Source organism: Hemibagrus wyckioides, linkage group LG22, assembly GCF_019097595.1.
Source record: "Hemibagrus wyckioides isolate EC202008001 linkage group LG22, SWU_Hwy_1.0, whole genome shotgun sequence".
NCBI classification, from domain to species: Eukaryota; Metazoa; Chordata; class Actinopteri; order Siluriformes; family Bagridae; genus Hemibagrus; species Hemibagrus wyckioides.
Genome location: NC_080731.1, coordinates 18435127 through 18579305, shown reverse-complemented (window position 1 = coordinate 18579305; position 144179 = coordinate 18435127). Strand labels below are relative to the sequence as shown.

Genomic DNA, 144179 nt, shown 5'->3' with positions numbered 1-144179 from the left:
AACCAGTGCAAACAATTAAATTAGCAGTGCTACTGTCAGTGGAGATGGAAACATTAACTGTATATTAATTGTACATTAGTGACCATTCCAAAAACTCTCAGTTTGAGGTAGGAAGGTAAGATAAGGTGCAGGTGCAGTATAGCTGCCTGAGTCGTGTGCATTAATGTGATGCTTATGAACACAACAAAGGGGGTTTGTGCATTTATGTGTTAATGTCCAAGTAGGTGGATAAGAGACCATGGCGGGTCCTGCATGTTGTTGATGAGGCCAGTTGCTGATGGAAAGAGGTTTTTATCTTGCTGGACCACAGTCTTTGCAGGAGGGGAGAGCATTGAAAAGATTGCGCCAGGGTGTGAGGGTCAGCCACAATCTTAACTGCCCACTTCAGGGTCCTGGAAGTGTACAGGTCCTAAAGAGGTGGTAAATTGCAGCCAGTCACCTTCTAAGCAGAGTGAATGACACTCTGCAGTCTGTTTTTGTCCCTGGTAGTGGCAGCAGTGTACCAGGTGGTGATGGAGGAGGTGAGTATAGACTCCATAATGGAGGTGTAGAAGTGCACCATCATTGTCTTTGGTAGGCTGAACTTCTTTAGTTGCCACAGGAAGTTCAACCGCTGGTGTGCTTTTTAAATTAATCCGTCTATATGCAGCATCCACTTGAGGTCCTGGCCAAAGACGATGGAGGCGGAAGGAGGCAGAAGTGGAAGGAGTCTACAGTATTGACTGGGGAGTCATGTAGTGTTATAGGTGTAGGTGGTGCTGGGTTCTTCCTAAAGTCAACAACCATCTCCACTGTTTTTACAGCATTAAGCTCCAGGTTCAGGTTACCAGATGATTAATGTACAACCTATAGGCAAAGTTATCACCATTATAGATGAGCCCAAAGAGGGTGGTGTCGTTTACAAACTTCAGTAGTTTGGCAGACTGGTGACTGGAGGTTGTACAGGGAGAAGAGTAGAAAATGAACACAGCCTCATGGGGAACCAGTATTGATGGTCCGTAAGTCAGAGACATGTTTTCCTAGTGTCTCATGCTGCTTCCTGTCAGTCAGGAAGTCTGTGATCCACTTGCTCCACTGATCCAGGTGGAAACAGAGCTTGTCCTGTAGTAGAGCTGGAATGATTAAAAGCAGAGCTAAAATCCTCAAACAGTTTTCTAGCATAGGTTCCTGGGGAGTTCAGATGCAGGAGGATGAAGTGGAGAGCCATGTTAATCATCCACAGATCTGTTGGCTCTGTAGGCAAAATGCAGGGGGTCCAGGAGAGGGTTTATGATTTATTTTAGGAGGGGCAGCATGAGGCATTCAAAGGACTTCATTATTACAAATGTCAGAGCAAAAGGTCTGTGGTCATTAAGTGCTGTAATCCTGGGATTTTTAGATGATGGTGGAAGTCTTAAAGCAGACTGGCACATGGCATATCTCCAGTGAGGTGTTAAAGATGTCTGTAAATACTGGAGACAGCTGATCTGCACAGTACTTCAAGGTGGATAGAGAGACAAAGTCAGGTCTGGCCAGTCAGGTCAGTCAGGTCTGATCATCACCAATCCTCCACCAAATTTCACAGTGGGTTCGAGACTGAAATTTTAAGAATAGGAGCAACATGATGCTCGCTGTATCTCTCTGCCAATAAAGCCAGAATTGAACCCTTCTTCTCCTCACTCAAAACTTTTCTTTTCCTCTTTGTACTCCAATTACCTCTGAGGTCCTACTAGCACTGTTTTTGCCATCCAGCTGGTCCTACTGAAAGAGGATAGTGATGACAGCAGCAGTCATTTATTTCCTTGTTAAATAAGATTTGGTTCAAGTGATCACCTAAACCGTACTGCATTAAGCAGAATGAGGTGAGATTGAGTTGGAATTAAACAGACACTGGAATGGAATGGCTTCCAAACATGTAGAGATCCTGATTTAAGAAATATTTGGAGTGTTTTTTTTTTCCAGAGCTGTATATCTCTCTAATTATAATAAATAAATCATGGCCTTGTGTTCCATTAGGTGCTGAAGATAATGCAGAAGTTAATGAGGTAAATGAGAGAGAAATTGAAACCTACACTGACCTCCAGAATGTTTCATGCTGATTAAACACAAATCAGTACATCTGGAGTGTGTATTTTATACAGATGAAGAATTTATTAACCTCTCACTAACATACTTTCATTTGAAGACAAATAAATGACAGCAATTTTAGTGTCTTGGGTACATTTTGTTTATTAACAATGAAATATAATAATAAGGCTCATATCTTCTAAACAAATTTCCCTGATTTATTTTTTATATTTTATCATCTCTGTGTATCTTCTGTGTTCCTGCAGGTTTCTGACTCCGACTCACTTCAGTTCTCTAAGAAGAAAACCAAGAGGAACAAGATATACGATGTAAATGTTTATACACATGTTGTCTATTCTTCAGTGGGACAGAGGAATGTGTGAACATAATGTCACATATTTAATCTTTACTTCATATGAAACTGATCATTCTGATGGTCTGTGTTGGAGGAACTGTAGCTTTTATAATGTAACAATTACAAAATACACTATATTGCCAAAAGTATTCGCTCACCTGCCTTGACTCGCATATGAACTTAAGTGACATCCCATTCCTAATCCATAGGGTTCAATATGACGTCGGTCCACCCTTTGCAGCTATAACAGCTTCAACTCTTCTGGGAAGGCTGTCCACAAGGTTTAGGAGTGTGTTTATGGGAATTTTTGACCATTCTTCCAGAAGAGCATTTGTGAGGTCACACACTGATGTTGGACGAGAAGGCCTGGCTCTCAGTCTCCGCTCTAATTCATCCCAAAGGTGTTCTATCAGGTTGAGGTCAGGACTTTGTGCAGGCCAGTCAAGTTCATCCACACCAGACTCTGTCATCCATGTCTTTATGGACCTTGCTTTGGTCACTGGTGCACAGTCATGTTGGAAGAGGAAGGGGCCAGCTCCAAACTGTTCCCACAAAGTTGGGAGCATGGAATTGTCCAAAATGTCTTGGTATGCTGAAGCATTCAGAGTTCCTTTCACTGGAACTAAGGGGCCAAGCCCAGCTCCTGAAAAACAACCCCACACCATAATCCCCCCTCCACCAAACTTTACACTTGGCACAATGCAGTCAGACAAGTACCGTTCTCCTGGCAACCGCCAAACCCAGACTCGTCCATCAGATTGCCAGATGGAGAAGCGTGATTCGTCACTCCAGAGAACGCGTCTCCACTGCTCTAGAGTCCAGTGGCGGCGTGCTTTACACCACTGCATCCGACGCTTTGCATTGCACTTGGTGATGTATGGCTTGGATGCAGCTGCTCGGCCATGGAAACCCATTCCATGAAGCTCTCTGCGCACTGTTCTTGAGCTAATCTGAAGGCCACATGAAGTTTGGAGGTCTGTAGCGATTGACTCTGCAGAAAGTTGGTGACCTCTTCGCACTATGCGCCTCAGCATCCGCTGACCCCGCTCCGTCAGTTTACGTGGCCTACCACTTCGTGGCTGAGTTGCTGTCGTTCCCAAACACTTCCACGTTCTTATAATACAGCTGACAGTTGACTGTGGAATATTTAGGAGCGAGGAAATTTCACGACTGGATTTGTTGCACAGGTGCCATCCTATCACAGTTCCACGCTGGAATTCACTGAGCTCCTGAGAGCGACCCATTCTTTCACAAATGTTTGTAAAAACAGTCTGCATGCCTAGGTGCTTGATTTTATACACCTGTGGCCATGGAAGTGATTGGAACACCTGATTCTGATTATTTGGATGGGTGAGCGAATACTTTTGGCAATATAGTGTATGTTGCTGTCTATTCTATTCTATTCTATTCTATTCTATTCTATTCTATTCTATTCTATTCTATTCTATTCTATTCTATTCTATTATTAATGCACATTTCTTTTTTTACTCTACATCTTGTTAGATCTGTTTATTATCCAGTGTAATAAAATATTCAAGTGTGAACAAATGTCATAAAATGTCTATTTGTAGTTTTTTTCACTTTTTTAGTTTGCACTTTGTCCCATAAAGTCGAGTTCATCAAGTCACAGATTTTTCTGTGCTACAGTTTAAGTGGACAGAATGTCATGTATATTTGTTATCATTAGTTCTGCTTGTATGTGTAACTGTTCCTCCACAAGAGAGAGACTTTGGTATTGTTAAAGGATACAGTGAGTCCTCCAGAGGCATGCTGATGTCTCCATCACAAATGTAGAGCAGTATGGACTCGAAGGTCTGTTTACTGACCATCATTTCTCCTATAGAGATGTTCACATGGCCATCTGAGCAGAATAGCTGGAAATGCTAGTTTGAAATGAAAGCTGTCTCTGTGTGTATTACTGAAGTCTGAATCCTCACAGCATGTGATAGTGAAATGCTTTTATGGACATCTGATTGTTGATGGTTACCTTAAAGTTGTGTGCAGTAGCAGAAGAAGAGATCACCAGAGAGATCACTAGATCCAGAGCTGGGGATGGATCAACGGGATCAATGGTAAACTTCTTTAGGTGTTGGCTAGGTGTAAAGGGAAATGAGGAGGATGACCATCTGGATAAGAAAAGCCCTGAAATCTCCAGAAGCCTAACATTAAGGTGTCAGTGAATAAAATAGGGGTTGAATGTCATCGATGTAAGAAACAAACAGCAGAAGTTATGGGATAATGAAATTAAAGGTAGACATCTCCTTATCATCTCCTGACTGTGTATTGGACATTAAATCATTAAATCACAGTGACAGGATTAATAAATAAATATAGTTTCATACATTTTATTCATATATTATTATTATTATTATCATTATTTAAAATATAATAATATATAATATATAATTCAGACTCCACACAGTGACGTTCCAGTCTAAACCAGTAAGTGAGCCTCCACACTGAAGAGTGATTTCCTGCCCAGCTTTTCCTCTACTGAAGCTTCCATCCAGGGTGTGAAGAGTGAATACAGACGTCTTTCATGTGGGTTTAGCTCAGACTCCAGGGTAATGCACATTTTCAGTCTTTATCAGAACTTATGGAGTTAATCAGTAGGTGATTTATTACTGTGGATAAAAGCAGGAGCTTAAAGACAATTTCTACCTTCACCTGTACTGAGAAAGAACAGAAGTGTAAGAGCAGCAGCTGAGACACTACTTAACTAAAAATTAGGTATAAAGCAATCATCATCTCAGGTTTTGTAGGTATACATTTATTGTATAATGATCACACCATTGCTACACATATTTTGAACATTTTACACTTGATACCCCTTTTGCCTCCTGCATCTGACCTACCAACATGGGGCTACACACACACACACACACACCACTCAAAAACATGGCATAATTTCATGTAAATAAAACTTCTTTTACACCTCTTATGCTTTTAATTATACTTAATTTATGAACAATAAAGTTCATTTACATGAAATTATTCAATTCAATTTTATTTGTGTAGCGCTTTTAACAAAGAGCATTTTCTCAAAGCAGCTTTACATAAGAAACAACATAAGAAAACAACAGACAGACAGAGTGAGCAAGTATTTTCATTCTAAATACGAAAATGCTCTACCCCCTTTTGTGGACTTTAATATTCTGGGAACTACCAGAAGTCTGGAGTTTTGTGATCTTAAAGAGCGTGGTGGATTGTAACGTGTTAGAAGACTGGAGAGATACGTGGGAGCTAAACCATTTAGAGCCTTGAACGTAAGTAATGCTAATTTATAGTCAATTCTAAGTTTAACAGGTAACCAGTGCAGGGATTATAAATTATTCCATGTTTTTGAGTGGTGTGTGTGTGTGTGTGTGTGTGTGTGTGTGTGTGTGTGTGTGTGTGTGTAGCCTCATGTTGGTAGGTCAGATGCTTCCCCCTGCTGGGCAAAAAGGGGTATCACAAGTGTAAAATGTTCAAAAAATGTCTGTTTTTGTCTGTTTTGACTGCTTATAAAGCATAAAGTGTATTATGATTACACCATTCTGTGATCAGCTACACATATTTTGAACATTTTACACTTGTTACCCCTTTTGCATCTGATCTATCAACATTGGACTACACACACACACACACACCACTCAAAAACACGGCATAATTTCATGTAAATAAAACTTTTTACACCTCATGCTTTTTATTATACTTAATATATGAACAATAAATCTCATTTACATGAAATAAATTATTTTGGATAACCCCTGACTGGTGTATGTCAAACATTAGCAGCATATCCCCAGGTGAAAGCTGACTGATGCAACTGTATTCGTAAATAAGAGAGAGCAAACAAATATGATTTGCAAAACACAACATGTAATTTAAAGTTCAAAATTGTTTTAAACTTTAAATACAATGAACAGAAACTGCGTGTGTGTGAGTGAGTGTGTGTGTGTGTCTTCATTTGCATGATTAACAGGTAATGATGCTATAATTTTTGCAAATATGTGCAGGGCATTTTTGGCACCGGGTGCTGGTTTTGGTGTCATTTTTGCAGAATTTGCACCTCCTCCTTTTGGGTGATGGTCGAGGAGAAGCAGCTGGATGGCGGGGGGCAGCTGCAGAGGTTGATGCACCTTGCTGGACTTCCATGACCAAGCTGGCAGAGGCTGGCATGTGAGGAAGAACCTGGCATAGTCTTAGGAGAGGTGTCACAAGTTCTCTTCCAAGTTCCTCAAGGAATAGCCTCCTTTTGTGGCACTTTCCCTGATTCCAGCTTGGGTCCATCTCTCTCCACAGCACAAAGGAGTTGTATGCAGACACATCAAGCATATTGATAAACACCATCAGGGGTCAATGAGCTGTCATTCATTCACAACTGTAAACACTGGTGACCTGCAACAAAAGTAACAAACAACAAATCAGTCCAAATTCATTTATATTTTCTTACACAAGAATGAAATGCATTGAGCTGAATGAATAAATATCACATGAAAAGGTGCAATACGTTGTCGAGGTTGTCAACACCCCCCTTTGTTTTTGTTGTAGTCAAGGATGATCTGGGGCTTTTTGTCCTCTGTGGCACTAACTGCAGTGTCGCGATGCAGAGTGCTCATGAGAAGCACATTCCTTCTCTTTTTGGGGCAGTAGGAGACAAGAGCATGCGTGTCAGTAAACACAAACTGGGAGGAGAATTTGGCCCTGTCTTTTGTCGCCAGTAGTGCAGGGGGAAGCTCTGGTTTGTTTTTTCTTACAGTTCCCACCATGGCCAGCTTCCTCCTTAGCAGCTCCTGGCCAAGGACATAGGACATGAAAAAGTTGTCAAAGGTGATGACGTGTCCCCGAAGACCCTCTGTCACCTCGAGAACCATACGCTGGGCCTGATTTTTCTCTGGCTGGCCATCCGCAGGTTTGCCGGTGTACACCTGCATGTTCCAGGCGTAGCTTGTCTGGGCATTGCAGGCTACCCAGATTTTAATTCCATACTTGGCAGGTTTAAGGAATCTTTATTTGGCATATATTGCTTAAACCCACATCGACCTCTGAACGGGACCAGGCGCTCATCTACGGTCACATTAGTGTCTGGATTATACATCAGCTGCAGGTGTTGCACCCACTAATCCCAGACCTGTGGGATGGCAGCCAGTTTGTCTCTGGCACGGCGCGCTGGTCTGGTGCTGCGATCATCAAATCGTATGATGCTTGAAATGAGGTGGAATGTCTTCAGTGGCATGGTGGCACAAAAAATTGCCCTCCCCATCTGAGAATGCCACAGGCTGGACATAGCCTCTTTACTGGAGCGGTAGACCCCAGCAAGAATCATTAGACCCAGATATCCCTGTAGATCTTTGATCTAATTTTTTCCAGCTGTCACCATATACAGGACACCCCTCCTTGGTGGTCATGTCTAGCACTGTCTTTTGAATTTCCTCTGATATAAACAACTCGAAAGTTGACTTTATGGTATCAGCACGAGAGACAGCATACCTTGTTGGCCCTTGGGGCTCCTCTCCCGCTTTGCCCCCAACCTGCGGCGTCGGTCACTTGGAGGAATGGAGGACCAGAGAATATTTTCATCTTTTGATTGGAAAATTTCTTCAGTTTCAGGAGGCTCCTCTTCATTTGATTCCTCCTGGTCAGATGGAACAAAATCTTCATCATTTTCTGTGGTATTTTCTTCTCTGACACTTCCTCCTCCTCTTCTGCCGGTTCTGCCTCATCTCTCTCCTCCTCCACAGGGTCAAAAAGTAGGTCAAGGGCCTGTAATGCTGTGTAGGTCCTCTTCATTTTGCTGTCTGGGTATGTGAAATGTGAAATGCCCTGAGGATGCTATAAATTCTGTGTTTTTTTGTTTATTGTTATCTTGTCCCCAATTGGGCAAAGGCATATCTCATAGCTTTTGTTTTGTTTGGTGGCCCAATGAAATGCAGTGGCCAATGCTTTGAACAGTGTTTGACTGTGTGTGTGTGTGTGTGTGTGTATAGCCCCATGTTGGTAGATCAGATGTTGTATATCACAAGTGTGAAATGTTTACAAATGTGTAGCTTTTGTTTTGTCTGGATGCTCTAAAAATTATTCACACACATAATTTAATAAAAATTAAATAAAAATTGTAATATTCAATATTTTCAAAGAGCATAGTATGGAACTATCCATGTCATTTTCATGCAAGTATATGAAAGAAAACCCAAGTTATGACAATTTAAACTTTTTACACCGGGTCAAATTGACCTGAAGATAACAGGAGGGTTGAACTGTCTGTGACCGGTGCTAAATCAAAGAAAACACCAAAACCTAAATCTGCTAACTACACCTGCCTATTCATACTAATCTGCGGAAAAAATCTAAGGAAACAAAACTTCCCTGTCTCACGCTACACTAATCACCAGAACAAAAGTACACAGAGTCACACTCACTCCTCACCTAATGAACTAAACAGAACCAAACCTCTACATGAGTGTATTATGTACATCACGTCACATACTTCCCTGTCCTCAGACTCTCTGGTCCATTGTAGCGTCAGCTGCAGGTAATCGTCCTCAGACAGGAGGGGAAAAGAAAAGAGACACCGAAACATATCAAAAACACATCATGTGCAGAACATGGCCAAAACAGAACAGTGGGTAAAACCAGAAATTTATTCATTACACGATTGCCAGTATCCAAAAGCTCAACCATGCTCTTTAACTCAACTCTCCTCTTCTGGGTCTCCAGGGGGTCTGTTATTTATTTATTTATTTATTTGTTTATTTGATTATTTGCAAAATATAATCGAACACAATGTTACAAAAAGGCACTAAAAATGTGTAAAAGATAAAGTGTGTGGCGTTATAAAACTATTAAACGTTATAAAACTATTAAATGTGGGGAAAAGAAGAAACAAACACAAACCCAGCTCTAACACTGCAGTAGCTGATTGAGTCGTAGCAGCACCTCACTGTCATGTCAGTGTCACTGCTGTACTGAGAATCTCACAGCACACAAACTTCTGGACTTTTCCCTGATTGTGCAGGACAGAGGGAGGAGTTCAGAGCTTCAGAGGATCACAGCAACACTCAGTAAATGTAAAGCTGCTCTACTCCATATTAGTCAGAGAATGAAGTGTTTACCTTAATGACCAAAACAGATGATCCCAGAGAGATCTTTCTGATTTCCTTTTGATTTCTGTTCTTTCTCAGTGCAGGAAATATACACTGAAGACGCAGTAAAAAATGACAGTAGAAAATTAAAATTTTTATAAGAAGTCTATTATTTCTTTTCTCACAGTGATTAATGTCTCTGGCAATGTTTACGTCATTGTTTACAAACAAATATTTATGACAGATTATTCGATGATTTTTGCAACTTCTTGTGTGTTGAAACAGGTAAAGAGCAGTACTTGTTCACAGATTTTTATTGCTATTTTATGAAGTATTTTTAATGCCTTTTGTAACTTATTGTGTTCTGACTGAAAGGATATGAAGTAAATTCAATATGAGCAGTGAACTTGCACCTTTTATGTGAAGCTCCAATTGCAGTCGTGTTTATTTTAATAATGAAAATGTTTCAAAATGAAGTTTTATTATGTAGCATTACACTGGAGATTATTCAGAAAAGTGTTCTACATGTTCAAGTGCAAAAGTTTTACTACCTGAAATAATAGTAGCATTTAGAGGACATGTTTTTCTCTTCTTTTCTTTTTTCTTTTCTCCTCAAATTTAGTCAGCTATAGATATTTTCCTCTGCTCACTGTGTCACAGAGCACAGTTAAACACTCCTCTTCCACATACATGAGCTCACAGAAACCCACAGTTGGCTCATGGTGCTGTGATTGACAGGAGAGTGAGCTTAGCCCCTCCCACTCTGAGAACAAGCACAATATTGCTCTAAATTTGACTTTGTTCCAGTTCAACCCAAACATAACACAAACAATTAAAAATCTTTTTATTTTATGTTTTTAACCCCTGAAACTCAAACTTTAAAACTTTTGCACTTAACATGATATTTTTATTTTAAAGATGAAACACATTTATGTTTGTGATAAATCACCTACCTCAGCAATGTAACCAAAGAGTATGTTTTTCTATGTATCATTTTTATAAAATATATTTTTGCTAAATTGCTTAATAAACCTGAAAATAAATATCACACTGCACTTTTCACTGACTCCATGTTCAAGAATTGTGTACCAAAATTGTGTGTGTGTGTGTGTGTGTGTGTGTGTGTTACTCTTTCATTAAACCTGCACAAAGTACCTCAAAAAATCTTTATCAGATTTAATCATTATAAAATGAAATAAAAGTCAGTAAAACTGTTTACATTTAATAATTAATAGTTTAAATGATCTGTTTGTTTTCTAAAACACATGTATACAAAACAGATTAGTTTTATTTTGAGACAAAGTTTATTTTAACATGGAATTAAATGCTTAATTATTTATTATGTAAGACTTCTAATGCCTCCTGATATATCAGTGTTTAACAAACCAACTATTTCTGCTTTTTAGAGCCAATGTAGTGAATGCATTAGATTTACATGTATGATATGAGACTTATACTGAACAAAATTATAAACACAACACTTTTGTTTTTGCCCCCATTTTTCATGAGCTGAACTCAAAGATCTAAGACCTTTTCTATGTACACAAAAGGCCTATTTCTCTCAAATGTTGTTCACAAATCTGTCTAAATCTGTGTCAGTGAGCACTTCTCCTTTGCCGAGGTAATCCATCCACCTCACAGACGTGGCATATCAAGATGCTGATTAGACAGCATGATTATTGCACAGGTGTGCCTTAGGCTGACCGCAATAAAAGACCACTCTAAAATGTGCAGTTTTATCACACAGCACAATGCCACAGATGTTACATGTTTTGAGGGAGCGTGCAATTGGCATGATGACTGCAGGAATGTCCACCAGAGCTGTTGTCCGTGAACTGAATGTTCATTTCTCTACCATAAGCCGTCTCCAAAGGCGTTTCAGAGAATTTGGCAGTACATCCAACTGGCCTCACAACCGCAGACCACGTGTAACCACAACAGCCCAGGACCTCCACATCCAGCATCTTCACCTCCAAGATCGTCTGAGACCATCCACCTGGACAGCTGCTGCAACAATCGGTTTGCATAACCAAAGGATTTCTGCACAAACTGTCAGAAACCGTCTCAGGGAAGCTCATCTGCATGCTCGTCGTCCTCATCAGGGTGTCGACCTGACTGCAGTTCGTCGTCGTAACTGACTTGAGTGGGCAGATGCTCACATTCGATGGCGTCTGGCACTTTGGAGAGGTGTTCTCTTCACGGATGAATCCCGGTTTTCACTGTACAGGGCAGATGGCAGACAGCGTGTATGGCGTCATGTGGGTGAGCGGTTTGCTGATGTCAACGTTGTGGATCGAGTGGCCCATGGTGGCGGTGGGGTTATGGTATGGGCAGGCTTATGTTATGGACAACGAACACAGGTGCATTTTATTGTTGGCATTTTGAATGCACAGAGATACTGTGACGAGATCCTGTTGTGCCATTCACTCACGACCATCACCTCATGTTGCAGCATGATGATGCACGGCCCCATGTTGCAAGGATCTGTACACAATACCTGGAAGCTGAAAACATCCCAGTTCTTGCATGGCCAGCATACTCACTGGACATGTCACCCATTGAGCATGTTTGGGATGCTCTGGATCTGCGTATACGACAGCGTGTTCCAGTTCCTGCCAATATCCAGCTACTTTGCACAGCCATTGAAGAGGAGTGGACCAACATTCTACAGGCCACAATCAACAACCTGATCAACTCTATGCGAAGGAGATGTGTTGCACTGCGAGAGGCAAATGGTGGTTACACCAGATACTGAGTAGTTTTCGGACCCTCCCCCAGTACAGTAAAACTGTAAAACGCATTTTAGAGTGGTCTTTTATTGCAGCCAGCCTAAGGCACACCTGTGCAATAATCATGCTCTCTAATCAGCATCTTGATATGCCACACCCTTGAGGTGGATGGATTACCTCGGCAAAGGAGAAGTGCTCACTGACACAGATTTAGACAGATTTGTGAACAATATTTGAGAGAAATAGGCCTTTTGTGTGCATAGAAAAGGTCTTAGATCTTTGAGTTCAGCTCATGAAAAATGGGGGCAAAAACAAAAGTGTTGCGTTTATAATTTTGTTCAGTGTATGTTTATTATGAAGTGCTATGAATATGATGTTCAGACATTTAAGGCACAAACAATGTTATATATTGTCTATGGTTTTATATAGAAAGTATTAAATTATTTAACGAATTAACTAGTGACAGCATCATAACTATGGTACATCCAGATAAGAATATTGTGTTAAAATGTGGTTTCGATCATTATTGATTCATTCACAGTAAGATGAAGAATCTCTCTGACAGAGTTATAAAGGACATCAGAACACCCAGACCTTCATCATTAGAGGAATGAGAGGATGAGTTTTAAAAAGAAGTGTCAGTGGATAAATTACAGTAAAATATATATCTCTTGTTGATTCAGTTTCTTGTTACTGTAAGACATTAGCAGTTTGAAGAGCTCAGAGGTTTAGCAGAACCTTCACAGTAATACAGTCGGGTGTGAAGGATGTGGGAAATTTTGTGAATTTAAAAGTCAAAGCCTGAACGTGTCGAACCTTAAGCTTAGGGTTCAAGGGAGCTCATGTAATCACACAGCTGCGGGACTGTGGAAGGTGATGATAATTATCATTAGTACTGCAATTAGTAATAGTCTACTAGTATTATCTTTATCTGAGCTCTACTAATCCGCCCTAACTTTAGCCGTGTGTAGGTAGAACTCTTCTTTATGCCACAAATGAAGTTTCTCCTGCTTGTAGATGTAGACACGAATAGCACATTCTGTAGCTGAGCTTCATAATGACATTTTATCATGTTTCTGTTCCATGTTTCTGAATGCTGAATGCAATTTGTCCTCTGTAAATGATCTTAAATGCAGCTGCGTGACCTGCCTAAGTTCTCCCACACCACCCCACTGCTACGCTCCTCCACTTGCTTCAAGTAGCTGCATCAGATTCAAATCATTGATGCTTGCCTACAAAGACAAGAATGGACCAGCACCATCTTACCTCAAAGCTCTTATTACTCCTCACACTACACCTCTCTCCCTCAGATCCACTAGCACTGCACGACTGGTCCCACCATCTATCAGGGTAAAAGGTAGGTATACATCAAAAGTCTTCTCTGTTCTGGCACCGAGGTGGTGGAATGAACTTCCCCTAGATGTTCAGACAGTCGGGTCACTGACCGTCTTCAAACGGTGGATGAAGACCTACCTCTTCCTGAAGCTACTTGTTTTATGTATTGTTGTATGTTGTATGTACATTTACTTCTAAGCATTCTTGTATGTCACTCTGTAAGAGCGTGTGCCAAATGTCAGAAATCTCTCTCTTTTTTCCACTGTTGAAGTGAGACATTTTATTCTCTCTTTAACCAAAATACATGTACATATTGTTTTTCTTTTGTTTTTGCTTGTAATTTGCATGAACATCTTTTTTTATGTAAAATGTGAATATATATGTAATGCAAGCCGTGACTCTTCTCTTTTTTTTTGGACATTGCATGTTCTTGCTATTATTCTGAGATGATATTCCTGTCTCCTCTTCTGCTCCATTCCTCCTCTGATCTAAACCTCTCTAACTCACTGCTCTTTTTTTTTATCTCAACTTCCTCCTGCTCTATCTTTATTTTATCATTTACTGTAAAACTGAAATGAAATACATTTAAACTATTATGTATTATTACGATAAGGGGAATACACCCATTAGCAGTGTGTACTAATTAATCAATATTTCAGTGTTTGAAAACTGCTGTATTATTATTATTCCTTATAATACCTCTTACTAGGGTTCAACAAACTAAAGGTTAAATAATTAGCCATTATTTCAGGTCGATCCTATATGTGTGTGATTTGACATTTGATATATTTTGTAGTAAATACCAACCTGTGTGTGTGTTTCACACAAGCACTTGTGTGATCCATGAGTCATACAAACACAGTATATTTATTTCATTATAAAATAGAAAAAAATGTTAATAAATCACCACTTCATCCACTCAGATATTTATTGGTGCTGCTAATATATCTGACCCACAGAAGCCACTAGCATGTAGTGTTAATCTAAGCTTGGAGTCATGAAGCCTTTTTCAATACAATCGAAACATTTAATGCTTCACAAATCTTTATTTTACAATTTGAACCTCCTGCGTTTACATCAGCTGCTGAGGACAGAGCCAGCAGTGCATCTGTACAAATTTATATTAATAATAATAATAATAATAATGACTGGCTTCCTCTTACAGTGTATAATGATGGCAATACATACATTTGAATAATTATATGGGATTTATCTTATTTGGGAGCAATAGTTCATGGTATTGCAGAGTTTGAGATCTTTTTCTGGATGATTTCATTAATAAATTGTCTGTAATAATACTCTACACACCACCACACACCTACAACACAATCCATCACTAATGGGTCATTTCCGTTTCTTTAACCACACTGGATTTAAAGCTCCACCTCTAAAAACAAGCCAGTCACCGCCCACTGAAGCAACCAATCAGATCAACAATCACAATCATGTGACTCGAAAAGCCTCCGCATAATATTATGATAAGAGACGGAAGCCTCGGTGTCAAAGTGAAAGTCTGAATGGTATCTAAACTTTTCTCTCTCCTGCAGTTTTGCTACTCGGTAAACGCTGTGGGGATTTTATTTCGCTGTGCCACCCAAATTTTATTTATGAGATTGTTTAAAGTCTACACTGTAAAATGGAGGACAGCAGCACTGTGTTCAAAGTCCTGCTTTTTCTCACGTTTTCTCTTCATCTTTCATCAGCAGGTGAGTTTAGAAACGTAAACTATAAAATATTTATAAAGTTGTGTTCTGTAAATGTTGGTAAATAGTGACTGCAATAGTAGACTGACTATAAACTGCGCATCTTATACTGCAGCGAAAACGTTTGTTATAAAACGGAAATGCGTTTACTCTGTTTTTACACCTTGATTACAAAAAATATACAGTACTTGTGCTAGATATGCAATGGACATTCTAGCTAAGTATTAGAAGATCTTGTTTGAGGTATAGTTTATTTATACATTTTATGACGATATTAAAACAACTACAAAATGGTGCTGTTGAACGCCGTGACACATGGAGGGGGGTTACAAAATTTTAAAAAAGTTAGCCCAACGTGTTCTGCGGTATACTATACTTGACATTTTGCCGTCTTTACATTTATATCTTTTCAATATGGCTGAAAGAAAAAGAAATCGTAATTTAAATCCATCTTTCCGTCAAGATAATCCTGTGTTCTGTCGAGTTACTACTTTCCGGTTTTGCAAAGCAACGAAATCTTAGTCCACCAGGGGCGTCGCTAGGGCTAATCATTGGGCTCGAGCACCAGATGATTTTAATCTAGCCCCGAATGTTTTATCTCGAATTTTGCCACCGGAGTGTAGAGGAATTAATAAAATGTTGAACGTTTTAGTTGAGCACTGTTGCCGTTTACTGTACACGATTTTCACTGAAACCCTCTACACACACCCCAAATACACAGCGCCGATTTCACACCACGTGACTACAACACCTTACAGCCCTCGAGCGCGACAGCAATAAAAAGAAAACGGTCAATAAAAAAAAAACAATGTTTTTATTCAGATAATAGTCTAACTTTTAATTTTTAATGTTAACACAGTTGATAAAAGTCGGCTAATAAATGTACGTTGTGTCAAAAAGGAGGCCCACTGTCTCTGATTCTGAAAACCCCTGACATATAGGACCCTTTAGAAAATTATTCCATACCCAATATGTACAAAAGCCTTAAATTAAATAAGCCTAAAGCACTAAGACATTAAAGTCTGAACATCATGACTTTCTATTATTCAACTAATGCAGTATTAAAGTTAAAATACAGACAAGGCTTATTGCTTATAAGTACTTTTTTTTTATATATATATATATAAATATTTAATTATACACATACTACCAGTCAAAAGTTTGGACACACCTTCTAATTCCATGGTCTTTCCTGATGTTTATTTCTTTCTACATTGTAAAACAATGCTGAAGGCGGCCGAAATCCACAATAATGTCCTTTTGAACAGTTGATATTGAGAGAGTTGTCTGCTACTGATGCTCTGTAAAGCCTTCATAACGGCTCTAATCTGAGGTGCTGTTAATTGGTTATTTCTGAGGCTGGTCACTCTAAATGAACTTCTCCTCTGCAGCAGAGGTAAGTTCTGGTCCTGCTTCCCTGGGATGATCTTCATATGAGCCAGTTTCATCATGGTGCTTGATGGGTTTTGCAAATGCACTTGACAATACTGTTCTTGCAAGAACTATTCCAGACCACCTGACTGTGTCTTAAAATAACAACTGACTGTTTTTTGTTGTCATTACATATGGATTACTGAAGTCCATGCGTGTTATTTCATAGTTTTGAAATCTCCAGTATTGTTCTAGAATGTAGAAAATAAATCCCTAAACAACAAACATTGAATTAAAAGGTGTGTCCAAACTTTTGACTGGTTGTGTATATATACCGGGCCGGTCAAGGGTAGTCAGTGGGCCGGATGTGGCCCGCGGGCAATAAAATACCCAGGTCTGGCTTAGGTGAACAATGGGCCAGAACATACTTAACCATTTGGCTGTTCTGTCAATTGAAGAGGGAATTCTAAACACTATAAATACTAATATGGTAATTGACTGTTTTGCTCAAGTCCAGTCTCTGGAGATACTCTCTGATGATTCCACCCTCAAAGAAATAGGATAGAAAAGTCACCAAGAGCATGAAGTAGACAAGATACAAGCAGCAAGACAGATGAGAGAACAATAAGAGAAGAGAGGCTATTAAAAGAAAAAGAAACAAAGAATAATACATACAGTAGTCCCAGAATAAATGAAATGAGAGGTGCAAGTATAATGTAGATTATTGTAAAATAATAATAATAAAACGATCTACACGGCACTGCTTCACACACAAGCTAATATACACGAGATAATATTGCATGGTATACCTGTGTGAGAGAAAATGTCATGAATTTAATGAACTCCTTTTTACTAGCAAGACTCTGAAATGATGGGAGGAGTCAGAAAAATGATTGAATGAAATTCTCTGAAGTTGCATACCATTTGTGTTTATTATTAAACAATATTACATAAAAATGCCCTTACAAAACGTGTTATTGTTGCTTAGCCCCTCTCCCTAATTAGCCTCTGATGTTTTTAAATCAATGTTTTTAAATTTGATGTTTTTAAATTTAACGCCCCTGGACTCCACGCCTATAAATCTATGCAACCTTAATGTGGAGAATCTTCGTGAAGGACTGGCTGATGGTGTGCAATGTCTTTTTAAACCTTTTAATGGCAGTGGCAGACCGTGCATTTCATACCTAGACCTTCACTGGTGTCCTTCCTGAATTAATCCACCTCTATACCATCATTATGACGCCACCATGGGCGTCGCTAGGCCATTTTCTACTCAGCCCTCCTAAAATTCTGCGATTCTCCATAAACTGTACACAAATTGGTAATCGCCTCAGTCCCCTTTAAATTTCATATAAAAACGGCGGCAGACTCCAGCTTCAATCCACAGACCGCGGCGTCACAGAGCGAGGATCAGAGGACGTGTGTGTGGGGGTGTGATCAGGAAGACTTGTATTTGGCTTGTTCAGTATTCAAATGTTATACACATCTATACAATGGAGTGGAATGCTGCAATAAGTTTACCATCCTACCCTGTTACTCAAACCTTTATTTATTTCATTTATTTATTTATTTTTTTACTATTATACCCACACTAGAATATTCTATCTAGAATTTTCTAGAATCGCCCCTGGACACCATGGCAATAGATACTAATCAACTGTTAAATAGCAAAGTAAAAGAGAAATTAGTCTACAGTATTTCACACCTCACAAGGTATAGTCAATATTATTACGGTTACGTTTCTCAAAAAAAAAAAAAATTCTTCATGCCGTATGCAGCAAACTGCAATCTCCGAAGGACGCAGCATCCGAAATGAGACACAGAGAATATAGAAACACTGTATATGTGTGGTTTGCTGCCTCTGACTACTCCAACTATCCAATCAAAGGACAGGAAATTGCTGACATAATCGTATGCCTGCTAGATGGCCCCAGTGACACCAACTTGAAATCTGATTGGTTAATGGAACAGTTTCATTGCCACTTATTTTAAGATATGGGCGCCTGCACTATTGATTCTGAAGGCCTTTTTCAGGGAGAAGGTGAAATTAAGTTATGACTTATTTATACATGGCATTCCTGTGCTGCTGAAAGCAGTGTTATTACTTTGAGATTATTGACTCGGGACACTTTAAGGGCTTGTGTGTTTGTTCCTTGTACTAAGTGATGCGGCTCAGAAGAGCTACGCATTTGCTTGTAGTTTTTTTTTTACTTGCTATTTTTCTCTTTCTCGTTGCTTTGTTTGTTTTTGTTCTATGTCTTTATCAATTGTTTCACTTAATACCAGGGGGTTAAGAGATTCTGTTAAAAGGAAAGCTTTATTCTTATTTGCGAAACAACTCATTACTGATTTTCTTTTCTTTCAAGAATTGCACTCTGTTAGTAATGAGAGAAAGTTATGGAGGTCACAGTGGAATAATGATCTTTGGTTTGCTCATGGTTCTGAGAGGTCAGCAGGGGTCACTACATTAAACACTTTTTCTGGAAATATCCTCAAGGCGTTTTCAGATTCTCTGGGACACTTTTTCTGTTTACTTTTACGTCTGGATGGTCATATCTTTTTTTGGTTTTGGTTAACATTTACGTGTACAATCGCAATTCTGAAAATGATAAACAACTTAAGTCCTTAGACGACAGACTATTGTTTTGGTTTCAGAAATATCCACACGCTTATTTACTTATTGGGGCAGACTTTAATATCACTTTGAATGATCTAGTTGATAGATGGCCTCCAAAGCAGTCAGACTCTTTAAATGGCATTTTGAAGAATGTCATGCAGAAGTACAATCTATCTGATATTTGGAGAGAGACTAATCCTAATTGTGGAGTAATGCAAGTGGTACCAAACAGTCTCGAATTGATTTCTGGTTAATCTCTGGGAGCTTCTCAAAAGAGAATGTGTCCGTTGAAATACTTGTTACTCCCTTAACAGACCCCAAGGCAATCTCTATAAATATTAATTCTTCTGCTTCTGTAACTGCTCGATATGGTTCCTTTTGGAAAATGAATCATTCTCATTTAGGACATGTTAAACCAGAACTTGAAAATATAATTTACTTTCACTGGAATCTGGCACAGAAGGAGGGCACTTTTGGCAGGTATTGGGAACTACTGAAATATGAAATTGGCAAATATCTGAGGGCCTATGGTAGCTCTTAAATTTAAAGCTTTGGAGGAGCAGGTTGTATCTGAAATTACTTCTCTTTCCGTGATATCTCCCAATAATGTGTCACCTGAAGAAAATGTGTTTAAGTGACCTGCATCATAAACTGGATGAAATTTATAAGCAGAAAGCAGAAGGGGCCTTTGTCAGGTCAAGAGCTAAATGGTTGGAAATCTAGTTACTGTGCTGATTCTTCTCAGTTTTTAAACTCTCTGGAAAAAAGTAAGTGCATCAGTGACTTAGATAAAGAATGCTGTGATGAGGACATACTCCTGGAAGAGGTTGTTGATGCTATAAAATCTCTGAAGTGTAATAAATCACCTGGTAATGATGGTAGCTCTGCAGAATTTTATAAACAATTCGGACATTCTTGCCCCTTTTCTTTTAAAAGTTTTCTCCGAGTGTATCCAAAATCTCAAACTTCCTCCCATCATTATTTATTGAAAATTGTCACCCAATTACTTTCTTAAACAATGACCATAAAATTTCGGCCCTAATATTCTCCAAAAGAATCAAGAATGTTCTCATTTCTTTACTAGATGAATCACAATCTGGCTTTTTAACTAATAGACACATTTCAAACAATATAAGATGAGTGTTTGATATTTTAGACTGTTCAAATTTGATAGATGATATTTCTAGATTTTTATAAAGCTTTTGATACGTTAGAACACAGTTTTATTATTCAGTGTCTTAAAAAATTGGGATTTGGGGAATTCTTTTGTAATGCCTGTAGAACCTTGTAGAGAAACGGTAGTAGTTCAGTGATTTTAAAACATGGTGCAACTCGATGTTTTCAGATTTTGAGAGGCATTAGACAAGGATGTCCGATCTCCCCTTAACTTTTTCTGCTTGCGGCTCAGCTTCTTTGTGATCAGATAAAAGCGAGTAGTTTGAAAGGTATATCCAATGCTGGAAGAGAGGTGATTATCAGTCAACTTGCAGATGACATAACCCTTTTTCTTAAAGATGCTGCACAAATTCCCCTGGCAGTTTGGGCTATCACTTTATTCTCAGAAGCCTCCGGCTTACGATTACATTTACAGAAATGTGAACTCTTTAATAGCAAAGACTGTGCTGATTCTTTTCTTCATAATATCCCAGTGAAAGATAATGTCACTTATTTAGGGGTTCTAGTTGTGAAAGACCAAAATGAAATATGTACTCTTAATTACCAACCACTTATTGATAAAACTCAGAAAAGATTTAACCAGAGGTTACAAAGAGAACTTTCTATAAGAGGTGGAGTTCTTCTCTCTAAGGCAGAAGGTCTTTCATCTCTTACTTATGCAGCTCAGTCTGTCCCTTTAGACCCCAAACTAGGTAAAGTTATCGATCAGCTTCTTTTTAATTTTCTATGGAAACGATCAGTTCATTATATTAAAAAGTTTGTTGTAATGAACACACTTGGAAAAAGGTGGTCTCAACTTCTTAGACTTTAGTACTCTAAGTTACACCTTTAAGATTAACTGGCTAAACAGTTCAGGAAGAACCTAGAGTCTTTGTGGAACTTCATTCCCAACTACATCTTTTCCCAATTTGGTGGTCTCCAATTCCTTTTGATCTGCAACAATAAAATTGATAAATTACCAGCTACACTCTCAGCTTTTCACAGGCAGGTTCTTTTGGCTTTGTCCCTGATGTTCAAGCGCAACTTCTCACCCCAGAAATATTTTTTGGAACAATTGTAATGTTCTTAATAAGAATAAATCCATATTTTTTTCAGAATTGGTTTGACAAGAACATTCTATTGGTCAGTTACTTAATTCTCAAGGCCTATTATTTTCTTACAAAGAATTCTTGATCGTTTTCAGTTTCCTGTCTCGCTAAAAGAATTTTCTATAGTTATGGGTGCTATCCCGTCAGGTGCTCTCGCCTTACTGCAAGGTACTCATTCAACACTACCGGCCTCCCTTAGCCTGACTGATAACTTCATTGCTAAGCTGTGCTTCAGTTCTTCTGGCGAAAACAACGATAAAACCATTCGCTCATTATTCCAGAAGGATAGTTGTCTCCTTGCCATACGTTACTTACTGGAGTAACGCAGTACAATATATCTCCTGGAAAAAAAGTATGAATGCTTCCACATACCTTTTTTCTATCCAATAAAGTAAAAGAAGTTTCCTACAAAAAATTCATAAATATTATCCAGCAGGCCATTACATAAAGTTTAACAGTGATATTTGCTCCAGTTTTGGCAAGATTTACTTGATTTTTTTTTAGATTTAAAATTTATAAAAACAGTGTTTTATTGTGGAAGGATGTTGTGTTGGGATTTGCTGATTACAGTCCTGCTGGAAAAACATCAGTTCTTCATAATGAACCTAATTCTGTTATTGGCAAAATTCCACATTCACAAATCCAAATACTCTAACTCCAGACCCCTGTTTGCTGTATTTTAAAAAGAGTTTAAGCAATACCTTTCATTAGTTACGTCGTCACAGAACAAAAAAGCCTTAAAAACTTTGTTTGCTGTCTTCTATCTCTATCTATCTCTAACTTTAATCAGCACTCTTCAATCAATGCCTTAAGAAGTTTTAGAGCCTATGGACTGTACCATGAAGTAAAGCTGCTCTCTACTGCCCCCTGTAGAGTATAGTGATGTCCTCCTTCATTGCCTACATGCAGTTTTCAGAATACTTCTACTAAAGACTTTCTCAAATTTATAGACAATGTTGTCCTGATGTCAGTAAATCCTTGATTTAGGAATTTTTAATGACTTAAACAATGTTGCTATGGAGATTCAGTTAATCAATATGACAGGCCATGTAAATAAATTCCACTGTACATTCTTCAATGTGGCACAAAATATCCATGTGTTTATTAAATGAATGAAGAGTCTGACGTCTTTCTCCAGCTTAATAAAAGCAGCAGCATGATGTCAGATGTTCAGTGTGTGTGTTGGTATGATGGGTGACCTTTATATGTGCTGAGTTACTAAAACTATTTTACTCTTCTTACAGACACACACTCTCTGCAGTACCTCCACACTCTCATCACACCAGGAATAAATTTTACTGCTGTTGGTCTGCTGGATGGAGAGCAGTGTGTGTCTTATGACTGTAAGACCAAAGAGATGATCCCAAAGATACAGTGGATACAGAAGATCAGTGCGGATGAACCACATTACTGGAACATACAGACACTGCTTGTGAAGAATCATCAGGAGCACCTCCACAACATTGTGGATACAGTAATGAGGAACTTAAATCAAAATGAAGGTGAAAGTCAGAGCTGTAATCACTAATACACACACTGACTGTACTCACACACTAGGGATGTGTTTTCTGAATAACTGTGTTATTTGAATAATTGTAGCAGTTAATGAATGCTTAAGTAATGAAACAGGATATAAAAAAACCCAGTGCAGTTCTACCTTCCTCAAGCAGGTGGGGCTTATTTTCGTTTATTGAACTTTGTGTTTAATTTCATTATTTCTGAAGGCTTCTGTGCTTTACAGTGTTTCGTTGCATGTGTCTGAGACTTGTAGAGTTCAGTGTATGGAATATAAGATGAAGATGTTTGAAGACTTTCTACTCTGCAGTAGAGCTGCTCCTCCTGACACTTTACTGATAATTACTCTTACTGTCACAACGTTTCTGAATATCTTCATATCCTTTATATTTACTCAAAGTAAAAGCCTAAATAATTTATAATAACTGTAGGAAATGAGAGATGAGAATTTAATTATAGAGCTCTCTCTCTCTCTCTCTCTGTCTGTGTGTGTGTGTGTGTGTGTGTGTGTGTGTGTGTGTGTGTGTGTGTGTGTGTGTGTGTGTGTAGGAGTCCACACACTCCAGAGGATGTACAGCTGTGAGCTCCATGATGACAGCACTACTAGAGGATATGATCAGTACAGTTATGATGGAGAAGATTTCATCAGTCTGGATCTGAACACTGGAACCTGGACTGCAGATAATGATAAAGCTGTGATCTTTATAAAGCAGTGGGATCCTACAGGAGATGAAGCTCAATACTGGAAGGACTATTTGAAGATCGACTGTGCTGATCAGTTAAAGAAGTTTGTGTCTTATGGCAGAGAGACTCTAAAGAAGAAAGGTAAAGTGTGTGTGACCTGCTCTGTTACTGCAGATACAGTTGTTAGACACACACACAGATAGTATACACACTCCTTCATCCTTTACAACACACACACACTAACACTACAGACACACTACAACACACACACACACACACAGTAATGGTGTACACAATGTAATGGACGTCTTGAGAAAATGGTACTCAGGGTTAGTTTTATTTGTACTGCTGCTCAACAGGACCCAGTGCTCTCAGAGAAATCTCAAAGAGGAAGAGCCTCGTCATTCGTTACACTTAGTTTTTATAGACATCTTTCTAAACCAGAGATTTAGATTTATAACTCCTTATAAGGTAACAAAAACATTAATTGGCTACTTACTTTTGTCTTTCTCAGCTAAGTGTACTTTTATTTATTCTTTCTTCATTCCTAAACTATCAGTTGACCTTGGTTAGCTGTACCCTCCGTTCTGACCGTGACACAAGTAGTCTACATTCTACTTTCTCACTACATCAGTTATACAACATTTACATTTTTCCTTCACAACAATTGACATTCTTTTTCCTTATAACACACACATGTACACACACTAGTGTCATTTACACAATCAGTAAAGGAATCTGAACAGGATTTTTAATATTTCTGTCTCTGTGTGTCTCTGCAGTTCCTCCTACAGCATCAGTGTTCCAGAAACACTCGCCTTCTCCAGAGGTGGTGTGTCACGCTACAGGTTTCTTCCCCAAAGCAGTGAATATCACCTGGAGGAAGGACGGAGAGGACGTGAACGAGGACGTGGAGCTCAGAGAGACGTTACCCAACCAGGATGGAAGCTTCCAGAAGAGAAGCATTCTGAAAGTCCCAGCTGAGGATCTGCAGAAACACACCTACACCTGCGTGATTCAGCACAGCAGCTTGAAGGAGGAGTTAGTGCTGAATGTGAACAAGCAGCAAATCACAAAAGGTCAGAAACACTTTCCTATAAAACTACAGATTTACAGTGAAAGTGTTTATTTTCTGCTGCATCAGTAACTCAGCTCTGTGATGATTTTACAGATGGAGGATCAGATGGATGGAAGACTGGCGTTGTTGTTCCTGTAGTCGTAGTTGCTGTTCTTGTTGCTGTTGTTGCTGGAGTGTTCATCTGGATAAAGAAAAAGGGGTCTGGTGCGCAAAGTCCCCAAGTTCAGACAGGAGCTGAGTTACATCCCTTAAATGTGTGTTAAATGTTACATATTTTGTAATATTTTTACAATTTAATGAAGAAAAAATATACAGATTATATTTAGTGTAACTTTGGTTCTTTCCTGAAGATCAGTTACAGAAGACAGTTTCTTTAATAAGTGTCTGATCATCATCTGTCTTTCAGACTCCACAGTGACGTTCCAGTCTAAACCAGTAAGTGAGCCTCCACACTGAAGAGTGATTTCCTGCCCAGCTTTTCCTCTACTGAAGCTTCCATCCAGGGTGTGAAGAGTGAATACAGACGTCTTTCATGTGGGTTTAGCTCAGACTCCAGGGTACTGCACATTTTCAGTCTTTATCAGAACTTATGGAGTTAATCAGTAGGTGATTTATTACTGTGGATTAAAGCAGAAACGTCTACAAAAAACAATTTCTAGGTTCACCTCTACAGAGAAAGAACAGAAGTGTAAGAGCAGCAGCTGAGACACTACTTACCTAAAAATTAGGTATAAAACGATCATCTCAGGTTTTATAGGTATGCATTTGCTGACATGTGTGTTCAAGTGACAAATAACATTAAGTACATAAAAATCTAATTAAAATATAAAGAAGCACTATATAATACTTTATAAAACTATTAAGTATGAGAAAAAGAAGAAACAAACACAAACCCAGCTCTAACACTGCAGTAGCTGATTGAGTCGTAGCAGCACCTCACTGTCATGTCAGTGTCACTGCTGTACTGAGAATCTCACAGCACACAAACTTCTGGACTTTTCCTTAGATTTTTGTTTTAGACTCCAGTGGGGTTACATTACTATCAGTTAGGAGAATCTCAACAACCAAACCAACACAAACTATTTTACTGCTGAAATGAACAGATTTTAATTATTAGTTATTAATTAAACAGTATTTAATAGAGTTTGGGGTTTTTATTAATTGTGTTCTCAGTCAGATTCTAAAAAACTACAAAACAAATGTTCCCAAAAGCTTCAGTAACTGAACTCAGCAGCTGCTCAGACATACAGTGAGTTTATTACATGAGATTTCTGATCTTTCTCAGTGCAGGAAACGCACACTACAGGTACAGAAAAAAGACTGTGATTATAGTAAAAGTCTGTATTATTTTTATTTATACTCACAGTGGTGAGTGATGTGTTTAGCAGTGTTTACAGAGACACTTTGTAACTTGTTCCTCATCCTATGGATCAGGTGCAATAAGTACTGGCCAAGTGTTATTTTTTATTTGTTATGATGCATTATTAAGTGCCTTATTGTAACTGTGTTTTGACTATTTGAAATGTGAAATGTTCTGAATGCTATAAACTAAATGCAACATGAGACAAGTCACATTTTACCTCAGAGGTTAGCCCCTCCCACCCTGACAGCACAGACAATAATGCTCAAATGTGACTTTGAGACTGTACAACCTTTAGATAAAAACAAAACAAAAAAAAAACTTTTGTACTTAACTGGACATTATGTTTATTGTAATAATCACCTATGTCTTAAATGAAAGTTTTTATTTAGCGAACATGTTTTATGATTTTTATGAAATAGATTTTTTGGTAAATTGCCTGCTAAACTTTTAAAAACAAAAAACAATTTCATTAAAAAATGAATTGCACATAAAAGGCTTGTGTGTGTTGCTCCCTTATTTATGAACCTGCAATTGGTTGTATAATTTGTCGTAATCTGCACACTACCTCAATCTTATATCACTTCTCTCTGTGAAACTGTGCAATAATATTTAAAATGTCTTGGCTGTGGTTATTTGGTATGTAACTATGGTACATTACATTAGATTACATTATAAAACTAGATTTTTAAAGTTTGTCGCAACAAACTTTGAGTTTGGCTTGACCAAGCAAGATGTCATCACGTGACGTCACTTGGACACACGTCACAAAGTTCCCCTCATTTTGCTGAGTGTTTTGATATGTCACGTGCATGTTGGGGTACTTTTAAAATTCTATTTATTTTGCGGGCATTGGTGCGGACGTGACGTCACCCGGACACGTCACGCAGTTTCCCTCCTTGTGCTGAACATTTTGAAACGGCACATGTGTATGGTGGAGTAATTCTACAATTCCACTTATTTTGTGACCTGTGACACAGGTCACAAAGTTCCCCTCATTGTTCTGAGTGTTTTGATATGTCACGTGTGTGTTGCAGTAGTTTTGTGGCGGGGCTCTACCGGAAAACCAGAATTCCGATCGGATCCAGAATTTACGGCTTCATCCCGCCCAAGGAGCTGGCCGAGTTTGTTGTTGATATCTCGAAAGCCCGCCGAGTTATAAACCTACAAAATTTTGAATGGGATTCTATCTGGAAAAAGGCCACTTTGAGTTTCTGTACCGGGAATACCGGAGTTCCGATCACTTAGAAAAGTAATAGCAACAAACTTCAGACCAGGTCCAACAAACGTGCCGAGTTTGGTGCATGTCGCTCGAAAGCTGTAGGAGGAGTTACTCTTGATAATTAATTGTCTAATAAAAATAATCCTCAGAAGAAAAACAATATGTTGGCTTTTCATTAAGTAGATTGCGCATTGCCACAGATATTCTTTAATGTATGACAGTATATGCAATATGAGGCCATGATGAAAGAACTGTGTAAGAAAAGTGCTTTGATAAAATATGTAATGTAACTTTGTGTCCTGTCCCCTTCCTCCAGCACCTTGCTGAACAAACAGATAAACTCTTCCCCCTAATGACCATGCTGTCAAGAAGAATCAGATTCTCTCTCTCTCTCTCTCTCTCTCTCTCTCTCTCTACACTGTTGGAGTAAAACTGAAAAATGAACATACATGGCCATCAGACGCCGAAAACATCCACATATCCATAGAAACATTACGTAATTAATTCTATACAAATATACTTTGCATTACTACATTAATAAGCAGATAGATAGATAGATAGATAGATAGATAGATAGATAGATAGATAGATAGATAGATAGATAGACTTTTTTTGATTCCTTGTGGGAAATTCTTGTGTTACAGCGTCACAAGTTCTAGTTCTAAATTATGGTCAGAAGATGGCGCTACAGGGTTTCAGTGAAAAAGAGACTTAATTGTCAGTGAAAACACATTAATGACAGAACACTTATTATATATTGAAGTTTTATGTATCATATATACTTAATGTTACGATTCTTGGAGTTTGTGAGCTGAATTCGGATTTAGTAATAAATCCTACTCTCACTGTGATTGGGCGCATACGAGCGGAATTAAGGATTAGCCAATCATTGTGAAGGAGGCGGGACTTACATAAAATGGGTAGGAAAAAACAGTGTTTATTCAGACATGGTGGGTTTCTAAAGTTCATGTATTTTATCAGAACTATAAATTGTTCTGATAAATAATTTTCATAGATTTGTGAATCCGGAAGTTTCATTTCAGAATTAAGACTAGTCTAAAAATGTTTTATTAATGTTTCAGTACAAAAGTCGCTAATGTTTCCATGTACAGTGGGCTGTGTCTCATTTCATGGAGTCGTCATTATAAATCACACCGCTTCTCTACAACACTGATGAAGACTCAACACACACCGGGTTTCCGATATCCAAGTTTTGTTTTTGTTTTTGTTTTTTTGGAAATGTCCGTGAATAATTCACAGTAGCATATTAACTATTAGCATAGTTACTGAAGGATGTGGAAAATGAGTTTGTGTGTTTAAAAGTCAAATCCTGAACCTGTCTCATGAAGGGATAAAGGAAGTACATAATCCGGATCTTTTCCATTTAACTACACATTTTATATTATTATTAAAAATCAGCTGTAGATGTATGAGTTTATTCCCTGTGTTGAATGTATCAGATAATTCTGTTCTACAAAATCATGGCAGTTTCACTGAATCCAGCACTACAGTAAACACACAGGACTTCTTAGGAACCAGTAAGGAAGCACTCAGAGCTCTGGTCTTTCATTAGGAGGTGAGAGGTGTGTTATAACTAACCAGTAGGGGGCAGTCAGAGTACCTGTGTGAGTCTGTGTCTTCAAACCCCAGTAAAATGCAGTGTGTGAGAGCTTTAATGGTTCTTGTGCTGCTTGTGCCATATGCAGTGAGGGAAATACGTTTTAAAGACTTTTAGACCAGACATTGATATTAACTCAATAAAACTACACAGAAAAAAATGGAATAACAAAAAAAGTATTGAACACAGTAAGAAAAACAGCTGATTGTATTAATTACTTTTCTTTCCTGTGTTAATTATAATCAGTTGGGTTAGTGTGTGTTGGTAGGTTTGTATTTTCACTCTTAGAATCCAGAGTGCAAGTAAACAAATTATTTATAACCAAGCTGAAGCTCAAAAACCATCTGATGATGTGTAAAGTGTAAAGAGCTTTTCCATGATCTTCACAGCAACATTGTTGAGCAGCAGATTAACAGCACTGATTACAGACGGATTTCTCAACTCCTAAATGTTCCTGTAAGCAGCATCATGTCTGTTATCTGAAAGTAGAAACATCACCAACATCAATCATCCATCAACCAGCCATGAACAGGAACATCTCACAAGATCTCTGACTGAACAGTTAGGAAGTTAATCAGAAGAGCAGCTCAGGAGTGAAGCAGCACTCGAAAAGAGCTCCAGAAAGAGCTGAAGCAGAGAGTTCAGTCATCACACAGAAAACAATACACACCCCACTGAACATATGATTTTCAGAGCAATAATAAAATGATTTTATAGACAGCTACAATTTTCTTTTTGTCTTTATTTGTTTCAGCCGCATGGTAGTCATGTGAAGCCATCTCTTAAACCACAAGTTTTATCTCACCCCTATGCAGCAGCTGTCCATTTTTCTGTTGTGATCATTTTCCAACCACAGACCAGACACCTGCTACTTTTGCATGCATGAAGCTTGCATTTGAAGTGTGAAAACTGACACATTCACCTGAGGTTCCTCTGCTTCTCACCTCCAGCTGCTTTTTATATCTGCTGTATTATATCATAATAGTGTAACCATTTTTTACACTATTAAATTTGCACAAAACAAACCTGACAGATTATGTTCATAATAAAAAGGTGAATCCTGATTGTTGTGCAGTATTTATAGTGCAGTTGACACCACTGATAATCTGATAAACAGATGAAAATGTTTCACATTCAGATTCTCCAGATCAGGTTTGTTAAAATAACTACATCAGTTCCATTAGTTTGTAGAATGAAATAAACCTGGCAGTGTGTTTGAATGAACATCAGATGACACACTTTAAAAGTGTTTGTGTGTGTGTGTGTGTTATTTAATTAGGAATGATCTTGGAAAAAAAGTTTGGTCTCATTGCATGTCTCTGCTCTAACTCTGTTCAGAAATCATCAACACTCCCATGGATGTGGACCTGAGAAAAGATCGTTATAAAAACCCTCTGAACTGTACAAAGACACCAGGATTATTTTTCACTAACGCTAAAGTCTACACACAAACATTTAAAGGTAAGTTACATTTTATCTGGAAATATTTTCATTAATCAGAAACATTTGTATGGTTTTATGAGATTACTGCAGTGTTTCATGTCAGAAGAAAACGAAAAGAAAAAGTATAGAAATCATAAACAGATCTTTTTCAGGTTACTTTTTTCCTGTGGGCCCCTCCTTTTTTTATCTAAGTGCTGTAGTGTGTATAACTCTCCACACCCCTGCACACAGATACACCAGGGTTTGATTCACCCAACAGACCGTTTCCTCTTTGTCTCTGGTCTGATACACAATGCTTCAGTTTACAACTCTCTCTGTGTTTCTCTGTGTCATGGGTAAGTTTATAATCTCACTTATTACTTTACTAAATACTTATTAGATTTGTTTTATATATTCACATTTACCAGTACATAGTTGTGTAACTGAGGGTAGTAAAATGATAAGATTTCAACAAAAAGAAAGAAAAATTCTGTCCATCTGTAAGATTTTCACTAAGAATATTTAATATTTAAAGAATTTAAGTTAAAATTCAGACAAACAAATTTCTTTTAAAAGTAAAAAAACTTATGTTTTATTTGTATGCTATAGCTGTATATACAATACTATACAGAAATCAGTTTTTACCACCTATTTTTACTACATAGTTTGTTACAGATTTTATGAGATCTGCATTACTGGGTCAGCACAAAAACTTTTTTCTCCCAAACACTACTTTTTCAACAACAACAACAAAAAAAAAAATTAACAATATCAAATATAAATATATTGAATATAATACTAAATATCATGTAGCAGCACTTTTCAGACAGAAACCATAATGAAGGCTGCTTTATTTTGTGACAATATCCTTGGCAAGATTCTCCAAGATGCTCAGTATATATACACAGTACTGTGCAAAAGTCTTAGACACGTTCAAAGAAATGTTGTAAAGCAAAAATGCTTTCGGTCAATATGTGGTGACTTCGCAACATTTGCTTTAGAAAACTGTTACGGAAATGAGTCTACAGCTACAATTAGTGCAGTTTGATGAGGAAATTAGCTTTAGTAACTTTTACTGAGCATCATGGAGAATCTTGACACAGTTTTTTCTGCACTTCCTTTTAAAGTCGCCTTCATTATGGTTTTGTTTAAAAAGTGATTGGAGGAAATTCTAAATAACAAACACTGATATAAACTAAACTGTTAGGAAAAATAATGATAAAAGCTTTTAGCCTCTTAAACTGACTGCAAAAATTAAGTGATTTTGATTAAGTAGAAACTGTTACCCCAGACAGACTGTGAAAAAATTATGGTAAGATGCATGTAAGAAACCATCACTCTTACAAGTCAGTCCTCACAGTGCACCAGTGTAGAGTAGGATACAGTACAATATGTACACTATATAGAGGAAACTCACAAACACCATCTCTAGAGAATATCAAAGAAGAGGAAAAGAAATTAGATTTTAAACAAGAAATCCAGAGTAAAATAAAAAGTATAGACAAGTTATGGGCTTCTCAAAGTGGAAAAACTCCATGATCTAAGGCAAAAGCGGGGAGAGGAAACATGGCCTTTTCTGGATATAACAGGAAACTTGCAAAGACAAGAATAGAAAACTTGCAAGGGGAAGAATACATGCACAACAAGTGCTACCTGTGCTGAAAGGTGATTGAACAAATGCCAGATAGGGGGACACGTCTAAATATGATTTGAAACAAGGCCAAAGGGGAAACGTGTTAAAATCTGATTGGACGGGGAACCTGCATGTGATTTATATAATGACACTGTAACCAGCGGGACTTCAGTGCAAGCTGGACGATCATGCGACTTGTATCCCTCATACCAACTGGTTTGTTTGTTGTCTTGTTTTAATGCTAATAAGCAATTCTCTTCTGAATCCAGTCTGTGTCAGTGTGGCTGTTTCTTTATTCTGAGTTAGCTAGAAACTTTTCTTTAATTTTTTTTATGATTAATTCTCTTTGCTAGCTTGGGTCAGTGTAGGGTAAGATCTTTCCTTCTTGGAGTTACCTTCTATTATGCTTATTTTTTATTTATTTATTTATTTAGAGAGCTGTACAATAATAATTGTCTGCAGGCAACAGTGAAGCATGGTGGAGGTATCGTGTAGGTTTAGGGCTCTTTTTCTGCAAATAGAGTTGAAGTTTTGGTCAGGATTAATGGTGTTCTCAGTGCTGAGAAATACAGGCAGATACTTCACCATCATGTAATATCATCAGGGAGATGTCTGTTTGGCCCCAATCTATTCTGCAGCAGTAAAACAACCTCAAACATACACTATATTGCCAAAAGTATTCGCTCACCCATCCAAATAATCAGAATCAGGTGTTCCAATCACTTCCATGGCCACAGGTGTATAAAATCAAGCACCTAGGCATGCAGACTGTTTTTACAAACATTTGTGAAAGAATGGGTCGCTCTCAGGAGCTCAGTGAATTCCAGCGTGGAACTGTGATAGGATGCCACCTGTGCAACAAATCCAGTCGTGAAATTTCCTCGCTCCTAAATATTCCACAGTCAACTGTCAGCTGTATTATAAGAACGTGGAAGTGTTTGGGAACGACAGCAACTCAGCCACGAAGTGGTAGGCCACGTAAACTGACGGAGCGGGGTCAGCGGATGCTGAGGCGCATAGTGCGAAGAGGTTGCCAACTTTCCACAGAGTCAATCGCTACAGACCTCCAAACTTCATGTGGCCTTCAGATTAGCTCAAGAACAGTGCGCAGAGAGCTTCATGGAATGGGTTTCCATGGCCGAGCAGCTGCATCCAAGCCATACATCACCAAGTGCAATGCAAAGTGTCGGATGCAGTGGTGTAAAGCACGCCGCCACTGGACTCTAGAGCAGTGGAGACGCGTTCTCTGGAGTGACGAATCACGCTTCTCCATCTGGCAATCTGATGGACGAGTCTGGGTTTGGCGGTTGCCAGGAGAACGGTACTTGTCTGACTGCATTGTGCCAAGTGTAAAGTTTGGTGGAGGGGGGATTATGGTGTGGGGTTGTTTTTCAGGAGCTGGGCTTGGCCCCTTAGTTCCAGTGAAAGGAACTCTGAATGCTTCAGCATACCAAGACATTTTGGACAATTCCATGCTCCCAACTTTGTGGGAACAGTTTGGAGCTGGCCCCTTCCTCTTCCAACATGACTGTGCACCAGTGACCAAAGCAAGGTCCATAAAGACATGGATGACAGAGTCTGGTGTGGAGGAACTTGACTGGCCTGCACAGAGTCCTGACCTCAACCCGATAGAACACCTTTGGGATGAATTAGAGCGGAGACTGAGAGCCAGGCCTTCTCGTCCAACATCAGTGTGTGACCTCACAAATGCGCTTCTGGAAGAATGGTCAAAAATTCCCATAAACACACTCCTAAACCTTGTGGACAGCCTTCCCAGAAGAGTTGAAGCTGTTATAGCTGCAAAGGGTGGACCGACGTCATATTGAACCCTATGGATTAGGAATGGGATGTCACTTAAGTTCATATGCGAGTCAAGGCAGGTGAGCGAATACTTTTGGCAATATAGTGTATATCCAATGTCATTAAGAACTTCTTCAACACAGAGAAGATCAAGAAGTCCTGGAAGTGATGGTTTGACCTCCACAGAGTCCTGATCTCAACTCATCCAGTCTGTCTGGGATTACATGAAGAGACAGAGGGATTTAAGGCAATCTACATCCATAAAAGATTGGAACAACCTACCTGCCGGGTTCCTTCTAAAACTGTGTGCAAGTGAATGATTGATTTAGATTTATGTATGTATTTATGTATGTTTAAGTCTGTGATGGTGTTAAAATGTGGAGTGTTTTCTGTGTTGCAGGTTTGCTCTCAGAGACTCTGAGCTCTTTAACTTTGGAGGCAGAAGCTGGAGATAACGTCACTATTTGGTGCCAACATGATCTGAGTGAAACATCTTTCATCTTCTGGTTTAAACACACGAGTGATTCAGTTCCACTTCTTCTTGGGTGTAAACAGTTTAGGACATCAGCTCCATCAGAGACGTGTTACTTCTTTAGTGAGAGTGAGAGAATAGTGATGTCTGTTCATGGCAGTAAAACGTCTCTCACAATCACTGCAGTAAACGTCTCTGATACAGGACTCTATTACTGCAGCTTCACACACCTGGAGCAAGTTAGATTTAGAAACTCCACCTATTTACAAGTGAAAGGTAAATTTATAGAGTGAAGAGTTTCAGTAAAAGTTGACAAATGATTTAGGTTCTAAAATTAATGTTTCTTATTTCAGGCATAAATAAAACATTTCCTGAGAACTTGGACAAAGAAACAGGTTTGTTGTTTCTCTGAAAAGCTTCTGTACACTTTATATTAAAATCTGATGCAGGTTTAATGATTAAAACACTTTCTTTATAGTTTGTCTCCCAGGTTCAGTGTCTCCTGCTGTGTTCTTCATGCTGATTGTGGTGTTTGGTGCAGTGATTGTGTTTCTTCTCACTGTCCTGATCTTCATCATACTGAAACACAGAAAAACACACAGAGGTAAAAATATATACTCCTCTAATAATAATAATAATAATAATAATAATAATAATAATAATAATAATAATAATAATAATAATAATAATAATATTTGTTTTGTGTTGCATTAGGTGCTCAAGATAAAGCAGAAGTTAATGAGGTAAATGTGAGAATAATTTAAACACACACACACACACACACTGACCTCCAGAATGATTCACACTGACTAAACTCAAATCAGTAAATCTGGGGTGTTTATTTGTCCTAATAGCCAATAAAAACTCTTATTTTAAAACAAAAACACATAACTTACAGAAGCTGGATATTCAGCATATTTAGTATAATTTTTATAATAATAATAATAATAATAATAATAATAATAATAATAATAATAAGGACACACTGGAGGCGAATGAGGTCCATATGCAATTTATTAACAAAAGCAGCAAGCGGATACGTCAGAAAGCAAAGCGAAAGGGTCAAAACTGGGAAAACAAACACTGAGGCAAACAAATCTGATAAACACAAAACAAGACTCAAAATGTGGAAATAGGCAGGCAAAGGGCATTACACAATAATCCAACACGACAATGGCAATGCAAGGCTTGGTATGTTTGACTAGAAATGATACTTCTAGTAGAAAGCAGTGTGCACACTACTTAAGTATTAGATACTTCCGGAAGTGTTCTTCATGACTGCCATCCAAAACTCGGGAGAGGGCTCTCTCTGGTGTTCGGATGCCAGCTGAGATGTTATAAACCCCAACCACCCCCCACCCCCTCTATGACTACCACCAGGTGTTCTACGACACCAGTGAATTCTGGGCATATTAGGCCCAGGGGAGGAACTCACTCCAGCAATGCTGTTCACGGCTACAGGATGAACGGAGGAACCTTCTGATCTCCTGGTTCAGACGTTCTGCTTGGCCATTGGTTTGAGGATGGTATCCTGAGCTCAGGCTGATGTTGATGCCCAGTTGGTTGCAGAAGGCCCTCCAGATGAGATAGGTGAACTGAGGCCCCCAGTCAGACACAATATCTTGCAGAAGGCCATAAGTCCTGAACATGTGGTTAAACAAGGCATTAGCAGTTTCCATGGCGGTGGGTAAACACACAAAGGGAATTAGTCTGCTGGCTTTGGAGAATCGGTCACCAGGATGGTGGTGAACCCCTTGGAATCAGGTAGGTCAGTCAGGAAGTCTATGGAAATGTGTGACCAAGGTCGTTGGGGAATCGGTAGGGGTTCAAGAAGGCCCTCCGGAAACCGACGGCTGGTACGGGTTTGAGCACATGTGGGACATGACTTGATGCAATCCTCAACATTGTGGGGTAGAGTAGGCCACCAGAAATGGTTTTGTACTAGCTAACAAGTTTTGCGAATACCAGGGTGATCTGAGCTGGGGGCTTCGTGAACCCATTGCAAGACTCTGGTACGGACCATGGTCGGGAGGCAGAGTTTCCTCCAGGAGATTCCACTGAATTGGGACCAGAATGATAGATGGAGGCAGGGATGAGAGGCAGACTCAAGGGTTTGTCTTGTCTGGACTGAACAAAGTAGTAATTCTCCCTCCTTCCATGATATTTGGGGATTCTGAAGTTGTAACCATGGGAAGCCCAGAATGATAGGGTTAGATGGTGAAGAGAAAACATAGAAGGTGAGAGATTCATGGTGAAAAAGTCCAACCTGGAGTGTGAGTGGTTTAGTCTGGCGAGAAATATATCCTTCACTAATGGGTTGATTATTTATGGCAGTTACTTGTAAAGGGGTGGCACAGTGTATAGTGTGAAGTTGTAGCTGCTCCTGAGTCTACTAATGCTGAGACAGAAAAAAACCCATGAGTGTAATGTATCTGGGCTGGAATGGATAGACTAGAGACGAAAACATTTCCCCCTACCTTGGACACGGATGGCTTTTCAGGGCATGTGTACACTTGGTGGCCGGGCTCACCACAGTAGAAACAGAGTCGCTGCTGGACTCGGAGTGGATGCTCCTTTTCTGACACGCAGGTTCGTCCCACCTGCATGGGTTCAGGCCCCTCCTCCCCGGTATCTCTATTAACAACAAATGGGAACATTGCTTACGAAAATTAACAATGGTTTAAAACCAAAAAAAAACATGGTTTTCCTTCAGTTGGAAAAAAACATGGTTACTGTAATAAAACCATTGTTACCAATAAATTACCCTGGTTTTCAAAAACAATTGTTAAACATTGTTACCATAGTAAAACTGTGTTTTTTCCAATTGTAATCAATGCACCCAAAAAATATGGTTACTACACTTTTACCACCAAAAAACATGGTTAATTTTTGTAAGCAATGTTCCCATTTATTGTTAAAGAAATACGTTAATAATAACTACTTATAAAAACAAATATACACATAAACAATGCTTTGGTGTCTTCAATGGCTTAAGGTACAGTACTTACATCTTGGTCCATTTTGGCAAATCCCTGAGAGTGATGTGATAGCCTCGGTCTACCTGTTGTTATTATCTCATCAAACTCGCTTGCACCACCTGCTGGTGAAGCGGAGAAGCAGCAGGTGTCGATTATAGATCGATGTTCCCTCCCTCCCTCCCTCTGGTGTTCGGACGCCAGCTGAGATGTTACAATAATAATAATAATGCACATCAGCAAAACTCTATACCTTTCACACATTTCCTAATAAATTCATACTTAAAATCAGTTCAGAACTGTATTAATGAAAATGTATTTATTTAAAATGTATCATTATTTAAAGCAGTTTTAAAGTTACAAATCAATAAAAAAAAAAGGGTTTCTCAAACATTGCTTACATTTTTAAACTTTAAAATAAATTTCCCAGGACCTCCTTAGTACTGTTCATTAAATAAATAAATAAATAAATAAATAAATAAATAAATAAATAAATAAATAAAATTCAGCTATTTAAATATTAGGTTCATTATTTACATACAAATATATTTGTCTGTTTATTAGTTATAGAGTTTTTTTTTCATTAATAACTCCACTGACAGAAGTATTAAACTGAAATTATTTATAGACTTCTTGTTTATTTTATCGTCTCTGTTTATCTTCTGTGTTCCTGCAGGTTTCTGACTCGGACTCTGTGAATTACGCTGCACTTCAGTTCTCTAAGAAGAAAACCAAGAGGAACAAGAGACATGATGTTAAAGAGGATCTTCATGTTGTATATTCTTCAGTGGGCCATAGGAATGTGTGAACATAATTTCACAGATCATTTACTGTTTACTTCATATGACACTGATATTCCTGATGGCCCGAAAAGTAACTGTAGGTTTTATACCATCACAGTTACAGAACTGAGTCGCATTGGATCTAATCTAATATGATATGATCCAGTATAATATCTACAGGATGAATCTAGTCTTTCAATAAAAAATATTTACTAATCCACTTGTTTCAAGTGGAATCTCTGGAGCCTGAAATGGTTTGGTTCATTTCTGGATTTAGTTTTCACTGAGATTGAGACGTTAATGTGTCATTAAATTAGGACAGTTTTGAAAATGTGTCTTATCTTCATTTTATTATTTAATGTGAAATTAAAATGAAATAATATAAATGTATTATTATGTATTATTATGATTAGGAGAACATGTCCATTAGTTATAATTAATCATTATTACAGTGGTAGAAATCTGCTGTATTATTATTCCTTAGAATTCCTCTTATTTGGGTTTGAAGAATTGATGGTGAAATAAATTATTTCAAATTGAGTCTGTATTTATGTGATTTAACATTTGATATAATATCGTTTTTTAGTAAATAACAACCTGTGTGTGTTTCACACAAGCACTTTTATCCATGAGTCATACGAATACAGTATATTTATTTATTTGTAAAATAAAAATGCTAATAAATCCCTACGTTAGCAACTCAGTGAAGCTGCTAATATATCTGACCAGCAGAAGCCACTAGCATGTAGTGTTAATCTAAGCTTGGAGTCATGAAGCCTTTTTCAATACAATCGAAACATTTAATGCTTCACAAATCTTTATTTTACAATTTGAACCTCCTGCGTTTACATCAGCTGCTGAGGACAGAGCCAGCAGTGCATCTGTACAAATTTATATTAATAATAATCATTTGAATGTGTTACATATCCTAATAATGACTGGCTTCCTCTTACAGTGTATAATGATGGCAATACATACATTTGAATAATTATATGGGATTTATCTTATTTGGGAGCAATAGTTCATGGTATTGCAGAGTTTGAGATCTTTTTCTGGATGATTTCATTAATAAATTGTCTGTAATAATACTCTACACACCACCACACACCTCCTACAACACTAGCCAGCAATAATACGTCATTTCCGTTCCAATCTTTTAACCTCGCTGGATTTAAAGCTCCACCTCTAAAAACAAACCAGTCACCGCCCACTGAATCAACCAATCAGATCAACAATCACAATCATGTGACTCGAAAGCTCCGCATAATATTATGATAAGAGACGGAAGCCTCGGTGTCAAAGTGAAAGTCTGAATTTGATCTAAAGTTTTTTCGCTGCTGCTGTTTTGGAGTCTCGTGGTAAACGCTGTGGGGAATTTACTCCGGTGTGTTATCGACTATATAAAGGAGTTTACCAGATTTTATTTATGGACTTGTTTACGTTATTTTTGTTTAAAGTCTACACTGTAAGATGGAGGACAGTAGCACTGTGTTCAAAGTCCTGCTATTTCTCACGTTTTCTGTTCATCCTTCATCAGCAGGTGAGTTACAGACGTAAACTATCATTTTATAGAAAGTTATTTCCTGTAATAGTGACTGACTATAAACTGCGCAAAATAAGAATAAATCTCAGCAAAATAGGTCGCTAAAATACGGAAGCTTGTTAAAAACGGGTGTTTATAGGATCTGCGTCACTGTAGGTTTTTACACGATGATTACAAATTCAGTCCAAGTTCTTATTGTAACAAGTGCCTTAGTCTAATTTAGGAGGTCTTGTTTATTGTTTATGTTTTTTTGCTTTTTCTTTCGTTTTCTTTTTTCTTGGTTGTCAGTTTTTAATTTTGGTACAGTAGATATGATCTCTCTGAATGTTAGAGGTTTAAGGAAATTGGATAAAAGGAAGACACTTTATATTTTCATTAAACACAGGGAGGCTCAAATGATTTTATTTCAAGAAACACATTCTTGTGATAACGATGTAAGATTTTAGAAAAACCGCAGTGGGGGGTCTGTAGGGGTCGCTGTTTTCTTAAATATATTGAAGGGAGATGTAGTGGAAACTCTATATTCAGGTGAAGGGAGATGGATTATAATAATCTTAAATATAGACAATACGACATCGATCATTTGCAATGTTTATGGACATAATAATAACTCTTTAAATTTATAAATGTTTGAAAAACCTAGCCTGATATTACTAGACCTAAAAAGAAAATACACAGGTGCTTATTTATTGACTGGATGTGACTTCAGTGAAGCCCCTTATGAGTCCTTAGATAGATTCCCTCCAAAGAACAGTACATCTAAAGTTTTTGAGTTGCTTGTTGATAAGTTACAGGTTACTGATGTTTGCCGTTTTTTTTAACATTCACACGATAAGGAATTTACATGGACAAATAATGCTCTTACACGTAAGTCACAAATTGATTTTTCTTATCTAATAATGCAGTTCAGTTTGTCTCAGACACGTCGATCGGTTACTCACCTTTATCAGATCATAGATTCACCTCAATATCTTTAATTGAAAATACAGACAGCTGTAGTTTACAACTACAATTTGCAATCTGCAGTTGTTGGAAATTTAATAATAAGTTACTCTCAGATGCAAATTTTGTAGAACCTGTTAAAAAACTGTTTCTATTTTGGAAGACGAGTCTATGATTTTTATCCAAAGAATTTTTTAAATTCAAATTTAGACAATTAGCTATGCTTTGAGGCAAAGAACCTAAAGTGGCTAATTCTAAAAGATGTCAAGATATTCTCAGAGAGCTTGACAAATCTAAAGAAACTCTTAATACAGAGAAGGAATCCTATTTATTTAAATTGTGAAACGAAATAGATGATCACTATTTAGATTTAGTTAAATGTGCATTTATAAGATCAAGGGCTAAATGGTTGGAAATGGGAGAGAAAAACACCAGTTATTGTTTTGTTCTGGAAAATAGAAATATGAAAAGAAATCGTCTAGCAGCATTAAAAATTGATAATATCATAATCAAAAACCCCTGTCAAATGAATAAATATGTATACTCTTTTTTTAAACAAATTATATTGCTCAAATTATTACGAAAACTATGCAAGATCCTTTATACAAAAAAATCAAATCTCTCACTCCAGTAATTTCAAATGAGTTTAAAGTGGTTTGTGAAAATGACCTTTCTTAAGACGAACTTACCAAAGCAGTGTAGTCTATGAAGAAGGGTAAATCCCCAGGCACAAATGGCCTAATTATTGAGTTTTATGCATACTTTTGGTAATCTATTAAGAGTCCATTACTTAGAATGTACAATGGATGTATTCTTCATGAAAAATTATGCACTTCTTTAAAACAAGTCCTTATTACATTGATACCAAAACAAGGTAAAGACCTTCTCTCCTATAACAAATGGAGCCCAATCACTTTACTAAATTTAGATTATTCTATCATTAGCACATGCAAAAAGATTAAAAACAGGCTTATTGGATATAAGCAATGAAACCCAACCTGGTTTTATGCCTAAATGACATATAAGTTGTAATATCAGGCTAATTTTTGATCTCATAGATCATGCAAATTATATTAATTAATTATATTAATTATGTTATCCTACAAACTTTAATGCAATCATTCTGTTTCTAGATTTTTACAAAGCATTCTATACCATCGAACATAAATTTTTATTTTCTACTCTAGAGTTGTTTGGTTTTGGAGAGAAATTAAAAATGGTTAATATGATTCCATTCCATTGTCTGTTGCTTATCCGAACTATCATCGGGTCACGGGGAGCCTGGGCATCAAGGTCAGGTGTCATCGAGCATCAAGGCAGGTGTAACAAGATGACTCAAGAGGCAGAGAGAGAAGCGAATGCCACTTTAATAATTCCAGGCAGGCAGAAGGCAAAACGTAAATCAGGCAAAAGGTACTATAGGCAGGCAGGTTAAACTTAAGACAGGCAGGCAGGCAGGCAAAACGTAAAGTATCACAGACGTTGAGAAATGCTTACGGCACATAAGCCTAACAATCTTAATACTCGCTGCTGACGCTGGCGAGTGAGGGCTTTAAATAGGTGCCGGGAAATTGGGTGCATGCCCGTTACACTTCATTGATGGGCCACCGGATGGTGAAGGGACCTATGTATCGAGGGCTAAGCTTTTTACAGGGCAGCTTTAGGTGGCGGTCTCGTGAGCAGAGCCAGACTCGATCTCCCAGCTGATAGTGTGGTGTTTCTCGTCGGTGCCGACTCCTAAACCCTCGCACTCTCTCTGAACCAATGGAGTGAGTCCTGTGGCTTCTTGACGTAGCGAGTTCTGTGCATACTCGGCCCAGGGAAGATATTTGCTCCATTTGTGCTGGTGGTCACAGCAGTATGCTCGAAGATAGCGCCCCACTTCTTGCACTTTGCGCTCCGTCTGGCCATTAGAATGTGGATGATATCCAGAAGACAGGATCACTGATACACCCAGCTGTTTAAAGAACCCATGCCATACTCGGGACACGAACTGGGGCCCTCTGTCAGACAAGATGTCTTCAGGGATGCCAAAGTGTCTGAAGACAAGGTCAAAGAGAGCCTCAGCCGTCTCCATGGCCGTGGGCAGGCCCTTGAGGGGTATCAGTTTGCACGCTTTCGAGAACCGATCGACCATGACGAGAATGGTGGTGAAGCCATCTGATGTGGGCAGATTGGTTGCCAAGTCGATCCCCAGGTGGGACCAGGGCCAGTGGGGAATTGGAAGCGGCATGAGCTTACCCTCCGGCAGGCGACGTGGTGTGGAAATAATGGCGCAGACGGGACATCCTTTCACAAGTTGGAGCACTTCCTTTGTCATGTTTGGCCAATACTTCTCTCGGGTGAGTGAGAGGGTTCGTTGCCTGCCGGATGTCCGGAGCCCGGAGATGAGTGTACTGAGTCCAGAAGGGTGAGGCGCAGCGAAGTTGGAACATAGATTTTCCCTTCTGGACCTCCTGGCAGAGCAAGCTCTTCTGTAGTGGCAGCACGGATGTCCTCGTCAATAGCCCAGAGGAGAGGACAGACAAAGAGATTTGGAGGGAGGATGGGCTCGCATTCTTTCGGTAGGGGATCTGGTGCATGCATCTGGGAAAGTGCGTCCGCTTTTGTGTTCTTATGCTCGGGACAGTAGGTGACCGTGAACCGGAAGCGAGTAAAAAATAGCGCCCAGCGAGCTTGTCTGGGGTTCAGCCATTTAGCTTCCCTGAGGTACTGGAGGTTCTTGTGGTCAGTGATTATTTCGAAGAGATGGACAGCTCCGTCCAACCAGTGCCGCCACTCCTCCAAAGCCAGCTTGATGGCTAGTAACTCTCGGTTGCCGATGTCATAATTTTGCTCCGCCAGGGTTAGCTTTTTGGAAAAGAAAGCACACGGATGGAGTGCCAGGGGCTCACCTCCCCGTTGGGACTACTTCTACAGTCGTAGCATCTACCTCCACCACGAAAGGTCGGCTGGGATCGGAATGCAGCAGGGTAGGTGCAGAGCAGAAGGCGGCTTTCAGATTCTGGAAGGCTTCGACCGTGGTAGTCGCCCAGCGTAGCGCTTTAGGCTGATTGCGCAACAGTGAGGTGAGGGGCGCGGTGTGTTTGCTGTAGCCTGCAATGAAACAGCGGTAAAAGTTCATGAACCCCAGGAAGCGTTGAAGATCCTTGATAGTTTGGGGTTGCGGCCAGTTCGTCACCGCTTCCACTTTAGACTGATCCATCCAGATAACGAACCGGTGGAGCATGTCCCGGAAAATTTCATTCATGAAATTTTGAAACACCACCGGGGCATTGGAGAGTCCATATGGCATGACGCGGTACTCGTAGTGTCCAGATAGTGTGATGAACGCCGTCTTCATTATTAACAAAATCATATTCGGTGAGGTGATGAGTGGAAGACGGGCAAAACATAGGCAAAACGTAAAGTATCACAGACGTTGCGAAATGCTTACGGCACATAAGCCTAACAGTCTTAATACTCGCCGCTGATGCTAGCGAGTGAGGGCTTTAAATAGGTGCCGGGAAATTAGGTGCAGGTGGCGTGATCAATAATCAGGGGAATGAGAGCGAGGAAGTGCTGCTGGGGTCGGCATGCCCGTTACAGCAGGATACACCCTGGACGGAGAGCCAACTCATCGCAGGGCACACACACACACACACACTCATTCACTAATGCAATTACACACTACAGACAATTTAGAGACTCCAATCAGCCTAGAAGCATGTCTTTGGACTGTGGGAGGAAACCCACCAAGCACGGGGAGAACATGCAAACTCCACACACAGTGAGGAGAACGTGCTAACCACTAAGCCACTGTGCCGCCGGTTAAAATTATATATAAGGATATTAATAGATCAGTAATCTTGTAATTTGATACTTCTAATAGATTTTCTATTAACAGGGGAGTTGGACAAAGTTGTGGAATTTCCCCCTTTCTGTTCTTACTAGTTGTGGAATTACAATCTTTAAATATTAGAAATAATCCTGATATCAAAGAGTTGACCATCTTTGATCGTGAGATTAGAATTTCACAACTTGCAGACGATACAACCCTGTTTTTAGAAAACTTAAATCAGATTGCAGAAGTTCTTGCATTACCACCTTTTCGGAGGCTTCTGGTTTAAAGTTAAATATCCCTAAATGTGAAATTCTTTGTTTATTTGATAACCGCAAAACCTCCATGAATAATATACCTATTAAAGATAATGTGAAATATCTCAGCATCTATATTTCCAAGAAAATCTCTTAGGCAAGAAATGAATTTTCTTCCTAAAATTAAAAAAGCAAAACTAATTTTTAACAATTTGCTTCGAAGAGATTTATTCTTTCTTAGTAGAGTTATTTTAATAAAAGCCGAAGGTCTGTCTAATTTTATATACCCATCTTGCTCATTATTTGTTCATGACAATAAAGGTAAACATATTAATAGTTTATTGTTTAACTTTTTTTGGAAAAGCAAACATCAACATTTGAAGAAAAGTTCTCTGTGGTAAGAAAGCTGATGGAGGTTTTGACATGCTTGATTCTTTTGACATTAATTACACTTTAAAGGTAAATTGGGTTAGGAAGTGTGTCAATTCACCAGATTCTATTTGGTCCTTTATCAATCACAATATCTATAAAAACCTGGGAGGTCTTAAATTTTTGTTAACTTGTAAATTTTCCCCTTCTAAAACTTGAACAGAACATGAACAGGCACTTTTGGCATTGAAACTTTGTTTTCCCCGCATAAAGTGAAGCTATTGAACAACGAGAGTATTTTAGTAAAGATCAAGTCGATTTTTCTTAAGAATTGACATGAAAAAGATAATCTTTGTGATATACTAGATCCACAAGAGAAATTTTATTCTTATTGTGATTTCATGTTTAAATACAATTTCCCTGTTGTTCATAAGGAATTTCTTACAATTGTTAAAGCTATACCAGCCGGTCTTGTTCACTTAATGAAATGTCATCTATCGTTTGAAGTGACTGTAAAAAGGGAGCCAAATTTTTTGGTTAATGACAAGTGTATTTATGAACCTAAATGTAGTAATAAAATGATTAACAAATTTGTTTCAGTCAGGGAAAAGAATTACTCAGAGAGGAAAATTTGTTTAATTCTTTAATGAACAAGATTATTTGGAAAAAAGCATGCCTCTTACCTTATAAATTCTGTGTCCCCAACAAAGTAAAAGATATACATTTAAAGAGTGTGCACTGTGGAGACTGCATCCTCTGTGCTCCTATTGCTGCGGTTGGTGTGGGTCCAGTGTGGGGGAAGGCATTTCTTGAGGTGTGCCAGGAAGCACTTCATGACAATAGGTGTGAGTGCTACAGGGGCAGTAGTCATTCACTTAAGGGTTTTGTTTCTCCACCTTAAGCTTGTAGCAGTATTTGGCCTTTTTGATGCCCCTAATTAGCTTTGCCCTGGAAGTGCTGTAGGCCTGTGTGTCACCTGATCTGAAGGCAGTGTTGCAGGCCTTCAGCAGGAGCTGCACCTCCTTGTTCATCCATGGCTTCTGATTAGAGTACATGGTGAGCTGTATCTCCATGGTAACACTGTCAATAGTGGTGTAGTCAAATACAGAAGAAGTGTATGTGTTAATGAAGATCGTGGGTTCAAGCCCTAGCACTGCCAAGTTGCCACTGTTGGGCCCTTGAGCAAGGCCCTTAACCCTCTCTGCTCTGCTCTGCTCTGCTCTGCTCTCTCAACCCATGTGCTCTGACCCCAACCTCCAACGATGGGATATGCGAAGAAAAGAATTTCACTGTGCTGTAATGTATATGTGACAAATAAATGCAATTTATTTCATTTATTTAATGTCAGTATGAGTGCCACAGGTAGCCTCAGAGGCAAACATACTCCAGTCTGTGTGCTGAAACCTGTCCTGAAGTACAGAGTTTGCCCCCCTGGCCACACTTTGATGGTCCTTTCTGATGGCTTCTGTTACGTGCCACGACACGTATTTTCGGTTATTATGATGGCTTTGTTTACAGCGTAACCAAAGTGTTGTGACTGGTACTGTTAAAGTTGGAGTTCGGCCGGTTTTACCAGTTACTGGTGTAGATTTTATTCTAGGTAATGACCTAGCCGGTGGGAAAGTTGTTCCAGTAGTGGAAGTGTCTGAGGTTTGTGCTGATTGCCAATCTGATGATCTGGCAGAGAAACTCCAGAGGTTTTTTCTTCATGTGTGGTAACACGGTCCCAAGCAAAATATTCTGGTGATGTTTTGGATCTTTCTGACTCATTTTTCACACAAGAAAACTCTGGGGAATTAGTTCAGCCAGATGTTAAAACCCAGCTGCTTACAGGCCCCTTGTCTAGTAAAAGTGTTACTAGAAATGAATTAATTTCGGAACAACATTGTGATGAAAGTTTACACTCCTTCTTTACTGCGATACCTGACATTAATGATGTGGACAAGAAACAAGTGGCTTTCTTTCTAGATGACAGTTTGTTGATGCGCAAGTGGACTTCTAGAGTAGATGAAACTAAAGATGCTGTTTTTCAGATTGTGGTTCCTTTAAAGTATGGACACTTGGTTTTGAGTGTAGCCCATGATCATCCCTGGTCTGGACATTTGGGGGTTACCAAGACATACAACCGAGTGTTGAAACATTTTTTCTGGCCACAGCTACGCCAAGACGTAGTTAAGTATTGTGCTTTATGTGAGACATGTCAGAAGGTAGGAAAACCAAACCAGGTGATTCCTCCTGCTCCCTTGCACCCTATTCCTGTGATGGGAGAACCTTTCGAAAAGGTGTTGGTTGACTGTGTAGGTCCTTTGCCCAAAACAAAAGCAGGAAATCAGTTTTTACTCACTATGTGTACTGCTACAAGATTTCCAGAGGCAATTCCACTATGCCGAATTACAGCACAGACTGTAGTTAAAGCACTTACAAAGTTCTTTACTACATTTGGCCTTCCAAGGGTAGTGCAGACAGACAGAGGAACTAACTTTACGTCCACTTTGTTTTCACAGATCATTCAAATGCTAGGGGTACAACATCAAATGTCAAGTCCGTACCATCCAGAGTCACAAGGCGCATTAGAACGATTTCATCAGTCCTTAAAATCTATGTTGAGGAAGTTTTGCATGGACAGTGGAAAAGACTGGGACGAGGGTGTGCCGTTGGTTTTGTTTGCTGCTCGAGAGGCAGTTCAGGAATCTTTGGGGTTCAGTCCAGCGGAACTAGTTTTTGGACATTCTGTAAGAGGCCCGTTGAAGGTATTAAAAGAGACATTCATGTCTAATAAAGTAGAGCCACGCAAGAATGTTTTGGATTATACCAGTGCTTTTCGTGAACGGTGGCACAGAGCTTGTCAGCTAGCAAAGAAAATGCTACATAAGTCGCAGGCTAAGATGAAGCGGTGTTTTACCAAAGATCAGTGTCCCGTGAATTTAAAGCGGGTGACAAAGTGCTGGTTCTTTTACCCATTCTTGGGTCTGCACTGTCTTCAAAGTTTCTAGGGCCGTATATAATCAAGGAGAAGTTAAGTCAAACTGATTGTCATTGATATGCCAGATCGGAAACGTAAGAGTCGAGTGTGTCATATAAATATGTTGAAGCCATTTCTAGATCGAGAAATGCCTGTGGAGGGTCTTCCGGTTCCTGAACTTGTGCAAGGTGGACAGAAAGCTGCTGTAGCAGTAGTGTCTATTGCTACGTCTTGGGAGTCTGATGAGCACTTAGTTAAGCAGTCTTCAACCCAGTTGGGGGCTAGACTCATGAACTCCCAGATTTTAAAAACTTTTGAGTCTGATAGTCTCTCGCTGGTTGCTCATTTACCTGACCTTCAGCGTAGAGATATTGTGGCTTTAATTAAGGAGTTTCCCTCCATATTTAGTGACGTGCCCACACAGACATCTGTCTTACAACATGACATTAAAGTGATAAAGGATACACCATTAAAACAACATCCTTATCGTCTCAATTCCACCAAACGTGAAATCTTGCGTAAGGAAGCGGAATACTTGTTGGAACATGGCTTAGCAGTCCCTAGCTGTAGTCCGTGGAGCTCACCATGTGTGTTGGTGCCAAAACCTGATGGTACTTTTAGACTCTGTACAGACTATAGAAAACTCAATGCCATAACTGTGACTGATTCATTTCCTCTGCCGCGAATTGACGACTGCATTGATACGGTAGGTAAGGCCAGTTTTGTTACAAGTTGGATCTTCTTAAAGGATACTGGCAGGTCCCACTAACCCCAAGGGCTTCAGAGCTGTCTGCGTTTGTGACACCAGATGCTTTTTTACAGTATACAGTGATGCCTTTTGGGTTGAAAAACTCACCTGCTACGTTCCAAAGACTTGTTAATACAGTTCTTGCTGGTGTACCAAATTGCATAGCCTATTTGGATGATTTGGTCATACATTCTTGTGATTGGCAAAGTTATGTGAAGTCTCTTCGAACTGTGTTTACCAAGTTAAAAGAGGCTAATTTGACACTAAACTTGGCAAAATGTGAATTTGCACAAGCTACTGTGGTTTATCTTGGGATGAGGGTTGGTCATGGAATTGTTTGTCCACTGCAAGCTAAAATTAAGGCCATTATTGATTTTCCTGTGCCCACAACCCGACGTGAATTGCGTAGATTTTTAGGAATGGTTGGCTATTACCGCGGGTTTTGCAAAAACTTTTCTTCTGTTGCAGAACCTCTAACTTCATTGCTGAGCCCTGCTGCTACCTTCAGGTGGTCTCATGATTGTCAACTTGCTTTTAATAATGTGAAAGCTTTGTTGTGTTCTGCTCCGGTTCTAGCTGCCCCTGACTTTGTTAAACCTTTTAAGTTGGAAATTGATGCGAGTGGTGTGGGGATCGGCGCAGTGTTACTTCAGGAAGGTAAAAATGAAGTAAATCATCCAGTCTGCTACTACTCACGTAAGTTAAGTAAACATCAGGTAAAATATTCTACAATTGAGAGAGAAGCACTGGCGTTACTTCTGGCTTTGAGGTGTACGTAGGCTCAAGCCTATGGCCTGTAGTTGTGTACACAGATCATAATCCCCTTGTGTTTTTATCTAGGATATACAACCACAATCAACGGCTAATGAGGTGGTTTCTGGTTATCCAAGAATACAATTTGGAGATGAGACACAAGAAGGGTGTTGAAAATAAAATAGCTGATGCTCTTTCTAGAGTGTAAAATATCCTAGTAGGATAATTTTTTTTTGAGGAGGGGCGTGTTACGTGCCACGACATGTATTTTCGGTTATTATGATGGCTTTGTTTACAGCGTAACCGATTGGGAGGAACGTGATGCAGTTGGCCGCATGCCATATACCTGCCGCTGACGGGAGGAGCCGAGTCGCGCTATCGCCGCCCCGGAAGATTAACCGGAAGAAGAGTCAGGCTATAAAAGCGAGACACTGACACCGCATCGGGCGCGGCGTTTTGTTTCTGCTTGTGTGTGCAATCGCGTGGTTTGTTTGTCTGTCTAAATACTTGGTGTATTGAGGTGTATGTACAGCTGTGTGTGTTTGTGTAGTGTTGTGCTGACGGGGCTCGGACAGGTAAGAAAGAGCGCGCTCATACACTGTGCAACACGTAGGACGTCACACTGTCTAGACACCTTAGGAAAGGGGCGGGGCCACCCCCTGTATTTAAGTTTGTAAGGGAAGCGCAGTATAGGCAGGTTTTTGGTTTCACTTTTGTTTGTAGTCCAGGATGTATTAAAAATAAAGCAGCGTTAGGGAAGTATCATTTTGTTTTACTTGGTTTTCTTTTCTTCAGCACCGCTGTTGTCCAGCCCCGTGTTTGGCTTGTTTGTGAAATTTGTAAACATTGTAAATACGTGTTTTCTGTTGTACAGCACAGTAAACTAATTAAGCACTACAGGTTGTGTCGCGAAACCTTGTTTTTTTTCCATTCAGCCAGTTTACACTGTGCGTCATTGTTTAGACCCGGTTGGACCCTTTCACCCACTGTCAGCTTGATAAACCACCAGTTGCTGACCCTGAGTCTCTCCTAGGCCTACTTCGGGGTCGTAACAGCTTCACACGGTTGATGAGAGGTAAATATTTTGGGGTGATGAACAAAGAAAGGCATTGTCGGGTACTCCGCTGTGTAGCCGTGTTTCTGTGAAGATCATGACATTACAGTCCGAAAGTCTCTTGCTGTGGGTGATGCAAAGTCGTTTCTCGGTCCATTTTATTCACCAAAGACTGCACATTAGCGAGGAAGATGCTAGGTAAAGACGGTGTGGTGTTAGCTTTAGCTCTTAGTCGCCCATGTTTCCCCCGCCTTTGTGTGAGCACTTCCACCCAGCCGGGTAGGGTGCATAGCCTTGAGTGTTCTGGAGATCTCATAGATGAGTAGAAGATCAGTGATAAAACTGTTGGAGTGTCGTAGACCGATATCCAAAAGCTCTCGCCGGGTATAGGATGTTAACGCTAAGCTGTTCTCTTTGTGCACATTTTCTTACATTTATAATAGTTTAACTGTGACGAAGTCTAATCTGGCTGCGTCATTGTGATCAATTAATCTATCAAACCACTTAAACAGAAAGTGTGGCATATTTCCCCTGTATGTGTGATGTGCTTGAAAGTTCTGGTGTATCTTAAATGATGTCGAGTCACAGACACATGACACGAGTAACTGACTCTTGTAGTGTCACCAATTAGACACAGGAAGTCAAATGATTATCATAATTCCAACAGAACTGGCTATATTTTAAACACTGTTGCTATGATGATGATAAATCTGCTGTACTTCATCTGAGTTCACATGTGTGGTCAGTGATGAGGTTTAATCACATCTCTATATTCATTTTAATTCATTGTCATACTGCCACCAACTGAATTTGAAACGTATAAATTAAAGTTTGTTTATTTAAATCAGTAGGTTCTGGTGACATCATCCTGAATTTTCTTAAACTTTATAGTCTTTCTTTATATGTGCTGAGTTACTAAAACTATTTTAACTTTTGCAGACACACACTCTCTGCAGTACCTCTATACTGCCATCACACCAGCAATACATTTCCCAGAGTTCTCTGCTGTGGGTCTGATGGATGGAGGGCAGTGTTTGTACTACGACAGTAACATCAGGAAGATGATACCAAAGACGGAGTGGATGCAGAAGTTCTTTACTGATGATCCAGATTACTGGAACAGAGAGACAGAGCGTGTGAAGGATCGTCAGCACCAATTCCAAGACACAGTGGCTGCAGTAAGGAAGAGCTTGAATTCAAGTGAAGGTAAAAGTCAGAGTTTTAATCAGTAACACACACTGACTGTACTCTGGACACACAAGATTTTTGTTGTTTAAGTAACTGTACCAATTAATGAATGGTTAATAGTTGACATTATTACAAATAAATAAATAATCCCCAAACCTCTCAATGCAATTCCATAAAAGCTTTACTGAAGCACCAAAGTGAATCCTTGTAGAGTTCAGTATATGAAATATGAGATGCAGATGTTTGAACACTTTCTACTCTGCAGTAGAGCTGCTCTGTTTAACACTACATATTCTTCATATCCTTAGTCTACTCAAGCCTAACTGCCTAAATAAACTATTCCATGAAAAGGTCAAGGAAAAAAAGAACAATTTGGGCACACAAACTAGACTATACTTAAAATATTCACTAAGGTCTATATATTATTATATGTAAGTGCCCTTATTGAATTTATATATGTTTGATGTGTTTAACAGCATGTAGAAGGTGTGCGTTAATACAAAAAGCAATGTTTTTTAAATGGCTGTGTTCTACTGTTTGAAGAAGGGGGAATGATAGACTCAAGGTTTAGACAAAATGTTATCATTTGACAATTTTATAATTGATTAGGGGATGACAGATCAGTCTATACAGTTAGCTTGCTTTAACAGCCCAGCTCTATAAATTTATAAGCCTCTTATTAAATGTCAGTGAGTTCCATGGCCACAACTTTTCACAATTTGCTACACAAATAGTGTTGATGCAAAAATGTCCAATGTTTCTGTGCAATGTTGTGATATGTGTTCCAGCTGCTGGTAGCATGCAGTGTTAGCACATTTCTTTTCTGTGTTTCAGTGAAATGTAACACAGCCTAACGTCATTAGGCTATAATCACAACCATGGGTAAATGTTAACAAAACAAATGGAGATATTTATGATGTTTATTTGGATCTCAAATAAGAATGAAAATCTGAGTGACTTAATTGTTTCAGTTGTAATGTTCCTGCTGGGTGTTTACACTTTTATCCCCAAAGTGTGTGAGGGACCTGTTTTTCTTTGTTTTTTTTGCATGCAACATAAAGCAGGCTTTATTATGGTCATATATGATTTTTCTCTGAAAAGTGGTGTTAGAGGTGTTAATTTGCAACATTATTATTATTATTATTATTATTATTGTTTTTGTTGGGTAAGTGTTTGTGCTAATAAATACCTAATGAGTAGACTCACACAGCACTTTTTTTAATTACAAAACAAAAGTAATTTTAGGTATCACCAAAAGTTGGATGTTAATTTCCCAAACAGATTATATGTGTATTTCAGAGACGTCACATCCATAACACTGTTTTTCCTCAAAATACTCTTCAGAAAAAAATCTTTTATTTAAAATTTTGCTATGTACTGTCACTGAGAGCTTAAATATATTTTAGAAAAAAATACATTTTGCCTGTCAGTTCCACAAATCTATGAATATGCATTACCAGTTTAAATGTCACATCCATAACACTGGAATCACCCTAAAATAACTGGCAAATTGAAATTGTCTTAAAGTCTCACAATTGTTTTTTTTTGTTTGTTTGTTTGGTTTTTTTGATAAATTTTACTAAATCATCAAGAATATTTATTGAAACTGTTAATGAAAGAAAGATAAACAAAATATTTATAATCCAGAATCAACATTTTAGATAGTCCTGTTATTTACATCTGAAGTTCCAGTGCAATAATTAAACAATTTTTATTCTGCCAGCTTTTTATTTTGCTCTGATTTAGAGGAGAGCAGAATTCAAGCAGAATTCAGTACAGAGCTCACGCTCTCTCTCTCTGTGTGTGTGTGTGTGTGTGTGTGTGTGTGCACGCATGTATGTGTAGGAGTTCACACACTTCAGGGGATGTACGGCTGTGAGCTCCATGATAGCACTACTAGAGGATATGATCAGTACGGTTATGATGGAGAAGATTTCATCAGTCTGGATCTGAACACTGGAACCTGGACTGCAGATAATGATAAAGCTGTGATCTTTATAAAGCAGTGGGATCCTACAGGAGATGAAGCTCAATACTGGAAGAACTACCTGAAAACTAACTGTATTGATCAGTTAAAGAAGTTTGTGTCTCATGGCAGAGAGACTTTGGAGAGGAAAGGTAAAGTGTGTGACCTGCTCTGTTACTGTAATTGCAGCTGTTGGACACACACACACACACTGACTGTGTACAGACTAATAACAAACATACACTAATACCACACTCCTTTACTATGGCACATTCCCTTTGATGATGTTCAGACAAATAACACAATTAAGACTTTTATTTACAACACGCACACAGTGATTGTTTACACAATGATGACATACTGTGTCCGTGTAACACACACACACACGTGCAAACACTAGTGTCTTTTACACAATATATGTATAAATTTGACAGATTTTTATGTGTGTCTCTGTGTGTCTCTGCAGATCCTCCTACAGCATCAGTGTTCCAGAAACACTCGCCTTCTCCAGAGGTGGTGTGTAACGCTACAGGTTTCTTCCCCAAAGCAGTGAATATCACCTGGAGGAAGGACGGAGAGGACGTGAACGAGGACGTGGAGCTCAGAGAGACGTTACCCAACCAGGATGGAAGCTTTCAGAAGAGAAGCATTCTGAAAGTCCCAGCTGAGGATCTGCAGAAACACACCTACACCTGCGTGATTCAGCACAGCAGCTTGAAGGAGGAGTTAGTGCTAGAAGTACCAAAAGGTCCTGATCAACTCCACATACAGTATAAACAATAAATCTGATTTCCTGATGCAGCAGATAATAAAGACTCTGTGCTGATTTAACAGGTGGAGGACTGATGCCTATCATCGTTGGTGTTCTCGTGGCTCTCGTTGTTCTCGTTGTCGTTGTTGCTGGAATTATGGTCTGGAAGAAGAAGAACTCTGGTGAGAGGAGGAAGGAGGCAGATGTGAAGTTTTCAGAGAACAGATTTACACTTTCTAATTCTTGAAGGAGATTTGATGAATATTTTGCTTGTTTTTAGTCTGAACTGATAAACTGATAAATAACTGTCTGTCCATCATCTGTGTTTCAGGCTTTAAACGTGCTCCAGCTTCTGAAGAGTCTCCAACCACTATTAAAGTGTGACTGTGTGTCTTTCTGCTGAACTGAGAGAGTAAGACATGATGATGTTTATGGAATAAAAATCTGTGTGGACTGAAAATCCAGCAGAAAAACCTGAGCTTACATTAAATCTCAGCTCAGAGCTGATCCTGTTTCTTTAGGAGACACCAGGAGATGGAGATGAGGACCACACACAATATGTAAAATGTATTTATGAATTTTGTTTGTACATTTGTACAGTTTTCTATGTGATTGTGTTTGTATGAGGCGCTGTTCTGTTCTGCTCCACTGAGCTCAGTGCTGTAGTATGTGGTACTGTATATTTATTAATCTGTAAATAAATTCATTAAAAAATAAATAGCTTCTAAATAAGAACATGAAGAAAATGTCTTTGGTTGGTTTATTTATTTACTAAACTATAATCATGCCACAGGTTAGGAAACCTTTTTTGAGGCAAATACAAATACAGGTCTTTATTTCTATAATACAGAGGGAATAAAGGAAACAAACAGTAAACAGAATGGAGTTAAACTAGGATGAAACAGGTGAACATGGTCAAGAGGGGAAACGGAGTAATAAACAGGAGAAGTTTAAATGATGGGTCAGGGGCTCTCTGGTGGTCTGGATCTGCATTGTCCGTGATGGCCATGTGACATTTACAAACTAAATAAATGATATGAAAACTATATACATGAAAGTCGTCTGTCCTGGTTAAAGAGAGAATGAAGTTTCTGACTTTATTATACAGGATCAGAAGAAATCTGATTTTATCCAAGAGTGTAAGAAGGGCTTTTTTTTAAACCTGAATTGTGTTTATCTTGATGTTTTATTTTGACTGCTGTTACAGAGACTTACATAGACTTTTAGAAGGGTGTTATTTGTAAAGATATCTTGTTAGAAGATATGACACTGAGATGATGTAGCTATCCCAGCACACATTGGGTGAATGGCAGGGGTACACCCTGGACAGGTCACCAGTCCATCACAGGCATTTCTTAATAAGAGTATATGAAACAAGATGAAGATGTTTGTAGACTTTCTACTCTGCAGTAGAGCTGCTCCTCCTGACACTACACTGATATTATAAATTCTGTCTTAAAGTCTTACAAAGATCTTTTTTTTATTCTTGCCAGGTTTATTCAATGAAACTGTGGGAACGTGAACAAATATTTCTGGCACAGAATCAATATCTTAAATGTTGTCCTGTCACACATATCTGAAATTCCAGTGTGGAAATGAAACAAACTTTTATTCTGCCAGTTTTATTTATTTTGCTTTGATTTACACAGATTTACATGAGAGATGTGAGAATTTAATTATAGAAGTGTGTGTGTGTGTGTGTGTGTGTGTGTGTGTGTGTCAGTTTCATCAGTCTGGATCTGAAAACTGGAACTTGGACTGCAGCTAAAGCACAAGCTGAAATCTTTATAAAGCAGTGGGATCCTACAGGAGATGAAGCTAAATACTGGAAGGACTATTTGAAGAACAGCTGTATTGATCAGTTAAAGAAGTTTGTGTCTTATGGCAGAGAGACTCTAAAGAAGAAAGATAAAGTGTGTGACCTGCTCTGTTACTGCAAATACAGCTATTAGACACACACACAGATAGTATACACACTCCTTCATCCTTTACAACACACACACACACACACACACACACTAATAACACACTCCTTTACTATTGCACAGTCCCTTTGATAATATACAGACAAATAACACTTTTCCACTACAACACACACACTGTGATAGAGAACACAATGTAGTGGACATCTTGAGAAAATAGTAGACTGGTACTCAGGGCAAGAGTAAAAAATGTTAGTTTTATTTGTGTGTGGGTGCATGCAAGCATACGCTGGGGGGAAGGTGAGGATGTGTCAAGGGAACTTCAGCGTATCGAAAGCATTTCATAAAAGAAACAAAAAAAACAAGCAGTTTACAATATTATTAACATAAGAATATAATGTTTTCTGTCAAATCCGTTTAAAGTATGAAATCTGAAATACTAATGAATTTATTAGACGAAAATATACAGAGATATGAAATAATTGCAATTTTAAAATATTGAATGCATTAAATACCTGGCGGCTTGCATATAATCTCAACACTATGATCAGTATTAGCAAAAAAGTCAGAACACAATGTTACAAAAAGGCAATAAAAAGTAATAAAGGATAAAGAAGCAGTAAAATGTGACAGATTAAAAGTTCTAATACTATAAAGTGTGAGAGGGGAAAAAACTCTAACTCTGTGGTAACTGATTCATTCGTAGCAGCACCTCACTGTCATCATCACTTTAATCAGATATTGTAGATATTGTAACTCACACATGGCAGTGGGGTGTGTGTGTGTGTTGGAGGTCAGAAGGTGTTTGTGTGTGTCGGGGGTGAAGGTTACTGGTACAAATGGAGACAAAAAAAATCCCAACATGCATTTCATTATATTATTAATATAAGAATTCAATGAAATCTGAACTCCATAGGGAATATCTTACAGTAAAAATGCAGATACATAAAATAACTGACTCGTGTGTGTATGGATACATACATGTGTATATATATATATATATATATATATATATATATATATATATATATATATATATATATATATATATATATATAATGTACACAAATGACAGACAAACACAAATGACTGACTAGACAGGAGCAGCAGTTTAAGCAGTCGGCCGAGAGACATAGTCCCTCCAGTGTGTCCTGGGTCTACCCCCTTCCACCTCAGCTGGCCCCTTTCGATGTGGAGGAGCAGCGGCTCTACTCCGAGCTCCTCCCGGGTGACAGAGCTCCTTACCCTCTCTCTAAGGGAACACTATGCCACCCTATGAAGGAAACTCATTTTGGCCGCTTGTATCCGGGATCTGGTCCTTTTGGTCATGACCCAAAGCCAATGACCATAAGTGAGAGTAGGAACATAGGTTGACTGGTAAATCGAGAGCTTTGCTGTTGACTTCTAATGCCTCCTGATATATCAGTGTTTAACAAACCAACTATTTCTGCTTTTCAGAGCAAATGTAGTGAATGCATTAGATTTACATGTATGATATGAGACTTATTTTTATTATGAAGTGCTATGAATGTGATGTTCAGACATTTAAGGCACAAACAATGTTATATGTTGTCTATGGTTTTATATAGAAAGTATTAAATTATTTAACAAATAAACTAGTGACAGCGTCATAACTGTGGTACATCCAGATAAAAATAAGAGTTGATTGTGTTTTGTCTTTTTTGTGCATTGCTGTAGATATTACTTAAAAAAAAGTGTCAGTGGATAAATTACAGTAACATATTTATCTCTTGTTGATTCAGTTGCTTGTGAAGATCTCGGAGGTTTAGCAGAACCTTCACTGTAATACAGTCGGTTGTGAAGGATGTGGGAAATGAGTTTGTGTATTTAAAAGTCAAAGCCTGAACATGTCTCACCTTAAGCTTAGGTTTCGAGGGAGCTCGTGTAATCACACAGCTGCAGGTGATTATTACTATTATTACTGCTATTAGTTATAGTCTACTAGTATCTTTATCTGAGCTTTACTAGTCCGCCTTAACTTTAGCCGTGTGTAGGTAAAACTCTTCTTTAAGCCACAAATGAAATTTCTCCTGGTTGTAAATGTAGCCACGAATAGCACACGTTGTAGCTGTGCTTTATAATGACATTTTAACATGTTCCTGTCTGAAGCAACAAACAATATTTTTAACACAGTATATATACCTCTGAATGCTGAATGCAGTTTGTCCTCTGTAAATGATCTAAAATGCAGCTGCATGACCTGCCTAAGTTCTCCCACACCACCCCACTGCACTCTTACCTCAAAGCTCTTATTTCTCCTCAGACTGCACCTCGCTCCCTCAGGTCCACTGGCACTGCTCGACTGGTCCCACCATCTCTCAGGGTAAAAGGTAGGTATACATCAAGACTCTTCTCTGTTCTGGCACCAAGGTGGTGGAATGAACGTCCCCTAGATGTCCAAACAGTCGAGTCACTGACCGTCTTCAAGCGGTGGATGAAGACCTACCTCTTCCTGAAGCACTTAAACTAGCTCTCATTTTTCCTGCTTGTTTTATGTATTGTTGTATGTTGTATGTACATTTACTTCTAAGCATTCTTGTATGTCACTCTGTAAGAGCGTGTGCCAAATGCCAGAAATCTCTCTCTTTTTTCCACTGCTGAAGTGAGACTTTTTTTTCTTTCTTTAACCAGAATACATGTACATATTGTTTTTCTTTTGTTTTGCTTGTAATTTGCATGAATCTTTTTATGTAAAATGTGAATATATATGTAATGCAACCCTTGACTCTGGTCTGTAGGCTTTTTTTTTTTTTTCTCGGACATTGCATGTTCTTGCTATTATTCTGAGATGTTATTCCTGTGTCCTCTTCTGCTCCATTCCTCCTCTGATCTATCTTCATTTTATCATTTACTGCAAAACTGAAATGAAATACATTTAAACTATTATGTATTATTATAAGGAAAATATACCCATTAATTAATCATTCTTACAATATGTTTGAAAACTGCTGTATTATTATTCCTTATAATTACTCTTACTAGGGTTCAACAAACTGAATGTTAAATAAATAGCCATTATTTCAGGCCGATTCTATATGTGTGTGATTTGACATTTGATATCTTTTGTAGTAAATACCAACCTGTGTGTGTGTTTCACACAAGCACTATTATCCATGAGTCATACAAGCACAGTATATTTATTTCATTATAAAATAGAAACTGCTAATAAATCACCAAGTGTTAACCCTTTAATGTCCAAAGCAATGGAAAAATTCTTACTTTATTTATTTAATTTGGTCAATAATAACAATATATAACTGTTTTTTTTTTTAACAGACCCCATAATTATTTAAATATAGGCATCTATCAAACGGCTGCCCAATCAGCTTGGGTTAAGTTAAAAAAAAAAAACGTTAATGAAATATAATGACGCTACCAAACGGTCACACAACATTAAAGGGTCAAAGCTTGGAGCAGTGAAGCCTTTTTCAATACAATCGACACTTTTAATGCTTCTGCTGTGGACAGAGCAAGCAGCGAATCTGTACAAACATTTATTTGCATTCATAATGATTGTATCCCACTCAGTCTTCATTTTACAGTGAATATTTATGGCAATGCATATTTAAATATCTGTGGTATTTATCTTATTTGTGGGCAATTGTTCATAGTATTGCAGAGTTTGGGATCTTTTTCTGGATGACTTAATAATAAGTTGTCTGCAGTAATACTCTACACAATGCCCCCACACACAACAGGACCTTCTCGCTGTGAGGCAACAATGCTAAGCCCTTGCATCATTTCAGTTTTTTTTTTTTACTAAATCCACTGGATTTAAAGCTCCACCTCTGGAAAAAAAATCAGACATCGAACACTGAAGCAACCAATCAGATCAACAATTACAATCATGTGACCTTGTCCGACAAAGTCTCGGCTAATTTTTTTTCTCTCCTGCAGTTTTGCATGGTGGTGAACGCTGTGAGGAAGTTATTCCAGTGTGCCACAAAATTTCATTCATAGATAGTTAGATAGATAGATAGATAGATAGATAGATAGATAGATAGATAGATAGATAGATAGATAGATAGATAGATAGATAGATAGATAGATAGATAGATACTTTATTCATCCCAAAGGGAAATTCACAATTCATCCTAATTCATGACATTCTTTATTTCTGTTTGGTTAAATTCTACACTGAAAAATGGAGGACAGCAGCGCTGTGTTCAAAGTCCTGCTTTTTCTCCCGTTTTCTCTACATCTTTCATCAGCTGGTGAGTTTGGTGAGATGTTGGAAGAGGAAGGGGCCAGCTCCAAACTGTTCCCACAAAGTTGGGAGCATGGAATTGTCCAAAATGCCTTGGTATGCTGAAGCATTCAGAGTTCCTTTCACTGGAACTAAGGGGCCAAGCCCAGCTCCTGAAAAACAACCCCACACCATAATCCCCCCTCCACCAAATTTTACACTTGGTACAAACTATCAGATGTTTAATCCGGTAAATGTTGAACAATAGTGACAGTAGACTGACTATAAACTGCAGATCTGATATGATACTGCAGTGAAAGAAGGACGTTTGTTCTTAAACAGAAGTGTGTTTATTCTTGTTAATGCAAGTTTTTACACTTTCTTTACGAAAACATATACTTGGGCTATATATGTAATGGACTTTCCAGCTAATTAGAAGATCTTTATAGCCTCAAATCCGGGACATAAGTATAGTACTCGTAGAAAATAATAATAATAATAATAATAATAATAATAATAATAATAATAATAATAATAATACATGCCAATCACAGAATTAAACACAATTTTTTTTAAAGGGTCACATGTTTAACACTAACCGGTTGCGCGTCAGTGACGTCACTGTACTGATCGGCTAGAGAAGGGCAGTATGTTGAGCAGCAGTACTGGATGTTGGAGAAGGGTGTGGTTACTGGTGCTTTTACTCTAACCTTACGAGATGTAATGTACGGAATAACCAAAGAGTGCTCTGTTTTGTAGGATTTTAATAATATTATATAATTGGCTTAATATTTTATACATAAAAGTAGATACTTTAAATCCCCTCCTTTGCTTATTGTGCTTAAAATTGATCTAAAATATTTATCAGACGCCTTTAGTAAAATGAAAAATCCAAAAGCAGTAAAACTGTTTAATTTGATTGTATTATACAATTTGTTGTAATTATACATTTTGTTTATGTTATATTCTTTATTTCATTATTTTTATTTTATGTCTTTGTTTCTTGAAATTGTTTGTCTTTTATAATTTAACATTATGTAAATGGGTTACTATGGTGTTTAAATTAACATTTCACCCCACACAAACAAGAAGTAAAACATAATTCCATTGTGTGATGTGTCTCAAATTCTACATGTTTATTCACCAGTAAGGCATCAACACATGAACATGTCAACATGTGACTTTTTTTGATTCCTTGTGGGAAATTCTTGTGTTACAGCGTCACAAGTTCTAGTTCTAAATTATGGTCAGAAGATGGCGCTACAGGGTTTCAGTGAAAAAGAGACTTAATTGTCAGTGAAAACACATTAATGACAGAACACTTATTATATATTGAAGTTTTATGTATCACATATACTTAATGTTACGATTCTTGGAGTTTGTGAGCTGAATTCGGATTTAGTAATAAATCCTACTCGGACTGTGATTGGGCGCATACGAGCGGAATTAAGGATTAGCCAATCATTGTGAAGGAGGCGGGACTTACATAAAATGGGTAGGAAAAATAGTGTTTATTCAGACATGGTGGGTTTCTAAAGTTCATGTATTTTATCCGAACTATAAATTGTCCTGATAAATAATTTTCATAGATTTGTGAATCCGGAAGTTTCATTTCAGAAGTAAGACTAGTCTAAAAATGTTTTATTAATGTTTCAGTACAAAAGTCGCTAATGTTTCCATGTACAGTGGGCTGTGTCTCATTTCACCATGAAGGAGTCATTATAAATCACACCGCTTCTCTACAACACTGATGAAGACTCAACACACACCGGGTTTCCGATATCCAAGTTTTGTTTTTTGTTTTTTTTTTTTGGAAATGTCCGTGAATAATTCATAGTAGCATATTAACTATTAGCATAGTTACTGAAGGATGTGGGAAATGAGTTTGTGTGTTTAAAAGTCAAATCCTGAACCTGTCTCACATTAAACTTAGGTTCTGAGGGAGTTCATGAAGGGATAAAGGAAGTACATAATCCGGATCTTTTCCATTTAACTACACATTTTATATATTAATATTAAGACTAATGTCGAGATGTATGAGTTTATTCCCTGTATTGAATGTTCCAGATAATTCTGTTCTACAAAATCATGGCAGTTTCACTGAATCCAGCACTACAGTAAACACACAGGACTTCTTAGGAACCAGTAAGGAAGCACTCAGAGCTCTGGTCTTTCATTAGGAGGTGAGAGGTGTGTTATAACTAACCAGTAGGGGGCAGTCAGAGTACCTGTGTGAGTCTGTGTCTTCAAACCCCAGTAAAATGCAGTGTGTGAGAGCTTTAATGGTTCTTGTGCTGCTTGTGCCATATGCAGTGAGGGAAATAAGTTTTAAAGACTTTTAGACCAGACATTGATATTAACTCAATAAAACTACACAGAAAAAAATGGAATAACAGAAAAAGTATTGAACACAGTAAGAAAAACAGCTGATTGTAGTAATTAGTTCTCTTTCCTGTGTTGATTATAATCAGTTGGGTTAGTGTGTGTTGGTAGGTTTGTATTTTCACTCTTAGAATCCAGAGTGCAAGTAAACAAATTATTTATAACCAAGCTGAAGCTCAAAAACCATCTGATGATGTGTAATGGATAACGATCTACTCCATGATCTTCACAGCAACATTGTTGAGCAGCAGATTAACAGCACTGATTACAGACGGATTTCTCAACTCCTAAATGTTCCTGTAAGCAGCATCATGTCTGTTATCTGAAAGTAGAAACATCACCAACATCAATCATCCATCAACCAGCCATGAACAGGAACATCTCACAAGATCTCTGACTGAACAGTTAGGAAGTTAATCAGAAGAGCAGCTCAGGAGTGAAGCAGCACTCGAAAAGAGCTCCAGAAAGAGCTGAAGCAGAGAGTTCAGTCATCACACAGAAAACAATACACACCCCACTGTACATATGATTTTCAGAGCAATAATAAAATGATTTTATAGACAGCTACAATTTTCTTTTTGTCTTTATTTGTTTCAGCCGCATGGTAGTCATGTGAAGCCATCTCTTAAACCACAAGTTTTATCTCACCCCTATGCAGCAACTGTCCATTTTTCTGTTGTGATCATTTTCCAACCACAGACCAGACACCTGCTACTTTTGCATGCATGAAGCTTGCATTTGAAGTGTGAAAACTGACACATTCACCTGAGGTTCCTCTGCTTCTCACCTCCAGCTGCTTTTTATATCTGCTGTATTATATCATAATAGTGTAACCATTTTTTACACTATTAAATTTGCACAAAACAAACCTGACAGATTATGTTCATAATAAAAAGGTGAATCCTGATTGTTGTGCAGTATTTATAGAGCAGTTGACACCACTGATAATCTGATAAACAGATGAAAATGTTTCACATTCAGATTCTCCAGATCAGGTTTGTTAAAATAACTACATCAGTTCCATTAGTTTGTAGAATGAAATAAACCTGGCAGTGTGTTTGAATGAACATCAGATGACACACTTTAAAAGTGTTTGTGTGTGTGTGTGTGTTATTTAATTAGGAATGATCTTGGAAAAAAAGTTTGGTCTCATTGCATGTCTCTGCTCTAACTCTGTTCAGAAATCATCAACACTCCCATGGATGTGGACCTGAGAAAAGATCGTTATAAAAACCCTCTGAACTGTACAAAGACACCAGGATTATTTTTCACTAACGCTAAAGTCTACACACAAACATTTAAAGGTAAGTTACATTTTATCTGGAAATATTTTCATTAATCAGAAACATTTGTATGGTTTTATGAGATTACTGCAGTGTTTCATGTCAGAAGAAAACGAAAAGAAAAAGTATAGAAATCATAAACAGATCTTTTTCAGGTTACTTTTTTCCTGTGGGCCCCTCCTTTTTTTATCTAAGTGCTGTAGTGTGTATAACTCTCTTCACCCCTGCACACAGATACACCAGGGTTTGATTCACCCAACAGACCGTTTCCTCTTTGTCTCTGGTCTGATACACAATGCTTCAGTTTACAACTCTCTCTGTGTTTCTCTGTGTCATGGGTAAGTTTATAATCTCACTTATTACTTTACTAAATACTTATTAGATTTGTTTTATATATTCACATTTACCAGTACATAGTTGTGTAACTGAGGGTAGTAAAATGATAAGATTTCAACAAAAAGAAAGAAAAATTCTGTCCATCTGTAAGATTTTCACTAAGAATATTTAATATTTAAAGAATTTAAGTTAAAATTCAGACAAACAAATTTCTTTTAAAAGTAAAAAAACATGTTTTATTTGTATGCTATAGCTGTATATACAATACTATGCAAAAATCTGTTTTTACCACCTATTTTTACTACATAGTTTGTTACAGATTTTATGAGATCTGCATTACTGGGTCAGCACAAAAACTTTTTTCTCCCAAACACTACTTTTTCAACAACAACAACAAAAAAATTAACAATATCAAATATAAATATATTGAATATAATACTAAATATCATGTAGCAGCACTTTTCAGACAGAAACCATAATGAAGGCTGCTTTATTTTGTGACAATATCCTTGGCAAGATTCTCCAAGATGCTCAGTATATATACACAGTACTGTGCAAAAGTCTTAGACACGTTCAAAGAAATGTTGTAAAGCAAAAATGCTTTCGGTCAATATGTGGTGACTTCGCAACATTTGCTTTAGAAAACTGTTACGGAAATGAGTCTACAGCTACAATTAGTGCAGTTTGATGAGGAAATTAGCTTTAGTAACTTTTACTGAGCATCATGGAGAATCTTGACACAGTTTTTTCTGCACTTCCTTTTAAAGTCGCCTTCATTATGGTTTTGTTTAAAAAGTGATTGGAGGAAATTCTAAATAACAAACACTGATATAAACTAAACTGTTAGGAAAAATAATGATAAAAGCTTTTAGCCTCTTAAACTGACTGCAAAAATTAAGTGATTTTGATTAAGTAGAAACTGTTACCCCAGACAGACTGTGAAAAAATTATGGTAAGATGCATGTAAGAAACCATCACTCTTACAAGTCAGTCCTCACAGTGCACCAGTGTAGAGTAGGATACAGTACAATATGTACACTATATAGAGGAAACTCACAAACACCATCTCTAGAGAATATCAAAGAAGAGGAAAAGAAATTAGATTTTAAACAAGAAATCCAGAGTAAAATAAAAAGTATAGACAAGTTATGGGCTTCTCAAAGTGGAAAAACTCCATGATCTAAGGCAAAAGCGGGGAGAGGAAACATGGCCTTTTCTGGATATAACAGGAAACTTGCAAAGACAAGAATAGAAAACTTGCAAGGGGAAGAATACATGCACAACAAGTGCTACCTGTGCTGAAAGGTGATTGAACAAATGCCAGATAGGGGGACACATGTCTAAATATGATTTGAAACAAGGCCAAAGGGGAAACGTGTTAAAATCTGATTGGACGGGGAACCTGCATGTGATTTATATAATGACACTGTAACCAGCGGGACTTCAGTGCAAGCTGGACGATCATGCGACTTGTATCCCTCATACCAACTGGTTTGTTTGTTGTCTTGTTTTAATGCTAATAAGCAATTCTCTTCTGAATCCAGTCTGTGTCAATGTGGCTGTTTCTTTATTCTGAGTTAGCTAGAAACTTTTCTTTAATTTTTTTTATGATTAATTCTCTTTGCTAGCTTGGGTCAGTGTAGGGTAAGATCTTTCCTTCTTGGAGTTACCTTCTATTATGCTTATTTTTTATTTATTTATTTATTTAGAGAGCTGTACAATAATAATTGTCTGCAGGCAACAGTGAAGCATGGTGGAGGTATCGTGTAGGTTTAGGGCTCTTTTTCTGCAAATAGAGTTGAAGTTTTGGTCAGGATTAATGGTGTTCTCAGTGCTGAGAAATACAGGCAGATACTTCACCATCATGTAATATCATCAGGGAGATGTCTGTTTGGCCCCAAATATATTCTGCAGCAGTAAAACAACCTCAAACATATATCCAATGTCATTAAGAACTTCTTCAACACAGAGAAGATCAAGAAGTCCTGGAAGTGATGGTTTGACCTCCACAGAGTCCTGATCTCAACTCATCCAGTCTGTCTGGGATTACATGAAGAGACAGAGGGATTTAAGGCAATCTACATCCATAAAAGATTGGAACAACCTACCTGCCGGGTTCCTTCTAAAACTGTGTGCAAGTGAATGATTGATTTAGATTTATGTATGTATTTATGTATGTTTAAGTCTGTGATGGTGTTAAAATGTGGAGTGTTTTCTGTGTTGCAGGTTTGCTCTCAGAGACTCTGAGCTCTTTAACTTTGGAGGCAGAAGCTGGAGATAACGTCACTATTTGGTGCCAACATGATCTGAGTGAAACATCTTTCATCTTCTGGTTTAAACAGACGAGTGATTCAGTTCCACTTCTTCTTGGGTGTAAACAGTTTAGGACATCAGCTCCATCAGAGACGTGTTACTTCTTTAGTGAGAGTGAGAGAATAGTGATGTCTGTTCATGGCAGTAAAACGTCTCTCACAATCACTGCAGTAAACGTCTCTGATACAGGACTCTATTACTGCAGCTTCACACACCTGGAGCAAGTTAGATTTAGAAACTCCACCAATTTACAAGTGAAAGGTAAATTTATAGAGTGAAGAGTTTCAGTAAAAGTTGACAAATGATTTAGGTTCTAAAATTAATGTTTCTTATTTCAGGCATAAATAAAACATTTCCTGAGAACTTGGACAAAGAAACAGGTTTGTTGTTTCTCTGAAAAGCTTCTGTACACTTTATATTAAAATCTGATGCAGGTTTAATGATTAAAACACTTTCTTTATAGTTTGTCTCCCAGGTTCTGTGTCTCCTGCTGTGTTCTTCATGCTGATTGTGGTGTTTGGTGCAGTGATTGTGTTTCTTCTCACTGTCCTGATCTTCATCATACTGAAACACAGAAAAACACACAGAGGTAAAAATATATACTCCTCTAATAATAATAATAATAATAATAATAATAATAATAATAATAATAATAATAATAATAATAATAATAATAATATTTGTTTTGTGTTGCATTAGGTGCTCAAGATAAAGCAGAAGTTAATGAGGTAAATGTGAGAATAATTTAAACACACACACACACACACACTGACCTCCAGAATGATTCACACTGACTAAACTCAAATCAGTAAATCTGGGGTGTTTATTTGTCCTAATGAAGAATTTATTAGCCAATAAAAACTCTTATTTTAAAACAAAAACACATAACTTACAGAAGCTGGATATTCAGCATATTTAGTATAATTTTTATAATAATAATAATAATAATAATAATAATAATAATAATAATAAGGACACACTGGAGGCGAATGAGGTCCATATGCAATTTATTAACAAAAGCAGCAAGCGGATACGTCAGAAAGCAAAGCGAAAGGGTCAAAACTGGGAAAACAAACACTGAGGCAAACAAATCTGATAAACACAAAACAAGACTCAAAATGTGGAAATAGGCAGGCAAAGGGCATTACACAATAATCCAACACGACAATGGCAATGCAAGGCTTGGTATGTTTGACTAGAAATGATACTTCTAGTAGAAAGCAGTGTGCACACTACTTAAGTATTAGATACTTCCGGAAGTGTTCTTCATGACTGCCATCCAAAACTCGGGAGAGGGCTCTCTCTGGTGTTCGGATGCCAGCTGAGATGTTATAAACCCCAACCACCCCCCACCCCCTCTATGACTACCACCAGGTGTTCTACGACACCAGTGAATTCTGGGCATATTAGGCCCAGGGGAGGAACTCACTCCAGCAATGCTGTTCACGGCTACAGGATGAACGGAGGAACCTTCTGATCTCCTGGTTCAGACGTTCTGCTTGGCCATTGGTTTGAGGATGGTATCCTGAGCTCAGGCTGATGTTGATGCCCAGTTGGTTGCAGAAGGCCCTCCAGATGAGATAGGTGAACTGAGGCCCCCAGTCAGACACAATATCTTGCAGAAGGCCATAAGTCCTGAACATGTGGTTAAACAAGGCATTAGCAGTTTCCATGGCGGTGGGTAAACACACAAAGGGAATTAGTCTGCTGGCTTTGGAGAATCGGTCACCAGGATGGTGGTGAACCCCTTGGAATCAGGTAGGTCAGTCAGGAAGTCTATGGAAATGTGTGACCAAGGTCGTTGGGGAATCGGTAGGGGTTCAAGAAGGCCCTCCGGAAACCGACGGCTGGTACGGGTTTGAGCACATGTGGGACATGACTTGATGCAATCCTCAACATTGTGGGGTAGAGTAGGCCACCAGAAATGGTTTTGTACTAGCTAACAAGTTTTGCGAATACCAGGGTGATCTGAGCTGGGGGCTTCGTGAACCCCTTGCAAGACTCTGGTACGGACCATGGTCGGGAGGCAGAGTTTCCTCCAGGAGATTCCACTGAATTGGGACCAGAATGATAGATGGAGGCAGGGATGAGAGGCAGACTCAAGGGTTTGTCTTGTCTGGACTGAACAAAGTAGTAATTCTCCCTCCTTCCATGATATTTGGGGATTCTGAAGTTGTAACCATGGGAAGCCCAGAATGATAGGGTTAGATGGTGAAGAGAAAACATAGAAGGTGAGAGATTCATGGTGAAAAAGTCCAACCTGGAGTGTGAGTGGTTTAGTCTGGCGAGAAATATATCCTTCACTAATGGGTTGATTATTTATGGCAGTTACTTGTAAAGGGGTGGCACAGTGTATAGTGTGAAGTTGTAGCTGCTCCTGAGTCTACTAATGCTGAGACAGAAAAAAACCCATGAGTGTAATGTATCTGGGCTGGAATGGATAGACTAGAGACGAAAACATTTCCCCCTACCTTGGACACGGATGGCTTTTCAGGGCATGTGTACACTTGGTGGCCGGGCTCCCCACAGTAGAAACAGAGTCGCTGCTGGACTCGGAGTGGATGCTCCTTTTCTGACACGCAGGTTCGTCCCACCTGCATGGGTTCAGGCCCCTCCTCCCCGGTATCTCTATTAACAACAAATGGGAACATTGCTTACGAAAATTAACAATGGTTTAAAACCAAAAAAAAACATGGTTTTCCTTCAGTTGGAAAAAAACATGGTTACTGTAATAAAACCATTGTTACCAATAAATTACCCTGGTTTTCAAAAACAATTGTTAAACATTGTTACCATAGTAAAACTGTGTTTTTTCCAATTGTAATCAATGCACCCAAAAAATATGGTTACTACACTTTTACCACCAAAAAACATGGTTAATTTTTGTAAGCAATGTTCCCATTTATTGTTAAAGAAATACGTTAATAATAACTACTTATAAAAACAAATATACACATAAACAATGCTTTGGTGTCTTCAATGGCTTAAGGTACAGTACTTACATCTTGGTCCATTTTGGCAAATCCCTGAGAGTGATGTGATAGCCTCGGTCTACCTGTTGTTATTATCTCATCAAACTCGCTTGCACCACCTGCTGGTGAAGCGGAGAAGCAGCAGGTGTCGATTATAGATCGATGTTCCCTCCCTCCCTCCCTCTGGTGTTCGGACGCCAGCTGAGATGTTACAATAATAATAATAATGCACATCAGCAAAACTCTATACCTTTCACACATTTCCTAATAAATTCATACTTAAAATCAGTTCAGAACTGTATTAATGAAAATGTATTTATTTAAAATGTATCATTATTTAAAGCAGTTTTAAAGTTACAAATCAATAAAAAAAAAGGGTTTCTCAAACATTGCTTACATTTTTAAACTTTAAAATAAATTTCCCAGGACCTCCTTAGTACTGTTCATTAAAAAAATAAATAAATAAATAAATAAATAAATAAAATTCAGCTATTTAAATATTAGGTTCATTATTTACATACAAATATATTTGTCTCTTTATTAGTTATAATAGTTTTTTATGTTTTAGTTTTTATTAGTTATATATGAGTTTTTTTTTCATTAATAACTCCACTGACAGAAGTATTAAACTGAAATTATTTATAGACTTCTTGTTTATTTTATCGTCTCTGTTTATCTTCTGTGTTCCTGCAGGTTTCTGACTCGGACTCTGTGAATTACGCTGCACTTCAGTTCTCTAAGAAGAAAACCAAGAGGAACAAGAGACATGATGTTAAAGAGGATCTTCATGTTGTATATTCTTCAGTGGGCCATAGGAATGTGTGAACATAATTTCACAGATCATTTACTGTTTACTTCATATGACACTGATATTCCTGATGGCCCGAAAAGTAACTGTAGGTTTTATACCATCACAGTTACAGAACTGAGTCGCATTGGATCTAATCTAATATGATATGATCCAGTATAATATCTACAGGATGAATCTAGTCTTTCAATAAAAAATATTTACTAATCCACTTGTTTCAAGTGGAATCTCTGGAGCCTGAAATGGTTTGGTTCATTTCTGGATTTAGTTTTCACTGAGATTGAGACGTTAATGTGTCATTAAATTAGGACAGTTTTGAAAATGTGTCTTATCTTCATTTTATTATTTAATGTGAAATTAAAATGAAATAATATAAATGTATTATTATGTATTATTATGATTAGGAGAACATGTCCATTAGTTATAATTAATCATTATTACAGTGGTAGAAATCTGCTGTATTATTATTCCTTAGAATTCCTCTTATTTGGGTTTGAAGAATTGATGGTGAAATAAATTATTTCAAATTGAGTCTGTATTTATGTGATTTAACATTTGATATAATATCGTTTTTTAGTAAATAACAACCTGTGTGTGTTTCACACAAGCACTTTTATCCATGAGTCATACGAATACAGTATATTTATTTATTTGTAAAATAAAAATGCTAATAAATCCCTACGTTAGCAACTCAGTGAAGCTGCTAATATATCTGACCCACAGAAGCCACTAGCATGTAGTGTTAATCTAAGCTTGGAGTCATGAAGCCTTTTTCAATACAATCGAAACATTTAATGCTTCACAAATCTTTATTTTACAATTTGAACCTCCTGCGTTTACATCAGCTGCTGAGGACAGAGCCAGCAGTGAATCTGTACAAATTTATATTAATAATAATCATTTGAATGTGTTACATATCCTAATAATGACTGGCTTCCTCTTACAGTGTATAATGATGGCAATACATACATTTGAATAATTATATGGGATTTATCTTATTTGGGAGCAATAGTTCATGGTATTGCAGAGTTTGAGATCTTTTTCTGGATGATTTCATTAATAAATTGTCTGTAATAATACTCTACACACCACCACACACCTCCTACAACACTAGCCAGCAATAATACGTCATTTCCGTTTCTTTAACCACACTGGATTTAAAGCTCCACCTCTAAAAACAAACCAGTCACCGGCCACTGAAGCAACCAATCAGATCAACAATCACAATCATGTGACTCGAAAGCTCCGCATAATATTATGATAAGAGACGGAAGCCTCGGTGTCAAAGTGAAAGTCTGAATTTGATCTAAAGTTTTTTCGCTGCTGCTGTTTTGGAGTCTCGTGGTAAACGCTGTGGGGATTTTACTCCGATGTGTTATCGACTATATAAAGGAGTTTACCAGATTTTATTTATGGACTTGTTTACGTTATTTTTGTTTAAAGTCTACACTGTAAGATGGAGGACAGTAGCACTGTGTTCAAAGTCCTGCTATTTCTCACGTTTTCTGTTCATCCTTCATCAGCAGGTGAGTTACAGACGTAAACTATCATTTTATAGAAAGTTATTTCCTGTAATAGTGACTGACTATAAACTGCCCATCTCAGTAAAATAGGTCGCTAAAATACGGAAGCTTGTTAAAAACGGAAGTGTTTATAGGATCTGCGTCACTGTAGGTTTTTACACGATGATTACAAATTCAGTCCAAGTTCTTATTGTAACAAGTGCCTTAGTCTAATTTAGGAGGTCTTGTTTATTGTTTATGTTTTTTTGCTTTTTCTTTCGTTTTCTTTTTTCTTGGTTGTCAGTTTTTAATTTTGGTACAGTAGATATGATCTCTCTGAATGTTAGAGGTTTAAGGAAATTGGATAAAAGGAAGACACTTTATATTTTCATTAAACACAAGGAGGCTCAAATGATTTTATTTCAAGAAACACATTCTTGTGATAACGATGTAAGATTTTAGAAAAACCGCAGTGGGGGGTCTGTAGGGGTCGCTGTTTTCTTAAATATATTGAAGGGAGATGTAGTGGAAACTCTATATTCAGGTGAAGGGAGATGGATTATAATAATCTTAAATATAGACAATACGACATCGATCATTTGCAATGTTTATGGACATAATAATAACTCTTTAAATTTATAAATGTTTGAAAAACCTAGCCTGATATTACTAGACCTAAAAAGAAAATACACAGGTGCTTATTTATTGACTGGATGTGACTTCAGTGAAGCCCCTTATGAGTCCTTAGATAGATTCCCTCCAAAGAACAGTACATCTAAAGTTTTTGAGTTGCTTGTTGATAAGTTACAGGTTACTGATGTTTGCCGTTTTTTTTAACATTCACACGATAAGGAATTTACATGGACAAATAATGCTCTTACACGTAAGTCACAAATTGATTTTTCTTATCTAATAATGCAGTTCAGTTTGTCTCAGACACGTCGATCGGTTACTCACCTTCATCAGATCATAGATTCATCTCAATATCTTTAATTAGAAATCCAGACAGTTGTAAGGGAATTTGCGGTTATTGGAAATTTAATAATTAGATTAGATTAGATTAGATTAGATTAGATTAGATTAGATTAGATTAGATTCAACTTTATTGTCATTGCACATAGTTACAAGGCAACGAAATACAGTTAGCATCTAACCAGAAGTGCAAGTTAGCAGTGCAATATGAACATATATACAGATATATATAAATAAAAGCTATATATAAATTGGATTTACAAATATATATATACATGTGTGTGTATGTGTGTATATATGTATATATATGTGTATGTATATGTGTATATATATGTATATATATGTGTGTATATATATATATATATATATATATATATATATATATATATATATATATATATGTATATATGTATATGTATGTATATATATATATATGAATATACAGTATAAAGTGAGCATAAAGTATAAAGTAATTTATGATATATAAATTAATGTACAGAATAATTGTAAATTTACAGATATATATGAATTTGCGGAATAAGAAATATACAGAAATTATATATAGATGTATTTACAGTGTATGCAATAGTATGAAATATACATATGAATAAATATGAATAACTTTACAGCTGGATGGATATGCAGGGAGTATACATATATACACACACACCTATATACCTATATGAATATACATATCTATGTGCAGACTATACAAACGAATATACAGAGAGTATTTACAGAGATATATTACATCACTGCCGGGTTTATCCGTGTGTGGGGGGAAGTTACTGTCCCTGTAAGGAGGTTAGTGAAGCTGAGTTCACTAAGGTAACCACTGTGGGATAAAAACTGTTCCTTAGCCTGCTGCTTTTGGCTTTTAGGCATCTGAACCTTTTTCCAGAGGGAAGGAGAGAAAACAGTTTATGTGCAGGGTGAGAGGAGTCCTTCATGATGCTGCGAGCCTTATGCAGACATCGTTTCTTATAGACGTCCTCAACGGCAGGGAGTGGAGTCCCAATGATGCGTTGGGCGGTTTTCACCACCCTTTGAATCGATTTACAGTCCGAGACAGAGCAATTCTCGTACCAGACTGTAATACAGCTGGTTAGAATGCTCTCTACTGCACAACGGTAGAAATTGTTCATTATGTCCGTAGAGAGGTGATTCTTCCTCAGTAATCTCAGGAAAAAGAGACGCTGGGATGCTTTCTTGAGCAGACTGGAGGTGTTGGAGAACCACCTCAGAGATGTGGACCCCCAGGAACATGAAGCTGGTAACACGTTCAACCATCGTCCCATTGATGTACACAGGGGAGTGTGTGTTAATAATAAGTTACTCTCGGATGCAAATTTTGTAGAACCTGTTAAAAAACATTTGTTTCTATTTTGGAAGATGAGTCAAAGTTAGACAATTAGCTATGCGTCGAGGCAAAGAACTTATAGTGGCAAGTGTCAAGATATTCTCAGAGAGCTTGACAAATTTCTATCTAAAGAAACTCTTAATATTTATTTATTTAATTTGAGAAACGAAATAGATGATGACTATTTAGATTTAGCCGAAGGCGCATTTATAAGGTCAAAGGCTAAATTATTGGAAATGAGAGAGAAAAACACCAGTTATTTTTTTCTCTCGAAAACAGAAATATAAAAAGAAATTGTCTAGCAGTGTTATAAATCGATAATAACATAATCAAAAATCCCTGCCAAATTAATAAATATGTATACTCCTTTTGTAACAAATTATATTGCTCAAATTATAATGAAAATTATGCAAGTAGTGCAAGTCAAATCTCTCACTCCAGTAATTTCAAATGAGTTTAAAGTGGTTTGTGAAAATGACCTTTCTTAAGATGAACTTACCAAAAGCAATGCAGTCTATGAAGAAGGGTAAATCCCCAGGCACAGATGGCCTAGTTATCGAGTTTTATGCATACTTTTGGAAGTCTATTAAGAGTCCATTACTTAGAATGTACAATGAATGTATTGTTAATGAAGAATTATGCACTTCTATGAAACAAGGCCTTATTACACTGATACCAAAACCAGGCAAAGGCCTTCTCTCCTTTGACACCTGGAGGCCAATCACTTTACTAAATTTAGATTATAAAATTCTATCATTAGCTTTTGCAAAAAGTTTAAAAACAGGCTTATCGGATATAAGCAATGAAATCCATATCAGGCTAATTTTGGATCTAGTTTATGCAAATTATATTAACTCTAATGCAATCATTTTGTATCTAGATTTTTACAAAGCATTCCATACCCTTGAACATAATTTTTTTATTTTCTACTACAGAGTTGTTTGGTTTGGGAGAGAAATTTATAAAAATGGGTAAAATGATTCCATTCCATTGTCTGTTGCTTATCCAATCTATCATCTGGTCACGGGGAGCCTGGGCTTCAAGGTCAGGCATCATCGAGCATCAAGGCAGGATACACCCTGGACGGAGTGCCAAACCATCGCAGGGCACACACACACACACACTCATTCACTCACGTAATCACACACTACGGGCAATTTAGAGACTCCAGTCAGCCTGTCCATCGATGGCTCCTCTGTGGAGATCGTCAAGAGCATCAAATTCCATGGTGTCCATCTGGCGGAGAACTTCACCTGGTCACTCAATACCAGCTCCATCACCAAGAAAGCCCAGCAGCGCCTCTACTTCCTGAGGAGGCTGAGGGAAAACCCATCTCCCTCCCCCCATCCTGACTGTGTTCTACAGAGGGACCATGGAGAGCATCCTGAGCAGCTGCATCACTGTCTGGTTTGGGAACTGCACCGTCTCAGATCACAAGACCCTTCAGCGGATAGTGAGGACAGCTGAGAAGATCATCGGAGTCTCTCTGCCCTCTATCACAGACATTTACACCGCACGCTGCATCCGCAAAGCTAACAGCATTGTGGCTGACCCCACACACCCCTCACACACACTCTTCACCCTCCTGCCATCTGGAAAGAGGTACCGGAGCATTCGGGCCCTCACAACCAGACTGTGTAACAGTTTCTTTCCTCAAGCCATCAGGCTCCTCAACACCCGGGACTGAACTGTTCTACACTCTCACACACACACTCTCACTCAGGACTGAACTGTTCTACACTCTCTCACACACACACACACACTCTCACTCAGGACTGAACTGTTCTACACTCTCTCTCACACACACACACACACACACTCTCACTCAGGACTGAACTGTATATTAACTCTCTGTCTCTCTCACACACAGATACACACACTCTCTCTTGACTGTGTGGACGCACACACACACACATAATTTATACTGTTCATTACTTACTGCACTACCTCTACCTGTCATCTGCTGCTATAGTTATATTTATGTTTATTCTATTTGCACTACCTCAACTGCTGCTGTGTATTTTTGCACAATATTTTTGCACAATACTTTTTTTAAATTTTTTACATCATTTCACTTTATCTATTTTATTTCACTTACATTCCAGTACACGTTCTTTTATTTCTTTTTGGCGCTAAGTGTCCTGTGTTCTTTTGTGTTGTCTTTATTGTATATATTGTCTTTTGCACTGTCTTGTCTATGCTCTGTTTGCACCTAGCTGCACACTGTGCACTTTACGTGGCTAAGACAAACTTCTGTCCTAGCTCTGTGGTGTTGTTTGTTGTTTTGTGTTGAACTTGTTGTTGTATGTTTATGTAGCACCAGGTCCTGGAGAAACGTTGTTTCATTTCACTATGTACTGTGCCAGCTATATGTGGTTGAAATGACAATAAAAGCTTCTTGAATCTTGAATCTTGAATTGTCTTGCTGGTGTTAAGGAGCAGGTTATTGTCAGCACACCATGCGACCAAGTGTTGCAGGGAGGTATTGATGCCAAGATCTCTCTCATCTGCTCAGCACATGCCCTTAGCACATATCCAGGGATGCCATTGGGGCCAGCAGCCTTAAATGCATTGATCGAGCTCAGTACATTGTACACCTCTGTGGAGGTGAGTGTTAGGGGTTGGTGGTCTGCAGAGGGTCTGGTCATGATGTCTTTCTCCTTGTTGTCTCTGTCAAAGCGAGCATAAAAGTCATTTATCTTGTTAAGAAAGGAGACATCTGTGTCATTCAGGGTGGAGTTGCTGGGCTTGTAGTCACTGATGGCCTGGATGCCCTGCCACATGTGTCGGGGGTCGGAATTGGAATTGTTCCTCCACCTTACGTTTGTAGCAGTATTTGGCCTTTTTGATGCCCCTCATTAGATTTGCCTGGATGTGCCACACCTCCTTGTTCATCCATGGCTTCTGATTAGGATATGTGGTGATTTGTTTCTCCGTGTTAACACTGTCATTGGTGGTGTAGTCAGGTGGCCTCAGAGGCAAACATACTCCAGTCTGTGTGCTGAAACCTGTACTGAAGTACAGAGTCTGCCCCCCTGGCCACACTTTGATGGCATCACACGGTTGATGAGAGGTAAATACTTGGGGGTGAGGAACAAAGAAAGGTGATCAGACTGTCCCAGGTGGGGGAGGGGGGTCACAGTGTAGGCTCCAACAATGTTTGTGTAGACATGGTCCAACGTTTTGCCACCTCTGGTATAGCAGGAAACATGCTGGTGGAATTTGGGGAGCACTGTCTTTATGTTGGAGTGATTAAAATCACCCGCAACAATAACTGCGGCTTCCAGGTGAGCAGCTTGTAGTTTGCCAATGGCCGCATGATGATAATTCATAGAAAGCTTGGCATTAGCGTCCGGGGGATATAGGCTGCTGTTATGATGACGGAAGTGAGCTCTCTTGGCAGATAAAAAGGTCTACACCTAAGGTCTAATCATGAGAAACTCCAGGTTAGCTGAACAGTGACTTTCAACAGTGACAGAGTTCATGCACCAAGCTTTGTTGACATAAATGCACAATCCCCCACCTCTGGTCTTACTGGAGTCATCCGCTGATCTATCTGCCTGGAGTGTGTGGCGTCCGGCTAGCTCAATAGCATCGTCGGGTACTCCGCTATCTAGCCATGATTCTGTGAAGATCATGACAGTACAGTCCGAAAGTCTCTTGCTGTGGGTGATGCAAAGTTGTATTTTATTCACCAATGACTGCACATTAGTGAGGAATATGCTAGGTAACGAGAGCCGCTGCGGTGTTAGCTTTAGCTTAGTTCTTAGCTCTCCATGTTTCCCCCACCTTTGTTTATGATCTCTTTGCCGCCTGCAAGCACTTCTGCCTGGCCAGGTAGGGTGCGTAGCCTCGAGTGTTCTGGAGATCCCATAGATGAGTTGAAGATCAGTGATAAAACTGTCGGAGTGTCATAGACCGATATCCAAAAGCTCTCGTCGGGTATAGGATGTTAAAGCTAAGCTGTTTTTGTGCACATTTTCTTACATTCATAGTAGTTTAACTGTGATGAACTCTAATGTCTTTCTCTAGCATAGTAAAGTCAGCAGTATCATGTCAATATAGCTATAATATTAAATTATGAAGGAATTTTTGACGTCTCAGTCAGTGTTGCTATGGTAATTAAATCAATTGACATTCACTGAACAATATATCATTAGCATATGATCGTCAGTGGTGATTTATTAGCGCCACCTACTGGTACTGGGAATTAGAGTTTCTTTTAGATCCTCCTCAAACATGCTTCATCAGATTCAGAACAAATTTGTTCAGCATAATGATCAAGATTCTTGATGTTGAATATCAGATACATTTTTGAAGGCTTATGCAGTCTTGCTGCGTCAGTGTGATCAATTAATCTATCAAACAACAGAAAGTGTGGCATATTCAGTGATGAGGTTTAATCACATCTCGATATTCAATTTAATTCATTGTTATAGTGCCACCAACTGGATTTGAAACATATAAATTAAAGTTTGTGGGTAAATTAAACAATTGATTAATTTTAACAAAACAAATGGAGATATTTATAATGTTTATTTGGATCAACATCTCAAATAATAATGAAAATCTGAGTGACCTGTCATCCATAATTGTTTCAGTTGTAATGTTTCAGCTGTGTGTTTACACTTTTTAGTAAAGAGGCATCCCCAAAGTGTGTGAGGAACCTGTTTTTCTTTACTTGCTTTTTTGTTTTTGCATGCAACATAAAGCAGTCTTCATTATGGTCATATATGATGTTTCTCTGAAAAGTGGTGTTAGAGGTGTTAATTTGCAACATTATTATTGTTATTATTATTATTGATATTGTTATTGTTTTTTGTTTGTTGCTAATAAATAGCTAATAAATAGACTCGCACAACACTTTTCTGATTATAAAACTGAATTTCAGAGTAATTTTAGGTGTCACCAGAAGTGCTATGATGGTCTGGATGTTGATTTCCCAAGTAGATTATATGTGTTTCAGAGACTTCACATCCATAACGCTGTTTTTCCTCAAAATACTCTGTGTGTTAGGTGGCCGTATTAATTAATTCAGTAGGTGCTGGTGACATCATCCTGAATTTTCCTGAACTTTATAGTCTTTCTTTATATGTGCTGAGTTACTAAAACTATTTTAACTTTTGCAGACACACACTCTCTGCAGTACCTCTATACTGCCATCACACCAGCAATACATTTCCCAGAATTCTCTACTGTGGGTCTGATGGATGGAGGGCAGTGTGTGTACTACGACAGTAACATCAGGAAGATGATACCAAAGACGGAGTGGATGCAGAAGTTCTTTACTGATGATCCAGATTACTGGAACAGAGAGACAGAGCGTGTGAAGGATCGTCAGCACCAATTCCAAGACACAGTGGCTGCAGTAAGGAAGAGCTTGAATTCAAATGAAGGTAAAAGTCAGAGTTTTAATCAGTAACACACACTGACTGTACTCTGGACACACAAGATTTTTGTTGTTTGAGTAACTGTACCAATTAATGAATGGTTAATAGTTGGGAGATTATTACAAATAAATAAATAAACCTCAAAACTCCCACTGCAATTCCATAAAAGCTTTACTGAAGCACCAAAGTGAATCCTTGTAGAGTTCAGTATATGAAATATGAGATGCAGATGTTTGAACACTTTCTACTCTGCAGTAGAGCTGCTCTGTTTAACACTACATATTCTTCATATCCTTAGTCTACTCAAGCCTAACTACCTAAATAAACTATTCCATGAAAAGATCATCCTTAAAAAAGGGAAAAAAAGAACAATTTGGGCACACACAAACAGACTATACTTAAAATATTCACTTAGGTCTATACAGTGCGTTGCAAAAGTATTCACCCCCCTTGGCATTTGGCATGTTTTGTTGCCTCACAACGTGGAAATAAAATGGATTGTTTGAAGGTTTGCATCATTTCATTTACAGAACATGCCTACAACTTTGAAGGTGTGATTTTTTTTATTTTTTTTATTGTGAAGCAAACAACAAATACGACAAAATAACAGAAAACTTCAGCGTGCATAACTATTCACCCCCCTAAAGTCAGTACTTTGTAGAGACACCTTTTGCAGAAATTACAGCTGCAAGTCCCTTTGGATAAGTCTCTATGAGCTTGCCACATCTTGCCACTGGGATTTTTGCCCATTCCTCAAGGCAAAACTGCTCCAGCTCCTTCATGTTGGATGGTTTCCGCTTGTGAACAGCAATCTTCAAGTCTGACCACAGATTCACAATTGGATTGAGGTCTGGGCTTTGACTGGGCCATTCCAATACATTTAAATATTCCCCTTAAACCACTCAAGTGTTGCTTTAGCAGTATGCTTTGGGTCATTGTCCTGCTGGAAGGTGAACCTCAGTCCCAGTCTCAAATCACAGGCAGACTGAAACAGGTTTTGCTCAAGAATATCCCTGTATTTATCACCATCCATCTTTCCCTTGACTCGGATCAGTTTCCCAGTCCCTGCTGCTGAAAAACATCCCCACAGCATGATGCTGCCACCACCATGTTTCACTGTGGGGATGGTGTTCTTGGGGTGATGGGATGTGTTGGGTTTGTGCCAGACATAGCGTTTTCCTTGGTAGCTGAAAAGTTCAATTTTAGTCTCATCTGACCAGAGCACCTTCCTCGATACATTTGGGGAGTCGCCCACATGTCTTTTGGCAAACTCAAAATGTGCCTTTTTATTTTTAACACTAAGTAATGGCTTTTTTCTGGCCACTCTTCCATAAAGCCCAGCTCTAGTGTACAGCTTATGGTGATCCCACGCACAGATACACCAGTCTCTGCTGTGGAACTCTGCAGCTCCTTCAGGGTTACCTTTGGTCACTGTGATGCCTCTCTGATTAATGCCCTCCTTGCCCAGTCTGTGAGTTTTTGTGGGCAGCCCTCTCTTGGCAGGTTTGTTGTGGTACCACGTTCTTTCCATTTGAAGATGATAGATTTGATGGTGCTCCGGGGATCATCAAACATTTGGATGTTTTTTTATAACCCAACCCTGACGTTCTCAACAACTTTGTCCCTGACTTGTTTGGAGAGCTCCTTGGTCTTCATGGTGTGATGCCTCTTGCTTAGTGGTGTTGCAGCCTCTGGGGTCTTTCAGAAAAGGTGTGTTTATACTGACAGATCATGTGACACTTAGACTGCACACAGGTGGACTTCATTTCACTAATTATGTGAAATGTTTTTCCTCAAAATACTTTTCAGGAAAAATCTTTTATTTTAAATTTTGCTATGTACTGTCACTGAGAGCTTAAATATATTTTAGAAAAAAATACATTTTGCCTGTCAGTTCACCAAATTACATGATCTATGAATATGCATTACCAGTTTAAATGTCACATCCATAATGCTGGAATTGCTCTAAAATAACTGGCAAATTGAAATTCTCACAATTGTTTTTTTGTTGTTGTTAAATTTTACTAAATCATCAAGAATATTTATCCAACGAAACTGTTAATGAAAGAAAGATAAACAAAATATTTCTAACCCAGAATCAACATTTTAGATGTCCTGTTATCTGAAGTTCCAGTGCAATAATTAAACAATTTTTGTTCTGCCAGCTTTTTATTTTGCTCTGATTTAGAGGAGAGATGTAAGATCAAGCAGCATTCAGTACAGAGCTCTCTCTCTCTCTCTCTCTCTCTCATTCTGTGTGTGTGTGTGTGTGTGTGTGTGTGTGTGCATATGTTTGTGTGCATGCATGTGTGTGTAGGAGTCCACACACTCCAGAGGATGTACAGCTGTGAGCTCCATGATGACGGCACCACTAGAGGATATGATCAGTACAGTTATGATGGAGAAGATTTCATCAGTCTGAATCTGAACACTGGAACCTGGACTGCAGCTAATGATAAAGCTGTGATCTTTATAAAGCAGTGGGATCCTAAAGCAGGAAAGGCTCAATACTGGAAGAACTACCTGAAGAGTAACTGTGTTGATCAGCTACTGAAGTTTGTGTCTTATGGCAGAGAGACTTTGGAGAGGAAAGGTAAAGTGTGTGACCTGCTCTGTTACTGTAATTGCAGCTGTTAGACACACACACACACACACACACACACACTGACCGTGTACAGACTAATAACAAACACACACTAATAACCCACTCCTTTACTATGGCAAATTCCCTTTGATGATGTTCAGACAAATAACACAATTAAGACTTTTATTTACAACACGCACACAGTGATTGTGTAAACAATGATGACATACTGTGTCCGTGTAACACACACACACACACACGTGCAAACACTAGTGTCATTTACACAATATATGTATAAATTTGACAGATTTTTATATATGTCTCTGTGTGTCTCTGCAGATCCTCCTACAGCATCAGTGTTCCAGAAACACTCGCCTTCTCCAGAGGTGGTGTGTAACGCTACAGGTTTCTTCCCCAAAGCAGTGAATATCACCTGGAGGAAGGACGGAGAGGACGTGAACGAGGACGTGGAGCTCAGAGAGACGTTACCCAACCAGGATGGAAGCTTCCAGAAGAGAAGCATTCTGAAAGTCCCAGCTGAGGAGCTGCAGAAACACACCTACACCTGCGTGATTCAGCACAGCAGCTTGAAGGAGGAGTTAGTGCTGTATGTGAGCAAACACCTGAATCTGTCAGGTTGGAGAAACAGTTTCCTATAAAATACAGATTTACAATGAAAGACTTTATTCTATGCTTTATCAGTAACTCAGCTCTGTGATGATTTATCAGATGGAGGATCAGGTGGATGGAAGATTGGCGTTCCTGTAGTTGTAGTTGCTGTTCTTGTTGCTGTTGTTGCTGGAGTGGTGGTCTGGATAAAGAAAAAGGGGTCTGGTGCACAACCTCCCCAAGTTCAGACTGGAGCTGAGTTACATCCCTTAAATGTGTGTTAAATGTTACATATTTTGATTTTCATATTACATTTAATATTTTTACAGTTTAATGAAGATTAAATATAATGATTATATTTAGTGTAACTAGTGTAGCTTCTTTTCTGAAGATCAGTTACAGAAGTTTCTTTAATAGGTCTGGTTTGTCTTTCAGACTCCACACAGTGACGTTCCAGTCTAAACCAGTAAGTGAGCCTCCACACTGAAGAGTGATTTCCTGCCCAGCTTTTCCTCTACTGAAGCTTCCATCCAGGGTGTGAAGAGTGAATACAGACGTCTTTCATGTGGGTTTAGCTCAGACTCCAGGGTACTGCACATTTTCAGTCTTTATCAGAACTTATGGAGTTTATCAGTAGGTGATTTATTACTGTGGATAAATACAGAAGCTTAAAGACAATTTCTACCTTCACCTCTACTGAGAAAGAACAGAAGTGTAAGAACAGCAGCTGAGATACTACATACCTAACTTTCTTAAAATTTAATAAGAGAAATTAATCAATCAATAATCAGGTATTGTAGGTTTTGTAAGTATACAGTTACTGACTTACACTGATCTGACAGTGTGTGGGTGCATGCAAGCATGAACTGGGGGAAGGTGGGGACGTGTCAAGGGAACTTGGGCATATCAAAAGCATTTCATAGAAACGAAACAAAAAAAAAAAAACAAGCAGTTTACAATATTATCAACATAAGAATATAATGTTTTCTGTGAAATTTGTTAAAAGTAGGAAAATTTACAGATATATAAAATAATTACAATTTAAAAATATTGAATGCATAAAATGCCTGGCTGCTTGTATATAATCTCAACACTATGAACAGTATTAGCAAAATAGATGGAAGACCATGTTACAAAAAGGCATTAAAAAGTAATAAAAGGTAAAGAAGTATTTTAAGTATTTGAATAAAACAAACACTATAATCTGTTAGGTCAAACGTTATAAAACTATTAAGTATGAGAAAAAGAAGAAACAAACACAAACCCAGCTCTAACACTGCAGTAGCTGATTGAGTCGTAGCAGCACCTCACTGTCATGTCAGTGTCACTGCTGTACTGAGAATCTCACAGCACACAAACTTCTGGACTTTTCCCTGATTGTGCAGGACAGAGGGAGGAGTTCAGAGCTTCAGAGGATCACAGCAACACTCAGTAAATGTAAAGCTGCTCTACTCCATATTAGTCAGAGAATGAAGTGTTTACCTTAATGACCAAAACAGATGATCCCAGAGAGATCTTTCTGATTTCCATTTGATTTCTGTTCTTTCTCAGTGCAGGAAATATACACTACAGATGAAGAAGAAAATGACTGTAATTAGTCTACTATTTTTTTTCCTCACAGTGAATAATGTCTCTGGCAATGTTTAGTTCATTGTTTAGAAACAAATATTTATGACAAATTATTCAGTGATTGTTGCAACTTATTGTGTGTTGAAACAGGTAACAAGCGGTATTTGTTTACAGATTTTTATTGCTATTTTATGATAGATTTTTAATGCCTTTTTTATGTAGTATAGATATTTTATTTATTTATTTTATAGTAGAGATATTTTTTAGTTTTGTCGCTCCTGCAGTTTTGCGAGGTGGTAAACGCTGTGAGGAATTTATTCTGGCGTGCCATCAAATTTCATTCTGTCTCACTTTTATTTCTGTTAGGTTAAATTCTACACTGAAAAATGGAGACGTTACATGGATACCTGCAAGTGTGTATCAGCTATGCAGCAAGATATTCCAGGGGCCGCTGTGACGGGTGTGTGCCACGCCCAGGGCCGAGCCACAGTGACATCCTAATGGCTGCAGATTCCAACCTGTCTGCTGATTTTCATGAGTGCCAGGATGATTGAAAAAAAAAATCCTTAGAAGAACAAGAGGGCCCTCCGCACTGCTAGTGCTTGGGCCCTAAATAAACAAAGCATAATACATACAGTAATGGCAGCATAAATGAGGAATGAAATAAGATGTGCAAGTAAAATATAGATTATTGTAAAATAAATAAATAAAAAATAATGGACCTACACGACACTGCTTCACACACAAGCTCTAAAAGAGATAATATTTGCATGGCATACCTGTGAGAGAGAGAAAATGTAATGAATTTAATGAACTCCTTTTTCAGTAGCAGGACTGAAAAAATGGGAGGAGTCAGAAAAAAGAGTGAATGAAATTTTCTAATTTTCATTTGTGTTTATTATTAAACAATATTACATAAAAATGCTCTTACAAAACATGTTATTCTTGCTTACCCCCTCTCCCTAAGGAGCTCCTGATGTTTTTAACTCCTAGGAATGCCCCTGTCTTGGAGTTTGTTTTTGAGCTGAATTCGGGTTTAGTAATGAATCCTCCATGCACGGTGATTGGACACGGACGATATGAAGGATTAGCCAATCATTGTGAAGCAGGCGGGATATGGGTAGGACAAAAAATTGGGGTTTATTCAGACATGGTGGGTGTCAGAGTCCGTCTTGTATTTTATCAGATCTATAAAATAGTTATGAATATAAAATAATTCTGATAGACTTGTGGAGACTTCCGGATGTTTAAGATGTATGACTCGACTAAAATGTTTTATTAACGTTTCAGTACAAAAGTCGCTAATGTTTCCATGTACAGTGGGCTGTGTCTCATTTCACCATGAAGGAGTCATTATAAATCACACCGCTTCTCTACAACACTGATGAAGACTCAACACACACCGGGTTTCCGGATTCCAGGTTTTTATGGAAATGTCCGTGAATAAATTACAGTAACAAATGATCAGTTTGAAGATCTCGGAGGTTTAGCAGAACCTTCACAGTAATACAGTCGGGTGTGTTACTGAAGGATGTGGGAAATGAGTTTATTTAAAAGTCAAAGCCTGAACTTTTTTTTTCCAAAAAAATCTGATTTTTGTTCCTGGGTAGTGAATGACATTTTCCAATTACTCTTGATGGAAAATGATAAAAAAAAAATAAAAAAAAAGCCTTGAAGTTTGGGTTTGGGCTTTTAATAGAACGAAAATCTCAAAATTAGCCGATTTTACTAAAAAAAAAAAATAACTGCCCCAGACTTTCATAGGTTTTTTTCTCTTTATCTGGGTTACAAAGAATGGGGAAATAACACTTATTTCCCAGGAACAAGAAAAAAGTAAAAAACTTTGTTACATAGTGTAATCAGTTGGGTTAGTGTGTGTTGGTAGGTTTGTATTTTTACCATCTGATGTGTAAAGGGTAAAGAGCTACTCCATCACCTTCACAGTGAGACTGTTGAGCAGCAGATTAACAGCACTGATTAGAGACGGATTTCTCAACTCCTAAATGTTCCTGTAAGCAGCATCATGTCTGTTATCTGAAAGTAGAAACATCACCAACATCAATCATCCATCAACCAGCCATGAACAGGAACATCTCACAAGATCTCTGACTGAACAGTTAGGAAGTTAATCAGAAGAGCAGCTCAGGAGTGAAGCAGCACTCGAAAAGAGCTCCAGAAAGAGCTGAAGCAGAGAGTTCAGTCATCACACAGAAAACAATACACACCCCACTGTAAGTTAATTAGTAGTTAATTTAGCTGCCTGGTAGTCATGTGAAGCCATCTCTTAAACCACAAGTTTTAGTTCACACCTATTCAGGAACTGTCCATTTTTCTGTTGAGATCATTTTCCAACCACAGACCAGACATGTGGTACATTTACACGCATGAAGCTTGCATTTGAAGTGTGAAAACTGACATATGCATCTGTGGTTCATCTGCTTCTGACCAACAGCTTTTTTATATCTACTTTATTTTTATCTTAATAATATATAAGTTTTTTACACCATTAAATTTGCACAAAACATTTCAGAAGATGTTTATGTTTAGGGATGCACAATATTTATCGGACAGATAGATTATCGGCCCATATGGGTGAAAATGACGTCATTTTTAAATTAAATTATAAATAAATAAATAAATTAAATTTATCCCAGATTCATCCGCTTTCCGAGTGCACGTGACTGCAGCTTTATCCTGCAGTGACTCTCAGCCTGTGTCGCTGTCATTAGGTCATCATCTGTGAACATGGGCGTCGCTAAGGCTATTCATTCGGGGCTCGAGCACCGGATGATTTTAATCTAGCCCCGAATGTTTTATCCCGAATTTTGCCACGGGAGTTTAGAGGAATTATGTAAATGTTGATAGGTTTAGTTGAGCACTGTTGCCGTTTACTGTACACGATTTTGACTGACATCTTTCTCCGCACACACACGCTCGCGCTAAAATACCGCGAGAGTGTGCGCTCGAATATGCTCTAGAACCGCTCTCGCGATACTTTAATGTCCTACACCTATCGGTCGCACAGCGCCGCTTTAACACCACGTGACTAAAACACCTTACAGCCCTTGAGCGGGACAGCAATAAATATAAAACGGGCAGGAAACACAACAATCTTATTATTCAGACAATAGTCTAACTTTTAATTTTTAATGTAAACACAGTTGATAAAGCAGGCTAACAAATGTATGTTGTGTCAAAAAGGAGGCCCACTGTCTCTGATTCTGAAAACCCCTGACATATAAATTCAAAATTCAAATTCAATTTTATTAGTCACATACATAATCGTACACAGTATGACATGCAGTGAAATGCTTACACGACTGTTATGACCACACAAGTTGTAAGAGATAATATTGCATGGCATACCTGTGAGAGAAAATGTAATGAATTTAATGAACTCCTTTTTTAGTAGCAAGACTCTGAAATGATGGGAGGAGTCAGAAAAAAGATTAAATGAAATTTTCTAAAGTTGCATACTGTTTGTGTTCGTTTGTGTTTATTATTAAACAATATTACATAAAAATGCCCTTACAAAACATATTATTCTTGCTTACCCCCTCTCCCTACTTAGCCCCTGATGTTGCGGGTTCAGCCCCTGATGTTTTCAAATCCTAGATACGCCCCTGTCTGTGAACATGTCTTCACCGGTCTGGAAGTTTTTCTCGGTGACAGCGGAGGACAATGCCATTGCTATTTGCAGCGCATGTTCAGAAAGGATTCTGAGAGGAGGCAAAAAGGCGTCAAGTTTTAACACAACAACCCTTATATCTCACTCTCAGGGTCGTCATCGTAGTGAAGCTGTATTAAAAGAATATAAAGCAGCAGCAGATACTAGTGCTAGGCCTAAAACACGGAGCAGGTGACTTAAGGTCTATATACCTTCCTCATCCTCATGCACTAAATGTTTGAATAGATGCATTTCTTTGTTATGGATGAAATACTTGTACATAAATTTGTTGTTAATGAGTTGTTAATTGCAGATAAACCATAGTTCTGTCAAACCCCTTCTGTTCTTATTGTAGTGCCTTACACAAAAAATAAAAACATCTGAAGAGTCAGGACTGATGTTTCCTACTACAGTTAGGCCAGAGCTACTAAAATATCGATTTCATCAGTGCATCTTAGATTTTCTATTCTCCTGGGTGCACAAACTGCAGATTATATAAAATTCTAATATAAAAATATGAACTTATTGGTTATCAGAATCAGCCATAAGAAGGACTTAATTATCGGTTATCGGTTAAAATTTTTCATATCATGCATCCGTATTTATGTTCCTAATTAAAATGTGAATCCTGATTGCTGTGCAGGATTTATAGAGTATTTATAGAGCAGTTGACACCACTGATAATCTGATAAACAGATGAAAATGTTTCACATTCAGATTCTCCAGATCATATTTGTTAAAATAACTACATCAGTTCTATTAGTTTGTAGAATGAAATAAACTTGGCAGTGTGTTTGAATGAACATCAGATGATACACTGAAATGACACTTTAAAAGTGTGTGTGTGTGTGCATATATGTGTGCGTGAGTGTGTACGTATGTGTGTGTGTGTGTGTGTGTGTGTGTGCATGTATGTGTGCATGAGTGTGTGCGTGAGTGTGTGCGTGTGTATGTGTGTGTGTGTATGTGTGCATGTATGTGTGTGTGCGTGTGTATGTATGTATGTTATTTAATTAGGAATGATCTTTTAAAAGAAGTTTGATCTCATTGCATGTCTCTGCTCTAACTCTGTTCAGAAATCATCAACACTCCCATGGATTCTGTTCAATCACCCTGTGAAAAGACGGTTATAAAAACCCACTGAACTGTACAGAAACACACCAGGATTATTTTCACTAATGCTAAAGACTACACACTAAACAAACGTTCAAAAATAATTTACTTTGTTTTGTAAATATTTTCTTTAATCAGAAACATTGGTATAGTTTAGTGAGATTACTGCAGTGTTTTATGTCAGAAGAAAAATCTGAGAAACAGAAGACCCTCTTTCAGTCTGAGAAACTATAGAGATCAATAACACATCTATTTCAGGTTACCTTTTTCCTGTGGGCCCCTTCTTTTTTATCTAAGTGCTGTAGTGTGTATAACTCTCCACACCCCTGCACACAGATACACCAGGGTTTGATTCACCCAACAGACCGTTTCCTCTTTGTCTCTGGTCTGATACACAATGCTTCAGTTTACAACTCTCTCTGTGTTTCTCTGTGTCATGGGTAAGTTTATAATCTCACTTATTACTTTACTAAATTCTTATTAGATTTGTTTTATATATTCACATTTATCAGTACATGGCTGTGTAAGTGAGGGGAAAGTAAATTATTCAGAAAACTGCAAATTCCAGTAAAAAAAGAAAAATTCTTTCCAGCTGTAAGATTTTTACTGAGAATTTACACATCATGTTGAAGTTAAAATTCAGACGATCAAATTCATTTTGTAAATAAAATAAACTGTCATGTCTTATTTGTATGTAATAGCTTTATATACAATACTGTGCAAAAATCTTTTTGAACATATTTTCTTATAGATTTTATGATTTCTGCATTACTGAGTCTGTACAAAAACACTACTTTTCCAACAACAATAAAAAAGTTAACAATAGAAAAACATAAGTATATTGAATATAATACTAAATATCATGTACCACCACGTTTCATACAGAAACCATAATGAAGGTGTCTTTATTTTGCATGCAACATGCGACAGTCACAGTCTCCAGAAAAACTGTGGAAGATTCTCCAAGATGCTCAGTATATATACACAGAACTGTGCAGATGTCTTAGACACATTCAAAGAAATGTTGTAAAGCAAAGATGCCTTCAAAAATAATTAAATAAAAAGAATAAAAACTTCTATGAACAGTAATAAACTGAATAAAGTCAATATTTTGGTGTTACAACATTTGCTTTAGTAAACTGTTACTGACTACTGAAATGAGTCAAATTCAAATTCAGATTTTATTGGTCACATACGAAATCATACACAGTACGACATGTAGTGAAATGCTTTTTACGACTGTCTTACATAAAAAAGAAAGAGTAAAAAAAATAAAAGATAAAGTGTGGACATGAAAAATAGGGGATATAGTTAGGAATATATAGGGAGAAGTAGGGAAAATTAAATGGTAGAAATCACAAACGAAAATAACTTGAAAGTCAAGTGTTGGATATGCATATGCAAATATATATGTATGTCAAATATATATATATGTCAATGTATATATATAGTGATGTTACTTTTAAATATTTCTCCTAAAAGAGTTTCTCAAATTTATAGACAATGTTTTCCTGATCATTTCAGTAAATCCTTTATTTAGAAATTTTTAATCTCTCAAACAGTGTTGTCATGGAGATTCAGGTAATCAATATGACAGGTTATGTAAATAAATTCCGATGTTCATTGTCTGATGTGGCACAAAATGTCCATGTACTTAAATGAAGCAGAATAAAAAGTACTGGTCAGTGGGTTACTTGCACTGAGGGCTGCGACATATTTCCATGTTAAAACAGAACAAATCTCACATCTCCTGTAGCTCTGTTCACATTCTGCAGTGAGACAGAAACACCTAACGTTTGTGTTTTTCAGTCTTACAGTAAATTCACAATGCTGGGTTCATGTTAGCTTCAGTGTTTGTTTTTATTAATAGACATTTTCTATTCATAGTTCATAATAGTTTAACTGTGATGAAGTGTGACGTCTTTCTCTAGCGTAATAAAAGCAGCAGCATGATGTCAATATATCCATAATATTAAATTATGAAAGTATTTGTAATGTCTCAAACTGGGTTGCTATAGTGTTTAAATTAACATTTCACATCACACAAACAGGAAGTAAAACATAACTCCATTGTGTGATGTGTCCCAAATTCTACATGTTTATTCACCAGTAAGGCATGTTCATCAACACATGAAGATGTCAACATGTGATTTATTAGCTCCACCCACTGGACCTGGGAATTAGAGTATCTTGTAGATCCTCCTCAAACACGCTTCATCAGATTCAGAACAAATTTGTTCACCATAATGATCAAGATCAAGCATATTTTTGATAGGTTAAGCAGTCTTGCTATGTCAATGTGATCAATTGTGTACATGTGATGTGCTAAGTGTAAAGATGATGAGGTTTAATCACGTCTAAATTAATTTTAATTCATTATCATAGTGCCACCTACTGGATATGAAGTGTATAAATCAAACCTTAGACACTCTCTATGATGAACAAAACCTGGCAAATGCTTCTATGGGTTCTGAACAGATCCAGACCCTTTCAGGTTTTCAGGTTATAGGTTTAAACTAAAATGGATTAAATCGATTATTAATTTATCATTAATTCAGACCCAATAATCCATAATGACTAACATTAACCATGGTTTTAACTTTTTGCAAATGTATTCAGTTTAATTGTTCAGTGTGTTGGTAAGAAGGGTGGCCTTATTAATTCAGTAGGTGTTAGTATCATCATCCTGAATTTTGCCAAACTTTATAGTTTTCTTTTATATGTGCTGAGTTACTAAAACTATTTTACTCTTCTTACAGACACACACTCTCTGCAGTACCTCCACACTCTCATCACACCAGGAATAAATTTTACTGCTGTTGGTCTGCTGGATGGAGAGCAGTGTGTGTCTTATGACTGTAAGACCAAAAAGATGATCCCAAAGATACAGTGGATACAGAAGATCAGTGCGGATGAACCACATTACTGGAACATACAGACACAGCGTGTGAAGAATCATCAGGAGCACCTCCACGACATGTGGATACAGCAATGAGGAACTTAAATCAAAATGAAGGTGAAAGTCAGAGCTGTAATCACTAATACACACACTGACTGTACTCACACACTAGGGATGTGTTTTCTGAATAATTTTGGTATTCGAATAATTGTAGCAGTTAATGAATGCTTAAGTAATGAAACAGGATATAAAAAAACCCAGTGCAGTTCTACCTTCCTCAAGCAGGTGGGGTTTATTTTCGTTTATTGAACTTTGTGTTTAATTTCATTATTTCTGAAGGCTTCTGTGCTTTACAGTGTTTCGTTGCATGTGTCTGAGACTTGTAGAGTTCAGTGTATGGAATATAAGATGAAGATGTTTGAAGACTTTCTACTCTGCAGTAGAGCTGCTCCTCCTGACACTTTACTGATAATTACTCTTACTGTCACAACGTTTCTGAATATCTTCATATCCTTTATATTTACTCAAAGTAAAAGCCTAAATAATTTATAATAACTGTAGGAAATGAGAGATGAGAATTTAATTGTAGAGCTCTATCTCTGTCTCTCTCTCTATCTGTTTCTGTGTGTGTGTGTGTGTGTGTGTGTGTGTGTGTGTGTGTGTGTGTGTGTGTGTGTCTGTGTGTGTAGGAGTCCACACACTTCAGAGGATGTACAGCTGTGAGCTCCATGATGACAGCACTACTAGAGGATATGATCAGTACAGTTATGATGGAGAAGATTTCATCAGTCTGGATCTGAACACTGGAACCTGGACTGCAGCTAATGATAAAGCTGTGATCTTTATAAAGCAGTGGGATCCTACAGGAGATGAAGCTCAATACTGGAAGGACTATTTGAAGAACAGCTGTATTGATCAGTTAAAGAAGTTTGTGTCTTATGGCAGAGAGACTCTAAAGAAGAAAGGTAAGTGTGTGACCTGCTCTGTTACTGCAAATACAGCTATTAGACACACACACAGATAGTATACACACTACTTCATCTTTTACAACACACACACACACACACACTAATAACACACTCCTTCAATATCGCACAGTCTCTCTGATAATCTACAGACAAATAACACTTTTCCACTACAACACACACACTGTGATAGTGTACGAATGCTCTCAGAGAAATCTCAAAGAGGAAGAGCCTCGTCATTCGTTACACTTAGTTTTTATAGACATCTTTCTAAACCAGAGATTTAGATTTATAACCTTATATAACCCTATATCCTTATAAGGTAACAAAAACATTAATTGGCTACTTACTTTTGTCTTTCTCAGCTAAGTGTACTTTTATTTATTCTTTCTTCATTCCTGAGCTATCAGTTGACCTTGGTTAGCTGTACCCTCCGTTCTGACCGTGACACAACAAGTCTACATTCTACTTTCTCACTACATCAGTTATACAACATTTACATTTTTCCATCAAAGTCAAGAGCTTTATTGTCACTTTAACCATATATAGCTGATGCAGTACACAGTAAAGTGAAGTAAAGTTCCTCCTGGACCAGAGGTGCTACACAGAACAAAAACAAATTACAGATGATGCGGACAAACATAGAACTAAACTAAACTATTTCTACAAGGTGCATTCTTTACAAACTGAACATACAACATATGTGCACAAGTTAGATGACAAGACAAGACAGTGCAAACAGACAAGAAATATAACACTGACTCTTGTGCAAAAAAATAAAAAAACAGTGTTAACACTGGGTGCAAACACAGATAGAAACAGGTTAGGACAGTGAATATATATGTACACAACATTTATGACATTCTTTTTCCTTATAACACACACATGTACACACACTAGTGTCATTTACACAATCAATAAAGGAATCTGAACAGGAGTTTTAATATTTCTGTCTCTGTGTGTCTCTGCAGTTCCTCCTACAGCATCAGTGTTCCAGAAACACTCACCTTCTCCAGAGGTGGTGTGTCACGCTACAGGTTTATGCATATAGGGTAATGCATATTTTCAGTCTTTATCAGAACTTATGGAGTTTATCAGTAGGTGATTTATTACTGTGGATAAAAACAGAAGCTTAAAGACAATTTCTACCTTCACCTTTACTGAGAAAGAACAGAAGTGTAAGAGCAGCAACTGAGACACTACATACCTAAAAATTAGGTATAAAGCAATCGTCATCTCAGGTTTTATAGGTATACATTTGCTGACATTTGTGTGTGTGCACAGACATAGACTAATAGTAAAACAACAACAAAAACAAGCATTTCAAAATCATTGACAAAAATATGTTTCTTTTTTGCTCTGTGTTACGTCCCTAATAGTTGGTCTAGAGGTATGAGAGGGATGTAAGCAAAAATAAATTTTACAATTCCCTGAGATTGACTCTGGCAAGCACTGTCAGTGTTCTGATTCAAGTGACAAATAATATTAAGTACAAAAAAGTCTAATAAAAGATAAAGAAGCACTATATAACACTTTATAAAACTATTAAGTATGAGAAAAAGAAGAAACAAACACAAACCCAGCTCTAACACTGCAGTAGCTGATTGAGTCGTAGCAGCACCTCACTGTCATGTCAGTGTCACTGCTGTACTGAGAATCTCACAGCACACAAACTTCTGGACTTTTCCTTAGATTTTTGTTTTAGACTCCAGTGGGGTTACATTACTATCAGCTAGGAGAATCTCAACAACCAAACCAACACAAACTATTTTACTGCTGAAATGAACAGATTTTAATTATTAGTTATTAATTAAACAGTATTTAATAGAGTTTGGGGTTTTTATTAATTGTGTTCTCAGTCAGATTCTAAAAAACTACAAATGTTCCCAAAAGCTTCAGTAACTGAACTCAGCAGCTGCTCAGACATACAGTGAGTTTATTACATGAGATTTCTGATCTTTCTCAGTGCAGGAAACACACACTACAGGTACAGAAGAAAAAGACTGTGATTATAGTAAAAGTCTGTATTTATACTCACAGTGGTGAGTGATGTGTTTAGCAGTGTTTACTGCAATGTTTACAGAGATACCTTGTAGTGTAGTGCTATTTTTTATTTGTTATGATGCAAAGGTGATATGTTCTGAGTGTTATGAACTAAATGCAACATGAGCCAAGTCACATTTCACCTTTACATTCATGTTTATTTTTTTATAATAAAAAAAATAATGTGTGTGTGTGCACGTGTGCACAAAAGTGCCTATGTTTGAGTGCAAAAGTATTAATACCAAGTACCTTGAAACTTTAGAGGATTATGCACCATTTACAGGATGTTTTTTCTTTTTCTCCCCAAATTTAGTATAACACTCTTTGAGGAAAAAGCTATCTGTGATTGACAGGAGACGGAGGTTATCCCCTCCCACCCTGACAGCACAGACAATACTTCTCAAATTTGACTTTGCGCCTGTACAACCTTTACACAACGCTTAAAAACACTAGAAAAATGAAACAGTTTTTAAGCCCCTAAAGCTCAAACCTGGTACACATACTTTTGCACTCAACTGGACCTTGTTATGTTTGTTGTAAATAAATCACCTACATCTTAAATGAACCTGTTTATTTACTAAATATTATGTTTTATAATTTTTTATGAAATATATTTTTAGATAAATTGCCTGATAAACTTGAAAATAAGTATTGCATTACACTTTTCTGTTGAGCCTATTGTAATAAAAAAGTAAAATTGTATACCCAACGTGTGTGTGTGTGTGTGTGTGAGAGAGAGAGAGAGAGATTCCTTTACTGAACCTGCAGCATTTGGTAAACGGTTTGTTTGTATAATTTGTTGTAATCTGTACACCACCTCAATCTTACATCACTTCTCTCTTTGAAACTGAAATAATATTTAAAATGTCTTGGCTGTGGTTTTAGAAAGTAGGAGGTTTTTTGGTGAATTAGTAACAGCATCATAACTATGGTACATTAGATTAGATTACATTATAAAATAAGTCAATTACTTTTTGTCTTATGCATTATCTATCACAAATACTGTATGTTATGATTCTTGGAGTTTGTTTTTGAGATAAAGTAATGAATCAATCCTCCTCGCACAGTGATTGGACGCGGACGAAAAGAATTAAGGATTAGCCAATCATTGTGAAGGAGGCGGGATTTACGGAATATGGGTACGACAAAAAAATAGGTGTTTATCCAGACATGGTGGGTTTTCAGAGTCCTTCCTGTATTTATCAGATCTATGAAATAGTTATGAATACAAAATAGTTCTAATAGATTTGTGGATTCTGATAGAACTGTAGAGACTTCCGGAAGTTACTTGGTGTATGTATGACTCGTCTAAAACGGTTTATTAACGTTTCAGTACAAAAGTCGCTAATGTTTCCATGTACAGTGGGCTGTGTCTCATTTCACCATGAAGGAGTCATTATAAATCACACCGCTTCTCTACAACACTGATGAAGACTCAAAACACACCGCGTTTCCGGATTCCAGGTTTTTTACACCTCTTTTATGGAAATGTCCTCGGATACAGCACATGTACCTGAGCTTCATGATGACATTTTATCATGTTCCCGTCTAAAGCAACACATTAATAATAGTTTTTAAATCATGACATAAACAACACCAAGTCAAACTGCGTTAAACTCAGAATCGTGTTTACATCAAAGGCCTCAGGAAAAATGTGGATATGAGTGAACCTGAGAGAGAGGGCTTTAGGTGCAAATTAGAGTAAAAAAGCTGATAGAATAAAAGTTAATTCCACACAAATACACATTTATTAGAGTTCCTTAGTTTAATATAAATGAAGTACATAACCCGCATCTGTCCTATTTAACTAAACATTTTATATTATTATTAAAGATGTATGAGTTTATTCCCTGTGTTGAATGTGGCAGATAATTCTGTTCTACTGAATCCAGCACTACAGTAAACACACAGGACTTCTTAGGAACCAGTAAGGAAGCACTCAGAGCTCTGGTCTTTCATTAGGAGGTGAGAGGTGTGTTATATATGAGAAGCCAAACACATCAAAAGTATGACTTTTGAATCCACCTCTGAGTGCAAGTAAACAAACCATTTATAAGCAAGCTGAAGCTCAAAAACCATCTGATGATGTGTAATGGATAACGATCTACTCCATGATCTTCACAACAACATTGTTGAGCAGCAGATTAACAGCACTGATTACAGACGGAGTTCTCAAATTCTAAATGTTCCTGCAGCATCATGTCTGTTATCTGAAAGTAGAAACATCACCATCAATCATCCATCAACCAGCCATGAACAGGAACATCTCACAAGATCTCTGACTGAACAGTTAGGAAGTTAATCAGAAGAGCAGCTCAGGAGTGAAGCAGCACTCGAAAAGAGCTCCAGAAAGAGCTGAAGCAGAGAGTTCAGTCATCACACAGAAAACAATACACACCCCACTGTACATATGATTTTCAGAGCAATAATAAAATGATTTTATAGACAGATACAATTTTCTTTTTGTCTTTATTTGTTTCAGCTGCCTGGTATTCGTGTGAAGCCATCTCTTAAACCACAAGTTTTATCTCACCCCTATGCAGCAACTGTCCATTTTTCTGTTGTGATCATTTTCCAACCACAGACCAGACACCTGCTACTTTTGCATGCATGAAGCTTGCATTTGAAGTGTGAAAACTGACACATTCACCTGAGGTTCCTCTGCATCTCACCACCAGTTGCTTTTTATATCTGCTGTATTATATCATAATAGTGTAACCATTTTTTACACTATTAAATTTATAACAAAACAAACCTGACAGATTATGTTCATAATAAAAAGTTGAATATAGATTGTTGTGAAACATTTATAGAGCAGTTGACACCACTGATAATCTGATAAACAGATGAAAATGTTTCACATTCAGATTCTCCAGATCAGGTTTGTTAAAATAACTACATCAGTTCCATTAGTCTGTAGAATGAAATAAACTTGGCAGTGTGTTTGAATGAACATCAGATGATACACTGAAATGACACTTTAAAAGTGTGTGTGTGTGTTATTTAATTATGAATGATCTTGGGAAAGAAATGTGATCTCAATGCATGTCTCTGCTCTAACTTCATAAATCACTGATACTTCCAGATGGTTATAAAACAACACTGAACTGTACAGAGACACCAGGATTTTTTTTTAACTAATGCTAAAGTCAACACACAAACGTTTAAAGGTAAGTTACATTTTACTGGGAAATATTTTCTTTAATCAGAAACATTGGTATAGTTTAGTGAGATTACTGCAGTGTTTTATGTCAGAAGAAAAAGCTGAGAAACAGGAGACTCTCTTTCAGTCTGAGAGAAACTATTCTTTTTTTTCTAAGTGCTATAGTCTTTCCACACTCCTCTCCACACCCCTACACACAGTGTCTGATTCACTCAACAGACCGTTTCCTCTTTGTCGCTGGTCTGATACACAATGCTTCAGTTTACAACTCTCTCTGTGTTTCTCTGTGTCATGGGTAAGTTTATAATCTCACTTATTACTTTACTAAATTCTTATTAGATTTGTTTTATATATTCACATTTACCAGTACATGGTTGTGTAACTAAGGGGAAAAGTAGATTATTCAGAAAACTGCAAATTTCAGTAAAAAAGAAAAATTCTTTCCAGCTGTAAGATTTTTACTGAGAATTTACACGTCATATTTTCTTTTTTAAAGTTAAAATTCAAACGATCAAATTCATTTTGTAAATAATCTGTCAAGTCTTATTTATGTAATGTAATAGCTTTATATGCTATTAAAATTTAGATTTTAAACAAGAAACCCAGAGTAGACCTGCTCATGAAGCTACATGTGATTTGACACAAGGCCAAATAGGGAAACTTGTTGAAATGCGATTGGACGGGGTTTCATATGTTCATAGGTTAAATAGAAACTTTTCTTTAATTTGTATTATGATTAATTCTCTTTGTTAGTTTGGGTCAGTGTAGGGTGAAGAAGATTTTTTCTGCTTGGAGTTACCTTATTTATTTATTCATTTATTTATCTATCTATTTTTGGGGTTTTTTTTTTGTTTATTTATTTATTTATTTATTTGTTTTTATCATTTTTATTGACACCTGAACATTTTTCTTTAACATAAATTTTTTGTTGTAAAAGTAGTGTTAGGGTGCAAATATTTTAGACAGGTGTGAAGAAATACTGTAAGGTAAGAATGTAAAAAATATATATTTTAATTGCATATTTTTATCAGTTTACCACAAAATTCAAAGTGAGCGAACAGAAGAAAAATCTAAATCAAATCAATATTTGGTGTGATGACCCTTTGGCTTCAAACCACTATGTTGTACACTTGCACAAAGTCAGGGATTGATTTTGTAGTATCAGAGTCATGTGTCTGATTAATCAATTCTACCAAGCATCAGTTTCATAAATCTTTACTGAAGAATTGTCACCACAAAGCACGTGGATGCAAGGCTAGGCAATTCAACTATTCATGAATACATGGAAACTGTGTGCAGAAAAATGGCAGTAGTTGAGCTGCTCTGGACTGATGAGTCAAAATGTGAAATGTTTATCTGTAGCAGGTGGCCGTTTGTTTGCTGAAGGGCTAGAGAGCAGTACAATAATAAGTGTCTGCAGGCAACCTTAGGTCAGGATTAATGGTGTCCTCCATGCTGTTAAATACAGACAGATACTTATCCATCATGCAGTACCATCAGGGATATCATTAAGAAGTAGACATTCAAGAACCACAGAAAAGAACAAGAAGTCCTGGAAGTGATGGTTTGACCTCCACAGAGCCCTGAACTCAACATCATCCAGTCTTTCTTGGCTTACATGAAGAGACAGAAGAATTTGAGGCAACCTACAGATCTGTGGTTAGTTTTCCATGATGTTTGGAACAACCTACCTGCTGAGATCCTTCTAAAACTGTGTGCAAGTCTACCTACAAGAATTGATGCTGTAGTGCAGGCAAAGGATCACACCAATATTGATTTGATTTGGATGTATGTATGTATTTATGTATAAGTCTGTGATGTGTTAAAATGTGGAGTGTTTTCTGTGTTGCAGATTTGCTCTCAGAGACTCTGAGCTCTTTAACTATGCAGGCAGAAGCTGGAGATAACGTCACTATTTGGTGCCAACATGATCTGACTGAAACATCTTTCATCTACTGGTTTAAACAGACGAGTGATTCAGTTCCACTTCTTCTTGGGTGTAAAAAGTTTAGGACATCAGCTCCATCAGAGACGTGTTACTTCTTTAGTGAGAGTGAGAGAATAGTGATGTCTGTTCATGGCAGTAAAACGTCTCTCACAATCACTGCAGTAAACGTCTCTGATACAGGACTCTATTACTGCAGCTTCACACAACTGGACCAAGTTAAATTTAGAAACTCCACCTATTTACAAGTGAAAGGTAAATTTATAGAGTGAAGAGTTTCAGTAAAAGTTGACTGGAATGATTAAGGTTCTAAAATTAATGTTTCTTCTTTCAGGTATGAATAAAACATTTTCTGAGAACTTGGACAAAGCAACAGGTTTGTTGTAATATTTCTCTCAAAGGTTTCTGTACATTTTATATTAAAATCTGATGCAGGTTTAATGATTAAAACACTTTCTTTAAAGTTTCTCTCCCAGGTTCAGTGTCTCCTGCTGTGTTCTTCATGCTGATTGTGGTGTTTGGTGCAGTGATTGTGTTTCTTCTCACTGTCCTGATCTTCATCATACTGAAGTACAGAAAAACACACAGAGGTAAAAATATATACTCCTCTAATAATAATAATGATAATAATAATAATAATAATAATAATAATAATAATAATAATAATAATAATAATAATAATCTTTGTTTTGTGTTGCATTAGGTGCTGAAGATAAAGCAGAAGTTAATGAGATACATGTGAGAATACTTTAAACACACACACACAAACACAGAACTCCAGAATGATTCACACTGATTAATCACAAATCAGTAAATCTGGGGTGTTTAATTTGTCAAAAAACAAATAACTTACAGCAGCATTTTTATGATGATAATAATAATAATAATAATAACAATAATAATAATAAGAAGAAGAAGAAGAAGAAGAAGAAGAAGAAAACTACATTTCACACATTTCCTAATAAATTCATAATTAAATTCAGTTCAGAAATTTTAATGAAAATGTATGTATTTCAAATGTGTCATTATTTAAAACTGTTTATAACCAAGTTAAAAATCAATGTAAAAAAAAGAAGCATTTCTCAAACATTTAACTATAAAATAAAATTCCCAGAACCTCCATAGTACAGTTTTTTTAGATAATGAATATAATCCAACTATTAAAATACTAGGCTCATTATCTAAATACAAACACATTTCTTCTGTTTATTAGCAGGGTTTATTTTTTTTTTTACATTAATAACTCCACTGACAGAAGGTTATATCAATATTAATATATTTAGATATTATTTATAGACTACTTGTTTATGAGTTATTGAAGTTTGGGTTAAAATGTTTAATTCACGTGACCATACATGTTCATAACTATCATAATTATTATTGTCATTTTAATAAAAAGGTTTCTCCTCCACGAGGGCTTTATGATCTCTATTAAAACTCACTCCAGCTCAGTAAGAACCTCTAGATAAGATATGTTAGGTTTCCCTAATTTATTTTTTAATATTTTATCGTCTCTGTGTATCTTCTGTGTTCTTACAGGTTTCTGACTCTGTGAGTTACGCTGCACTTCTGTTCTCAAAGAAGAAAACTGAGAGGAACAAGAAACATGATGAAAATGTTGTATATTCTTCAGTGGGACAGGGGAATGTGTGAACATAATGTCACATATCATCTACTGCTTCCTTCATATGACACTGATATCCCTGATGGTTTGTGGTAAGAGGAAAAGTAGCTTTTATAACATCATAGTTACAGAACTGAATCGCACTCAATCTAATCTAATATGATATGATCCACCATAATATGTACAGGATGAATCTAGTCTTTCAGTGAAATAATATCTGGAGTCTGAAATGGTTTGTTTAATTTCTGGATTTAGTTTTTCACTGAGATTGTGTTCTAAATGTGTTATTAAAGTGGGACAATTTTGAAAATGTGCCCTATTTTGTCACTTTTTTACCATTATCCATTATCCTAATGTCTAACAAGAAGATAATTATGTAAAATGTTTATATATATATATATATATATATATATATATATATATATATATAGCAGTGGCGTGTAGATCCTTTACTATTATTATTTTACAATATTCTATATTATACTGCACCTCTTATTTCATTCCTCATTTATGCTGCACTGTGTATTATTCTTTCTTTCTTTCTTTCTTTCTTTCTTTCTTTCTTTCTTTCTTTCTTTCTTTTTTACAGCCTCTCCTCTCTTCTCTTCTCTTCTCTTCTCTTCTCTTCTCTTCTCTTCTCTTCTTGTTCTCTCATCTCTCATTCTCTCATCTGTCTTGCTGCTTGTATCTTGTCTACTTCATGCTCTTGGTGACTTTTCTGTCTATTTCTTTGAGGGTGGAATTATCAGAGAGTTTCTCCGAGACTGGACTTGACCAAAACGGTCAATTATCATACTAGTATTTCTAGTGCTGAGAATTCCTTTATCAATAGACAGAACAGCCGAATGATGGAGTCTGTTCTGGTCCATTGTTGGCCTAAACCATGTCTATATTTTAATTTTTTTAACTTTTGTACGTCTTGTGTATGGAATAATATTCAAAAGGGTCCTATATGTCAGGGGTTTTCAGAATCAGAGACAGTGGGCCTCCTTTTTGACACAACATACATTTGTTAGCCGACTTTTATCAACTGTGCATTAAAAATTAAAAGTTAGGTGATTATCTGAATAATAAGATTGTTGTGTTTTCTGACCGTTTTATGTTTATTGCTGTCGCGGTCAAGGGCTGTAAGGCGCTTACAACGCTTAAAGCGGCGCTGTGCAGACCGATAGGCGTAGGACATTAAAGTATCGCGAGAGCGGTTCTAGAGCATATTAGAGCACACACTCTCGCGGTATTTTGGCGCGCGCGTGTGTGTGTTTACGTGTGCGGAGAGAGCTGTCAGTGAAAATCGTGTACAGTGAACGGCAACATGCTCAACTAAACCTATCAACATTTACTTAATTCCTCTAAACTCCGGGGGAAAAATTCGGGATAAAACATTCGGGGCTAGACGCCCCTGGCTGTGAGGACTTTACTCTGATGTTTCATCGACTATATAAAGGACTTCACCAAATTGTTATCATGAATTTTTTTTTAATTTCTATCCGGTTAAAGTCTACACTGTAAGATGGAGGACAGCAGCATTATAATAAAAGTTCTTCATTTTTGCACAGTTTGTCTTTTTCTGCCATCAGCAGGTGAGATTTTGGAAACATAAACTATCAGATATGTAGAATTTTATGTTAGATATTAGATATTTAAGTTAAGTTCTGTAAATGTTGATCAGTAGTGACAGCAGACTGTAAACTGCGTGTCTCATATTACACTTCGCTCAAATAAGGAGGCTTGTTATGAACGGAAGTGTTATTATCTGCGTTACTGTACGTTTTTTACACGGTGATTACAAAAACACATACTTGTGCTATTTATTTAATACATGTATATATTCAACTAATTATTAGAAGACCTTGTCCGAGGTATCGTTGATTTATATATTTTATGATTTTAGTAAAACAACTACAAAGTGGCGCTTTAACTCGCAGGAAGTAGCAGTTTTTTTTGATGTCGCAGTTTCACACTGCTTCGTTTTCGTTTTTACAGAAAACAAAATATAGATTGTTTTCTATTAAAAAAATAAATAAATAAAAACAATCCCCCGCCCGTCACAGTGTTGCCACTGTGTTCACGTTAGCTTCAGTGTTTGTTTTTATTAATAGATATTTTCTTACCTTCATAATAGTTTGTGATGAAGCAGTAAGATGTCTTTCATCAGCTTAATAAAAGCAGCAGCATGATGTCAATATATCCATAATATTAAATTATGAAAGTATTTGTAATGTCTCAAACTGGGTTACTATGGTGTATAAATTAACATTTCGCATCACACAAACAGGAAGTAAAACAACCTCATTTTGTGATGTGTCCCAAATTCTACATGTTTATTTACCAGTAAGGCATTTTCATCAACACATGAAGATGTCAACATGTGATTTATTAGCGCCACCCACTGGACCTGGGAATTAAAGCATCTTTTAGATCCTCCTCAAACACGCTTCATCAGATTCAGAACAAATTTGTTCACCATAATGATCAAGATAATGATCTTGCTATGTGAGTGTGATCAGTTCTGTACATGTGATGTGCTTGAAAGTTCTGGTGTATATTAAATGATGTTGAGCCACAGACACCAGACCTTCCACCACCTGAACACAGGACATCAGATTATACACCAATTCTTCTCAGTGGCAGATTTATCAGATATTAATTTATTATTACTTTTTTTTATTTTGATGAAATAAGATGAACAAGATGAACTGAGGCTTTAAGATCAAGCATTTGAATACACTACATAAAGATTAAATTAAATTAAATTAAATTAGATTCCTTAAATGAGATTATGATATCATTTATGATCAGCATGATGGAAAGACATTCACGATGTTAAATTCCAACAGAATTGGGCTATATTTTCAACACTGTTGCCATGGTGAGGTGTAAATTTACTGTATTTCATCTGATGTGCCTTTAGAGCACATGTGTTGTCAGTGATGAGGTTTAATCACATCTCTAAATTTATTCTGGATATGAAGTGTATAAATCAAACCTTACACACACTCTCCATGATGAACAAAACCTGGCAAATGCCACTATGGATTCTGAACAGACCCTTTCATTGTGTTATAGATTTAAATTAAAATAGATCATATTGATTAATTTATCATTAATTCATGCACAATAATCCACTAACCGTGTTTTTAGCAAATGTATAATGAATAAATGAAATAAATTTCATTAAATAATGAAATATTTTTTTCATTTACAGTTGCTTCCATCTGCTTACTGATTTTGTGTGTGTGTGCATTGGGTGGCCTTATTCATTCAGTAGGTGCTGGTGACATCATCCTGAATTTTGCTAAATTTTATAGTTCTTCTTTATATGTGCTGAGTTACTACAACTTTTTTCACTTTTACAGTCACACACACTCTGCTGTACCTCTACACTGCTGTCAGATCAGGAATAAATTTCTCAGAGTTCTCTGCTGTGGGTCTGATGGATGGAGAGCAGTGTGTGTACTATGACAGTAACATCACAAAGATGATCCCAAAGACGGAGTGGATGCAGAAGATCAGCACTGATGATCCAGATTACTGGAACAGAGAGACACAGCGTATGAGGCATCGTCAGGACCAATTCCAAGACACAGTGGCTGCAGTAAGGAAGAGCTTGAATATAAATGGAGGTGAAAGACAGAGTTTTTATCAGTAACACACACTGGCTGTACTCTGGACACACAAGATTTTTGTTGTTTGAGTAACTGTAGCAATTAATGAATGGTTAATAGTTGACATTATTACAAATAAATAAATAATCCCCAACTCCGTCCAGGGTGTATCCTGCCTTGATGCCTGATGACTCCTGAGATAGGCACAGGCTCCCCGTGACCCAAGTATAGATCGGATACAGACAATGAAATGAAATAATCCCCAAACCTCCCACTGCAATTCCACAAAAGCTTTACTGAAGCACCAAAGTGAATCCTGGTAGAGTTCAGTAAATGAAATAGGAGATGAAGATGTTTGAACAATTTCTTCTCTGTAGTAGAGCTGCTCTGATTGACACTATGTATTCTTCAGATCCTTTTTTCTGCTAAAATTCGCACAGTGTACCCAATCATAAACTATTCCATGAAAAGGTCATCCTTAAAAAAGGAAAACAAAAACAATTTTGGCACACACAACCAGACTATACTTAAAATATTCACTTAGGTCTATATATTATTATATGTAAGTGCCCTTATTGAATTTATATATGTTTGATGTGTTTAACAGCATGTAGAAGGTGTGCGTTAATACAAAAAGCAATGTTTTTTAAATGGCTGTGTTCTACTGTTTGAAGAAGGGGGAATGATAGACTCAAGGTTTAGACAAAATGTTATCATTTGACAATTTTATAATTGATTAGGGGATGACAGATCAGTCTATACAGTTAGCTTGCTTTAACAGCCCAGCTCTATAAATTTATAAGCCTCTTATTAAATGTCAGTGAGTTCCACGGCCACAACTTTTCACAATTTGCTACACAAATAGTGTTGATGCAAAAATGTCCAATGTTTCTGTGCAATGTTATATTAGAAAAATATTACGTGTAGCAAACATCTGTTGTGATGTGTGTTCTAGCTGCTGGTAGCATGCAGCGTTTGCACATTTCTTTTCTGTGATTCAGTAAAATATAATGCAGCTTAACGTCATTAGGCTATAATCACAACCATGGGGTTTTCTCTACTTGCTTTTTTTGCATGCAACATAAAGCAGGCTTCATTATGGTCATTATTATTTTTCTCTGAAATGTGGTGTTAGAGAAATTTTTTGTAACATTTTTATTGTTGTTTTTTTGTTGTGCAACTGTTTTGGGGAATGTGCTAATAAATGGGTGACTGAAAACTTGCCCAGCACTTAATACTCTTCAGAAAAAAATTTAAATGAAAAAAAGTCTTAAAATATTAAATAATAAATAAAACCCCTTCATCATGTGAATAGGGATTTTATACAGTAGACTGAAAAGTTCGCAGACTTTTGATACAATGTACAGTAATGTACTGTCATTGGGGGCTTTTATATTTTAGAAAAAAATACATTTTGCCTGTCCGTTCCCCAGATTCCATGGTCTATGAATATGCATTACCAATTCAAATGTAACATCCATAACGCTGAATTTAAGTTGTGTCTTAATGTCTCACAAATATTTTTGTTCTTCATCATCAAGAATATTTATCCAAAGAACCTGTTAATGAAAGAAAGATAAACAAAATATTTCTGGCCCAGAATCAACATTTTAGATGTCCTGTTACTTACATCTGAAGTATAATAAGCTGAATTCATTATAGAGCTCAGTGTGTGTGTGTGTGTGTGTGTGTAGGAGTCCACACACTCCAGAGGATGTACGGCTGTGAGCTCTATGATGACGGCACCACTAGAGGATATGATCAGTACGCTTATGATGGAGAAGATTTCATCAGTCTGAATCTGACAACTGGAACCTGGACTGCAGCTAAACCACAAGCTGTGATGTTTATAAAGGTGTGGGATCCTAAAGGAGCAAAGGCTCAATACTGGCAGAGCTACCTGAAGAGTGATTGTATTGATCAGTTACGAAAGTTTGTGTCTTACAGCAGAGAGACTCTGGAGAGGAAAGGTAAAGTGTGTGACCTGTTCTGTTACTGTAACTGAAGCTGTTACATACACACACACACACTGAAAGTGTACAGACTAATAGTAAGCACACAGCAATAACACACTCCACTATCGCACATTCCCTTTGATGATGCACCGACAAATAACACTTTTCCTCTACAACACACACACTGATTATGTAAACAATTATCACATACTCTGTCTGTGTAACACACACACGTGTACACACTATTGTTACTTACACAATATACACTACTCACAAAAAGTTAAGGATATTTGGCTTTAGGGTGAAATTTATGGAAAATGTAAAAAGTTCAGGCTACAGTAATATTATATCATGAAAGAAGGGCATTTAAGTAGAAGCACGCAATGGTGATTTCCTCATCTCAAACAATTTATTGAAACAAAAGCCAACAACAGTGGTGGGTATACCACAACAAAAAATGTCTCAATAATTTGTGATGTGCCCTTGACCATCAATTACAGCTTGACAACTACATCTCATGCTGTTCACGAGTCGACTTATTGTCTGCTGAGGCATGGCCACTCTTCTTGAAGGGCGTCCCTCAGGTCATTGAGGTTCTGGGGTGCAGGGTTACGAGCCTCTACACCGCGACTCAGCTGATTCCAGAGGTTTTCTATGGGATTCAGGTCTGCAGAAAGTGCAGGCCTCTCCATTTGAGGTACCCCAGCCTCCAGCAGCTGTTCCTTAATGATGCGACCTCGATGAGCTGGAGCATTGTCGTCCATGAAGATGAAATTAGGCCTGTGTTGTTCATGCAGGGGCACAATGACTGGATTAATGATGTTATTCAGGTAGTATTGGTTTGTCACTGTACCATTTACAAGATGTAGGGCAGTTCTGTATTGAGTAGACACACCTGCCCAGACTGTAACACCACCACAACAGCGTTCTCCTTGACGTCTCCGACATCGTTGGCGGCCATCATTTCTGCTCAACATGAATCGACTTTCATCAGAGAACAGCACTGAGGCCCACTGGACCCTCGTCCAACATAAATGCTCCCTGGCCTGGTGGTGTGGTCAGGTACCTTTGCAGGTTGTCTAGCACGCAGACCACGCTGATGTAAATGGATTCGAATGGTCTGACGTGACACTTGGGTGCCTCTCACCTCCCTTAAATGTGCCTGGAGTTGAGTGGCATTCATCATCCGGTTCCGCAGGGCATTGTTCACAATGAAGCAGTCATCAACGTGGGATGTGGCCAAAGGACGTCCACTTCTATGCCTTTCTGTGACTCTTCCAGTCTCTCTGTATCTCTGTTGCAACCTGCTGATGACACTCTGTGACACTCTAAGCTCAGTGGCCACTTCCCTCTGAGAACATCCTGTTTGAAGCCTCACAATGGCATATCTTTATTATTGTTGTTGTTGTATTTTTAAATATTATGTATAGTTTTTCTTCCCACCTTTAGGCACGCTACACGCTGCAGTCCACTAGGTGGCGGTAATGCACCTTCTACTTTGGGTCACCAACTGCCATTGAGGATGAGAAACACGCCAAGAAGCTGCAAAGTTCGGTTTTCAAAGTAAAAGTCTAAATTTTATAAATTTTAATCATTAAATTGATGCAGTGCCGGTCCCAAGCCCGGATAAAATGGGAGGGTTGCGTCAGGAAGGGCATCCGGCGTAAAACCTGTGCCAAGTTGTTGTGCGGACCGGTTGGTCCGCTGTGGCGACCCCTCACACACGTAGGGAGCAGCAGAAAGATCAACAACAACAAATTGTTTATTTCTGTTTGGTTAAAGTCTAAAATGGAGGACAACAACGCTATATTAAAAGTGCTGATTTTTCCTGATATTTTCTATTCAGCTCACATCAGCAGGTGAATTTAGAAATGTTTGTTAAAGGTTATAGTGCATTCTAGGTGCATCCTGAGATTTCACCCGAAAGCCGAATATCCTTAACTTTTTGTGAGTAGTGTATGTATAAATTCAACAGAGTTTTATTTCTGTCTCTGTGTGTCTCTGCAGTTCCTCCTACAGCATCAGTGTTCCAGAAACACTCGCCTTCTCCAGAGGTGGTGTGTCACGCTACAGGTTTCTTCCCCAAAGCAGTGAATATCACCTGGAGGAAGGACGGAGAGGACGTGAACGAGGACGTGGAGCTCAGAGAGACGTTACCCAACCAGGATGGAAGCTTCCAGAAGAGAAGCATTCTGAAAGTCCCAGCTGAGGATCTGCAGAAACACACCTACACCTGCGTGATTCAGCACAGCAGCTTGAAGGAGGAGTTAGTGCTGTATGTGAACGAGCAGCAAATCACAAAAGGTCAGAAACACTTTCCTATAAAACTACAGATTTACAGTGAAAGTGTTTATTTTCTGCTGCATCAGTAACTCAGCTCTGTGATGATTTTACAGATGGAGGATCAGGTGGATGGAAGACTGGCGTTGTTGTTCCTGTAGTCGTAGTTGCTGTTCTTGTTGCTGTTGTTGCTGGAGTATTCATCTGGATAAAGAAAAAGGGGTCTGGTGTGCAAAGTCCCCAAGTTCAGACAGGAGCTGAGTTACATCCCTTAAATGTGTGTTAAATGTTACATATTTTGTAATATTTTTACAATTTAATGAAGAAAAAATATAATTATTATATTTAGTGTAACTTTGGTTCTTTCCTGAAGATCAGTTACAGAAGACAGTTTCTTTAATAAGTGTCTGATCATCATCTGTCTTTCAGACTCCACACAGTGACGTTCCAGTCTAAACCAGTAAGTGAGCCTCCACACTGAAGAGTGATTTCCTGCCCAGCTTTTCCTCTACTGAAGCTTCCATCCAGGGTGTGAAGAGTGAATACAGACGTCTTTCATGTGGGTTTAGCTCAGACTCCAGGGTACTGCACATTTTCAGTCTTTATCAGAACGTATGGAGTTTATTTTGTTGGTGTTTTTCTGCTAAGCTCCAGCTAACATTTCCTCCAAGTGTTTGTGTGTTCGGTCTGTAAACAAGGATTCACTCTGCTGCTGCAGTAAAGCTTTTGTGCCTCCTGCTGGAGGAAGGTGGAATTGCACTGAGGGTTTGAGGTTTAAAATTTATAAAATTTAGACTTTTACTTTGAAAACCGAACTTTACAGCTTCTTGGCGTGTTTCTCATCCTCAATGGCGGAAATACCAAAAGGACGAGTGACAATTTGGGTCTAATGAAAGTGATCACAGCAAAGTCCAGTGATGTCAAAAAGACAACTGCCTCTCCATCTAAACTATACAAGGGCAAAAGTGACAGTTTAGGTGTAATGAAACAGATCATAGCAATGTCCAGTGATGTCAAAAGAGACAATGACTCTCCCTCTAAACTATATTAATATATCAGTTCATATATATATATATATATATATATATATAGAGAGAGAGAGAGAGAGAGAGAGAGAGTCACCCAGAAAAATGTATACACATTTCAGGAAAAGAAAAATTTGTATAAATATTTATTGCTATATGTTATAGATTGATATATATGATGATATTATGATAATATTATTATTATTATACTAATATAATTTACATCATACTATTTTTCTTTTCCTGAAGTGTATATAAATTTTTGTATATATGAATTGTGAAAATGAAGCCATATTGTAAAGAAATTTAAATAAAGGGGAAGGAGCCTCTAGTGGACATAGTCTAGTACTGCAGGAGTCAGGCCAAAACCAAGTCCAGTCAATGGACTGATAAATGTAAAAATTTGTTGTGAGCCGTTTGAGCGTCACAAAATCATGAAACTAAGCAGAATTACTCACAACCAGTTGCTCTTTCTATGTAAAATGTTTTGAAACATTAGGACTTTCCACGGTTAAGATAAAAGAACATTAATTTTCTTCTATTATGTCCTTATTTACATCCTCACCATAGCAACATCATTCACAATATCACAAATTCCTTCAGAGTTTCACATCGGCCATGTCTTGACATTATTCTGACTGATTTTCAACCAAATCAGGTGAAAGGAAGGGAAAACATTAGAGATTTCTAAAAGTGACAAACTTCCTTCTGCCAGTTGGTGGCGCTATGACTAAGACTCACAGTAGAGACTCACAGCTTTCTTCTCTTAACATAAAGTTGAGGTCTGATGTACACCAGTCAATATACACCGAAGTTATTAGCAGTGGTGTACTGTAACGAAGTAAAATTACTTCTACTACTTAAGTATTTTTTGAGAGTTTTTGTACTTTACTTGAGTTTTTATATTTCTGTCAACTTTTACTTTTACTTCACTACTGTTTTTAAACAAATTCTATACTTGTACTCCGATACATTTTCTGTTTGGCATTTTTGTTACTTACTACAAAAAAAACCTGCATCCAAGGAAGTTTGTGGTTAGTGATGACTTTAGCTGGGTATTTTTAAAAACAGAGATTTTCTACTTTGTTTTTTTTATTCTGTCCACATGACAGAATGCCCTGTTAAGTGCTGTCAGGAACCTAGCCAATCAGAAGCCTAGACAAAACTTTATTACCGGTTCTGGTAGTTTAACAACAATGGCGCTTCGCAGGAAACATTGTAGAATGTAGAAGTCCGACCGGGTCTCGTCCAAAACCACCATCGCTGTGTGTGTTATTGGAGTTCTGTATGCAGCAGCAGTGAGCTCCGTATTACATTCCGGCTCCTCTGTTCATGACCGTAATGTGGCAGTAACTGTGTGTGTATGTACACGAATGTAAAAAGTCCAGTAAACAACGTTAACACAGTCAGCAGTTTACGCAAGTCTGCTATTACACAAAATATCTTCATAAACAGAGCTGAAGTCAAATCAAGGAGACCGGCACACAGACAATGACGTCAATTCATCAAAATCTCCGTTCCCCCTGTCCACACACCACCACCGAAAACGGTGAGTTTTGGAAAATCTTCACTTTGGCAGGAGTTTTCCAAAAGCTCCGTTTTCAACGACCTCAAACTGCATTAGCATGTGGACGAAAAATCTCCCTTCTTAAAAAGACTGGTTATTATTATTATACAACACTGGTTATTAGTCACTTCCTGTTTCCTTTTATTCACCATAGATTTAAGGGCTCCTCACGGCTGAACCGTTTGAGATATCAAGAATCCCTTCACAATTTTAGATCCTCAATGTCTTCAGATCATATTGGACCCTGTTTGGTCAAAATCATATTAATCCCCAATGAGATCTAAATGTATACCACGTCTCATGCATATACGTGCAAGGGAATATGAGCTGTGCAGCTATATTTCTGACAAAGTTCCAGGGGGCGCTGTGACAGCCCTGTGCCACGCCCGAGGACCAGCCACACTGGCCTTTCTCATAAACATGTACACTCTCTATGGGAAATATTTTGGAACATTTGGCCTTTCCACTCGTAAGATATGAGAAGATTCATTTTCTTCTATTATGTTCGTATGTAAATCCTCACCATAGTAACACGATTTCAAGGCATCAAAAATTCCTTCACAGTTTCACATCAGCCATGTCTTGTCATTATTCTGACTGATTTTGAACCAAATCAGGTGAAAGTAAGGGACAAAATATTAGATTTCAAAAAGTGACACACTTCCTGCTGCCTGTTGGTGGCGCTATGACCGAGACTCACAGTTGTCATATCAGTGTGATCAGCTTTCAACGCTTAACATGATCCTAAGGTTTCATGTAGATCACTTACACAGAAGTTATTAGCCACTTCCTGTTTCGTTTTATTTGCCATAAGTTTAAGGTCTTCTCACGGCTGAACCGTTTGAGAAATCAAGAGTCCCTCATCAATTTTGTATTATCAATGTCTGGAGATCATATTAGCCTGGGTTTGGTGGCGGTTGTATCAATGTCTTGAGATCATATTAGCCTGGGTTTGGTGGCGGTTGTATCAATGTCTTGAGATCATATTAGCCTGGGTTTGGTGGTGGTTGTATCAATGTCTTGAGATCGTATTAGCCTGGGTTTGGTGGCGGTTGTATCAATGTCTTGAGATCGTATTAGCCTGGGTTTGGTGGCGGTTGTATCAATGTCTTGAGATCATATTAGCCTGGGTTTGGTGGCGGTTGTATCAATGTCTTGAGATCATATTAGCCTGGGTTTGGTGGCGGTTGTATCAATGTCTTGAGATCATATTAGCCTGGGTTTGGTGGTGGTTGTATCAATGTCTTGATGTGAAAGTTGTTCAGCTCAATGAGATCTAAGTGTGTACCAAGTTTTACATGGATACGTGCAAGTGTGTATCAGCTATGCAGCAAGATTTTCCAGGGGGCGCTGTGACGGGTGTGTGCCACGCCCAGGGCCAAGCCACAGTGACCTCCTAATGGCCGCAGATTCCAACCTGTCTGCTGATTTTCATGAGTGCCAGGATGATTGAAAAAAAAAATCCTTAGAAGAACAAGAGGGCCCTCCGCACTGCTAGTCAAAGTCAAAGTCGAAGAAGCTTTATTGTCACTTCAACCATATATAGCTGATGCAGTACACAGTGAAGCGAAACAACGTTCCTCCTAGACCAGAGGTGCTACACACAACAAAAACAAAGTACAGTGACGCAGACAGACATAGAGCTAAACATAGAGATAAAACTAAACTATACTTAAGGTGCAAGAAAAACTAGACATACAACAGAAGTGCACAGGATGACAAGACAGGAGTGCAGACAAGTGCAGACAAACAACTTGTAGACCGACTCTGTGCAAAAGAACAGTGTAGACAGTGAGTGCAAGTATTAAAGTGACACATGTAAACAGTGCTAGTGCTTGGGCCCTAAATAAACAAAAAATAATACATACAGTAATGGCAGCATAAATGAGGAATGAAATAAGATGTGCAAGTAAAATATAGATTATTGTAAAATAAATAAATAAATAAATAAAAAATAATGGACCTACACGACACTGCTTCACACACAAGCTCTAAAAGAGATAATATTTGCATGGCATACCTGTGAGAGAGAGAAAATGTAATGAATTTAATGAACTCCTTTTTCAGTAGCAGGACTGAAAAAATGGGAGGAGTCAGAAAAAAGAGTGAATGAAATTTTCTAATTTTCATTTGTGTTTATTATTAAACAATATTACATAAAAATGCTCTTACAAAACATGTTATTCTTGCTTACCCCCTCTCCCTAAGGAGCTCCTGATGTTTTTAACTCCTAGGAATGCCCCTGTCTTGGAGTTTGTTTTTGAGCTGAATTCGGGTTTAGTAATGAATCCTCCATGCACGGTGATTGGACACGGACGATATGAAGGATTAGCCAATCATTGTGAAGCAGGCGGGATATGGGTAGGACAAAAAATAGGGGTTTATTCAGACATGGTGGGTGTCAGAGTCCGTCTTGTATTTTATCAGATCTATAAAATAGTTATGAATATAAAATAATTCTGATAGACTTGTGGAGACTTCCGGATGTATGACTCGTCTAAAATGTTTTATTAACGTTTCAGTACAAAAGTCGCTAATGTTTCCATGTACAGTGGGCTGTGTCTCATTTCACCATGAAGGAGTCATTATAAATCACACCGCTTCTCTACAACACTGATGAAGACTCAACACACACCGGGTTTCCGGATTCCAGGTTTTTATGGAAATGTCCGTGAATAAATTACAGTAACAAATGATCAGTTTGAAGATCTCGGAGGTTTAGCAGAACCTTCACAGTAATACAGTCGGGTGTGTTACTGAAGGATGTGGGAAATGAGTTTATTTAAAAGTCAAAGCCTGAACTTTTTTTTTCCAAAAAAATCAGATTTTTATTCCTGGGTAGTGAATGACATTTTCCAATTACTCTTAATGGAAAATGATTTAAAAAAAAATAAAAAGCCATTAAGCCCCTTGAAGTTTGGGTTTGGGCTTTTAATAGAACGAAAACCTCAAAATTAGCCCATTTTACTAAAAAAAAAAAAAAAACTGCCCAAAACTAACCCAGACTTTCTTGGCTAAGATGGGATTTTTCTCTTTATCTGGGTTACAAAGAATGGGGAAATAACACTTATTTCCCAGGAACAAGAAAAAAGTAAAAAACTTTGTTACATAGTGTAATCAGTTGAGTTAGTGTGTGTTGGTAGGTTTGTATTTTGACTCTTGAGCTGAAACATCTGATGTGTAAAGTGTAAAAAGCTACTTCATGACCTTCACAGTGAGATTGTTGAGCAGCAGATTAACAGCACTGATTACAGACGGATTTCTCAACTCCTAAATGTTCCTGTAAGCAGCATCATGTCTGTTATCTGAAAGTAGAAACATCACCAACATCAGTCATCCATCAACCAGCCATGAACAGGAACATCTCACAAGATCTCTGACTGAACAGTTAGGAAGTTAATCAGAAGAGCAGCTCAGGAGTGAAGCAGCACTCGAAAAGAGCTCCAGAACGAGCTGAAGCAGAGAGTTCAGTCATCACACAGAAAACAATACACACCCCACTGAACATATGATTTTCAGAACAATAATAAAATAATTTTATAGACAGATACATTTTTCTTTTTGTCTATAGTTAATTCAGCTGCCTGGTATTCATGTGAAGCCATCTCTTAAACCACAAGTTTTACCTCACACCTATGCAGGAACTGTCCATTTTCTGTTGAGATCATTTTCCAACCACAGACCAGACATGTGGTGCATTTACACGCATGAAGCTTGCATTTAAAGTGTGAAAACTGACATATTCATCTGTGGTTCATCTGCTTCTGACCAACATCTGCTTTTTTATATCTGCTTTATTTTATTTTAATAATATAAGTAAGTTTTTTATACAATTACATTTGCACAAAACAATTCAGAAGATGTTTATGTTTAGGGATGCACAATGTTTATCGGACAGATAAATTATCGGCTGTTATGGGTGAAAATGACGTCATTTTATTGCTCCCATAAATAAATTTATCCGAGATTCATCCGCTTTCCGAGTGCACATAACTGTAGCTTTAACCTGCAGTGACTCTCAACCTGTGTCGCGGTCATTAGGTCTTTTTCCTGTTTAATATCGAGCATCCCTATTTATGCTCCTAATTAAAAAGGTGATTGTTGAGCAGTATTTATAGAGCAGTTCACACCACTGATAATCTGATAAACAGATGAAAATGTTTCACATTCAGATTCTCCAGATCAGGTTTGTTAAAATAACTACATCAGTTCCATTAGTTTGTAGAATGAAATAAACCTGGCAGTGTGTTTGAATGAACATCAGATGACACACTGAAATAACACTTTAAAAGTGTGTGTGTGTGTATGTATGTGTGTGTGTGTGTGTGTGTGTGTGTGTGTGTGTATATGTGTGTGTGTGCGTGTGTGTGTGTGTGTATATGTATGTTATTTAATTAGGAATGATCTTTTTAAAAGAAGTTTGATCTCATTGCATGTCTCTGCTCTAACTCTGTTCAGAAATCATCAACACTCCCATGGATTCTGTTCAATCACCCTGTGAAAAGACGGTTATAAAAACCCACTGAACTGTACAGAAACACACCAGGATTATTTTCACTAATGCTAAAGACTACACACTAAACAAACGTTCAAAAATAATTTACTTTGTTTTGTAAATATTTTCTTTAATCAGAAACATTGGTATAGTTTAGTGAGATTACTGCAGTGTTTTATGTCAGAAGAAAAATCTGAGAAACAGAAGACCCTCTTTCAGTCTGAGAAACTATAGAGATCAATAACACATCTATTTCAGGTTACCTTTTTCCTGTGGGCCCCTCCTTTTTTCTAAGTGCTGTAGTGTGTATAACTCTCCACACCCCTGCACACAGATACACCAGGGTTTGATTCACCCAACAGACCGTTTCCTCTTTGTCTCTGGTCTGATACACAATGCTTCAGTTTACAACTCTCTCTGTGTTTCTCTGTGTCATGGGTAAGTTTATAATCTCACTTATTACTTTACTAAATTCTTATTAGATTTGTTTTATATATTCACATTTATCAGTACATGGCTGTGTAAGTGAATAAGTGTGAGTAAGTGAAATAAAATAAAAAGTATAGACTAGCTATGGGCTTCACAAAGTGGAAAATCTCTGTGATCTAAGGCAAAAGTGAGGAGAGGAAACATGACCTTTTTTGGATATAACAGGAAACTTGCAAAGACAAGAGGTACAATCTTACCACTTGTATCCCTCGTACCAGCTGATTGTTTGTTGTCTTGTTTGAATGCTAATAAGCCTTATAATAAATCTCTCCTGAATCCACTCTGTGTCAATCTGGCTGTTTCTTTATTCTAAGTTAGCTAGAAACTTTTAATTTGTTTTATGATTAATTCTCTTTGCTGTCTTGGGTCAGTGTAGGGTGAAGAAGAGGTTTTGCCTGTACAGAGTTACATGATTGTTGTAAAAGTATTGTTGAGGTGCAAACATTTTTGTACTGATTTAACAATGCAGACGTCTTAAAATAAACTCTGTGATGGTGTTATAATGTGTGTTGTGTTTTCTGTGTTGCAGGTTTGCTCTCAGAGACTCTGAGCTCTTTGGAGGCAGAAGCTGGAGATAACGTCACTATTTGGTGCCAGCATGATCAGACTGATCCAGGTTCCATCTACTGGTTTAAACACACGAGTGATTCAGTTCCACTTCTTTTTGGGTGTAAAAGGTTTAGGACATCAGCTCCATCAGAGTCATGTAAATTTAATGGGAGTGAGAGAATAGTGATGTCTGTTCATGGCAGTAAAACGTCTCTCACGATCACAATCACTCATTTCACAATGAATTAATATTTAAACAGTTTTAAAAATCAATAAATAATTAGGATTTCTCATACATTCATTACATTTCTAACTCTAAGATAAAATTCCCAGGACCCTCTTACTACAGGTTTATTTTTCATAATAAATGAATATAATACAGCTAATAAAATATGAGGTGCATTATTTAAATATAAATATATTTTCTCTGTTTATTAATTGTAGAGCTTTTTATCAATAATAACTCCACCGACAGAAGGTTATATCAATATTAATATATTTAGATATTATTTATAGACTACTTGTTTATGAGTTATTGAAGTTTGGGTTAGAATGTTTAATTCATGTGACCAAACATGTTCATAACTGTCATAATTATTATTAATGTCATTTTAATAAAAAACATGTTTCTCCTCCACAAGGGCTTTATGATCTCTATTAAATCTCACTCCAGCTCAATAAGATCCTCTATATAAAATATATTCAGTGTCCCTGATTTATTTTTATATTTTATGGTCTCTGTGTATCTTCTGTGTTCCTGCAGGTTTCTGACTCGGACTCTGTGAATTACGCTGCACTTCAGTTCTCTAAGAAGAAAACCAAGAGGAACAAGAGACACGATGTAGAAGTTTATACACATGTTGTATATGTTTCAGTGAGACAGAGGAATGTGTGAACATAACGTCACATATTTATATTTTATTTTTTACTTTAAAGCTTGTATAAAGTTTCTCAGTTTGTCATCTGGTGTAAGAAAATATTGAAGTGTAAATAGATGTTATAAAATGTCCATATAATGTTTGTTTCTAAGAAAATAAGAGTTTTGTTGAGGCTCAGACAATAAAACTGCTCTAAAATGAAAAAAAACCCCACCTCATTTACATTTACATTAACATCATCTGGCAGATGTGTTTATCCAGAGTGACTTGCTTTTAAAGTCTCTATATGAATAAATCCATCCTGATACTGATCACTAGGTAAGATGAAGCTGGTCCATGTTTATCTTTGTAGGTCAGCATCAGTGTTGAAGACAAGTCACACAGCTGCATTCTGGATCAGTTTCTGAGGTTGAATGGTGCTCAGTGGTAGACCAGGAGCAAAGTGCAGTCTCACAAAGAAAAGAGACTGAACAAGCACCTGAGCGGCCTGTGTGGATTACAATGGCTGAATCCTTCTGATATTGTAAAGGACATGCTGACATGAGAGTATCAGATTAGCAATGAGAGAGGAAAAGGACAGCTGATTGTTGATGGTTACCTTATATTTGTGAGCAGTGGCTGAAGGAGAGATCAGCAAGTTGTCCAGAGAGATCACTAGATCCAGAGCTGTGATTCATCCCTACTCTTCTACAGCTCCACTCATCTTCACTGTCTTGATTGAAACTTCTCTAACTCACAGCTGTTCACTGTCTTTTTCTCATCTTCCTCCATCTTTTTCTTCATTTTACCATTTGCTTCTGAAATGCATTCAAAGTGTTATGCATTATTACTATAAGGTAAATATATCAATTAGAAATGTGTATTAATTAATTAATTATTACAGTGCCTGAAAAGTGCAGTATTATTATTTGTCACACTTCTTATTAGGGATTCAAGCACCAAAGTTGATGGAACACATCTGTAATTCTATCTGTAAATTTCCCTTTGGGATGAATCAAGTATCTATCTATCTATCTATCTATCTATCTATCTATCTATCTATCTATCTATCTATCTATCTATCTATCTATCTATCTATCTATCTATCTATCTATCTATCTATCTATCTATCTATCTATCTATCTATCTATCTATCTATCTATCTATCTATCTAATCTATCTATCTAATCTATCTATCTATCTAATCAATTCATTCACTGTTGTGGGCTTAACCAAGTCACCCTCAAGTATTGTTCTCTCCTGCCTCTGGTCCCAGTTGCTCTACAACATCTTCAGTCCCCACTCAAAGATTATATGAAGTCACATTTGTTCAGAACAAGCAATCAGGATTAATGCTAAATGTCTTTGGGTCTGGGTAGGTGTAACAGGGAATGAGCAGGATGACCATCTGGATAAGCGAGGCCCTGAAATCTCCAGAAACTAACATTAAGATTGTTAGGAATCAGCAATATCTCACTCCTGCTCTTGTTAAAGGTTATGGACCAAAGTGATCAAGAATAAACTATATAAATATATATTTAAAAGTAACAGGATTAATCAATAAAATATAGGTTCACATATTATTATTATTATTATTATTATTATTATTATTATTATTATTATTATTATTATTATTATTATTATTATTATCATCATTATTATTATTATATTGTTATATTGGGCAGCACGGTGGCCTAGTGGTTAGCACTGTTGCCTCCTGGGTTCGAATCCCAGGGTCGAACTGGGGCCTTTCTGTGTGGAGTTTGCATGTTCTCCCCGTGCCTGCGTGGGTTTCCTCCCACAGTCCAAAGACATGTACATTAGGTTGATTGGTAATTCTAAATTGCCCATAGGAGTGAGTGAGTGTGTGTGTGGTTGTTTGTCTATATGTGGCCCTGCGATGGACTGCCGACCTGTCCAGGGTGTACCCCTGCCTTTCGCCCTATGTGCGCTGGGATAGGCTCCAGCAGACCCCCGTGACCCTAGGAGTCCTAGGAATAAGCGGATATAGACAGTGAATGAATGAATGAATATTGTTATAATTTAGTTTTTCAACCAGTCCACTAGGTGAGGGTAATGCACCTTCTACTTTGGTCGCCAATCACCATTAAACATCAGAAGAAAAGAAACACAAGTTCAGTTTCAAAAATAAAAGTCTGAATTATATAAATGACTTATTTATGAAGTTGTTTATTTCTGTTTGGTTTATGTAGGACTTGCAGGGCTTGAATCAAACTGAAGATCTCAGAGCTTTAATCACTAAAACACACACACTGTACTCTGTACACACACTAGGGATGTGTGTTGTGAGTAATTTGGTCATTTGAGTAAGTGTAACAGTTAATGAATGATTAACCGAAGCAACAGGAGTTCAGAAAAATAAATAAATAAACCTCAAACCCTCAGTGCAATTCCACCTTCCTCCAGCAGGAGGCACAAAAGCTTTACTGCAGCAGCAGAGTGAATCCTTGTTTACAGACCGAACACACAAACACTTGGAGGAAATGTTAGCTGGAGTTTAGCAGAAAAACCAACAAAAATACACAGAAATCACAAAAGACTGACTTTATTTTAATAAATACACAGATTTAGGATAATCTTAAAAAAAAAAACTAAACCTGCACTCAGTGTTGTAGCCTGTTTGACTGAATACTTTTAGGCTATCACTGTTTATTGAACGGTTTTGAACTTGTTTGTGTGTAGAAATGTTTGGTGTCATTATTTCTGAAGGCTTATGTGCTTTAGAGCGTTTTTTTTTGCATGTGTCAGAGACTTGTAGAGTTCAGTGCAGTGGCAGCCGGTCAATAGGGGCGCTGGGGCACTGCCCCTTAAAGTTAGCCAAAATTTGCATAATTAAAATGTTGTATGAACCTCCCCTGCATTGCCCTGAAAAACATAGAAAAACAGACAGAAAGAAACAGGATCAGTATCGAGCTGAGATTTAACATTAGTACAGCCCACGTTCATTAATTCTCTCACCTTTCTCTGTCCATGATAATTCCAGCAGCAACGGCAATGAGAGCAATGACTAGAGTAAGGATGATAAGTATCCGTCCTCCACCTGTTAAATCAGCACAGAGTCTTTATTATCTGCTGCATCAGTAAATCAGATTTATTGTTTAAACTGTATGTGGAGTTGATCAGGACCTTTTGGTACTTCTAGCACTAACTCCTCCTTCAAGCTGCTGTGCTGAATCACGCAGGTGTAGGTGTGTTTCTGCAGATCATCAGCTGGGACTTTCAGAATGCTTCTCTTCTGGAAGCTTCCATCCTGGTTGGGTAACGTCTCTCTGAGCTCCACGTCCTCGTTCACGTCCTCTCCGTCCTTCCTCCAGGTGATATTCACTGCTTTGGGGAAGAAACCTGTAGCGTGACACACCACCTCTGGAGAAGGCGAGTGTTTCTGGATCACTGATGCTGTAGGAGGAACTGCAGAGACACACAGAGACAGAAATATTAAAACTTGACCGATTTATACATTTCCATGTGACTTTCACATGTAAATAAATTTTATTTAAAAGTGTGTCACAAGTCTCTTTTCTCTTAGACAGTGAGACGGAGTGTGTTAATCATGTAACATTTTCTGGTTACCAGGATGTAAATGACAGTTCAGATAATATAAGCAATATAGATAAACATACAGGTGAAGAGTAAAAGTCTTTCACATGTAGAGAAATATCTACAGAACTATTTGTGTGTGTGTGTGTGTGTGTAACAGAGCAGATCACACACTTTACCTTTCCTCTCCAGAGTCTCTCTGCCATAAGTCACAAACTTCTCTAACCATTCGATACACTCCTTCTCCAGGTAGTTTCTCTGGTCCATAGTAAATCCAGGATCATTATCCCACATGTTCTTGGTGACCTCAGCTTCATCATTATCTGCAGTCCAGGTTCCAGTTGTCAGATTCAGACTGATGAAATCTTCTCCATCATAACCGTACTGATCATATCCTCTAGTGCTGCTGTCATCATGAAGCTCACAGCCGTACATCCTCTGTAATGTGTGACTTCCTGCACATACACACACACTAGTCTGTAACCCTATTGTGTGACCTTTATTGTGATGATATACATATTTCTAGATGAATGAATCACTCTGCCCTGCTGTTACAGGAAAATAATCAACACTGGCATTGTTGTTAGTTACCGCTCTGAAGTTGATTATTTTCAGATAAAAGCATGACTCCAAATATTTTATTATTCTTATACAACAGCAATTTGCTATTTTTGTTAGAAATATATAAATATATAATTCTATATTTATATAGCTACTACTATTTCTCATTTGAACTAAAAAACAAGGCCACAAACCCAAGAGAGTGCCCTGTGATTTGTTCGTGTGAAGGCAGGATTAAAGTTACAGCTTTATCTCTGATTGTTACAAAATGCTTTAAAAATTGTGTTCATCTTTACCTTTATTGTGATCGTTTTTCATTACTGTATACAAAAGTTGACGGATATCTTCCTGATCATACTGCAGTCGCTCTGTCTCTCTGTTCCAGTAATCTGGATCATCAGCACTGATCTTCTGTATCCACTCTGTCTTTGGGATCATCTTCCTGTTGTTACTGTCATAATATACAAACTGCTGTCCATCCACCAGACCCACAGCAGTGAATTCTGGGAAATTTGTTCCTGGTGTGTAGTTGGTGTAGAGGAACTGCAGAGAGTGTGTGTCTGTAAAATTCAGAAATAGTTTTTGTAAAACATCACATATACAGTAAAAGTTGCATAAATCCTGCAAAATTCAGAATGATGTCACCAACATCCCCACCTTCTGACTTAATAAGGCCACCCAACACACACACACATTCTCTCTCTCTCTCTCTCTCTCTCTCACACACACACACACACACACACACACAATAACGCTGCTCATTTCACTCCATGACCACCCCGTACTGCTGCTGTCTGCACATTGCACATTTCACACACATAGTTTTGTTATTTATTACAGTTGTTCACATTTTACATTTTTATACAAGGGTTAAAAAACAGTCGTGTAAGCATTTCACTGCATAAAATAAAATAAAATTTGAATTTGACACACACACACACACAAACACTCCCCCCTGTTAGGAAACTGTGTTAGATAAGTCAAACTGTGTGTCATCAGTAAATCAGCTTTCACTGTAAATCTGTAGTTTTATAGGAAAAGAAGTGAATCTTCAAGGCTGCGTCTCAGATGAAATACAGCGCGCTTTCATTTGAAAAAAAACTTCCGTGTTTATTAAACTTCCTCATTTTACCGAAGTTTAGTAATTTAGTAGTCCACAAATCCTTACATAATGTAGCTTTCTAATTATTAGATAGTTTAAATGTCTAAACTCACCTGATGATGAAAGATGGACAGAAAGCGTGAGAAAAAACAGAACTTCCATTATTCCTGTCATCGTCCATTTTACAGTGTAGACTTTACCCGAAAAAAGGGGATAAACAAACAACTAATTCCATGAATAAACTTTAGTAAAAAGCTGGAGTAAATGTGGCTCGGCATTCCACAATTTTCAAGATTTACACCAACATAACATCTGTAACACTACAGCCTCCGATAGTCTCCGGATATCCGTATGGGTGTAACCTAAATTCCTCTTCCTACAGTCCCGAGGAAATTCATAATACAACACACACAGGGGTGTCGCTAGGGCTAATCATTGGGCTCGAGCCCCGGATGATTTTAATCTAGCCCCGAATGTTTTATCCCGAATTTTTCCACCGGAGTGTAGAGGAATTAATAAAATGTTGACCGGTTGATCACTGTTACCGTTTACTGTACACGATTTTGACTGACATCTCTCTCTCTCTCTCTCTCTCTCTCTCTCTCTCTCACACACACACACACACACACACACACTAAAATACCACGAGAGTATGCGCTGGAATATGCTCTAGAACCGCTCTCGCGATGCTGTAATGTCATACACCTGTCGGTCTGCGCGGCGCCGATTTCACACCACGTGACTAAAACACCTTACAGCCCTCGAGCGGGGCAGCAATAAAAATAAAACGGTCAGGAAACACAACAATCTCATTATTCAGATAAAAGTCTAACTTTTAATATTTAATGTAAACACAGTTGATAAAAGTCGGCTAACAAATGTATTCTGTGTCAAAAAGGAGGCCCACTGTCTCTGATTCTGAAAACCCCTGACATATAGGACCCTTTAGAATATTATTCCATACACAAGACGTACAAAAGCCTTAAATTAAATAAATCTAAAGACAGATCTAAATAAAATATAAACTGTTAAAGCACTAAGACATTACAGTCTGAACATCATGACTTTCTATTATTCAGCTAATGCAGTATTTAAGATAAAATACAGACATGACTTAGGTGAACAATGGACCAGAACAGACTCCATCATTCGGCTGTTCTGTCTATTGATAAAGGAATTCTCAGCACTAGAAATACTGGTATGGTAATCGACCATTTTGCTCAAGTCCAGTCTCGGAGAAACTCTCTGATAATTCCACCCTCAAAGAAATAGGATAAAAAAGTCACCAAGAGCATGAAGTAGACAAGATACAAGCAGCAAGACAGATGAGAGAATGGGAGATGAGAGAACAATAAGAGAATTAAAAAAAGAAACAAAGAATAATACATACATTAGTGGCAGCATAAATCAGGAATGAAATAATAGGTGCACATATAATATAGATTATTGTAAAATAATAATAATAAAGTATCTACACGGCACTGCTTCACACACAAGCTGTAAAAGAGATAATGCAAACCTGTGTGAGAGAAAATGTAATGAATTGAATGAACTCCTTTTTTAGTAGCAAGACTCTGAAATGATGGGAGGAGTCAGAAAAAAGACTGAATGAAATTTTCTAAAGTTGCATACTGTTTGTGTTCATTTGTGTTTATTATTAAACAATATTTCATAAAAATGCTCTTACAAAACGTGTTATTCTTGCTTACCCCCTCTCCCTAAGGAGCTCCTGATGTTTTGGGCTCAGCCCCTGATGTTTTCAAATCCTAGATACACCCCTGCGCACACACACACACACACACACACAAATTACTAAACCAATTTCAAGTCTCTGTTGGGAGAAAAGAACAAGGTGAAATTAATTTAACATCTAAAACATTTTTATTAGTTTGTGTCTTGTGTCTGTGTCTTCAAACTCCAGTAAAATGCAGTGTGTGAGAGCTTTAATGGTTCTTGTGCTGCTTGTGCCATATGCAGTGAGGGAAATAAGTTTTAAACAAGTTAAACATTTTTCTAGTGCAGATATTCACATGTAATGTAGACCAGACATTGATATTAACTCAATAAAACTATACAGAAAAAATGGAATAACAGAAAAAGTATTGAACACAGTAAGAAAAACAGCTGATTGTAGTAATTAGTTCTCTTTCCTGTGTTGATTATAATCAGTTGGGTTAGTGTGTGTTGGTAGGTTTGTATTTTCACTCTTAGAAAAAAGGAGAATCCACCTCTGAGTGCAAGTAAACAAACCATTTATAAGCAAGCTGAAGCTCAAAAACCATCTGATGATGTGTAAAGGGTAAAGAGCTACTCCATCACCTTCACAGTGAGACTGTTGAGCAGCAGATTAACAGCACTGATTACAGACGGATTTCTCAACTCCTAAATGTTCCTGTAAGCAGCATCATGTCTGTTATCTGAAAGTAGAAACATCACCAACATCAATCATCCATCAACCAGCCATGAACAGGAACATCTCACAAGATCTCTGACTGAACAGTTAGGAAGTTAATCAGAAGAGCAGCTCAGGAGTGAAGCAGCACTCGAAAAGAGCTCCAGAAAGAGCTGAAGCAGAGAGTTCAGTCATCACACAGAAAACAATACACACCCCACTGAACATATGATTTTCAGAGCAATAATAAAATGATTTTATAGACAGATACATTTTTCTTTTTGTCTTTATTTGTTTCAGCTTCCTGCTAGTCATGTGAAGCCATCTCTTAAACCACAAGTTTTAGTTCACCCCTATGCAGAAATTTTTCTGTTGTGATCATTTTCCAACCACAGACCAGACATGTGGTGCATTTACACGCATGAAGCTTGCATAAAGTGTGAAACCTGACACATTCACCTGAGGTTCTCACCAACAGCTGCTTTCTTTCACTGTTTTTAACACTATTCTGCACAAAACAAAACAAAAAGTTTATGTTCATAATTAAAATGTAAATGTTGATTGCTGTGCAACAATTATATGGGACAGTGGTAGCTCAAACAGTTAAGACTCTGCGTTATTGATTGAAAGATTGGGGTTCAAGCTCTGGCACCATCGAGCTGTTGCTTTTGGGCCCTTGAGCAAGGTCTCATTCTATTGTGTGGAAATCACTCAGTTGTCTTTTCTTGAAATCAAAGAAAAAGAAGAGGATTTTACAGAAAAATAATTCTAAATATCGGTCATGTCCTGACTGTGAAACTTAACATTACATTAAAAAAGTAAATATTTGTGTTTGATGATTTCCTCCTCTGACCCTGAGCCTGTGTTAAGAACTGCACCATAATCCTCGCAGATCAGCTTCAGGAGTCTCTAATTAATGCAGTATCTAATCACACAATATGGCCCTTTAATAAAATCTGTTAAAAAAAACATTTAAAAAATTATATTAAAAATAATAATTGTAAATAAACAGGATTTATGAAGCTACAGAACATTTTTACACAAAGTTTACTCTTACACAACACAAAAATAAATATGATTATAAACTATGTAAATTAATAATTTTCTGATATGTGAATCCCTGCAAATTATAGATAAAATCTGTTCTGTTTATTAATCACAAGTCAACTGTCGACGTTTAGTCGAAGCCGGATTTTTCTTATGTAGTTACAGGAAGCGTCCACAAGAGGGTGCTAAACTTCCACACGGCTCGGAACACGTTCAAAAGGGTGGCCAGGACGCTACACACTATCTATATATATATATATATCAGCGGCGGACCGTGCATTTCACACCTAGGCCTTCACTGGTGTCCTTCCTGAATTAATCCACCTCTATACCATCATTATGACTCCACGGCAATAGATACTAGATCCGTTTTATTACGGTTACTTTTCTCAAAAAAGACATTCTTGATGCCGTATGCAGCAAACTGCAATCTCCAGAGGACGCAGCATCCGAAATGAGACAGAGAATATAGAAACAATGTATATGGGCAGGTCACTGCCTCTGAGACACTCCAACTATCCAATCTAAGGACGGGAAATTGCTGACGTAATCGTATACCAGCTAGATGGCCCCAGTGATGCCAACTCGAAATCTGATTGGTTAAAGTAACAATTCCATCGCCACTTATTTTAAGCTCCGGGCGCCTGCAATATTGATTCTGAAGGCCTTAAGGCAGGTTTTCACTCTGGGAACACATGATGTCAGCCACTAGCTGAAATATGATTGGATAAATACTCTTATCATAAATATACACTACTGGAAGCAGTGCAACCGAGAGAAAAGCTATGAAATGTAGAGAATAGACTATTGGTGACTATTAGACTATTGGTGAGGCCTTTTTTTCTCCTCTCAGATAACACACACACACACACACACACACCCACACACACACACACACACACACACACACTGAACATTCAGCAGTAATGGTTGGAAACATATCATCAGCTGGTCAAAGTGTATGTTCAATAATCTATATCTGTCTATTACAGCAGTAAGATCCAGATGGACGACGTGCTGCGTTTTATCAAGAGGAAGTCCGAGGAGTGCCTACAAGAGGTGGAGGAACCTGACCAGAAGGAGGCCTATTTCTTCTGGCAGATGATGGAGCTGCGTTGCAGCAAAAATGGAGTAAGTGTTTTAGTTGATTGTGTATTGAATGTTACAGCAAAATTATTCATGATAAAAGCAGCAAGAGATTTAATCTGCAAATAAGCTATATTTGTCAGAATGAATAAATATACCTAGCCTAGAGTAGCTATTGAAGTTAAGGATGTTTCTTCTACAGAAAGCACTGCTGGCAGACATCGCCACTGTCCTTTTCAAGAGCTACAGACTTCTGAAGAAAAGGGTATTATTTTATTTTTAATGGTTTTAATTAAACTTGTAATTTCATGTCGTAATGTGTAATATGTTATATTAGCTATATCTTTGTTTATGAATACGTCAGCGTCAACATCGGTCTACTTTGTATACTGTCATTGTGTTTTGTATTTTTGTGTTGTTTTTGCTTTATTTTTTGCTGTCTAATGTGCCAATTCCATATACAGAGAGAAGTTAACAACCAAGACAGTTGGTGTCTTCGGCTGGCAAAACTTTTGTGCTCTGCCGACCCAGAAGACGAGACTTTGGATGCTTTAATTCAAATGGGAGAGGACCTTGGTATGGATAACATAAACAATATTTTAGGAACTTCACATGTTGTAATTAGATCATGAAATCTGGCCTGTTGCACAGACCCAAATCCTTACATGCATGTTTGGTGTTTCATCTGCAGACTCCAGAGGACTGTGGTATGCCGCACAGCTGTGCTTCATCGCTGCAATGGAGGAGCTGCAGATTTTACAGAGCCCCAGTTTTGAGCTTATTGGCTGTAACAGGTATTGGGTGTGTGTTTGTGTGAGAGCGCATGTGTATGATTATTTTTCAGACTTGCTGCTAAGACACCTTTCTCTTTGTACAGTCTGCCAATCAGCCAATCAGCCATGAGGGAAGCAATCGAACGTAGTGAGGTCTATGAATATGTATGCTCACTGACCATAGGGCTTCCCCAGCCAAATTTCCAGGTTAGACTTTCTCTTTTTATTTCTGTTTAATATTCTTATTACCTCAGTCAGATTTAAGCATGAACCTTTTTGCTAAGATGGAGTGACTCTGTCTCTTAGATCTTCAAGTGCTATCATGCCAGCAAGCTAGCTGAGTTTGGCCTTCTTGACCAAGCCTTCGAGTACTGTGAGACCATCGCTACAGCAATTGCTAAGTTACCACGCTTAATCACCAAGACCACGATGGAAATGACCATTGCGGTAAATACAATTATCAATACTTGTAAAATGGTTCCAAGGTTTTAGATGCAAAATATTTAGTCAGTTTACTTTCCCTATCTGTCTCGTAGCTGTCTGAGAAGCTTCACCAAGGGAAGGGAGAAGAACCAGAGTGGCTGCTAAACCTTCGTCAACTGTACGCGGACAAAGTGTTTAAGCTGAAGGACTCCCAATGTGGCCTTATGACTAGTGAGATGCTCACTCTCCAGCGTCCACGTCGGGAAGGCCGCGTTACACCATGGGGTATGGTCATCCAACATTTGGACATAAAACTGAACTTAAAGAATTTACAGTAATGATTTAAAGAACAGTGAAGATCTTTAACATATTACACTGGGCCCAACAGTCTGATCAGTTCATATACTTGACTGAAAAGCATTATTAAAAGGTTTGAATTTAATATGGTCATATTTACATAAAGTGTGCATTAGACTTTGGGACAGAAGGGATCAGAGATTAGGTACCTGAAAAGATGATTTCAGGTTGCTTTTTCAAAACTATAGCAAAGTTAAGAGACATTAAATATGCAGACTGTGTAAGCTTAAATGTGTAAGCTGTAAAATGTATTTCTTGAGGGTTCTCTTGTTTAGACGATCAGTCGATTTATCACAAATTGTGTGGAAAATGTGTTTTAGCAAGTACTCATCTTTAAGGTACCTTACTATACTAGGAGACATTGACAACACACTTCTTATTTGTTACTGAATGATTGTTTATTTATTTAACAGAGGATTTTGAGTCCCTGTACACTCCAGGAGAGCTGCTGGGTGAAGGAGGCTTCGGGAGTGTCTGTGCAGGAGTCCGTAAGGCTGATGGAAAACAGGTAACAGGACTGCACATCTACAGTTCATTTGCACTAATCAACACAATACATCACAACTTGTGGACTACATACAGTATGTCTTGGTCAGATTCTCTATAAGAATGTAATTGTGTTGTATATGTGAACAGGTCGCCATTAAATATGTGGGAATGGAAATGAATGAAGCTTTCATCACCATTGTAAGTAAACTTCCTTTACTTCTCAGATTTTGCACAGAAGTTATACATAGAATTCTGTGTCAATTGAATTGTTTCTGTTAAGATAATAATGAATAATTCATAATAGACACCTAAGTCATTACTAATCCAAGCCTTTGTACTGTAACATTTCTGTTACAGAATTTAGATGTAATCACTCCACACCCATGCTAATTGTATCTGTTTATATTTCAGCCTGGAGAGACGGACAGCCTTCCTCTGGAGGTCGCATTAATGCAAATGGTGTCCAAGCCAAATCACCATGACAATGTCTTGGAGCTGATGGAGTGGTTCGAGATGTCAGACTGCTACATCTTGATCCTGGAGCGACCCAGCCCCTGCACAGACCTCCGGAAATTCCTGAAAGGTCACAAAGGCCGACTGTCAGAACCACTGGCACAGCACATCATGCGTCAGGTGGTTCAGGCCGCTCGCCACTGCTCTGACTGTGGTGTCCTGCACCGGGACATCAAGTCAGAGAATATACTCATCAACACCGACACACTGCAGCTGAAGCTGATCGACTTTGGTTGTGGTGATTTGCTGCAGGACATCCCCTACAGATATTATGCAGGCAAGCACATCATAAGTATTGGAAAGAATGAAAAAATGCAGTGGAGAACCATTTTTGTGACGTTGCTGACAGTGCTCCTTCTCTCTTTTGCACTCAGGAACTAGAGCTTACTCCCCACCTGAGTGGTTATGTGAGGGCGAGTATTTGGGTGTTCCTGCTACCGTCTGGAGTCTGGGAGTTCTACTGTTCGACATGGTGTGTGGAGACCTGCCCTTCCAGTGCGAAGACGACATCATTGCCCGGGACTTGCACTTTGCTCACGACCTGTCTGAAGGTGAGAAAGTCCAAACCCATCTTGTTTAGACATGTATAGTAACGTATGAAAACTTATCAAATAATCATTTTAATAGATTTTCCAAAAAAATATTTCATCTAGGATTTCTGACTAAACGTCTCTCTCATCACTACACACAGGTTGCCGTGACCTGATCCTGTGTTGTCTGGAGCTATATCCTCACTTGCGCCCAACGTTCCAGGAAATCCTCAGCCACAAATGGTTTAAGGGAACCTCAGAAGAATGTTAAGGTGAGACAGTGAGAAGAGAATAGACCTTAATATATAGAGCAAAAACATGCTGTAATAGTCTAGATTACATGGCTTGTACTGCTCTGTAACAGAGATTGGTGTGTTTATCTAATTATATGAGATTACACAAATAACCACAGAGATTAAAAATAAAATAGATTATTCTTTATAAAATAGTTTTCAGTGAGGGAGTCTATAAGTAAAAATAAATCCCCATTAACACACAAAGTAATCTGTGGCTATAGAAATGTTCAGCTCAAAATGATGCTAACAAATACGTAGAACACGTTAGTTTAATTCTTCTAGACCTTTCTGCAGTATCTACAGAAAAGTAAAGGCTGTTTATATTTATATATATTGTAGTGCACTGAGCAGGGACAGAGAACAACACACAGAGCCCGGGAGCACGTCAACACCAGCTTTTAATTATTCCGAACTGAAAGTAGGGAAGACAGGAACTCAGGTTAGCAGGAGAGCAGAGGGGGAGAAAAAAAAGAAAAAAAAGGATAACCAACTAAGGAGATTCTTCCCTGAAGGGGCGCCTAGGCCAGGGAGGGCTAACGGCAGCGGCAGCGTCCTGGAGAAGGCTGAAAATGGCTGGGGACGGCAGGTGCAGATCCGGGAGGGGCTGAGCTTCAGTGGTTCCACGAAGGCCTTGCTTTAGTCCGAGCTGCCTGCAAAACAAAACACACCATCCCTATTAGTCCAGCAGGGGGCTTCCTCCTACCTTTTGGGGCTGGCGAGGCCAGCCTCTCTGTTGTGTCGCTCAGCTGGAGGGTGGATAGTTTAGCGGCACTTCTGATTGGCCCAGAGCGTTTTGGCGCGCTTTCTCCTGCTCCGCCCTGCACTCCAATTTAGTGGCGCTAGCCATGGTGCTGATCCGCTTCCGTCTATGCACTGTCCAGGGTGCTGCATCCCTGCAGCTTGTTTTTTCCAGGGAGAGGGAGGGGACGAGGAGCGACTCTTTTCTGCATGCGTGCGCGGTGTGCGCAGCGCCGTCACATATATGTATGTATGTATATATGTATGTATGTGTATATATATATATGTATGTATGTATGTATATATATACACTATATTGCCAAATGTATTCGCTCACCTGCCTTGACTCGCATATGAACTTGGGTGACATCCCATTCCTAATCCATAGGGTTCAATATGACGTTGGTCCACCCTTTGCAGCTATAACAGCTTCAACTCTTCTGGGAAGGCTGTCCACAAGGTTTAGGAGTGTGTTTATGGGAATTTTTGACCATTCTTCCAGAAGCGCATTTGTGAGGTCACACACTGATGTTGGACGAGAAGGCCTGGCTCTCAGTCTCCGCTCTAATTCATCCCAAAGGTGTTCTATCAGGTTGAGGTCAGGACTCTGTGCAGGCCAGTCAAGTTCATCCACACCAGACTCTGTCATCCATGTCTTTATGGACCTTGCTTTGTGCACTGGTGCACAGTCATGTTGGAAGAGGAAGGGGCCAGCTCCAAACTGTTCCCACAAAGTTGGGAGCATGGAATTGTCCAAAATGTCTTGGTATGCTGAAGCATTCAGATTTCCTTTCACTGGAACTAAGGGGCCAAGCCCAGCTCCTGAAAAACAACCCCACACCATAATCCCCCCTCCACCAAACTTTACACTTGGCACAATGCAGTCAGACAAGTACCGTTCTCCTGGCAACCGCCAAACCCAGACTTGTCCATCAGATTGCCAGATGGAGAAGCGCGATTCGTCACTCCAGAGAACGCGTCTCCACTGCTCTAGAGTCCAGTGGCGGCGTGCTTTACACCACTGCATCCGACGCTTTGCATTGCACTTGGTGATGTATGGCTTGGATGCAGCTGCTCGGCCATGGAAACCCATTCCATGAAGCTCTCTGCGCACTGTTCTTGAGCTAATCTGAAGGCCACATGAAGTTTGGAGGTCTGTAGCGATTGACTCTGCAGAAAGTTGGCGACCTCTTCGCACTATGCGCCTCAGCATCCGCTGACCCCGCTCCGTCAGTTTACATGGCCTACCACTTCGTGGCTGAGTTGCTGTCGTTCCCAAACACTTCCACGTTCTTATAATACAGCTGACAGTTGACTGTGGAATATTTAGGAGCGAGGAAATTTCACGACTGGATTTGTTGCACAGGTGGCATCCTATCACAGTTCCACGCTGGAATTCACTGAGCTCCTGAGAGCGACCCATTCTTTCACAAATGTTTGTAAAAACAGTCTGCATGCCTAGGTGCTTGATTTTATACACCTGTGGCCATGGAAGTGATTGGTACACCTGATTCTGATTATTTGGATGGGTGAGCGAATACTTTTGGCAATATAGTGTATATGTATGTGTGTGTGTGTATATATATATATATATATATATATCTATCTGTTTTATAAATATATATCTGTTTATAAATATAATTTCTGAAGATGTGCTTGCATTACATGCAGCCAAATATTAGGCATATCCAGTATGATGATAAATCATATTAATGACATATGAAACAAAGAAATGAATAAACAAATGTGTATATAAATGTGTATATATAAACAAATATATTTTTGATTAAATGTTCCATTTTTTTCTTATTTAACCATTTAGATGTCCACCTCGTGAAGGAGCATGCCCAGGAGATGCTGAAGGCCATGGGGGGAGTCTGAGCAACACTCCTCTAACACACACACACACACACACACAACTCTATCTCAGCTAGCTTAAAGAGTGATCAGGACATTTTAGGAAATCTATTGTTGGCTGTTCAGTGGTCATTAGAATATAAAACTAAGATTAAACTCTTAACTTTTCCCCATTCATTTGTAGAACTGCGTTTGCTCTCCATTTTGTTTGATGATAGATTACTTGTAACTAATTTATAAGATTAAGCAACCCCCAAAATTTGAATAAAGTAATAAATGTCCTGGTCATACTTTAAACACATCTCTTTTATTTTCATATCTCTCTCCACTTGCTCAAGATCTCCACAGGTAAGTAAATACTTATTACTGTCTTTTATTTTCTGCAGATTTAACCCTGTCTTGCTTTTCTTCTCTCCCTGAGCAGCTGTACACAACATCGCTGGCCTCTAACATCAACATCTGTTGGTGCTCTCTGACCAACGGACGGCATCAACATCTGCAGCTCCGATAAGCGTTGCCATCTTTAGATGAACTTTTTATTATATATATATTACTCTATATTATCTTTATTATAGGTTTAAGATTTTTCTATACTTTACTGTTTAGACATTTAAGATTTTGTTGTATTTTAATAGACTTAACTGTTTTATACATTTTTATTAATAACCTTTTATCATAGCTTTACATCTTTTATTGTAGTTCTATTTATTATATATATTATACTGCATTAAAAATTTATTAGCTCATATTTGAAGTTTCATTGTGATCATTCCCAGTTTTTCTGAATGTTTCTGATGAATGTTGGGGTTGAAATGTAAATCTAGAAAGGAAGTCTGTTCAGAACTGAGGTAAAGATAAAGTCAGGCAAATACAGAGTGGTCCATGATGAAAACCTGCTTTACTGTGCACACAACCTCAGACTGGCGCGAAGGTTCAGCTTTCAGCATGACAAAGACCTGAAGTATACAACCAAGACAACGCTGGAGTGGATCATCCAAAACACAGCCTTGAACCCTACAGGACATGTGTAGAGAGAGCTGAGGAGGTCAGGTAACAGATAACTGATGGAGTTTAGGAGGATCTGCCAGGAGGATTTCAAAAGCTGTAACTGCTTCTAAAGAGGATTCTACTGAATCAGGAGTCTGAATAGTTCTCTAAATAACAGATTTTAGCTTTACAATTTTAATGAATTTGCCAATAAAACCTTTTTTTTTCAATTGTAATTATGGGATGTTTTGTACTGTTTAATGGAAAAATGTAATCTGTTTTGAATGTAATTTCATTTATATTATTATTAATCTATAGCAAGTTTTATAGCCAGCTACATTTTTTTCCTGTAGTTTTTTCAGCTGCCTGCTAGTCGTGTGAAGCCATCTCTTAAACCACAAGTTTTATCTCACACCCATGCAGCAACTGTCCATTTTTCTGGTGTGATCATTTTCCAACCACAGACCAGACACCTGCTACATTTACACGCATGAAGCTTGCATCTGAGCTGAAAACCGACACATTCACCTGCGGTTCATCTGCTTCTGACTACCAGCTGCTTTCATATGCTGTTTTTTCCTCCAACTATTCCACCTGAAATGAAAAAGCTGTGTTGGTGTCTGGAAAATTAATCATTTATTTATTCATCTTCACTGAACACTTTATTCTGGATCAAACCCCAGACCCTGGAGGTATGAAGCAGCAACGTTTCCTGCTGTACCATCATGCTCTGAAATATCTCCTATTACTAATTTAACACTATTAATAACTAAACACTATAAACTACTACAAAAGTTAAATAATAACTGGAATATAGAAAACGTACAAATGATACCAAATGAAATTAAACGAGTGAAATTTCTGAAACATACTAATAGATTATCATCCATCCACACTTCACATCTCTTAATTACACAGTTATTTGTAGTGAACTTGGCAGTTTATCTGAATGAACATTGTCAGTTGACCTCCAGAAGTGTGTGTGTGTGTGTCTGTGTGTGTGTGTGTGAGTCTATAGAGATTATTAACACATCTATTACCTTTTTCCTGTGGGCCCCTACTTTTTTTCTAAGTGCTGTAGTGTGTATAACTCTCCTCACCCCTGCACACAGATACACCAGGGTTTGATTCACCCAACAGACCGTTTCCTCTTTGTCTCTGGTCTGATACACAATGCTTCAGTTTACAACTCTCTCTGTGTTTCTCTGTGTCATGGGTAAGTTTATTCTTACTTTACTAATTCTTTATTAGATTTATGATATATATATTAAACATTAGTCATGGTTTTGTAATTGATTATTTCAGAAAACTGCAAATTCAATAAAAAGAAACAATTTTTTTACTGAGAATTTACATTTTTGTTCATTAAGTAAAAATTGAAACACAATCATGTCTTACCTGTATGTATTAAACTTATTTTTAACTTATAAAATACACATTTATTTTAAAAATAGCACATCTCTGTTATATTATAAATGTGGAGTGTTTTCTGTGTTGCAGATTTGCTCTCAGAGACTCTGAGCTCTTTAACTTTGGAGGCAGAAGCTGGAGATAACGTCACTATTTGGTGCCAACATGATCAGACTGATCCAGGTTCCATCTTCTGGTTTAAACAGACGAGTGATTCAGTTCCACTTCTTCTTGGGTGTAAAAGGTTTAGGACATCAGCTCCATCAGAGACGTGTTACTTCTTTAGTGAGAGTGAGAGAATAGTGATGTCTGTTCATAGCAGTAAAACGTCTCTCACAATCACTGCAGTAAACGTCTCTGATACAGGACTCTATTACTGCAGCTCTTGTGATAAAATGATCTTCAGAAACTCCACCTATTTACAAGTGAAAGGTAAATTTATGGAGTGAAGAGTTTCAGTAAAAGTTGACTGAAATGATTAAGGTTCTAAAATTAATGTTTCTTCTTCCAGGCATAAATAAAACATTTCCTGAGAACTTGGACAAAGCAACAGGTTTGTTGTTTTTTTTTCTCTCAAAGGTTTCTGTACATTTTATATTAAAATCTGATGCAGGTTTAATGATTAAAACACTTTCTTTAAAGTTTGTCTCCCAGGTTCAGTGTCTCCTGCTGTGTTCTTCATGCTGATTGTGGTGTTTGGTGCAGTGATTGTGTTTCTTCTCACTGTCCTGATCTTCATCATACTGAAACACAGAAAAACACACAGAGGTAAAAATATATACTCCTCTAATAATAATAATAATAATAATAATAATAATAATAATAATAATAATAATAATAATAATTGTATTGTATTATATTAGGTGTTGAAGATAATGCAGAAGTTAATGAGGTAAATAATTAATAATCTAAACACACACACACACACACACACACACACACACTGACCTCCAGAATGATTCATGCTGATTAAACACAAATCAGTACATCTGGGGTGTTTATTTTGTCCTGATGAAGAATTTCATAACCTCTCAGTAAAAACTTTTATTTTAAAACAAACAACAAATAAATTACAGCAACTGGATAATTACTGTATTTAGTGTCATTTTTTTAAACATATTAATAATGAAATATAATAATAATGCTCATCAGTAAAAAAAAAATAAACAACTATACCTTTCACACATTTCACAATTAATTAATATTGAAACAGTTTTAAAAATAATTAGGGTTTCTCATACATTTATTACCTCAAATTTATTTATTTCTCAAACTCTAAGATAAAATTCCCAGGACCCTCTTACTATAGTTTTTTTTTTTTTAATAAATGAATATAATACAGCTAATAAAATATTAGGCTCATTATTTAATTAGAAATATATTTCCTCTGTTTATTCTTAATATTATCATATAATAATATTATTTCTTTTTATCAAATATAACACCACTGACAGAAGGTTATATCAATATTAATATATTAAGATATTATTTATAGACTACTTGTTTATGAGTTATTGAAGTTTGGGTTCAAATGTTTAATTCATGTGACCAAACATGTTCATAACTATTAAAATTATTATTAATGTAAATTTTCAAATTTTTAATGTATCTTCTGTGTTCCTGCAGGCTTCTGAATCGGACTCTGTGAATTACGCTGCACTTCAGTTCTCTAAGAAGAAAACCAAGAGGAACAAGAGACATGATGTAGAAGTTTATACACATGTTGTATATTTTTCAGTGGGACAGAGGAATGTGTGAACATAATGTCACATATTTAATCTGAAGCTGATGGTCTTTGTTTGGAAGAACTGTAACATTTATGACATCACAGTTACAGAATATAATATAATATAATATAATATAATATAATATAATATAATATAATATAATATAATATAATATAATATAATATAATATAATATAATATAATATAATATATATATATATATATATATATATATATATATATATATATATATATATATATACACACACACTATATTGCCAAAAGTATTCGCTCACCCATCCAAATAATCAGAATCAGGTGTTCCAATCACTTCCATGGCCACAGGTGTATAAAATCAAGCACCTAGGCATGCAGACTGTTTTTACAAACATTTGTGAAAGAATGGGTCGCTCTCAGGAGCTCAGTGAATTCCAGCGTGGAACTGTGATAGGATGCCACCTGTGTTTGGCAGTTGCCAGGAGAACGGTACTTGTCTGACTGCATTGTGCCAAGTGTAAAGTTTGGTGGAGGGGGGATTATGGTGTGGGGTTGTTTTTCAGGAGCTGGGCTTGGCCCCTTAGTTCCAGTGAAAGGAACTCTGAATGCTTCAGCATACCAAGACATTTTGGACAATTCCATGCTCCCAACTTTGTGGGAACAGTTTGGAGCTGGCCCCTTCCTCTTCCAACATGATTGTGCACCAGTGCACAAAGCAAGGTCCTTAAAGACATGGATGACAGAGTTTGGTGTGGATGAACTTGACTGGCCTGCACAGAGTCCTGACCTCAACCCGATAGAACACCTTTGGGATGAATTAGAGCGGAGACTGAGAGCCAGGCCTTCTCGTCCAACATCAGTGTGTGACCTCACAAATGCGCTTCTGGAAGAATGGTCAAAAATTCCCATAAACACACTCCTAAACCTTGTGGACAGCCTTCCCAGAAGAGTTGAAGCTGTTATAGCTGCAAAGGGTGGACCGACGTCATATTGAACCCTATGGATTAGGAATGGGATGTCACTTAAGTTCATATGCGAGTCAAGGCAGGTGAGCGAATACTTTTGGCAATATAGTGTATATATTGAAACGTTCAGACTCTATCTCTATCAAGGAATTAGAAAGTTGCGCATATTCTTAAGGTCTCATGATTTTTGTGCATGAAAGACATTAGTGTGTGCAGTAGAGAACTGGGACAATAATTCAGACTGGGAATTCCATCCCAGGCCACCTTTGCTGCTACTATCACCACCACCCTATTCATGTAATCCACCAGACTGCTAATCTTGTAGGCTAACCCTATTAGTCGATGTAACAGGTAGACTACCAGACAAATTCTAAATGAATAAATAGGCCTAAATGATGACTTTTTGATCCTTTTTTTTGAGGGTGGAATCATCAGAAAGTATCTCCGAGACTTGACTTGAGCAAAACGGTCAGTTACCATACTAGTATTTCTAGTGCTGAGTATTCCTTTTTCAATAGACAGAACAACTGAATGATGTGTCATGTCTGTATTTTAACTTAAATACTGCATTAGTTGAATAATAGAAAGTCATGATGTTCAGACAGTAATGTTATAGTGCTTTAACAGTTTATATTTTATTTAGATCTATATTTAGGCTCATTTAATTTAAGGCTTTTGTACATCTTGGGTTTGGAATAATATTCAAAAGGGTCCTATATGTCAGGGGGTTTCAGAATCAGAGACAGTGGGCCTCCTTTTTTACACAACATACCTTTGTTAGCCGACTTTTATCAACTGTGTTTACATTAAATATTAAAAGTTAGACTATTATTTCAATCGCGCTCAAGGGCTGTAAGGTATTTTAGTCATGTGGTGTGTGAGTGTGTGTAGGTGTGTGTTTTAGTCACGTGGTGTGTGAGTGTGTGTAGGTGTGTGTTTTAGTCACGTGGTGTGTGTGTGTGTGTAGGTGTGTGTTCGACATAAAGCGGCGCTGTGCAGACCGATAGGTGTATGACATTAAAGTATTGTGAGAGCGGTTCTAGAGCATATTCGAGCGCACACTCTATTTTGGCTTGCGTATGCGTGTGTTTTAGGGATGGGCGATACCACTTATTTTCTTTTCGATCTGATACCAAGTACTTTCAAGACAAGTATCGCCGATATTGATACCGAAACTTCTATTAAATATTTTTGTGTAAGAGATTTTATAGTGTCTTTTGAGCCATCATTATTAATATTAAATAAACTGCAATAGACATGAGTTCTTTTTTGCTGCATTTATTAAATACTGAACACTATTAATCAAATAGCAACTTGTATAACAAATCTATAACACATTTCTACAAACTTCTGTACTTTTCTACTTCAAAATTTCTTCCCTTTACAGGTTTTTGAGATGAAACAAGTGAATGTTGACATTAACATTTTCCTCCAGAGCCTTTGTTTTCTTTGACTGATCAACTCTCTTCTTCTTCTTTCGGCTTTTCCCTTCAGGGGTCTCCACAGTGAATCATCTCTCTCCACCTATCCCTATCTTCTGCATCCTCAACACTTGCACCCACTAGCTTCATGTCCTAATTTATTACATCCATATACCTCCTCTTTGGCCTTCCTCTTTGCCTCCTTCCTGGCAGCTCCATGTCCAACATTCTCCTACCAATATACTCACTCTCCCTCCTCTGGACATGTCCAAACCATCTTAACCTGACCTCTCTAACTTTGTCCCCCACTTTGTTCCACTTCCCTCCCTGTCATTCACACATGTACTCAGTCTTACTACGACTGATTTTCATTCCTCTTCTCTCCAGCGCAAACCTCCACCTCTCCAGGTTTTCCTCCACCTGCTCCCTGCTCTCACTACAGATCACAATGTCATCTGCAAACATCATTGTCCAAGGAGACTCCTGTCTGACCTCCTCTGACAACTGGTCCATCACCATAGCAAACAGGAAGGGGCTCAGAGCCGATCCCTGATGCAGTCCCACCTCCACTCTGAACTCCTCTGTCTGACCTACATCACACCTCACCACTGTCCTGCTCCTCTCATACATGTCCTGCACCACTCTGACATACTTCTCTGCTACTCCTGACTTCCTCATACAGAACCACAGCCCTTCTCTTTGCACCCTGTCGTCAGGACCAACTGCCTTTCCACTTTTCATCCTCTTCAAAGCCGATCCGGTATGAAATTCAGAGTACTGACAATTCACATGATTAAATTTGGCAATGTTTTATGCCAGATGCCCTTCCTGACGCAACCCTCTCTATTTATCTGGGCTTGGGACCGGCACAGAAGTTACTGGACTGTGACCCCATGGCTAGATTAATAACAATAATAATAATAATCATCATCATCATCATCATGTCTATTTAAATTATACAGTGAATGTTTATAGTGACAAATTTTGAAATAATTTAGGTTACTGTGGTATTTACTTTATTTTTGGGGGAAAATAGATCATAGTATTGCCTCCTTTTGGATCTTTTTATGAATGACTCTGAAGTGTTTTACAGGTTAATACAAACAAATGGGATAATGAGTCGATGAAGTTATTGTTAGATAAGAAGAATGTGTTAGGAGCTGTGAGGTGTTTGTAAAACAGAAGTAGACCCACAGTGCCCGGTATGATGGGTTTCTGTTTGTGTACATGTCATGAAGTGCGTCCTGTAGATCTAAAAACTGGAACCTGGACTGCAGATAATGATAAAGCTGTGATCTTTATAAAGCAGTGGGATCCTACAGGAGATGAAGCTAAATACTGGAAGGACTATTTGAATAACAGCTGTATTGATCAGTTAAAGAAGTTTGTGTCTTATGGCAGAGAGACTCTAAAGAAGAAAGGTAAAGTGTGTGACCTGCTCTGTTACTGCAAATACAGCTAATAATAAATAATAAACACACAGATAGTATACACACTCCTTCATCCAAATATTTATTAATGTCAGGCTATTTTATGCCTTTTTTGTAACTTGTGTTTTCGTGTAACTTACTGTGACACTATTTGAAATGTGAAATGTTCTGAATGCAACAAAAACCAAGTCTTATTTATAAAGCGCAATTACATTCATGTTTATTTTCATAATGAAAATTGATCAAGAACCATATATTTTTATGTATTGTTACATGAAAAATATTTCTATGTAAGAACAGTGTGTGTGTGTGTAAATGTACAAAGTACCTTGAAACTTTAATTTAATTTATTTGTCACATATACATTACTGCACAGCGAAATTCTTTCTTCACATATCCCATTCTTGGAGGGTTTGGGTCAGAGCACAGGGTCAGCCATGATGCAGTGCCCTTGGAGCAGGGGGGTTGGTGGCCTTGCGCAAGGGCCCAACAGTGGTAGCTTGGTGCTTCTGGTCAACAACCCAGAGCCTTAACCACTTCAGCTACCAATGACCCAGAGCCTGTCCCACTGCCCCAAAGGATTACGTAGCATTTAGAGGATGATTTTTCTTTTTCTCCCCAAATTTAGTATAAAACACTCTGAGGAAAGAGCTATCTGTGATTGACAGGAGACAGAGGTTGTAATTGTATTTCCCTTTGGGTGTAAATTTCCCTTTGGGTGTTTATTTTCCCAAATATTATGTTTTATAATTTTTATGAAATATATTTTTGGATAAATTGCCTGATGAACTTGAAAATAAGTATTGCACTTTTCCACTGAGTACATTGTATTAAAAAGGAAGTTGCATACCAAACGTGTGTGTGTGTGTGTGTGTGTGAGAGAGAGAGAGAGAGAGAGAGTAGAAAGAAAGTAGGAAGTTATTTGGTGAATTAGTAACAGCATTATAACTATGGTACATTAGATTAGATTACATTATAAAATAAGTAGATCACTTTTTGTCTTATGCATTATCTATCACAAATACTGTATGTTATGATTCTTGGAGTTTGTTTTTGATCTGAACTCGGGTTTAGTAATGAATCTTCCTCGCACGCTGATTGGACGCGGGCGACAAGAATTAAGAATTAGCCAATCATTGTGAAGGAGGAGGAATTTACAGAATATGGGTAGGATAAAAAAAATAGGTGTTTATTCAGACATGGTTGGGTTTCAAAGTCCGTCTTCTATTTTATCAGATCTGTGAAATAGTTATGAATATAAAATAATTCTGATAGACTTGTGGAGACTTCCGGATGTATGACTCGTCTAAAATGTTTTATTAACGTTTCAGTACAAAAGTCGCTAATGTTTCCATGTACAGTGGGCTGTGTCTCATTTCACCATGAAGGAGTCATTATAAATCACACCGCTTCTCTACAACACTGATGAAGACTCAACACACACCGGGTTTCCGGATTCCAGGTTTTTATGGAAATGTCCGTGAATAAATTACAGTAACAAATGATCAGTTTGAAGATCTCGGAGGTTTAGCAGAACCTTCACAGTAATACAGTCGGGTGTGTTACTGAAGGATGTGGGAAATGAGTTTATTTAAAAGTCAAATCCTGAACGTGTCTCACATTAAACTTAGGTTTTTAGAGAGCTCATAAAGGGATAAAGGAAGTACATAACC

At 37.7% G+C, this 144179-nt stretch overlaps 6 protein-coding genes and 3 pseudogenes across 10 annotated transcripts; 7 read left to right on the top strand and 2 right to left on the bottom strand.

The window, feature by feature from the left end:
- Positions 1–6872: 6872 nt before the first annotated feature.
- LOC131343766 (piggyBac transposable element-derived protein 4-like) lies at positions 6873–8173 on the bottom strand (annotated as a pseudogene).
- Positions 8174–14976: 6803 nt separating this feature from the next.
- LOC131343066 (DLA class I histocompatibility antigen, A9/A9 alpha chain-like) lies at positions 14977–26606 on the top strand (annotated as a pseudogene).
- Positions 26607–39291: 12685 nt separating this feature from the next.
- Positions 39292–55144, top strand: LOC131343070 (BOLA class I histocompatibility antigen, alpha chain BL3-7-like). Of its 2 annotated transcripts, XM_058374482.1 has the most exons (6): positions 39293–39585; positions 51433–51699; positions 53527–53799; positions 54114–54395; positions 54482–54580; positions 54730–55144. In XM_058374482.1, the coding sequence occupies exons 1-6, from the start codon at positions 39516–39518 to the stop codon at positions 54780–54782; spliced, it is 1044 nt and encodes a 347-aa protein (XP_058230465.1). In that variant the 5' UTR covers positions 39293–39515; the 3' UTR covers positions 54783–55144. The 2 variants fall into 2 exon arrangements, with proteins under 2 accessions (XP_058230464.1, XP_058230465.1); XM_058374481.1 differs by having other exon boundaries at positions 39292–39585; positions 54482–55144.
- A 16710-nt stretch (positions 55145–71854) lies between these two features.
- LOC131343068 (H-2 class I histocompatibility antigen, Q10 alpha chain-like) lies at positions 71855–86352 on the top strand. The gene is made up of 7 exons (XM_058374478.1): positions 71855–72147; positions 79585–79851; positions 82163–82438; positions 82769–83065; positions 83159–83313; positions 83474–83626; positions 84974–86352. The coding sequence occupies exons 1-6, from the start codon at positions 72078–72080 to the stop codon at positions 83498–83500; spliced, it is 1092 nt and encodes a 363-aa protein (XP_058230461.1). The 5' UTR covers positions 71855–72077; the 3' UTR covers positions 83501–83626; positions 84974–86352.
- Positions 86353–92054: 5702 nt separating this feature from the next.
- Positions 92055–95957, top strand: LOC131343075 (major histocompatibility complex class I-related gene protein-like). The gene is made up of 3 exons (XM_058374485.1): positions 92055–92403; positions 92976–93251; positions 94223–95957. The coding sequence occupies exons 1-3, from the start codon at positions 92379–92381 to the stop codon at positions 94300–94302; spliced, it is 381 nt and encodes a 126-aa protein (XP_058230468.1). The 5' UTR covers positions 92055–92378; the 3' UTR covers positions 94303–95957.
- A 2706-nt stretch (positions 95958–98663) lies between these two features.
- On the top strand, positions 98664–102319 carry LOC131343072 (uncharacterized). Its single transcript, XM_058374484.1, has 6 exons — positions 98664–98752; positions 100310–100657; positions 100737–100778; positions 100867–100992; positions 101106–101140; positions 101942–102319. Exons 1-6 carry the CDS (start codon positions 98710–98712, stop codon positions 102053–102055), a joined length of 708 nt encoding a protein of 235 aa, XP_058230467.1. The 5' UTR covers positions 98664–98709; the 3' UTR covers positions 102056–102319.
- Positions 102320–103268: 949 nt separating this feature from the next.
- LOC131343067 (H-2 class I histocompatibility antigen, Q9 alpha chain-like) lies at positions 103269–110676 on the top strand. 4 transcript variants are annotated; one of them, XM_058374473.1, is made up of 7 exons: positions 103269–103606; positions 105232–105294; positions 105383–105621; positions 107301–107601; positions 109594–109890; positions 109983–110143; positions 110296–110425. In XM_058374473.1, the coding sequence occupies exons 1-7, from the start codon at positions 103537–103539 to the stop codon at positions 110320–110322; spliced, it is 1158 nt and encodes a 385-aa protein (XP_058230456.1). In that variant the 5' UTR covers positions 103269–103536; the 3' UTR covers positions 110323–110425. The 4 variants fall into 4 exon arrangements, with proteins under 4 accessions (XP_058230456.1, XP_058230455.1, XP_058230457.1 ...); XM_058374472.1 differs by having other exon boundaries at positions 103271–103606; positions 105383–105649; positions 107326–107601; positions 110296–110676; XM_058374474.1 differs by lacking the exon at positions 105232–105294 and having other exon boundaries at positions 103272–103606; positions 105383–105649; positions 107326–107601.
- A 143-nt stretch (positions 110677–110819) lies between these two features.
- Positions 110820–135198, top strand: LOC131343065 (uncharacterized; annotated as a pseudogene).
- LOC131343071 (BOLA class I histocompatibility antigen, alpha chain BL3-6-like) lies at positions 121399–124659 on the bottom strand. The gene is made up of 6 exons (XM_058374483.1): positions 124183–124659; positions 123264–123527; positions 122586–122861; positions 121996–122277; positions 121828–121909; positions 121399–121734 (listed from the first exon to the last, which is right to left on the bottom strand). Exons 1-6 carry the CDS (start codon positions 124241–124243, stop codon positions 121683–121685), a joined length of 1017 nt encoding a protein of 338 aa, XP_058230466.1. The 5' UTR covers positions 124244–124659; the 3' UTR covers positions 121399–121682.
- Positions 135199–144179: the final 8981 nt, after the last annotated feature.

What these genes read in the sequence shown, in the direction of transcription:
- LOC131343070 (XM_058374481.1), top strand. Translation starts at nt 39,516, where the DNA reads ATGGAGGACAGTAGCACTGTGTTCAAAGTCCTGCTATTTCTCACGTTT. An exon ending in AGAGACTTTGGAGAGGAAAG is followed by an intron (nt 53,800 to 54,113) that starts GTAAAGTGTGTG and finishes GTGTCTCTGCAG; the next exon opens with ATCCTCCTACAGCATCAGTG. An exon ending in AGTGCTAGAAGTACCAAAAG is followed by an intron (nt 54,396 to 54,481) that starts GTCCTGATCAAC and finishes CTGATTTAACAG; the next exon opens with GTGGAGGACTGATGCCTATC.
- LOC131343068 (XM_058374478.1), top strand. Translation starts at nt 72,078, where the DNA reads ATGGAGGACAGTAGCACTGTGTTCAAAGTCCTGCTATTTCTCACGTTT. An exon ending in GAGCTTGAATTCAAATGAAG is followed by an intron (nt 79,852 to 82,162) that starts GTAAAAGTCAGA and finishes ATGTGTGTGTAG; the next exon opens with GAGTCCACACACTCCAGAGG. An exon ending in CTGAGTTACATCCCTTAAAT is followed by an intron (nt 83,314 to 83,473) that starts GTGTGTTAAATG and finishes TTTGTCTTTCAG; the next exon opens with ACTCCACACAGTGACGTTCC.
- LOC131343075 (XM_058374485.1), top strand. Translation starts at nt 92,379, where the DNA reads ATGAGGAACTTAAATCAAAATGAAG. An exon ending in GAACTTAAATCAAAATGAAG is followed by an intron (nt 92,404 to 92,975) that starts GTGAAAGTCAGA and finishes CTGTGTGTGTAG; the next exon opens with GAGTCCACACACTTCAGAGG. An exon ending in AGAGACTCTAAAGAAGAAAG is followed by an intron (nt 93,252 to 94,222) that starts GTAAGTGTGTGA and finishes GTGTCTCTGCAG; the next exon opens with TTCCTCCTACAGCATCAGTG.
- LOC131343072 (XM_058374484.1), top strand. Translation starts at nt 98,710, where the DNA reads ATGCTTCAGTTTACAACTCTCTCTGTGTTTCTCTGTGTCATGG. An exon ending in TGTGTTTCTCTGTGTCATGG is followed by an intron (nt 98,753 to 100,309) that starts GTAAGTTTATAA and finishes TCTGTGTTGCAG; the next exon opens with ATTTGCTCTCAGAGACTCTG. An exon ending in GAACTTGGACAAAGCAACAG is followed by an intron (nt 100,779 to 100,866) that starts GTTTGTTGTAAT and finishes CTTTCTTTAAAG; the next exon opens with TTTCTCTCCCAGGTTCAGTG.
- LOC131343067 (XM_058374472.1), top strand. Translation starts at nt 103,537, where the DNA reads ATGGAGGACAGCAGCATTATAATAAAAGTTCTTCATTTTTGCACAGTT. An exon ending in TCTTTTTCTGCCATCAGCAG is followed by an intron (nt 103,607 to 105,231) that starts GTGAGATTTTGG and finishes TTTCATTTACAG; the next exon opens with TTGCTTCCATCTGCTTACTG. An exon ending in TGGCCTTATTCATTCAGTAG is followed by an intron (nt 105,295 to 105,382) that starts GTGCTGGTGACA and finishes TCACTTTTACAG; the next exon opens with TCACACACACTCTGCTGTAC.
- LOC131343071 (XM_058374483.1), bottom strand. Translation starts at nt 124,243, where the DNA reads ATGACAGGAATAATGGAAGTTCTGTTTTTTCTCACGCTTTCTGTCCAT. An exon ending in TGTCCATCTTTCATCATCAG is followed by an intron (nt 123,528 to 124,182) that starts GTGAGTTTAGAC and finishes TGAATTTTACAG; the next exon opens with ACACACACTCTCTGCAGTTC. An exon ending in AGTGCTAGAAGTACCAAAAG is followed by an intron (nt 121,910 to 121,995) that starts GTCCTGATCAAC and finishes CTGATTTAACAG; the next exon opens with GTGGAGGACGGATACTTATC.